The 144,179-nt window shown below is 38.0% G+C and overlaps 2 protein-coding genes and 2 long non-coding RNA genes across 9 annotated transcripts; 3 read left to right on the top strand and 1 right to left on the bottom strand.

Moving 5' to 3' along the window:
- The first annotated feature begins 61,162 nt into the window (after window positions 1-61,162).
- On the top strand, window positions 61,163-70,591 carry TTC14 (tetratricopeptide repeat domain 14). 4 transcript variants are annotated; one of them, XR_008451188.1, is made up of 12 exons: window positions 61,163-61,358; window positions 61,569-61,690; window positions 61,947-62,146; window positions 62,621-62,705; window positions 62,798-62,927; window positions 63,537-63,689; window positions 64,371-64,442; window positions 65,670-65,789; window positions 65,873-65,995; window positions 66,480-68,135; window positions 68,580-68,689; window positions 69,167-69,185. XR_008451188.1 is itself a non-coding variant. In XM_054074192.1 (12 exons), the coding sequence occupies exons 1-12, from the start codon at window positions 61,201-61,203 to the stop codon at window positions 70,143-70,145; spliced, it is 2,370 nt and encodes a 789-aa protein (XP_053930167.1). In that variant the 5' UTR covers window positions 61,164-61,200; the 3' UTR covers window positions 70,146-70,591. The 4 variants fall into 4 exon arrangements, 2 of the variants coding, with proteins under 2 accessions (XP_053930167.1, XP_053930168.1); XM_054074192.1 differs by having other exon boundaries at window positions 61,164-61,358; window positions 66,480-66,597; window positions 69,167-70,591; XR_008451187.1 differs by having other exon boundaries at window positions 68,580-69,308.
- Window positions 70,592-70,780: 189 nt separating this feature from the next.
- Window positions 70,781-92,670, bottom strand: CCDC39 (coiled-coil domain containing 39). Of its 2 annotated transcripts, none has more exons than XM_054074190.1 (20): window positions 92,455-92,670; window positions 91,662-91,781; window positions 90,387-90,533; window positions 89,689-89,847; window positions 88,631-88,723; window positions 88,417-88,545; window positions 86,523-86,714; window positions 84,799-84,902; window positions 84,322-84,454; window positions 81,021-81,215; window positions 80,151-80,315; window positions 78,804-78,941; window positions 78,172-78,380; window positions 76,776-76,899; window positions 75,418-75,577; window positions 74,246-74,352; window positions 73,072-73,212; window positions 72,752-72,931; window positions 72,428-72,516; window positions 70,781-71,780 (listed from the first exon to the last, which is right to left on the bottom strand). In XM_054074190.1, exons 1-20 carry the CDS (start codon window positions 92,554-92,556, stop codon window positions 71,627-71,629), a joined length of 2,841 nt encoding a protein of 946 aa, XP_053930165.1. In that variant the 5' UTR covers window positions 92,557-92,670; the 3' UTR covers window positions 70,781-71,626. The 2 variants fall into 2 exon arrangements, with proteins under 2 accessions (XP_053930165.1, XP_053930166.1); XM_054074191.1 differs by having other exon boundaries at window positions 90,387-90,522; window positions 92,455-92,592.
- LOC128853006 (uncharacterized) lies at window positions 76,837-86,482 on the top strand. The gene is made up of 3 exons (XR_008451191.1): window positions 76,837-77,785; window positions 78,294-78,445; window positions 85,438-86,482. It is a non-coding gene; the product is annotated as an uncharacterized LOC128853006 (long non-coding RNA).
- LOC128853005 (uncharacterized) lies at window positions 86,707-143,800 on the top strand. Of its 2 annotated transcripts, XR_008451190.1 has the most exons (6): window positions 86,707-87,529; window positions 91,485-91,751; window positions 96,042-96,108; window positions 122,852-122,975; window positions 142,330-142,495; window positions 142,600-143,800. It is a non-coding gene; the product is annotated as an uncharacterized LOC128853005 (long non-coding RNA). The 2 variants fall into 2 exon arrangements; XR_008451189.1 differs by having other exon boundaries at window positions 142,330-143,800.
- Window positions 143,801-144,179: the final 379 nt, after the last annotated feature.

Below are 144,179 nucleotides of genomic sequence, written 5' to 3'. Positions count from 1 at the left end.
CCTCTGTCTAACATCTTGTCACTGATTTTAATGTAATGTTTTGCCTACTTAATTACTATTTAAATTAACGTAGCTTATGTTCTATTATATTCTGTGTCACCTTTTTCTGTTTTCCAGACATCTCCCAAATAGCTATTGCTTTCATATGCACATTTTTGAAATTCAGGTTTAAAAGGCAGAAACTATGTCAGAGAAATTAGCTTATCTGTCTGAACTCTGACTGGTAAGAGGCTTCACTTCTTTCGATGTTTTTGTTGTGCTGGGAAATCAAGTCCTTAAATCAGAACACCTCATTCATCTCACAAAATTAGATTTGTTTCAGTACAACTCAGTAAAGAACATCTGTGGCTACAAACAATATGCCATTAGTGTATGAACCAAATGAAGGGATTGTATGTGGTATTTAATTTGAGAGATGCCTGTGGTGCATATTTTTTTCTAGTGCTAAATATAATAAAGTAAAAGTATGTGATTGTTTCAAGTACATGATGTACTTAAGACTTTTCTTTGCTGTCATACAACAAAAATTATTCTGTGAAGGGTAGAGAACTTCTTGCATTTGTGTTACTTGTGTACATTTGGGTATTTCTTTCTTGGGAATATTTGAATCTATTTCAAAATAAACTTATTTGAATTTAAGCTGGTTCAAGATCTCCACAAAAACTCAGTAGTTAATCTATTATAGATCTCTTCTTTCTGAAGTACAGATGATTTTACTTGAGATTCTGAGGTAGCATGAGAACTTCCATATCTTCCTCTCTTGTCTGGTAAGAAATAAAACAGGGGAGAGTATCATGGGTTGGTTATGATTATTTAATAACTTACAGCAGCTTGTTACAAGGGGCATTGTTAGGACCCATATCTAGTAATTTCTGAAGGGTATCATCAGAGAATACTCTTCAATATTTCATGGCTGGGGACACAAGCACTGACACTGACTAGTGTCCTTTGACCTTTGTAAACATTTTCAGAGGGAATACAGGAGGAGCAGACAGAGAATTTAGGGACAGCCCAGTACTGCATTAAAAAAATGCACAAAGGTTTCAAGTTTTATGGATGCAGTAAGCAGTTAAAAAGAAATACGGAAAGAAGAAAATAAGAAAAAATCCTTTATTCATTATATGGTAGGTGGGTGGCTGTCTCAAATACTTTGTGGGATGACTGGAATACTTAAATGAAGATGAAAAATTGATTTCTGGTGTCATTAAAAATTACTGGAATTGGTTCTCCCAGGAGCCAGTTGGGAAAGATGGGAATGTAGGGAGAAATGCATTTAACTATGCTTACTTTAATATGATAGTGGAATTAAATGGACTGGGTTGAACTTTCATGACACTTTCTGGCAAGAATACTGAAGCCAGTTTATAAAAATTGAGGTCAAGGAGCTTTGGTTACATCTTACGCATGAGTGAATAGAAAATGAGATCCTGTAACCTGCTAAACCAAATGGAAATATATGTCTACAGTCTGACGGCTCAGTCAGTGGCTTGGAAAAGATAGATGGCATTTTAGGAAATTCAGTTTAAAGGGCACCAAGAATGGAAACTAAGCAGTGACATACAGGATAAGAGGGGATAGTAATGTTGTAAACTATGCTATTGAAAGTTCACTGTGAATATTGGGAACTGTACCATAAGATGACTGAGACTAGGCACCATACTCTTTCAGCAGCAGACATCAGTAGCTACTGAACCCTTCCTAGGCAAAGAATATTAACGGGAATCTGTGATTAGAATCAATTACTGCCTAGTACTGACAAAGACCCCACATTGTACTGCAGCACTGGTAGGTATTCATAATCTGCAGAGACAAAATACTAGGGTGAACAGTTTGAGAATAGATGGATCCAATAGGAAAGAAGAGTTTGACTGGTATTTATACCTAAATTTTCATGAGTTGCCACAAAACCTAGTTCTGCTTTTGAAATGCAACAAACTGAACATATAAAACACCTGCTCTGCGATGACTGTCATATATTTATATGGGTTTATTAGTCTGTTTCTCGTTTCTATTTTGCTTAGTTTATGTGGCTACATTTTATTCCTCTGCTTTTTTGCTTTCGCATTATTTCTATTAAATATATTTATTGGAATAAATTTAAAAGCCACAGCTGAGACTGGAGTCTCAAGGTATACAAATATACAGAGAAAACTGTGTGAGAAAAAATAAAGGCAGGAGTGGACAATTAAATGATTATGTCCAGGTATTGAGTAGGATAGGCTCTCTCCATCCCAATCCAGTGTGGGCTTCAAAATCTACCAGTGTTCCTTTAAGATCAGAGTTGTCAAAAGCCAAAATTATCACAGTTCTAAGGACTGAATGGAATTTATTTTTAACATTTTTCCAAAGTATCATTAGATTGTCTTAACTTTGGTAGAAAATTACATCTGCACCTTTTAAAAAATCCTTTGAATTTATGAAGAGTAAACAAATTTGCATTGATAATTTTGCAAATTCTTTAACTTACAGCATCTGCCACATTTTATTTTATACAGAGCAGTCAGTTAAGCCTTTCGTAGTCAGAAGATTCAGTTTGCATGAAAGTGGAGAGGACATCCAGAACATTTAAGACAAAATAACTCCAAACATTTATATCTTCCTGAATAATTCCTTTAAAATAGTCCCCACTATGATTTCCAGAAAATGTATTTTCCTGGTTTTTCTTAACTGTAACTATCTTCTCAAGTCTGAGGAGATAACTGCTATCATACCTATTATTTATGGTCAGTTTTCTCTTCCTTGACTTCTGTCTGAATTGAAGTTAGACCAGGTAAATTAGCTTTTGGGATATCAGGTGTTCATAAGTACTGGTGACCACAATGCTTGTTAATTGCCTAAGGAGTTAAATAAATCACCTGAAATTGGAGACTATCACTTCCTGACAGCTGAATAGTTAGGTTGATAAGTGTGTGTCTTTTTATAGAAATGCTGCATTTAAGTTACTGTCCTAAATCCAATGCTCTAATTGACTTTTCATATTACAGTTTCCTTGTGAGTGATTTGAAGCGGACAGTTGGTCTTCTCTGGTGTTGTATATGCTAGGGATGTTGATTAAATTGCCCTACGCAGCATAGTTTGATTGTAGTTTACTTAACATGAAACCGTAACACTATGGGCTGAATATCCACCTCTTTGTTTTCAGCATTTAAAGTTGATACTCGCTGTGTACTTTCTAATTCTTTGTCAGCGGTGCCAGGAAAGCATTTTTCCAGAATGCTAAGAGTGAAGTAGTTTGCCTCTTTTCTCATGTCTTTGTAAAGGCTATCTAAGCTGTCTGTGGGATACATCCTCTGGGCCCTGTCCCTCCCTGCCCCCACACCTAAAGGCACCCGGGGACTTGGGACCACACTCTCAAATAGAAAACTATAAGACTTCTGCCTGAAGTTTGGCTTCAAGTCCATCTCTGCTGATCTGTGAAGCTCTGTGCTAGTGAAGCTGAAGCTGGATTGTCATCAGCAAAGGTACTCCCTGGGTAGTATTCTGGAACTTGGTGCTCACTGACATGTATTTTATGCATTGAGGTAGCTGACAAACAAGCAGGGTTATGAGCAGAGTAGAAAGGAACGGCTCAAATGAACAGAGAAAGTGCTTTGTCATCTAAGAGCTGTATTCAGCCATGAGCCTTTACACTTCTTTTCCATGTAAGTGACTAAGGAACAGTAGGGAGCCCCATTACCTCCCTGTATGTGGGCTACTTTATCTTCATAAATGGGAAGGGGGCCAATACCAGATTGCTATTCTCCTGCTATGCAGGAAGGCAAGAGGTGGGCAAGCAAGCATGTGAAAAACACTGGGCCTTGATGTTGTTTTTCATCCTTCTATGTAGATTTATTTGCTGATGTTTCTGTATTTGTTTGACTGAACCGCAGCTAAAAAAGCAAAGCAAGCTGCTAGAGAAAGAGCCAAAACTATTTTCAACTAAAAGTAGGGGACAACTGAAAGAGATAGTGAGATCATACTTTGATTCTTTATTTGCTCAAGCTGTATTACACTAATCTGTTAACATTTATGATATTTACCTGCTAGTAAAAAGGCTGATATGCTCATCACACTAATCTTATGAACAGTAGTTTCAGTTTAGAGTCTGTACAGGCAGCTGTGTTGAAAGTCAGAGATTGCCGTGGAGCAATTTTTATTGAAAAGTATTTCTGATTTTTCTTATGAAGAGCAAAAAAGCTCTTATGCACTAATGGTGTGATGTGAGCTAGTCTGAGTTATGAGCACCTCTCAAGAAAAAGCAGATCCTGACAGCACTATATTTTAGTAAAGATACTTTCCTTCCACTGTCAAAATGAATTCCTCCTAGTTTTATAGTTCTATTGCACATTCCCTACCAGCTGGGAGAAAATCTGTGTTCTGCTCAATCCAGCTATAGGAAGGCCATCACTTCTAAAACTGTTATATTCTATTGTAACCTATATTAATAAATGCTGATAATAAGATATATATGGACTGAATGAATAAGCTGTTTATAAACCTCAGGAAATTTTTAATTAAAACATTTAATCCTCAGGATGCACAGACAGTTAGCTTTCAAAAGACACAGACATGAGAAATACGGGTTTAATATTTTTAAATTCTCATATCTTTTCTTGAGTGGTTGCCTGTTCTTTGTGGTTACAAAGGCTCTTCTTTATGAAAAAAAAAAACCCAGGAGCTTTCTGTCAGCAAAAGATATTTTCAATGTAAAGGGCAGTAGGAATAAAAAACCAAAACAAGTTGACTGTAGAGACATAATGGCACCCTTTTAATCAATAGGTCAGCTATTTGTGGCTGTTAATCAGATATATTTACTTTATTGACAAAGTGATATTCCCATTTTTTTGGTGTGTGTTTTATGATGGTAATGATGATGCAGCTGCAAGTGAATGAACTGGGCTCTATTAAAATCCCTAGCATTGAGCATGAAATAATCCACCTGGAATATTAGCACATTATTTGAGTTTACAGTGTAGGGGTTTAGATTTGCTTGTATGTTAACAGTAATCTCATTTAGCCTCTGAGGTGTAGTAAATATGCTACATACTAAGGATAATAATAGTCTGTTATATAACGAAGGTCTTTGTTCAGTGTGAATGTAGGATGAACTTCAGGTAATAAAGCTGAACGTTGCAGTTCAATGTAAAACATTTCATACTTGGAGCACAGTCACATAAAGATGTCCAAGTTATTAAGACCAAGACTGTCTGCTAAAGCAGTTGTATTGCCATCAGATTTGTTCTGGCTTGCTCCATCCTACCTCAAGAGTTCCTGTCACAGACTTACCATGTGAGGATTGACTTTGTGCATCTTTCAGAGCACCATCTTCACAAATGAGCAGGATTCTCATATATTTTCATTTTGCTGTTTGCATTCATCAGGGTAACAAACGGCACAAGCCTGTATTATTTTCGTGAAATGTTAAATCACCCGGTGTGGCTAGGGTGCCCGGAGAAACTAATGCCCCACGTGTTTCTGTGCAATCTTTCATGGCTGTTTCTAACATTTTGTGTTCTTTGAGCTGCATCAGCTCCAGCTATTGCAATTCACAGGACACTCAAGAAAGGCGCAGTGTCAGTGTAGAGATGGAGTGTTGGCTTAGTAACTTAATTTTAAAATTTAGAGAGGTTTTAAGCTTTCCTAACACAAACAAATTGGAGTCTAAATTAATTTCTCTACTTTTCTGGGAGCCTGAGGCTACTGCGGGTGACGTATGTTTAAACTGCCTTAGTCAGCACAATAGCAGGTTATTGCTGTTGAAAACTGGGCAATTATCAATTTCCCGAAGCAAGAAATACTATATACCCTGCAAATCTGTCTAACTTGATTGGGAGAGCTGGAATGAAGGCATTTTGCCTTTCTTTACCTGGAGGCTAGGTGTTTCTCAATGTCCTTTCTAGATTCTGCTTAAAACGTCTTTCACTCCAACCTGCCTATTTCTCGCTGCCCCGGTCAAGCACTGCTAACCGCTCCCTTCCGCCTCCTCACAGTAAATACAAATCAAGTGTGCCAAGTATGCCAAAAATTCTTCAAAATTCTCTCATGAAGGCTTTTCTTGCCGATCTGTGCTTCCCTGTTTGTTAGGTCGGGGTGGTTCTTTTGTGTGTGATATATAGTATAGAATTTAAGGCCCTAATTCTGCAGCTGATCCTCGTGGGAGTAAACCTGTGCCCATTCACAGCCCCAGTGACTCTTAGGGGTGTGGGTGAGGTGCCAAAGGAAGGCTGGATGACAGAACCTTGAATTAGTTACAGCCTTGAGATCATAGACAAATATACAGATGCCAAATTACATAAATATTAGATTAGAAGTTAATAAACCAGATACTAATTCTGTAAACAGAGAGAGAATAGATATCCTGGGTGAGACAGATTTAATATAGAGCTCACAAATTAATCAGACTCTCTGACCCTGTCCTCATGGTCTTGCTCTGAAGGTCAAAACCTGTCAGCAGCCAGAGTTAAAACTCTTGTGTTGGACAGCCTTGGAGCATCTCAGAGTACATTATGCCATTGCCCACTACTTCAAGGGTGTGTTGTGGACAGACCCTTCCTTGACCAGTTACAGGGTGTGGGGGATTTATTGTTATTGACTGTGCTGTGCATTTTTGGTTAAACTGTGAACAAAAATATTATGCAATTATGCCCTTTGTCAAAAGCGTTCCTTGGAAGCCAGTGAGGCAAAATGATCCCATTCTCAGGCGCTGATCCTACCTTTTCACTAGTAAGCATTTGGTCTAAAAAGGAATGACTAAGTGCAACTTGCCTCTAGGTAAAGTATGGTATCTCATAACCTGTTTGGATCCAGCAGTGCATTGCTCCTACAGAACAAGGATTCCAGTCTTTCAAGGCCTGGTTATTACTTCCATTATGTGTTTTATGTATCTTAAATTCTTTTGGCTCAACCAGGTTTTAGTCTACTTAATGGTAAAGGATCAAACCTTTATAACTGGGTGCTGATTTCGGAGATTTTCCTGGGTACGTTAATTTGTCTTTTGCTTGTGGAGGATGGCGAAAAACATAAAGGGTCTTAAAGATATTGTTAATGGGCATCACTGGTTTACAATTAGTTGTAAGTCTATTGAGAATGTATTGATTTTGGAAGATTTTTCTACAGTGTACCCTCATATAGTACTGGCCAGCTCTACTTTGAGCTAATTAAAATCTTTGGTAATTGCAGATAGGTACCTTGTGGTTGTGATAGGCAGATGCCATTTGGATAGTATTTTTTTCTGATGTTTGTCTTAAATTGATTGGGTGAATATGCACCCTTCCAGTATCAAGACTCTTGGACAGTTAAAGCACTTTTGTGCTACCTTAGAGAAAAATTGACAGTACTTTAGTCATAAGAGAACTCCAAGAAACTTGATGCTGAGTTTCCACGTGTGTAAAGAACAGAAGTTGTCTCTTGTTTTTATTAAGACAAAGGAAAAGCAAACAGTTGATGTAAAATTAAATTGCAATTCAGCCTGCAAACTCGCTGTAACTTTTAGTGGTTACAGTTAATGTGGATTTTTTTTTTGGTTCAGTCATTATTTTTAACAGTTGAGCCTATCTAATCATTAGCTGGATCGTGAAGTCAATTCCTTTCATGTATTCAGTAAATCATCTTGTCTAAATTGTTTCAGTTCCTAGGAGAAAGTTTTTGAATATGCATGACATCTTTCAGCATAATAACCAGGAAGTCATTTTATGTTGCATCTCATTAGCAAAACAAAGTATCAAAACAGGTTTCCTTTCCTTTAGAGGAAGCTCTTCAATTAGCTCTGGAGAATAATTCACCTTCAGTTCCCCCACGTCTTAACACCCATTCCTGAATATTTGATCTTAAATACTAGACTAGATTCACTTTAATTGCATTGCATATAATTTACTTTTCCTCTTCAAGGATCGTAAAAGACTAGACCAATTTGGGGCTGAGTTCTAAGCAGGGTGTAAACCAAAGCTTGAATCAAATAATTTGTTCTGTGCTTTGGCAGAATGTTTATGGGACGGACTTCTCAGCTCTGACTTTCAGTAAATTGGTGGAACAAGGCTGGTGAAAGCAGATAGCTGCTCAGGTTGCTCCTTCCCATTGAGCAGGATTTAGAGGTACAGAATGTGTCTGCAGTAGAGCCCTCAATCTGGTGCTACTTCTACAACCCACGTACGAGAGGGTGTGGAACTTGTTCTACAATTGTTTGATGTACTACATCAATATATGGCCTGTAAAAAAACCCACATATTTATGTGGTTCCAAAATATGAGTCACATTATAAACAAGTATATCCTTGCATACCATCTGGGATGACTTCATTCTCTGCTGCAGCAGAACACAGCAATTGCTGAAGTGTGCACTGTGATACCACATGGCAGTTGAGGACAGGAAACTAACTTCGCCATACATTCAAAACTAGAGGGAAAAGCTACAGAGCTAGTATAGGGTGCTTTGGTCAGGACGTAGTTACTTTGTCCTTTGAGATGGTAGGACTGTATAGTCTTGTGTATAAATGGCCATCATAGCTGCTGGCTTTTTTGTTTGTTTGCTTTTTTTTTAATGCTTTCCCGGATGGCTGTATTTTCAAATGGATTGAGATTGTCGGTAGAATCCCTAGACTCAGGGGATGTGTCCCAGGAATGACTGAAAGAAAAGCATGAATAGCTGCTATCTGCTAGAGCCCAGCACTTGTGCTTACAATGTCTAGTCTGCCTCTGAAATGCCCTGAGAGAATACTGATTTAATATTAGGTTTGCACTGCGTTTTTGTCATGGACATCATGGGGACCATGAATTTGAAGAAACCTCAGGATTTTTTTTTTATACACCCACTGCTTACCTAGAGGCAGACCGTTCTGGATTATAGGAATAAAGTGCATATAGGATTGCTAGCCTGGAGGACGAATGGTTGCCCTTGCACTCCGACCTATGACAGTCATGAAGTAATCTTGTGGACAAGGGAATCTGCTCAGTATTTCTGTTGTTCAGTAGTTATAGTCATATTCAACATGCTTTCCCTTCATTTGCTCATGTAGTTTATTAGAAATGTTCATACTGAAATTAAAGCCTTCCTGCAAAAAGAATCTGATGAGGGGCGTGGTTTAGGGAGTGTTAGGAATGGTTGGACTCAATGATCCAGTGGGTCATTTCCAACCTGGTGATTCTATGGTTCTATGATTCTATGAAACACAAACGATGATACTGCACCTAAAATATACTCAAGCATTCAGGGGAAATGAAGAATTATATGCCTGGCGTAAAATTATGACCTTATAGTAAGAAAATGAGTGCTTATAGCTCTCAGCTGTGATAAAATTTTTAGACCACACAAACATTTTTATTACATTTTGCACACATCTTGTGAAGAACGGATGTGGAGTTCATGTACTGAGGTTTGTTATGAAAAGTTAGTAAAATACAGGAGCGATGGTTTATGAAAAAAGATGTGAGTGATGTAAAAGAAAACAAATTGCATCTTGGTGGGACATGGCCTGGACAGAGCAATCATTCTTACTCCTCAAGTAATTTCATTTCTCCAGGGAGCTGTTTTATAATTAATGCTCTTCATTTATGGTGTATTTATGTCTTTTAAAAAAAAAATTAGAAGTAGACATGTCCTTCATAAAGTATCCCAGCATGCAAGCCAGTAATCATTCTTATATAACTTCTATCGTATGTAGTATAAAGCTCCCATATAGTGCTGAACACTGAAGGGCTGCTAATACATTCGGTAAGCACAAGTTAGGAAAAAATAATTCTTTTGAGTGGAGCCAGGGAAAAAAAATCCCTTTGACTCGCCAACCCATCTGTACTGATGAGTGGGCTTGAGGTTCGATGCTGTCATACTTGCAGAAAGTGTAGACGCAGCAGAAAGGAACTCTTCTCTCCATACTTCCGCCCCTGCATTGCCTGAGAAAAAGCTCAATTTCTGTGCTTGAAGGGCTGGGAGAGATCCCTGTAGGAAGGTTCCTCTGAAAGTTTGGATCAATCCTCTTTATTTGGATAGTTAAATCTGTAGGAGCTTCTTCACTTCCACAGGCACTTTGGACCAAGAATCACAGTTTGATTTGTGATCCCCGGAATGCCTTCTTTATCCAAAGCCTCCAGGTTTTGTGCAGCTGTAACTCTGAGCTTAGCTCCTGTGAACAGATATTTCTGCCACACAGCTCAAGCTTTAACTATGTGAATGCGTAGAGGGATCTAACATCTGTTGAATGAAAAGATTACAACTTAGAAGTATTTCCTTTTAGCATTAACTCCTTTTAAAGTTTTGTTTTGATTAAAATCCCAGAGTTATAAGCACTACTTGTTACTTTTTTCGCGAATCTCTTTAGGTAATCTCTATCCTGGTTGACCCCACTGCAGAATGCTTGATAATGTGAAGCTTCTGTTACTAAAAGAAGATAATCTCATAATGTGAAGCTTCTGTTACTAAAAGAAGATAATCTCACCACCATAAATATTGTCTGTAACACACACAAAAAAAAGAACATGTTTTAAATTTTAAGAAATAAAAGATTCGAAATCAAAACTTTATCAAAGCACCCCTTTATTGTAGGTATTTTGGAGAAAATCTACATGCCAGAGAGATGAGTTTGATATGTGTAAGTCGTAAGTCAAGGTTACTTGGTCAGATTTCAGTAAAAATCTCAAACATTGCATTTGGTTTACATCCTCTTTTAACAAGGACTTCAGCTCTATGCAAGCAATAAGGAGAAAATGGGCTGTGTCTGTAGTGGAATCTGAACGGAACAAGTACCAGATTCAAATTCAGCTCTTTCTGTCTTGTCTGTCTGCTTCTGAAAGGGTTCATTTTAATTGATCCATAGCATACGCAGTTATGTTACTGACGTGACTCTTCTACAATTTCAATTCTCAGGTCTTTGTATCACTCCCGACATTTGGTGGTTTTATTAAAGCAGTGGCTTTCACAGTCCAGTGGTGATGCAAGTGAGCCACCTTTTCCTGTTTTGCAGTTTGAAAATGTGGCTCGTGTACAACTAAAATATCAGAGACACACTAAAAAATGTAAATACGTTATTTGTGGGGGAAAGATTCACACTTTTTAAAAAAATCTCATGAGTTTTTTAAGGCCTGACTCACAATTTTAATGCTAATGTTGGCAATATTGCTGGTTTTCTCCAGATGGTTCTTTTTGAAAGAAAAAAACCTCGCAGTACCCTGTGGGACACTTAACTTGAAATTCAAATAGCAATGGTAGATATGTAAAAGGAAGAAGAAGAATAGAATGCACAAATCCAAAAATCCTGGGACAGATGTTTAAAGCTGGATTGTATCTCATCTTGTCTACTCAGGGATGTTCAATAAAATTAACCCAAATTAATTTGGATTTGAAGTGTATTCATGAAACCATATTAAATTGTTTTATGTACATGCATTCAGAATCTAAATGGCCTCAATTTACTTTAGTTTAATTTACTTTGAAATGAATTAATGAAACCAAGTTATGCCACTATTTACTAGAGCTAATCTACATAATTTGCCTTAAATTGATACCTTTTGGTTAATTCAGCTTCTTTTCTTGAGTGTCCTTGACATATCTGGGAAATAGTGAAGGGCCATCAAAGGAATGAATGACTCTCGGATTCAGGGAGATTCTTTTTCCGTTATGCTTACCTCTAGATTTTTCAGACTTCTAATGTGCACTGTGGAACACGCTGTCTTCTTCCCCTGATGAAGTCAGTTAAAACTCAGCTACAAATGATCTGAATTATGTATGTTGCAGATGATGTATTCGTACTTCTTTAAGCAGACGTGCACAAAGACCCAGCTGAGGCTGTTGTGTTGTTCTACCCTCTGAGTGTGGAGCTGCCAGCAAAGGGCACCTTCCATTTTTGAGTTCCCTACGTTGTCTAAACATGGGAAGAGAAAATGGACAGAGAGTACCTATGCCCGTTTTCTGCATCTGAAATGAAGATGACAATTATTAATAAAAGCAATAGTCAAACAGGACAAACTGTGTAGAAATTATAGATAGGCATTTTTCTACCAAATTAATACTAGCACATAGCATTCAGCAAACATAGGCTTTCTGTTTTCATGCTTCATGCTGGAAGATGGGTGGTACCTGATTTGCATGAAGCTGGGCTGCCACAGATAGGTAATATCAGATCCAACGTAGAGCCTGCCAATGCAACAGTAGCTAGACTAATTTTTTTAACTAATTTTAGAATCATAGAAGGGTTAGGGTTGGAAGGGACCTTAAAGATCATCTAGTTCCAACATCCCTGCCATGGGATCTGTAAAGAGACAGTAGACCCTTGGATTTTTTTAGGATTCTAAACTGGTTTATAACAAAAATAAGTCCCTAAATGAATGTATCCAGGCAAAAAGTTAGATTGATTTAATTATGCTCTCTCCAGTAATGTACAGAACATTTCAAATCAGACAATTCTCACAGCAAAAACCCATTTTCTGTCTTTCTCAATGTATAACTGGAAAGTAGAAAACTACACAGAACTTTCAGATTTGGTTGTGGAAGAATCTGAAGTTTAATACAGATTAGTCCTTGGGACACAACTCTTCCTGTCCTTAATTGGTATGATAGGTTTTCTTATCGTTGCCTTCCCATTTGACACATATCTTGCCAAGGAGTATGACAGATTTCAAAAGCATAGTTTGAACTTCACTGGAAAGTACTTATGCAAAATATGTTTAGAAAGCAGCCAACATCATTTACCTACCCTTTGGTTACTTATGTAGTTTCAGTGTAAATTGTATTTTGGACTAGCAGTACTTTCTGCATGTTCCTTTGCTGTTTCACTATGGAGAATATATGGAATACTTGAGTAGATCCCAACAAGCCCAGAGGAAGAGCTGTGAGCTATATATAATTTTGCAGGAGTGGGGTTGGGGTTGTGGCATTTTTACTAGTGATTAAATGTCTTCCAAACCTATTCATGCTGCAGAGCTATAAATGATGGATTTTTCACATTAATGAAAAGAGCCCTTGGAGCCCTCCAGAGTGCACAGTTCTATTTTTACATTTCACTATCAGAGAATGAGGAAAGATAGGCCAATGTGTTTCTTTTTTTAAAATGGCAGGAACAGAAATTCAGCCTATTCTGGCAGACATTCAAGTGCCAACATTGTTATCCATAGTTGGGCACAAATTCAGAGTTCTTACTTGTTACATCATTTCATCAGGGGAGTTTTTTGTACATGCTTTGAGCTCATTAGCAGACCTGACCTAAAAATAAATGTACACAGGAAATCTGAAACTGTTCCACCATGAAAGTGACATGGTATAGGATCTTAGAATAGGGTTTTAATTTGGAAATCAAGCTTGAAAGTTCCCAAGAACTGATGCTGTGGCTTATTATGTTGCTGTTTGTTCTGTAATGTTACCTGTACCTTGGTGTTTGTGAGTACAGAAAGGGGAGAAGGTTTAGTCCCCTGTGCTTACTTTTCAGGGAGGAGTCTGTCATCTTCTGGATGTCCTGAAAAAATCTCTTTCAGTTAAAGCAGAGTAGAAATAAAATCTGCCATTTGTGAAGCGACAACGATAAAAAAACATATTAAGAGCAAAAGCCTCAATTCACAGGTCATCTTTACTGATCACCCTGAAATAAAAAGGGAACGTATAATTTCATCTTCACCTGATCTGTCTATAAAAGTTCGAGTAGCTGTATTTGCATAAATAGTGCTCTCTCATCCAGAACTGTTAAGGCAGCAGAAGTAATGGATCCTAGACAACAAAATTGAAGTAATTTATTCTTTTATCCTACTATTACAACAGGTTTATTCATATTCTGGTTTTTGTGAATAGCAAAGCCAGAATTACATAAAAGTAAAAGTTAGATTCATACCACTGAGACAGCTTTGACTTCCAAGAACTGGCATTTAGGATAAACAGTGTGAGAGGTCATCAAGTTTTAGTTCTCTGTAAGCAGTAGGAAATTGTATTGAAATTGGAATTCTAAAAGGATTTACTGGTATGCAGCTTCTCTGAGAAAAGAGAATATGGTCTCTGAGTGAAGCTACCTATGTGTTCCTGTAAGCTCAGATGTATAATCTTCCAGGCATCTCAGCATGCAGCTTCTTCACAGAACACAATATTCAGTTGTTGTTGAACTGGCTCGCCTAAAATGGCTTTAGGCAAGTAGAAATGAGTCAGAAGTGCACAACAGTAACAAGTAACTTCATGCGGGGAAGAGGCTGAATTTAAATTATTTGGGAATAATTTAAAATGTGTTGATTTCCTCTACTTTTGCTTGTTTTATGGCTTTGGTGAAAAGATTTTAAAATGTGAGAGGCAAAAAAAGGGCAACGTACAATAAATAAGAACCCAATGAAAGAAATCAAGACAGTAAAGTTGCAAAATCGTGCTGCCAAAGACTTTGCATCATCCTCAGCAAGTGACTGAGTTGCATCCCTTGGAAGGAGCAGAGGTCAGGCTCTCTGGAGAAATCATTACGTTAATCACCAATAAAAGGCAGTTTCAGAAGTTGAAGAGGTTAATGTCTGAAGCCTATTTAAATATTTACTATATCATCTTAAATCAGCAACACGGATGGACAGAGAGATGGAGGACCATAGCTGTTCCAAACCAGTTTTTATCTTGATAGAGCTCATTGGAGTTGCTTAAAATACTGCTCATCTTTGACATCCTACAATGCCATAACTTGGGTAGGTGATAGACTGAACTGCAAATAGTGTTTTTGATAACTGTGCTAAAACTAAATTACTATTTTAATCAACTGTAACACTTAGATTTTGAGCTGATAAAAATATGTGCAGAAGACACATCACTGGTGTAAGTGCAGTGGTATTTGAAATCAATATAAGCGGAGCAAAATTACGTTCGTCTTTGCTGTTCTTCTTAGGTTTCTATGGAAACCTTCTTGGAGGTAGTCTGAGGAAAAGAAATGTTAAAATAGAACAATAAAATGTGTTATTTATACATGCAAAGTAAATATCCTTCCTGCATTTTTTTTATAGAGGTGAAAATGTGATTTTATCATTTAATATTCTCCTTTGACAGGCAAATTACCCATGACCCAGTCTCCTTAGGGTTTACTTTTGTGCATTTGGCCAGCATGTTTGAGAGTGGAAAAGCGGTCATCTTCTATGTGAAATATCTATTATTTATTTGTTGTATCTTACTAAACTATCTTTATTTGTTTATCCAGCAGCCTTTACAACTTGTACCTTGAAAGAAACGTCTAAAAAGTTATTTTGAAATTACAGCTCTTTGCGAACATAACGTTCCTTCAGAGTTTTAGCCAGAAGAATATCAAATTCAAACCTATATGGATAGACCTTTATAAATAAATATTAGTAAGAGGTTAAGAGATATTATGTGCATGTATTCTTTTAATGAATCATTTCTGCATAGATTGAATTTTCACTTACTCAAAAACTCATATATACCTACTGTGATATCTGGCACATTTCTGCTACGTGTATGCATTTGTATCTTCATATTTTGTGATACAGTTTTGTTGGTTGTGTTCTCTCCAGGCTGGTTACCTGCTTTCCAGGCTGGCTGCTAAATCTCAGCACACGCTTTAGTCTGTTCTGTAGAAATGCAGCAAATGCCATGAGCAGTGTTACTCTGAGGAAACATTTTGGAGGCTGCTGTACCCTATACTGGGTTTAGTTCCGTGGTGGAAACCAGCTTTCCAAGACAGGTGTTCAGACACACCGTAGCCGCCACATGCTTTATGTGTACACAGCTCCTGCTTTGTTTCTTCTGCTTCCAGGACTGGAAGATCTCTCTTGGGATCTGCTAAGAGGGCTCTCCACTCACTGTTAGGTTATCTTCTTTTCTCTCATGTGTCCTTCTCCTCTCTGGGCCCCTTAATAAACCTCTGTAATCTGGGGGAGTTTTAACCTTCATTTTGGGGGAAGTGTGTGTGTTTTCTTGGACTCTTCTCAGAAGTCCAGTGCAGAAAGTAGCAAGGAGCCTCTTCCAGCTTTCTCTTATATGCACAACAATAATAGTTTGAGGATTTTTTTTTTATTTTATTCCTGCAAACCTGAGGGACTGTGTTACAATTGAGCCTCATCTAATGAATCTTACCTGTTCACTATTTGCTGGTATATACCAAAATCTCATTCCTTGAGCTCTACCAGTAAGAGGTACCAGATGAAGCTGGATGACATTAAGCAAATAATTTGCCCACCAAAAAAAAAAAATATTTTTAGTTTAATTAAAGTATAGTATAATTTTTAGTATAATTACTGTTAAGAGAAGAAGGGGATTATTATCTGGAGAATAACTGAAATATAACTGAAATATAAAAGGTTTCAACTTCTTTCAACCTTTTTTATTTGAAGCTTAGCTTGCTTTTCTTTTCCAAAAGAGTTTGCCTATGGAGCACAGGAGCCCTTTAGTGTGCAGGGACTCTAAAATGGTGCCGCCCCTGTCTCAATCCTCTGTACGCTCAACCCTGGCACAGTACAGCATGCAAGGGAGAGCAGAGCATGACAACTGTGCACCCAGAGCAGTCCAGGCTCAGCTTTTCTCAGCCAGTTCCATACCTGTGTACAGACATCCTCCTGCCAAGTCTCCTCTTTCATCTCCCTGTTCCCTACTGTTTCTGTTGCCTTCATCTGTTCTGTAAGATAGATGAAACACTTGTTCTGTGCCGGCGAGTATAGCAGTAGCTGCATTCCCCAAACTCTTCTGTTCTCTTTCTATTTCCTTTCTCTCTGTTACCATTTTCTCACTTTCCCTTGTTTGAGCTAAGTCCCCTGGCCTCATTACCATCTACAGTCCTTGCTCCGTCAAAAAAAACTTGTCAGTGCTCTCTATTCTTTACGTAATATTCTTCGAAAAAAGATGGAGTTAATTTTTTCCTTGTGGAAAAGCAGTCAGACCGAGGTCTCCAGTGTGCTGCCTGTGGCCATGCTCAAGGCTGAAGCCATTTTGAATTTGTGGTATTACAGCAGGTAAACAGAATCCAGCCTCCTATTTTCTGTTTGCAAAAATAGTAATCCCACAGAGCTGTGATTGCTAGTGACAAGAGGTATAAAAGCTTTAATGCTGCATTTGCAAAACCCTCTGAAAGTGCCAGAGGCTTTGTCATTGAATGTCAGAGGGCCTGAGGCAAAAAAATCATCTCAGAATTATTGCTAATTGCTTCCATGAGCCATTTCTGAATTAGAATGGTGCAACTGTGCTGCAGAAAGAAATGCTTTTCTTGTGACCAAGGGCTTAGAATAGCAGAGTGTTATGATATGCAATTTGCATAAAGAAGAAATCATACTTATTAGGTCTTACGCGCTGCAGGGGAGTTGTCCCTTGTCCCTCTGCTGCCCATTTCCTCCTCACCATCTCCTGTAGCTTTCTTGCCCACTGACCGGTGTTTCCCTTCCCTGACCCCCCCAGACAGTTTCTGATTGGTGGGCATTGGCACTGGAAAGGCTATGGTCTGTGCCGGGGTGTCCTTCACTCTGTGCCAGTCCAGTGGTTTTGGAGTTTAACGGCTTGAATGGTATCTCTCATACTTCCAGCACTAAAGATCAGATGGTCTGCATTAAGGCTGCATAAAAATCTCTGCTATGGAAAGGTTTCTTTTGCCAAACAGCTCCTGATCAAACCACCAAATCACACTCACACCGTGCTGTCTGCTCATGGGTACATATGGTTGGCGAATAGACAGGGCAGTTCTGCATATATTTTTACAGACTTTAGGATATATCTATTTAGGAACTGGGAATTCTGTGCCTGGTAGATATTTGTGTTCTAAATAAAGTCTAAAATAACTGAAGCACAAGGAAGCACCTTAAGAACATTCAAAAGAAGCTGGAGGAAGCAGAGATCCTGGACATGGCAGAGGGAGAAGAAAGGAGGAAAAGGGCAAGGATGTAAATTCTAAAAATGGGATAAGGAATTAGGGGCTCTGAAAGAGCAAGGTGATGGATAGAAATACATGTTACAGAGCCTAGACGGAGGATGAGTTAGAGGTGTTACTGGTCAGTTTCATTGGAAACAACCCATCAGAGAGGCATGGCATAGCTATGACTCCTTAGAGCAGCGTTTTTTTCTACTCCACTGAAGTTACAGAAACACCTAAAAGACTGAGAGTGCTGTGGCCCTCTCATTCCACCTCCCAGTGAAATCTGCTTTGAGTTGTGATGGGGACTGGTAAAGGTGTACACAATCCCTCCATCAGCCACACTATCTGATGCTTCCTAAATTAGAGTGATTTATCCCACCCTCGCCCTATGATCAACTTTTCTTTCTCCCAGGTTTCTCTGTTATGGTGCTTGGGTTGAAATTATTCAGAAAAATGGTCTTGGAACACATCTGGATTTAATCTGCACTGTTGCCATGACTCCTCCATTTATACTTCTGATGGACATCATTGCTGTATCTTGAAATTTGTCTTTTTTAGTTATTCGGTGATTTTTTAAAATCATCACATAACCTAGTTGTAAGATTGCTTAAGGAATTTGTTCGGATACCAGCTAATCATTGGAATTCAAAATGACTGTTAAATGCACAAAAAGCAAAAAATACTTACCAAATACACAAAGCTTTGCCAACTTAGGATGCACTGACAATGAAAAATGGAAGCAGTATGGAAATCCAGCAAGTGCATTTATTATTGGTTTCAAAATACTTGAAAATCTTTTCACGGTGATTAAAAAATGCTTCATACAGATTATTCAATTGCTACTTGAAAGCTAATGGCTAAAATTCCTAGTTCAGGCTTTTTTTTTTTTTTTTTCTTGGATGCCTTTCTGTATCCAGGTCTGCAGGTGCCGAGATGACTTGCCACATAATGTCTCCTTTTGCACCGTGCAGAACACGGAGAACTTCCTTGCACTCAGAATCTGGAAACTGTGTAAGCTTTTCCTGGGATTCACATCCAGAATCTGTCTGCAGAAGCAGGTTAGCATATCCTGGAAAGAGAATGCACTTCTGGGTTATCTCCCATTTCCCAGCATTCTGGGTACTATGTCCCCAAGGCAGACGTGCTCCTGGGACACTGTTTATGGCAGAAGATCTTGGTAGAGGTGTGGCAAGGATAGCTTTACCTTTTATCATTAGATGGTAAAACCTTTATATGTGAGCAGAAGGCATAGCTGTGCTCTTGGAGCGTGTGTTGGATTGGGAATATAAATCCAGGAGAAGGACAAGGTTTTATTGTGGGACTTCATTTGTACACATTCGTTTCCCTTTCTGTCGTCATGGGAGATAAGACGGGCTCATTTCCTGAGCCTTGTTCTTCAATGGACATCCACTAGGGGCATGTCAGGACTTTTCTCAAAAGTAGGAATTGCTCCAGCCTGGCTCGTTGAAAGGTGTTTGCTGTGAAAGGATTTCTCTCTATGCCTATTGTGTTTGGTTTTTATGAGCACAATTAAGTTACCTTTCTTTAAAAAAGACAAGAGGCCTACACACAGATACAGTCAAGTTTTAGAAGGAGTAATTAGGTAATGAGAGGCAAACTGTTCAAATGTAGCCAGAAATGGCAGTCGCATCATGTGTCCTGAAAGCTGAATCCAGTGCCTAGCTCTTCATAAGTTTATGTCCTGGAGTGTCTCCAAAAAATGCATTCCTCAGCTAGACTTGAGGGGCTGCAGAAGTGGAAGAAGCGCAAATAATCATTAAAAAAAAATGTGACAAACATTAAGCATTAACATAACACTTCTGTCTTCACAACACCGAGCACTCAATGAATTGTTGGTTCTTCAAACAGTCCTGCAAGAGTCCTTGCTGTGCTCTGCCCTGGGGAAATACTGCAAATGCCATGTGATGCCCTTTCAGGCAAACCAGTTTTGTGCTTTAAAATAATTTCTGAGGCCCGATAAAAGTCAAGTCTGGCAGTGCCTATACAAAAAAGATGATTTCCTCCAAGGGCAGGACAATCCATCTACACCTCTCAGCACTGCAAATACTGATTTTTATCTGTTTGATATAGCGCGTACGTCCTCTTGTATCTTCTCTTCTTAAAGTCTGTGTTGCCTGAGAACCCATGAACATAGTTGTGCAATCAATAACTACATTGAGAATATCCTAGGTTCTACAAAAAGAAATTACTTCAGAGAAGTCTCATATTTGTGCCATGTTGGTAAATTTTATCCTAAATTAAATTAATATTGGTAAACTGCAACCAAACTTGAATTGTTAATCCACTTTTCTAAACAATGCTCTTATTTCTTATGCTCCATTTTCATAGATATTCTAAGGAAATATTTCCCTCAAAAAAGCAGCAAGTATAAAACAAATATTGAAGGGGACTCTGCAGAATGTAAGTTTTAAATTGATAAAACATGTCACCAAACCCCTAATTTAGAATTTCATTAATTGGAATACAAATATCCATTTTTTCTGACTGGAATTTCCAATCAATTTACATCAGGCTCTGAATATTGAACATCTCCCAAGAAAGTGCAGTTGCAAATAAGAGTTATTTGTGCAAGTTGTCTGGGTAATGTTCAAGAAAGTAACAATCTTTTCTAAAATTATTTGCAATTATAAAGAAACATAATGCATCATTTAAATCACCACCATACGTTATTTGTACAATTCTATTTTATTTGTAGACTCTCTCCATAAATTTGTTTCTGGAAAAGCCATTATAATTCATGTAATATGTGCATGCACGTTTGCAAAAGTTAGTTGAAAATATGCTTATCCACAGGATCTGAGTCTGTAGACAAATCATAGCATTACAATGGCTGCAATCATTTTTGAAAGTGTAAGGGGCTCTAAGATGCTGGTACAGCAATTGGAGAGACATAAAACACAGACTTGAAAGCAATAGTAATTTCCTCCATGCCCCCATTTTTTGGATTGGTACTTCGTCCAGCTAAAGTGTTTCTTGGTTATTGAGTTGCTATGGGTTCACTCCAACAATTCTGCTGCAGATGGCCAGCCGGACCCCAGGGCAGCTGTACATGCCCAGAGCAGTGCACAGTACCCAAACCCAGGGAGACGTGCAGTCTGCATTGTATTCTTAATCTGCAGAGATCATCTGTGTGAAGGAGTTGTGAAAAGTTGTAAAAGGAAGCCTAGTTTCATTCTGTTTCTGCTGGTTTCAGCTCTATAGCTCTTTGATACTGACTAACCAATATTTGATTGTGTGACATTAAGATATTGCAATATGTCTAGAACTTGCATTTTGCCCCATGCATCAAGCAAATCAAGCAACAGTCTAGACAAAGAAAGAATTCTCTTGCTGTGAATTATCTTTTATTTCCTTATAAAAGCTTTTGTTCAGAACCAGAGAAACTATGCAAAATCATATTGAGCCGAGCTGGAAAGAGTCTTTCAATCTATTTTCAAAACTGCAGAAATAAATTTTTGCTCATTTTAAAAATAGTGGGAATACTGCAGCATGCCATGATTGACTCCTCTTTTTGCACAAAAAGGCAGTAATGGAATATTGCAGTGTTATTCTAACATGCCAGCTATCTCATTTGCTGCACAGTCAAAAGCTGGGTTTGAAAGTAATTAGAATGAATACACAGCCAAGATTTTGAGTGCTAAGTAATACAGCATTTTAAATCCAAGTATCTTGCTGTATAGGCAAAGACGTCTGCCTATAAGTACTGGACAAATTTCTGGTCTTGGGAGCTTGTAGAGTTGTCCTGTTTAGAACTATTGAAGATATTATTAATTTTTGTCTGCCAATTTCTTATATTTGTAACTTGTCTAAATGATCCATTCTCTTCTTAACGTTCCTTTGCCACAAGTTGAAATAGTCAAACTAAACTAGTCGTTCATCCATTGGCACACTATCCCCCAGCTGTTTTACCACTGAATTCCCTTTCCTTCTGAATATTCAGTATTAGTAAGTCCCTCTCACTTTCAAAGCCAATTAAAATAAAGTGTTTAGCTTTGACCTGATTGTGAACACTGTTTTTTTTTTTTGTCAGGGAAATGGTTTCTAGTTGAATGCTTTACTGGATATGCTTTGAAATCATTTTCCTTTAAATCGAGAATGGTCCACCTCATGTGAGCTCAGGTACGGCAATATGCAGTGTTGCCAACATCAGATGTTGAAAACATCTGCCAGCCATTTAGGGGCCCACAAAATGGTGTAAGAGTTATGAAATGTAAAAATAGCAGCTTTGATGGTTTGGCCTTCACTTTTTTGAGCTTTGGGTTGTTGTTCAGTCAAATCAAGCCACTTCCCAGCCCGCCCAGGGAGGTGGTTGAGTCACCATCCCTGGAGGTGTTTATAAGAATGATAGATGAGGTACTTGGGGACATGATTTAGTAGTAGACAGGTGCGGTTGGAGCTGATGATCTCTCAGGTCATTTCCAGGCTAATGATTCTATTATTCTATGATCCTATGATCATCAAAATTGGCGGCATTGGGCATGGCACTGGGAGAGAGATATTTTTCCAAACACATATTCAAACTTTCTTTGTGGATGGAGCTTCAGCTGAATTTGAACAAAAGAAGCAGCTAGGAAGTAGTTAACATATAATAAAAGATGCAACAAGTAATTTGACAATCATCAAGATTTTACCATTTAATATATCAGTTTTGAACAAGTAGGACAGATTGGCATGTGCTCTGTTTGGCCCTTGAGGCAGTGAGGCACAGTCTTTGAACTGAAGTGGATGGTAAAATTCCCAATTTCAGCAGACAAATTCAGCTGCTAAATTTGAGGTAATATATTGGCCAGCTTAATTTTGACACATACACATGAAATTCAAAGAGATCACAGTACTTTGGACCAGGCTTGCCCAGGCCAGTGAGCTGCAACTACACTTGGATAACACATTTTTCTCTCATTGCAAGCTCTGACACTGCTCCAGTTACTATAATGCAGGTTTCTTTCATCTCTAGCCAGGCAGCTGTCTGAGCTGTTTTGTGGAAGAGACGAGGTTTCTGTACTTATGCAAACTGACAGATATAAAGAGAGGAAATAAATGCTGAGTGAGAAGGAAAAAGCCCAAAGGACTGAGATAGATGTGACTCTTCAGAGCTCAGAAGTGAGTCTTTGCTCCTTGAATTATCTTCAGTATGTCAGATTTGGGATGCTGTGGGTGGGTGCCATCCAGCCCTTAGCATTATTATCTGCTGAGACAGACTATGACTAAAAGCAAAACCCAAAAAAGTGGTGGAAGAAATGGTCTCTCAAAACGCCTCTTCTCATTCACTATTGCTTTCTTTTCCCAGTGTTGCTTTATAGCCTTTTCAGAAAAAAAGCGCCATATTTTCTGAGCTCTCTAAGGGGAAAAGGAACGCTGGATCCAGTGAACTGAGAACAGAATAGGATGGTTTTAGGATTTTGCAAGTAAAAACCACCATGTGTTGTTTGGTGAGAGTCATTGGGTTGAATTATTTGTTTTTCATTCATGCTTGGCCAGCCAAGGGGCGTTCATGGAACCTGTCTTCCCCCATGTGTGAGACTACCTCCTGTCTATGCCACGGATTGTTTCGTCTGTACACAATTAGCCAAGAGGGAGACAGTGTACTAATAAATAAGTTATCAGTTTGCACATAGAGATGGTAGTTCCTGAAATGTACAGAACTTCTGCACTGCGAATTTCCTTTCTGTGGCTACTTATATGTGCTCTTAGAAGCTGAGTCAGAGTTTCCCTCCAGGAGCACATAGTGCTGAAGGCTTGGTGGTTTTGGCTGGGGTCTGCCAATGATGCTGGGAAGAGCAGGATTTCTGTCTTGGAGTCTGAGATACCTACTGCAGTCTTGAATGGGAGGTGTGAAAATCACCTTCCCTTCAAACACTACATCAGTCTTCAGTGCAGCTTAGTGATGGGATTGATACTCAGTGAGTTGCTTCCTTTCTGCGCATTTTTACTATCTTTCCAGGCCCACCTTTCTTCCTTTCCTTCCATTCACCTCTCTGAATTCATAGACAATGAATTATTTAGAGTCAGGACACCATCAATTCAAACTTCCAGATTAAAGGAAAAGCTTTAATAACGGCCTGGAGACATAAATAAGCACTATTTCATTAAATGCTAGAAGATAACAGGAGCAGAAAAATGCTTGATTCAGAGATAAAGTGACTTAATGCTAATTAGATCTGTTGAGCAATCCAAAAATATGTCACAAATTGGAAAGGATCTTTCCCAATGAGTGAAGAGTTCATTAAAAAAAGACTAAATGCTAGGAGGAGATAAGAAAGTGCTTGAAGTACACATATATGTTTTAAACAAACTTTGAGAACTGTTCTTATATCTTAAGGAGTTTACTGCTTCTAAAATCTTCTGTAAGTAATTCTGAACAACAGGAACAAGTACTAAGGGGCTTTGTTTAGTATCCAGTTAGGCCCCAAACTAGCCACACATTTTTCCAGGTTCTTAATTTGCACTCTATTAGTAAACAAAACATGTGCTGAGGTTACATTGATATAAATAATTATTTATTGCTAGTTATATTAACATTTGTGAGAATTCATTGTGTTTGATCATTTCTGTAACAATCACAAATCTGTCTGTTAATCCTTATCCATTTTACATGTGTAGTCAGGGATATTTTTCTCGTCTTGAAGAAGGCCCATTTCCTTTGCATGGTAATGAAGAATACGTAAAAAAATTGTTTAAGGCTTCTATGTTTACAATGACTTGAGAAAAAGTGAATAGACCTGTCAGTAATTGTTTGTAATAGAACAACCCTCTTGTTCAAAATACTGTCCAGACAGCAAACAAAATGACAGGATGGGCCCAGGGAGTTAAAACATTTCTTAAAGAGCACGGATATAGCAATAAAGGATGAATACAGCAAGTATTTTGGGAACAGCCTTGGGAGAAGCTCTCCCTTTGGAAACTTCATTCTGTCTAGCCACTGAGAAAGCTTACACAAAGATGACTCAAAGATTTGCAAGAAGAATGTTTAGCTCCTACATCATTATTTAGCTCTCCCCTCCTGTATCTCTGGCAGGTGACTTTTTTTGTACTGTTTGTTGCCTCCCTGACTAGCTTTAATTGCCCTTAGGACTGAGTAACTGTAACAACAGTGAGCTCCACCATGCTGCCAGCAATTAAAGGCAATTAGTTGTTTTTTTGGCTAGCGCCAATATTTTGACTTTTTCTGGACACCTGAAGTGTTTGGGATCTACCTGAAGATAAATGCTTTCTTGTGGTGTTTTTTCACATGAAAGGTGAGTTCACAATGCTAACAAATAAGAAAGATGCAAATTTGTGTGCACTGACTGTGCATAGGAACAACCACAGAACATGCAGGCATTACAGAACTCAGTGTGTGTACATACTGTAAGGCAGTGAGGCTTCATTTTTGGGATCCTCAGTGTTGTAGTGCAAATCAATGCAAATCATCATGGTTGACTAACAGGGGAAAACAGAGAGGAAATATAGTTAATTGCATATTACTGTTTGTATCTGATTAGAAAAGAAATTACATATTATAGCTATATGTCAATACATGTTGTAATTCTGCAATCCTTCTCTGGCCAAACTCAGACATGAATTCCAAGTTGCTAATTCCTTAGGTTTTTAGGTCAAATTGATGGAAACAGTCTAAACAGCAAATTCTTAGCCCTTCTATGAACTGTGTCTGTTAGTTTAACTATAAAAGCTGCCCGAATGGTTGCTTTAGAATCCCACCATTTTACCGACATGTTAGCAATCTTAGCTAATAAAAAAACATCAACTAATACTTCTGTGGCCTTGCAGATAAACTCATATCAGCTTCTGAAATGAATTTCCTCCTTTCAACACTTGTACTGCTGTTTTCTATAATGGGCCACCTTAAAAAAGACCTAGATAATTTTGTGAAGTTTTCTGATGTGTAGGGTCAGCGTATAGATAGTTTCTATACTATTCATGTGTCTGCATGTATTTTACATCTTGGAGCCTTTAAAATTACAGATTTGGGCCTTAGTAAAATATTTTTTACAAACTTCTGTACTAATAATGTACATGAAAGTGTGGCTGTCAGCTAGGCTTGTAAGTATATTTCTTCCTATTATGTCAAAATCAAATATAGAAAGGTTATGCATCTTAACCAGTATCTAAGAATAAAATGGAGGACTGGGACTTCTGCATCTTGCTTTCACGTTAAAGCTGCTAGTCCAAAGGTCTTTGTAGCAGCCTGCTCCTGCTACTGGTGGTATAAAAAAAGTGACAGTCTCATGTGTAGACATAATCATCCTCAAAATAGAGTTATTTCATTTTTTTATTGCACTTACACAGAAAACAGAGATCAAAATAATAACTTGTGGTCAAGCAACATTCTACCTTCAAACATGACTGTTCCCAAATTAAATTAATTCCATTTTAGACAAATCAATTCATGCTTAGCATAAGGAGGGCTCTTGAGTTCAGATTCTCAAAACTCAGCTGGAAAGGATAAAGGTTGAGTAATTACTTTTACGATTGGCTGACCATTCAATTTCTGTTTCCCTAATGGGATTGTTCAGTGAGTATTCTACCAAAAGCATGGAAATTGGTTAAGCTAATTCCACTCTGCAAAAAAGATGAAAACCCATAACGTGCTATTTAGCTGTTTGCTTTTTTTACAGGCTCTGCCTAAGCTCTCGTACTGCATTTTAATCTGTATAACTTACTTCAGATAGTTTTGACAGAGGAAGCTCTGCTCTGACTTTCCATTGAGCCGTGCTTCAGCAAAACACCTACGCATGTTCTTCACTCCTAGTGACTTTCGTGAATAAGCATGCAGCTAAAGATAAGTTGTTACTTAAATCTCTCCCTGCCATTGACATTAAGGAGGACATTTATTAACTTGTTGCATATTGTTATTGCTTCATTGATACGCAGTGAGTGACAAGGATTTATAATAAGTAGGGATCTGGATAAATATACTTCACAGGGAAAAGCACCATGTTTTTAGCCAGAAACAAAAACCTGCTAAGGATCTCTGGCACTCTATAAAGTCACATTTAACTGTAACAACCAGGTTAAATAAAACCAAGTAGGAAATTTCAGAACATCAGAGACTGTCTTTCCACATGCACTTCTTCAGTGGATATGACTTGCCGTTGACGATTTGTATCCACACCAGCATCAGTCTCTTTATATGTCTGGCTACATGGTAAAACACATCAGCGAAATGAAAAATCACCTCCCCCCACATACTTTCCCTGTGGATTATTGTACAACTGCAAAAATACCTGTACTGACACAAGCAGGTGCAGATGGAGGTTAAAGGTGGGGTAAATCCTGCTCAAGCAGCCTTAAGCAATTCCACTTATTAATGCGAAATGGTAGCTTCAGTCTTTAGAAGTACTACAGAGGTATCTATAAAGCCCTCAGCAAAGGCTAATAAACCCTTCTAGCTTGGGTATATAGATGCAAAACATAGTCCATGGACAGGAAGACTCACAGGCAGGCAGACAACAGAAAACATAAAGACCAATTAATTTTAAATGTATACAAGTTTACCTAATAAACAATCTCAGTATATAAGAAGTTGATGTGATGTAAAATCATATTGGAGTTTGAGTTACAAAATTCATTGAATATTTATGACTTTTAAATGACATTCTACAGGGCTGAATCTTAGCTACATAATGGCTAATCCTCTAACAGGGCCTCTGCTTACATGAAGCTGCTTTGGGAATGAACCTCATCATGCTGGGGTATTTTTTTGCCTAGATATTTCTAAGTAAAGAAGCAACCAAAGAGTTAATGGCCTGAAAAAAATCTGAGATATTAAATGAGTTTATTAGGCATACAAAGCTCTCCCACTCTTCAGTAGTACTTCATCTTATAAAAGATCAGGAAAGACAGAAATGGCTGGAACACATATCAGGGGTACCAAAGAAGTGTGCACTGACAGACTTACTGTGGGACATACAGGGCAATAAACAAAGAGTGTCTGAATAAAAACTTCTCCAACATTAGCCATGGAAAAATAGTGTTAATTAACTAGTGCTTGAAGGAAATGAGAAAACGGTGAAACAGCTCTGAGATGAGGATGGACCTACAGAGCAGAAGCTGGAAGCAGAAGCAGCTCTTCCCTGTAGAAACAAGCTGTCTCAGTTGTAGCCTGACTCCCCAGCCGGGACCTGCTGGTCGTGGAAACATAGCACTTTTCCCTGTTTCCAAAGGAGATTAATGTTCTTTTAGTTCATTTAGTAGAAAGTACGCTGTGGGGCAGATTTATAGAGATGCAGAAGTGCTTAACTCCTGTTGTTAACAAAATGCCTTTGAAAATCAGCCATCGTGTTCTAACCATTTAATTTCTCTTGATTATTGAAATAAGTTACTTGCTACTAAAAATAACCAGTTAAGTCATGAAAAGGAAAATTATTTCCTTACTGAAGTTTAATTCCTACTTAATAATAGGCTCTCACTGGCTTTTGAATGTAGGATCAGGAAGAGTTCAGTGCTTTTTAAGATATAGCTTCCTAACAAAAAGAGGAACAAATCATGTTCTATCAGAATAATATCTAATAAAGCCTTAATCTTTAAGTCTGAGTCCTGTCTCAGCCTCTACCACATCACGCCTACTTCACAGACCTAAATTGTGTTGTAGCTTGAGTAGATCTCTTGTCCATCAGGGAACAGGTGAATTAGAGAGGATGCTTTTAATCCACAAAGAAGGGGGAAACAGCCTACAGATGCCAGGGAATATCACACTCTACAAAAATTATGAGAATCCTTGGGAAATGCAGTTATCTCCATGAAAAGTTGAAGCTTGTGTGGCCTCTGTCTCCTGTGGCTTATCCTGCCAGCACGTTCCTTTGTAGCTGTAGTTCCTGGGTTCTGCAAATCACAGATACTTTTTTTCACACCAAGAAGGTCTGCCAGGCCTGGGCTGTAAGAAATTGTGTATTCTTTGCCTGCAAGAAAATACAAGAAAGCACAAGTGCTAGAACTGCTGTTTCCTTAATTACCACCTACATTCAGTTGGACTAAATCCCCTAAAAATAGAATGGATTTTATTTAAATTATCACAATAGCTTTATTTAATCTAGAGCGAGTATGAGCAAAGCTTATTTAAAAGCCGAACAATCTTTTTAATTATTCATTGTTCTTCAGTTACTTTGTAGCGCGGGAGGAAAAACACTTGAATTTTTTTTCTTAAAGTAGCTAAATCCATACTCATCTTTAGCTTGGTTTTCCAATTATTTTTGAGGGAGGTAGTGAGCCAGTTTAAACTGTGTCAGCATTTGGCTATGAGTGAATTGTAGAAAATTATTTTAATTGATTTTTATGTTTTGAATAATATGTTAACAGGCAGTCATTGAATTTTGCTTATGCACATAAACAAACAAAACTCAGGGGAACGTGTAATGTTAAATCAGATGTTTTACATTTAGTCTCAAATCTAATAACTTCCAAATCCGCTTTTGTATGCACATGCAAATTTCCATCAAAAGCAATACCAGGGTCTGCAGGGTTGGTCTACTAGAATATTTAGGACACTTCTCTATCAAATATGAGTTCTTAGACCATTTGAAAGCAGAAGCGAGTCCATAGAAGTCAGTGGAATTACACAGTTACAAAATTGATCTCACTCCTGAGACCTTATGCAAGCGAAGGACAGAAGGAAAGCCTGGATTCAAGGCATCCTTTACATGCCCTTACTTTGAAAAGAATGGGGAATCTGCTTGGTCTCTGACATGTATTGATCTGATCTGGAGGTGCAGAAATTTAGTTCTGTACTCTAAGATCCTTGTGGGCCTCAGGAGACAGAGGAAACATGCAGCGCCATGGAATGTGGCCATAGCCTATGTCACTGAAAACAGTCAGTTCCAATTCTATGCAGAAAAAAGATGAGTCCCTATACTGACACTTCAGCAAATTAATTTCCCCTTCTTTATGGCTTTTGTTGCCGAAGTACTGTTAAGAGACATTAGTGTAAGGAGAGTTCAGTACTTTGTGTTGCTGGCTTCACTTGTCATCTCTGCTAGCATCACATATAATGTAAATATTACTGGAAAATTCATAGAAAGATTAAGTCTTTGCACGAGAGGAACATCGAAAAGCTATTAATTGAAAGAATCACTGGGGAGGAGGAAAGAGAGATCAGCATCACTGCAAATTAAAGATATAAAAGATAAATCCTCTCCATCACTGCAGTTCAGCAGCACACAGGAGTTGAAGGCAGATGCTGTGTGGGTAGCTCATATATGGTCTTTGTAATATATTGTGGCTCCACAAACCAGATTTGTCCCTTTCCTTCTCTTTTTTTTTTATGTTTTATCTTCTATATATGTAACTTCTCTGTGCATTTAATGATTAGGACATTAAAAAAAATCTTTTGACAGTTAGAGATGGGTATTATGAAACACTCCTTGACTGTATTGGGAGTCTCTGTTAAACAGTCATTATTGGATGTCTGTCAAACAAGGAATACTAGTCATATCATAACAAGAAAGTGATAGATTTAATATTGAAGCATGATGTAGCTGCTCAAAAGCACTGGCTCTGTTTCCTGCTTTGCCACTTTTGCTTTATAATCCCGGGCTATTTGCTCCAACTTTATGGGCATATTTGATTTTTATCAGATTTTCATTTTGTCTACTTAAACCATTTATCACGGTAAAAACTTTTGCTTTGTCCTCTAAGCCCTTGATCTAAAGTTGTGATCTAGGCACTGCTGTAGATCAGTACCAGTGATAGAAAACAATCAACAGGATAGAAAAAGGCAGTTCCTCTGACACTTGACATTTACTATAATGTCAATAGGCAGAAAGGTTTAAAGAAAGCAGCCTGAATCATGCCTCTGTCTCTTGTGACGTCTCTGAGACTTCTCAAATTGAGAGTGGCATACATGGCTAGTATTTGGGTTGAGAACTCCAAGAAAACTTGAATGAATTTTGCAAGAGCAGGCACTGAGATTTACGAACTTCAAATCCATAATGTTCAGCTCATGGTAGCAATTGTGCAATCAATGTTAAGGACAGAGTTTGAGTGTTTGACAAGCATGACATTTGACATGACTGAAACATTTTTTCAGTGGCCTCTGCAAAGATTTCTTTAAGCACCACTGTTGTACAGTTGATTGCAATGTGAAAAAAGCAAGACAGCAGGAGTCAAAAACGCTCAGTTCCTAACTACATTACAGCTTTAACAGACCAGTAATTCTGGGGCCATAGTCAATTGCAGCTTTGGAGTTAGTAAATAAAGATATATCCTGAGTCTTTGCAGGAGGATATTTTCTTTCCCAGACTGGATTTGGACAGTTTATCACCAGCAAAGACACCAAGAAACTTTCTGTAAGGATACAGGTATAGGATGCTGATACCTTAGTAAAGTCAGTATGCTTAATATACATTAAGGCATCATTTATTTTAAAGTAAATAAGAATTCAATAAAATTTCTTGCAAGCATAGACAAAAGTGATCCCCTGTGCACTAGGATTGTTTCATAAATTCTCTTGGCAGTTTCACTTGGATCAGCTGTTTCTTTATCTGCTATGCAGTGTTGTGTGCTGCTAGAAGCTCTCACCCACAGCACTGTGTATTTCACTGATAAGTGAAGTAACTGCCTTCACTTATTTCAGTAGCATCTGTGGATCCTGCCTGAGCTCCGGGTCCTATACAGCTGCATTCCGCAAAAAATCTGTAACAAGTAGCTGTCATCCTGGAAATGGCTGAATTATGACAAAAACTAGAAATCTCATAACAGAAGCATCGCCAAGTTTAACTTTCTGTAATAGGACTCCAGAAGCAGGGGATTACAGAGAGATGCAGTGTGCCTACCCCCCCAGGTTATCTATAATGCAAAGGTAGCCTGGAACCACAGCCTTATACTGGGGCCATCTGGAAAGCCAGGGCTTTGCAAGAAAACACCCAGAAAAAATTTTGGGAAGCCCAGTGGCTTCTGGCAGGTTTCTATTGATATGATCTCTGTTTCAACAAACAGGTATTTTAAAAAAAAAAAACAAAAAAACTTTTTTTTATTGTCTCTACCACTAATTCTGAGCTGCTTCTGATTTTTCAGGGCAGAATACAGGTGTTAGTTAGGGCTATTCATGTGTTTTCCATAGAAAAAATCTAAAATCCATTCATTATGTGCTTTTATTGAGTCATTTTTTTATTTCAGAAAACCTGGAAAAATCAATGCAAAAAATTCTCAAATTTTAAAAACAATGCATTTACTCTGTTTTCCACTGTGAGTTTGAAATCTTTCTGCGGGTTACATTTATAATGCTGTTGTAAGGCATATGCTAAATAGAACCACAGCAGTTGTATCCAGTTCAAGCCTTCTGTAAGTTATATCTGAAAGGTAAAAAACATGGGTCTTTTACATAAAGATCCTCCTGGTTCAAACGATGACCAATTTGCTGGATTGGTGGCATAGGATTTTGAGGTTTGTTAAATAGTTTCATCATATAGGAAGCAACATCAGTTTTGTTAATGACGTAAAATTAGGTTGGCCATGTAGCCTGGCATGATTTATGATGGAGTGCAGCACACTATAAAGTTTTCTTAGCCTTTAATTCCACCAAGACTTATGATTTTTGCAAACAGAATTTTCAAAAATTAATGAATGTAGCAGTTGAATAAGTGTGAAAAGGAAGCAGAAATTATTTCTTAATGACTAAGTCAAAATGTTTATTTTAATCTTCACAAGGGACCTTTCAAAATTAAGACTCCTCATGAAGAAACCAGCTCTGAAATGAGATTGGTTAAAAGATAATAAATTATTTGTTACATTCCTAACAAAGTGATGAAGCTTTAGAGATACAGGCTTAATCTTCTCTTGCTTTGCAGAAGGAATAAAATTTTATCTTCATCTAAATGTATTTTTTCTTACCTTCACTCCAGCCAAATGTTTCTACAGTGCAGTGTTTAGGTGATGCCAGTGAACCTGACTCAGATTTCTTCATCATTGTTGTAGGTAATAGCAATGCTACAGGCTAGATGGTGCCACTTCTGATACTTTTTGGACTTCTTTGTTGCCAATGCAAAACAAATGGCTTAAATTCGGGAAGCAAGACTGGTGGAAAAGCAAAATTTGGAACAGTAGTCAGTTCCCTGTCCTTCAGCTGCAAATTTCCAGCAAAACTTTGTTTTGTGATTAGCAGAAACAAGCGGTAATCTGGAAAACCAACAGTCTTTGGTGTGCAAAGTTAACATTATTAAATATGTAATTTAGAGCAGAATGTCATTAATTTATTTTGGTGGCTTTTGTATATGAAGGTACTCCGTGATATATCAAGCAAGCAATGATGCACTTGTGAAAAGGCTGGTTACGCAGGGAGTTATATATTGTCCTGTCTTCGGAAATATGCACAAGGGTGGATAAAATAGAGTTACACAAAGTCATGCTCTGAAGATGTTGCCAAATGCATAGCTTTCAGAAGAGTTGCTCCCTTAAATTACTGTCTCCAAGTATCCTTATTATCCTTATCCTCCATATAAATGATAAATGAAGTACAGATACTGGGATATGTGCAACCCTCTTGGCTGGGCAGAGTAATATGCTTTCACAAGAAGCCAAGACTGAGAGAAACAGTTATCAAATTATCAGGAAATATGGATCATGTTTGCTTATTCCACTGGGAATTTTAAGAGTCAGAGAGGAATGCGGTCCATTTTTACGGCCTGAATATTCCTCATTATGACTGTCCTACCTCTTTTTCACTAAAATGGTGCTGAATCAGGAAAGCTATGCACTGCAAAGCAAAAAATATGTGCATGTTGCTTTAGTATGGAAAGGTAAATGTCCCATTTCCATTCAAATTCATGTCTCAGCACAAAAGAAGCCCAAATGTGCCAGTCACTACAGGAGTGAACAATAAGTTACCCCACTTTTACTGCTGCAGAATTTCACCCTTAAGAAAGAAGAATCAGAGTAAGACCCATAATCTTTCTTTGGATGTATCTTCTCCAGCTCAGGTATATAGTTCTGGATGTTTTCCAGAGAAAATAAGAGAGGAATAACCATGTCTCTGGATGGTATATGTGGGGCAGTGAGCTTTGCGCTAACCCTTTCCTTTACCCACCTATTATTACCTCTGCAGGCTCCTACACTCAAAGCAGAGCTGTGTTTTTCCCACACCAGTGCACAGCTCCATGCCAGTTTTCTCAGTCTTGTTTTCAAGCTTTGTGGAAATTCTAATGGAAGTAATAAATCATTATGCTGTGGAAAGTGAGCCTGCTTTGGCCATTAGGTGCAATTAGCATTCACCCTTCCTGTTTTAAATGAGCACACTGCTCTGGACTCCCCCTCTAAATATAACATTTTGCTCATTTTGGGTCTTGATTGTCTTTCTAGTAAATAGGTACCTTGAGAATTGCTCAACAATAATCACTGTCATAATTCATCATTCCTCAAGACTGGGGCTTTATGATAAATTTGTACAGTATTCACGTAAACAATGGCTAATGGAGTTATGCAAATAGTTCCCTTTTGTACTGAAGAATAGATTATTACTGTAAACTTAAAATCTGTTAGTTTCTGCTTCGCACGTTGCATTATCATTCTTATTTATGAAATATGACTATAAAAGGCTTCTAAAGACATTATTTTGCATTGCACAGCTCTAGGGAGCAGTTTAAAAAGCTATGGAAAATAAAGCCCGCTGAGTTACACAGTGACCCTTTCTAACTCCATTCTGCCATTCTAGGGACTAAACTTACCAAAATACTGGTGTGTCTGGGAATTTCTTCTTAGTAAGTGGGCCTTTGAGGTGTGAGAGTGACAAAATGATAGCACATTATTGGCCACATTCTAGCTCCTGTCCTTAAACCATGATCGGGGAAATGCCTGTCAGCCCCAGCATATCCTTTTCTGCAAGAATATCCCTTTGAGGCTGTGCCAGCCCATGAAGTACAAGAGCAACCTTTATTTGATGGCTTTGTGCCATGAAACCAAGCCAATCTCTGGCTGAAGACAAAAGTCAGAGCGCAAAAGATTGATGGCCACTTTACCTTAAGCCGCACCTGCTTGAGTGCTGTGTGGAGTGCAGAGTTGCTATGGGAACCTGGTGAAAGTACCTAAAGTTCCCTTTTGGTCAAGTGTCATTTTCAATTCCATAACAAATCCACTCATTTACATGGGAAAGTGGTAACTGGGCTGATAGGTAATTGCAGTTAAACCCTGTTGGGAGAATCCACTGAAATGGATTCAGAAAAGGAAGGGTCAAAAGGAAGAAAAAGAGTTGGGGGGGAAAGACATTTTTTAGATTAGTTTATTTTATACATGTTTTCTCTTCTTCAGAGTTTGAAGGCAAGATAAGCTTAGTAAAACTAAATGGAAAAACTTGTGAGATGAAGAAAACATGGCTTGGACATAAAAAGAACGATTGTGCAGAACATCCTAACTATGAGCAGCAGGAAGCCACTTTGCTGTGCCCGTGACAACTCAGGTAGCCTGGGGTGTCAGAGCAGAGAGGTCTGGACTGGGATTTTTAAGCTAACTCATCTCCTTTGAACAGGAGTGTATAAGTAATGCTCACTTGATCTATTTTGCTTCTTTGCTCTAGTAATGTTCCACGGAGAGTCAATCATAGAGTTAGGAGTGGTAAGTGCTTCAGAGACACTAACAAAGATACATCTGTCTGCCATCATGGTCTCATGCCCTTTATAATGCCTGTTCCCATCTCCACTAAATTCTGACCACTGAACATCTGCATCTGGAAATTAGGGAATGCACTGGTTCGGTCAGCAGCAAATAGACCTGCTTTGGCCTTTACCAAACTGTTTGCAGACAAAGGTACCAGAATAGCTGTCAGCTCCACCTTCTGCTGTTTGAACAGTAAATAACACAGGTGTACAGTTATCCCCTAGATACACAGGTGTTCTCGACGCATGAAAGTATAAAGCCTGTTTTTTTGACCGCCTGGGCAGACTTCTAAGACAAGAGCAAGCCAGTGAAAAAATATTTAACTGTCAAAGGAAACTTCTACCCTTCTGTGCTCACGTTACATTCAGAGAGACAGTTCTCTACAGAAGGTTTGTTTTATTAGAAGAGCAGGAAAGCAGTTTCTTTCTGAGTGCCCAAACACTTTGGTAAACTAAACATGTTAAGATAGGCTTCTGATTAAAATAGTTACTATGTAGCAATAAAAACCATCTATATAGAAATGAATATATGGCTTCCAAGTCTCACTTCTTTTCCTTTTTAAACTTAAAGTGCACCAGGACCAAGAGGCAAGTCACCATTTTTGTAAATGGCCACAATCCCACAGGCTCAAACCACAGTGTCTTTCCACATGGTGGCTCTCTGCCAAGGTTATGGTCTACTCAGCCCATGGCAAGCATTAAAGCAGAAATAGCAGTGCCCCTTAGATCAATTCATTAGCACTTGAAGTGCTGTTTAAAAACATGTGCTCAATCCTCAAGTATAAAGCCAGCTAAGTCAAATCAATGTCCTGAGCCAAAATTTTGCCCTGAAACCACTACTGTGACTAAGCTGAGGGTGGTATTAGAAGGTATTAAATATTTATTTGGGGATTCTGATGATGCTGAATGTTTTTTCCTGTGGAAGCTCCTATCCCAGTGACCATAAATGAAGAACAGGACTTGGATGAAGCAGATGGTTCAGCAGATGGTGATTTGCTCCTTTTTTAACCAGGCTTTTGTGTAAGTGGAGTGTGGCATGGATCTCTGCATGCTTTTTGACTTTGAGAGTGTGTATGTGTGCTTTTAGGTTTTGGTAAGTGCTTAATTATGAAACCATGTGCCGCGATGATGATATAGGTTTTACGGGTTTCTTAAAGATTCCAGAACTTCTCAAAAATTTAGTTTGTTCCCTGATTTCTGAAACCAACACTGTCTTTGTGAAAGGAGTATTTTGACATTAATTTTTAATTAAATGGGAGCAGCTGCAATCCCTGAGTGTGGGACTGGAAAAAGCAAGATTTTATTACAGTCTTCAATTTTTTTGCTCTTTTCTGGGTTTTTCTTTACACCTTCAGGCTTAACTTTCCTGACTGCCCAGGGCTTTAAGATTTCAGTGAAACAGAAAGACAAAGAAGCCAAGAGGTGACTGCAGAAGAGTGAGAAGTCAGGTTTACTTTGCAAAGAGTTCTGTTGAGCTGCTGCAAGTTCAACAGTCCCCAGCACCTACTAACCATTCCTATGCTGAAGGTGTCAGCCCCCCTCAAACCTGCCAGCAGAACTGCCTATGCATGTGGTCCCTAATCTATTTTATTCGACATTAGATGGATTAGTGAAAACTGTGCTGTTGAAGCAGCTCAAATAATGTGCCTCATTTAGAGCAATACAGGTTAAGGAAAAGTCACAGGAGCAGCCCTCCCAGCAGATGTGCTGCAGCATAATTTTTACCACATGAAATTTGATGATTCGCAGCAAGGATTAAATTGGGGGTGGCAGCACAGTATACTGGCACAGCTGGAACCAGAAGAGAATGTCCTTTTACTGTCTAAGTAGTTAAACCGAAACAGTGTCTTCTGTCTCCTTTAAGTTCATATTTCTGTAACTCACCTGTGAATTTGCTTCTAATTTCACATTATTTCATTCACCTTTGTAAGTTGGAAAGTAGATGGTCTTCTTGTATCTCCTTTTATGTAAATTATCCTGTTGCCTTGTATCCAAGTGCCTTGTAACCTTTCACTGGGAAAGAGGGCTTTTTCACTTCTGAGGTTTGCTTTTTCACTCATTATTTTCCCAGGTAGGAGATTGTGTAGGCAGAGCAGTGTTTTTGCTGGCAGAGTTCACAGGTTGAGCAGACTGTTTTAAATTACACTAAAATATATTTTGGTTTCTAAGCCAAAAGACAAGCTGCTTGCAGAATTGTCCAGCTTAACTTTGTCTCTTGCTTGAAGTGTTTCTAAACTGAGTATAATGAAGATCTATTCTAAGAATTCCTAAGAGATCTCTTCACAGAGAATCTGGAACTGATCCATGGGTTTCCACACTTTAATCAATGCACTGTCTAATATTGATTTCCTTCAGAAGTCAAAGCGATTTGTTTCCCTTCCCTGGAGACTTTGGGTTTTAACCTTTGGCTACAGCCCTTGAATTAATATGGAAATTGAGAACATCACTTCGAACTAGTCTAATGTGCAAGCAAAACGTGCAGTTGCATGGGGCCAGGTATCTTATGCATGCTCAGACACTCAGACAGCTGCTCTGTGTCCTCTCTGGCAGCTGGACGACTCACACAACTCTGTGCTCATCTCTCTCTAAGCTGCTTGGTCTGAGGAGCAGAATAGTAAGTGACTTATTACTGATCTCTTTTTTTCCCTTTTTTTGATAGCTCTTTCTCATGTCACTCTGAAGTAAAGGTCAGCATGGCTCTCTCTGGAAATTTGCTTAGGCTGGTAAGGTAATAAGGAGCTCATGACAAGCCAGAAAGCAGCTACGTGGAAAGCAGCCATCTCTCCCATCATTAATCCATATTGCCCTATAGGTGACTGCCTATCAAGCAAAAAGTTTCAGATTGGCAGCTAAAGCCTAATACCTTTCTTATAATCATCATTTCTAAGCTGCCAATAAGAATCACAACATTGCCTGTGTGAGGTTTCCTTTCATCATTTGGCAGTGTCAAGGCAGAGCAGCTCTCACTTGCTTAATACTATATAAAGCTGGAAATTAAATACTGGGGAATCAGAAGTCAGCGTCAGGGTGTTCCATATTAGAATTACTCATGTAAGCCTCAGTATCGCAGAGGACTGGAGATCTTGTGCTCTCCTCTTCCTCATCACCGTCTCTGTGTGCATGCTGTGTGCTGTACACATGAAGATACAATTGAGCATAGAGAAATACATAACATCACAAGAGCTAGGGCACTTGCAGCAGTGTAGAGGTCATCAAAGTCTTTCTTTTAACTGACATACGTGATCTTGTGAATTTGTCACGATGTCAAAGAGGTTGAAACAATTCCTCCAGGACACAAAGACATGAGTGCAGGCAGTGATGTAATCACTTAGGGTCATATCCAGCCTCATTTGAAGTGTAAGGTTCTTGGTGGTGTTAAATGACAATCTGTCCTGAATTTGTCATGCCCATATGTCATCAGTAACAACTTACAAAATACACCTCTCCTTTTAGATCCAAGTCTGCATCTGTTCCAAGCAAAACATGTGCCATCTCCCTGTATAATCCTAGCAAGTCTATATTAGACAACATACGAGTAAGATGAAAGTTAAAAGGGAAAAACTCCTTTCTATATTACGGGAAAATTAATCACAAATCACTGTAATTTTTGCCTGCCTTTACATCAATATGAAATCTCAGTGGAGAAAACATCTCAGAATAGTTCACCATGTTGCAGTGACATATGAAAGGTTATTATAGCTCACGTACTATTCCTTAAGAGAAACATATTTTCGTATGTTTTCCAGAATGTGATGGTAAACAACATATAATGTGTCCTAGGGGGAAATCAATCAAAAAGGCATGGAAATTTAGTAACCAGTTACACCAAAACTGATGCTTAAGTTGTGATTTGTCCATCTGTTTTATTGCTTCATCATACAGGTAAAGGACATCTTTAAAAACAAGATCCAAGCTGTGAGCAATCCATTCCTGGATACTGAGATGCCAGATAGCTGATATGGCCTCTGAGAGGTTGTAGCTTCAAAGTAATTGATTTATAAATGTTTTCTATTTTTAAATATGCAGGTGGACATCTAGAATGATATACAGAATCATCTGACTGGCTTATATGCCTAATTTTCATTGACTACCAACTGTGCTTAGCTGCTTCTATGAGTCTCCCTAGCTGTTTTTCTTTGTCTTTAGGCACCTAAATGCACTGTAAAGCTGAAACAAAATAATCAGGACCTAATTTTCAAAATCTCAGATCTCATGTGGCATCAATGGCCAGATTTCGAAAACGGTCCTTTCTCAGCATCCTGGACTCTTGCAAATTCACTGTCATTGTTTGAGATATGCTTTTTCAGAAAGTTTGATCTTCTAATCAGAAAAAAATTGAGCCATATTACAGAGAAATCTGTAATCCCGGAATACAAACATTTCAACAGTAGTATTTACAGTGAGTCAGTTTTTCTGTAACAGTGATGCAGAACTAAAAACCTTTGAAGTATAATTCTTCTCTAAATAAGTATTGTTGGTGTTTTGTTTGCTTAGTCCTGCTGATTTATATATCAAATACACTCATTTTACATTTTAAAATATCTTTTATGATGTGGCAGGTCAGGGAAAAAAAAAAGTAAAGTACATTTTCATGTGTTATTGCCAAGAACAAAATTTCTGAAGGTTAGATTCTTTAGAGTTCTAGACCTATGCAACCCCAGTGCCTTCTGGGAGACTAAAAAGGGAGGTAATGAAAAGTAGCAGTTCTACTGTTATACAAAGTAGTAATAGAAACAAATTTTCATCCCCTCAGATGCATCCATCCCACAAGAGAGCAGAAGTTTACTTTCAGTATTTAGTGAGCAGCCATGTCAGAGAGCAGCCTTGTTGAACAAGACGGTTCCATGACTGTTTATCAGAACAAGACTGCTTTAAAGGGTTTAAATAACTGTGCTTTATTCAATATTCAGAACAGATTTGACTTTCCAGACATTTTTCTAAGGGAAGTTTCTGCTAAGCTGGCACTGAAATTCCAGGTTGCAGAATTGAGGGAGTATTTAAGATTCAATTACAATGAAAAAAGAAAGCAAATGATATCCTACAAAAATGCTGACACTAGCATAAACATAGTGACATTCCCAAGTGCTGCTTTTGTTATTAATGTTCCTATTTTTCTTTATATTTGCACTTTGTTGGTACATGGTCATGCCACATACTAACATGCCTTTTGAAATTTTTTGCTGGCATGAATATCAATATCTTGTAGAGTTCCTTCTCTCCTTCCTTCTCTTTTCCCTACCATCTCTGCTTCCTTTTAGCATGTCAATATGAATTAAAATTAGGCCAAATTAGGATTTGAGGTGATAAAACCTGAAAGGATTTATAATAAAGTGATAGAACTGTATTGCTGAGCTTTGCTGTGCTTTGAAATATTCTGCCAGCTTACTGAAAGTGGATAAAATGCACTGTGTTGAGTTATCTGCATTCTAAACTGCAAGTATTCCTGATAGAAGAGATGTTACGGGTTTCTAGTTGTTTTACAAGACTATAGTTAGGGCTGTAAACTCCTATTTTTGGATACTTCAGTGACTACTGTGAGAGTTTGTGTGATAAGTAAGACTGGGATGGCAAATTCACATCTTCCCAAATTAGCACCCTCTATGCACCCGCTTTTCTGCTCTTTGTCCTATTTTGGGCAAGACCAGCTGCCCTTGCATGGATATAAAAGAAGGTGCTATCCGTACGTATGCAGTGTTATGTATCGTAGAATCTCTAAGCATCTAAATGGATTTCCTCAGCAAGCACTTCAGAACAGGATTACAGTTAGGTCTGAAACACATTTTGTTTGTTTGCTTGACTAGAAGCTTACTGGTTTCCTGACATTTCTTGAAAATTAGCGTAAGTACTCCAAAAACAGACAACATAATCAGAAAGATTTTTGGCTGGACTTCACAATTCAAGGCAAAGTTTGAAAATACTCAAAAAGTAGAAAAATGCTATCTTCATATATTCAAACCACAAGTTTGGATTTTAAATTCACAGCAATTCAATTTCATTTTAATAAGATTCAAGGATTTTAAAAAAATTATTAAGGACCTAGAATTGGCTTCTTATTGAGATGCCAGGCATGTATAAACCTGACCTGATCCAATACAAGCTTTCCAAATTCAGAATAAGCCAAATGCAAGTTAAGTTCAATTATACATGAAAATAACTCAAGGAATGTACAGTTGAAAAAAATTCAATAAAATATGTATGAAATTGAATAATTCCGCCACATTGTTGTCACAAATGCAATGTCAGGGACATCACATTAAACAAAACAAGTTGTGGGTGAATATAGAAAACACAAAATATAATTAACTCTGACTACTGTTAGATTCTCATTTTTTTCTGTCTGATTAAAATTTAACTCAAATAAATTAAAAATAATTGAAAAATCTCCCAGCAACCTGAAACCTCTTCCTAAGCTGTGTACCCTCACTGACATTTGCTTACCATAGTTGTATTGACTCCAAATAGATAACAGCTGTGAAGGTTCCAGCAGTTAAACCTTTTCATAAAGGTTTGAGCAGGTAAATGTGAAGAATATAGTCTTATACCAGTAGAGCACAGAACACTCTGAGGGATCCCCAGGCTGAGATAACGGTCGGATGAAAGGAGTAGCCACAATCCCAGCCCTTATTGCTCTGCCCACGCTCCTTAAGTCACACAAAGTGTACTTTTCAGATCAGCTTATAGATTTAAGTACTTCTTCCCACCCAATCCTGACTCCTGCAGTAAGATTTCTCTCTAGTTAATTCAAAAGCAACAAGGGTGATTCCACTTGCACCTCTTATGGAAAAGCCCAGTCACCTCTCCCTTCTTTTGCTGTCAAATGGGAGCAGTTTCAGTGGTTTATCAGTGCTACTCACTGCTACATGTGAGAGGAGGTTTGTAGCAGAAACAAAACCACTCGCTGCTAGGATGAGCTGTAGCCTAATTAAACTTACCTGTCCCCAAGTGCTTTCTTGAAAATAGTTGCTCAAAATTACCTAAACTAATCCACTTTCTTAACTCCCCTGAGGCTTTATTTTTCACTCATTTATTAGGATTTTACCTCTAATATCCATGATTGTGATAACGTTGGTTTTGATTTACACTGAGGAATTTGCAAGCAGAATTTGGCTGCTAGGCATTATGACAGAAGTCCTCCTCTTCAGAGAGCTTCAGAAACGTTTTCATCCCTTGCCCACTAACATCAGTCCCCGTGCTCTCCACTTGCCAGAAAGCAGGTTGCAAGGTAAACTGTTTATTAAAAGTTTTCAAGAAAAAACAAAGCTGGATGCTGAAAACAGAAGTTCACACTGACCTGAAGAGCAGATTCAAGGCCTTAGAAAGAAAATGAGAAAATATAATCTTGTGTATATATATATAACTCCTTTTTATTCTAGAGAACCTCATCAGTTTGGGCTTGACCTTTTCTTTCTCCCTATTCGTTCACCACTTCTGTTTTTTCTGTTCAGCATCTCACAATTAAAGGGACTGTAAAAGCAAAGTTCGGCCCTTGAGAAGTGAGTAGCTATCTAACTATAAATGAGTAATAATCTACCACTTAACAAAATCCTTCTAGAGGGCAAAAGAGCACTGCGATGTTGTATAACGACTGTCACAGCAGAGTTCAGGAGAGGAAGAGGAGGAGATCGCAAATGGAAAAGGGCAAATTTAGCTGCACAGATAAAACAAAATTAGCAAAATGCAGTTTGTCTGTGCTGGCATTTCAATATGGGCAAATAATAAGGGGCCAATGAAAATTTTCTGGAAGAATATGTTTCCTTTATAAAATGATGATCATATCAAAATGTGTTTGGCCAGACTGTGTAATATGGCAGAGCCTGCCCCAGAAATCTGTTGGGGGAGGGAAATCTCCCTGGTTTCGGGCATCCTGCTCAAGTGCAGCTGTTGGATCCCACATCATGCATTGCCCAAGTCAGAGCTCATCCTTTGCCTGTCTCTTTTTTCCCTGAGTTTTAGACACAGTACTAATAACTGTTCTGCATGTTAACCTACAGGGTTATCCATGCCTCCCCTTTTCAACCCAATTTAGGCATTCAAAGCACAGTGGCAGGTCTCTAGCCCACAACTCCACATCATCACCACATCCCAATGCATCGTGTGTATCTGTCATATAGCCCTAAGCAGGCAGGGCATATCCTATGCTGCATGCTGTGATACTGGACACATCACACATTATTTCTCACCATGTCCCATGTCCTCAAAGGACTTCTGTTTTCTTGGGAGCAAACTGAATTGCTCTGATACTGAGCAACTCCTGAAGAACTGCTGGCCTGGAGAGTCTCAATGAGATGGGCTAGACAACTGCTTCTCAGTCAATAAGAAGTTGAGGGAAATTTTCCCTGTTTTTCTACAACTAAAAAAAATCCCCAGACAGTTAGTCTTCACAGGAAATGTTGAAGTTTCTATTTTCATTCTATAACTGGAATAATAATTTTTTCAAAGGAAAAAATATTTTCTGCAAGAATTATTGCTTGGTCTAATATCACAAAATTGGGCTTCTCTCTCTTTTTCTAGTAACAAAGTCTTCAGGCTTTTAGTTTTTACATTGTCAGAGACCTTGAAGATGTGTTTGTTTTCTTTAAGAATAGATTAAGGTTTTTATAAAGTCTGATGGATGTATATACTTTGCCCTTGTCTGCGTGTTTCACTTAACTGCTCTTCTCACTTAAAGAGTAGGATATGCAAAATCTTTTGGGTTGATGTAATTACACTGGTAGGGGATTTGGTTTATGCTACTTTGTCATTTAATCATCCTACGTGAAACAAAAAAATTAAAGATATAGATTTCTTTGCTTCTGTTGAAGGATCTATTTGCAAACATTTGGCATTGGAAAATAACATAGCCTTTAAAAGGCTAATTTATCTGCTTGGCAGTCAATTTTCTGTTTACGTGAAACTGAGTAGTCATATAAAAGCTGGCTTTTTCCATTTTAAACATACGACAATGGCTTTCTGGACCCTTTCCTAAGCAACACAAGACATGTCAAAGCATCATATTCTGCCCTCGAAGTATAGATTTATGCATAGAGGTAATAGTTCTGTTTACGAAAGCAAAGCCTGGGGCCATCTACATTAACAATTACTCTTCAGTATTTGCTAAGGACCATTGATGCAACTCGTCATTTGTGCTGTTACAGTCATGCTTTGGTGCTTACAAAGTTTGGCAATTGAGAATATAATGCAGAAAGCAATGTGAAAGCAGCTGTGACCCTAATCAGTTTATGGGCTAGAGTCGAGTCTTAAACACCCCTGAACCCATTCAGTTTGCACACACATAATGAATGCTTTGCAGGAAAAAATGGAGATGAGAGACAGAGAGAAGATAAACACAGACTTATGTATCCAATAAACTAGAGGAGATTATTTTTCTATTTGTCAGCTGAATATATCTGCATCCCACAAAATTCAGCCTCTGCTTAATGTAATTCTCTGCACACTTTGATCAACACCGTGGGAATGTACCAAAGAGAACACAACTCCTTCCCTGCACTCTTATTTTGATCAGCTTTGATCTCTGAGGCAGCTGTTACTTGAAAACTTTATGAAATAGATATGTAATTAATGGCAAGGGCACCAAAAAAGTGAAACTCTTAAGAGGTAAGAAGGAACTTTCTATAACAAAATGGACTAGAATTTTATCTCTTCAAGGCAAACACGAATATTTACTAATTTTATATAATATAGCACATTAGGTTGCTCTACCTAGTTAAAGAGGATAACTTTCAGTGGCAACACCAGATGCTTGTTTTAAGTGTTTGTATACTTCAAGAACCTGAATTTGTTTTTCAGGTAATGAATGGGCCTGAATATCTGTAATTCCTCTTTCAAACTCTTTGACACATCAAGCTGTTGCAAAGTCTTTGAAATTTGCTCTTTTCTCTGAGATTTCTGACCTACTGGAGTATTTTTGGCAAGTAACTTCACCTCTGTGTACCTCAATTTCCCCAACCTGAAACTGAGGATAATTATATTTCTGCATATCACTTTGAGACCTACTGACTGCAAGTGCTGTATGAGAACAGTACTATTTTTATAAGAATTTGTTTTGTCCAATGCCCCTATCTTGATAATCAGAAGAGTTTGGTTTTAACTCAAAGTGATAAGAAAAGACTGAAATGAAACAGGGCAGTTTGTGGATATGCAAGATTAATTTTTTTCATATATAATTCTTTTCCATATAAACGTATACATTTCTTTCAGGATTTGCTGTACACGAAGCCTTCCTGAAAAGCTCAGAAGTGTCACCTCCCTTAACACTACGATATTGCTCTGTGAAACAGGTCAGACTGTGTGCTGCCCTGAGAAGCATCTAATAATCTTAGAAGCCTGTTTTTATCATTTCAGAACATTGATAATATTTTTAATATTTTAAAAGATGCAGACTACTCAAGAAAAATAGAGATACAAAGAAAAATTGTATTCTGTCTCCAGTAGGCAAAAATGTCAGCCAAATTCTAGCTCTGAGTCAAGTAAGATTTACTCTATCCCTCTTCAGTCAGTGGCAAGGGAATTTTTGACTATAGTTAGATCTGAGGAGTTTGGTTCCTGTTAAGAGTTTGCTTGTGAGCGAGAGAGAGGTGAGCTCGTGTCATTCGCATATTTGCCTTTTCACAGCTGGGAAGCCAGCATTAGCAAGGCTGTTGTGGAGATAAATAGCGCCCTGGTGACACTTGTCAGAACAAAACCAGCAGCAGTAGCATTGCAGGTAACCCTTGTCGGCCTTAGGTTTCACTGATCAATCAGTAGAGCCTTGGAGAGCTGGCAGCCAGGAGACTGTCTGGCTCTTTATCCCTATATGATGATTTCTCAGCAGCAGCAGCATCTTTGACATGTTTTAGTTTGGACCTTGTTAGATAGCATTAGGCACTAGAGTCCAAGCATAGAAGCATACACAATTAGTAGATTTATAAATGTCACTGGCTCGTACATCATTGTTGAGGCACACAAAAGGTTGTTCTGAACCCTGGACTCCTTAAGGCACAAAATCAATGAGTAAAATTGTTTAAAAAAATATATGTCTGCAGAGCTTTAGGTCCCTGTACTTCTCTCTGGAGTAAAATCCATTAGTACCCTGGGGAACTGTAGAAAATTACAACTGCTGTTCTAATTTTCTCAATAAAAGAAATTTAAAAGCCCTCAGCAAGCACTCAGGCAATGGCACTTTGCATTTGATAGCTGATCGAGATAAAAATATTTATTCAGTGGAAGAATAACTATAAGAGAACATTTTAAGGGCTTTTATAGAGATTTTTCCCACCCAAACTTATTTCAGATGTAGGTCTGTCAATCACCTGAAATGCACATTCCAAAAAGTACAATGAAATTACTCTGTGAGAGACAGGAAAGTTCTGAGTTGTTTTTTTTTTCTTTTAAATGGTAGCTGTTTCCATTGTGACATTTGAAAGTTCAGATGTGACATTAATGGCTTGTGAAGATGAACTGGTCAGTGACTCACCAATGGCTCCTGAATTCGCTGTTCCAGGAAACAGCAGGTAATGGAAAGCTGCAGAGTCTGTCAAGAGTTCAGCTGTTTGATCTGCTGCCTGGTAAAATCTCCACACACTATACCCTGCTCTAACTTGTTTCTTATTATTTGTAGTTGAAGCTGTTTTTGAGTCAGTCAGCAATTATATATTGTGCTTTCTCTTTGCTACAAATCTAATTAAGATATACCGATACAGGATCTATAGTTACGTATTTGTTTTTCTTGGAAAAATCTTTGCCTTGGCTGAAAGAGGGGTAACATGAAGGCCACGGTGTGATAAATTTCAGCCCTACTTTGCCATCTGAAACTGCACTTTGGAGATTATTTTTTCTCAAATGTTTCTTTTGCTGTAAGCCACAGGCCTCAAATTCAGAGATGAACTGAAATAACTGCTGGCAGAAAAAGTTATAGATAGTACACATATCCACTGGAACTGAATTTCAGAGGGAGCATTTCGGTTAAACAGAAAAGAACACCAAATTATATGTCATTAGGCATGAGTATGGTTTCCTCTAAATGTTTTGAAAAACAGAGGTGAGGACTAATGCATTTGGGCTAATTTCACTGCTGCCCTAAGTGTGGTGACTTCGGTAGTGTTTGCTATCACGACATTCTCACCTTCCTGGGATTCTCACCACCCATCACTCGTGGAGGTGATGTAGCTTTCAGAACTCATGGAGATTTCGGCACGTTTTGAGGATGTCCCTGTACACTACAAATACATTCAGGGGATGGTCAGAGAATCCAGATGCCATTCCCTAACAATACATCCCTGTTTAACATATCACTTAAATATATGCTTGGTCCAGAGGCTTACAGATTACATTGCCATATATCCTGGTCTCTCCTGATTTCTTTTGTCTTGTATGTGATGAAGCCTGAGGTTCTGTTGTTAACCTGAGCAAATGAAGTACAATAGCAGAAGAGAGTGCCAGAGAGGAAAAAAACTTCCCACGCTCAGACATTGTGAAGGGCACATCTATACCACACAATGAAATTGAGAGCGGTGTAACTTCTCTAATGCAGTGTTCCCGAACTAATGAGTCTGCCTGTGAAGCTGGTGCTATTACTTCAGCTTTGGCACCACACCAAAGCAGCTGTGTTGTTGTCAAGGTCTCGGTGCTGTCTGCACTTTCTGAACATCCTCATGCTGGTCAGCCGTAGTGATGGGTTCTTGCCATAGGAAGCTTCCTGCAGATTTTTTGTGTAAAGGGCATGACAAAGTTGAAAGATCAGATGGTAAATTCATGTCTAGAGCCTAAATTATGTCATAGCCCAGAGAGCTCATCAAACTTAAGTTTAATCTCCTATTGAGCCATAAATGAAGGCAGGTGTTCCCAAGGAGATTGGGGGAGACGAATCAGCCACAGGTACCACCCAGTGTGGTCAGATACTGGGAGCAGCTGCAGAGCTCATCAGCATCGTTGCAGCTGCCTTCAGCTCTGTGTAAGCAATGAGGGCTTGTCTTGCCACGGGCTGGGATTTCTGTGCTGCATCGGTTGGAGGCACAGCACATGAGATCACCATTCATTTTTCTGCCCTGTGGTTTGGCACAAACAAATAATAGCTGGAACTAAAATGGTTAGCATAGGTTTATTATCTTTGAGGGAAACAAATCATGAAAGGGTAAATTGAAATTAACTGGGTTGAACACAGGGTAAATCAATAGGATTATACAAGGGTCACAAAAAGAGAGGACTTACTTCTGTTCTGTGACCTTTTGTGAGGACAAGCTTGAGAAAACACATGAGACAAAAAAGAAAAGATTCTGAACTGTAGCTAAATAGCAATAACCAGACGTTTTTAGCAGGTGCTCTAAGCCCTGAATAGTGGGATTTTGCTACATGATGTCTTATTTGTATAAATCCAAAAACGAACTCAGACTAAGGCCAGAAAGATGCAGGTGGCTACAGGCTCTGCTTCCAAAAGCTCAATGGGATCTCATTTGCTCTGGCTGAAATGCAGAAGGAAAATTTCTTCTCAACAGTGAACTGATCTAAGAATAACTCCCTCAAACAGATTTTCAGGCTTCTTTCCTACATAGATATTAAAAAGAAGCATTTCTATGACTACTGAGACGAATTTTGTTATTAGAAATTCACAGAAAGTTCTTGTCAATTCCAGTTCACCATCCAGGGCTGTTTATGCTGTAGTTGCATAGTGTATTGTAATAATGTCTAAGGCTGCAAGCTTGCGTGAGCAATTGCTGCAGGCAGCAGAAGTTACAATGCCTACTATATTGCTAGACACTGATGGAAATGATTCTGAGTATGAAATATAAAATCATAATCTGCAGTAAATCATACTTATTTTCATAAATACGTTTATCTGAGGATATATACACCAAAATTGCAATTGTCTTCATACCTGGAAAATTATTCAATTGATATGACACCTTTTAATGTAAGCCAAACAGTTCTTTATTTCCTAAAGCTAATGGTGAGTCAAGAGTAACATCAAGATCCAGTTTAATAAACGGGTGAATGCTGGTTTAAAATAGGGTGACTAATTGTACAGTCTAGAGGACTGGTAGTTTCTGGGAAAATATAGTCACTGGTAACACAAACAAAGAAGTAATTCACTAATGAAACCTCCTGACTATGCTTTGGATGTGCTCTGGGTTAGTTATGAAAAATATGTTAGAAGGCAACTGGTAAATAAATAACCTGTTTCTTGGAAGTCTTAAAAACTTGATGAAATGCAACAAAAATTGGATTCGACCTGGAAAAAATGCCAGCTAATCTATCTCAAGAAAATAATTCAAGTTGTACATATTTATTTTGGGCAACAAATCTGGAAAGCAGTAATGTGGACTGAGGAGTTGTTGGATGACTGTACGACAACATGAATAAGGAGGTAATTGTTCATTTCCATGCAACTCTGACAGAACACATGCTTTTCTAGGTAGCTCATTACAACAAGCAAATTGAAGGTCATTCAGTGTACAGCAGAAATAACTGCTGAGGGATTTTTGAATAGACATAAGAGCGTAGACTGTAATGGATCAATAAAGATTGGTGAAAAGAAGGTTAAGTGGTTGAGAATCAAAGAACATGCCAACAATTTACAAATGGGATAAGCAGCAAGTAGGAAGAATTATTTACAATGTTCAGAGGCAGAAGGAAAAAAGAAATTAAAATTTCGGCTGGATACTAAGATAAAAACTCTGATCAGTGTAAAATTCTCTCAAGGAACTACTTCAAACTCATTCCTTGAAGACTTGGACAAAGTCTTGACTAACTATATCCTAGCGAATAATTTATTTCTATTAGCATCAGACATGACCTTCTCACAAAGTCCCTTCGGTGCATTTTCCACCTGCCTTAGGAAGCAGCAGCTGGGACTGGGCTGTCTGTCAGTGCTCAGCTAGGGTACAGCAAACTCCAAACAAATGCAGTTCAGACCCATGACAGGACCTGGGACCAGTCTGACCTCCAAGATGGATCTGTACAGATCTACAGTGAGGAAATGCTCCCAAAAGACTTTTGAACTTGTAAGTCAGGTTGTATTAGACTATAAAATACAGCAAATAGCTGCTTTATCTATAACCAATGCTAAAGTGAACACAAATTTTAAAATTTATGTCTGTCTTTACTGTTTGTGAGTTTGCAGATTATGTCTTTCCTTCTAGATTTACATTTTGACAACTCAACGACTTTCTGCTCTGGTCCTCATGTATTATCTTTATGGGATCACTAAGCATCTCACTGTCTTTGCTCGGGCTACAGGCAATACTCCTTACTGTGATTTTCTCATTTGCCTTTTGCCATATTGTGCCAGTGAGACCATCTACATCAAACAGGCTTAGCTGCTTCCATGGAAAGGAGTAGTCTCCCCATGGGCTAGATGGGTCCATCGAACTCAGACACACTTTTAAGGAACATCTGCAGACTGAGAACGCAGAAATCAAACACATTGTCCATTGCAACCTCCCATAGTACTCATATGCCGCCTGTAGTTCACACAGGTTCAAACAAAATTAAAAGCCTCTGGACTGTTTGGAAGCATACGTGAAAGTAGTTGCAACTTCAAATCACAGATGACTTAAAAAATACTGAAACCTACTGCTGCACCCAGCACCCAGCACTGACAGCTCTGTTGGAAGTGACAGTTAGGTGTGTCACCTGGAGATGAATCAAAGACAGGAAGCTTTGCAACCCAATAAGATACTGGCATGGTGGAATTTTTTGCTGATGCTACCACAGTGTGTTCATATGATGCAAAGGATAAGTTATATATGTACATCCCTATTATTATTATTAAATTTAGTAAGTATAAGTCTGTGCTAGGTGACTAGAAAGACCTAGCGCAAAAGTACAGCACCTCTGTATTGGCTTTGTGTTCTAGGACAGATGAAGAGACTGACAAGATCCTTTTAGTTTTCAAGCGTGTTTTGCCCTATAGAAATGTCCTCTGGTGTGCTTGTTGGGTTTTTTTAATGTCAATATGGGAGTACAGCGTGTGCCTGGGAGTGAATAATGACTCTAAGATGATTAACATGTTGTTATTAAACCACGGGATAATCGCTATCCTGTCAAAGTGTCAGTGCGTGCATTTCATCAGCCCCCATGTGATGGTGACTCCTGCGCTGAACTGTCAGTAGCTTTCTTTCATCTAAGGAGACTGTTTTTCATGGTCAGCTGCTGAATGATGTGACCCCTTTAGAAATGCAAACAGCATAAAGGCAACAAAGGTGGATAAACACTATTGAATCACTCCAAAAAATAATACTTGTTTGTACCATTAGACTAAGTTGACTTTTCAGATGGCAACATACTGGCAAGGCCAGTAATGATGAACAAGGTGAGGGATAAGAAAACACAAACTTCTCAAGAAATAGAGCAAATTCTGCTTTTCAGACTGGCTGATGAGTCACATAGAAGGCGCTTGCATGATGAAATGGCTCTGTACCATATACCAGAACTGCTTTCATATTGGTCAAAGTGCAAAGCCTGAGTCTGTGCTGGGTCCTTGAGTACGTGCCCTCCTGGAGTTTAGTTGGCTAAGTCAAGGAGTTTAGTGGGCTGAGCTCAAGACTAGCTCCTTTGCTGACAAGAACTACTGTGAAGAAAACTACAAGTGAGGGCCTGTCCCTACGTTCCCCTGGGAGTTACTTTTAAGCTGTGGGTTTACTATAGCTTTCCCATGTTTCATTGCAGCCACATTGCCACTGCATGTGTCAGGCTCTGACCTCCAGACTTGGAGCTGGAGCCAGACCCACTGCTTGGGTTTCCTGGCTTGAAGCTCCCTCGTCACTGAGGACTCAGTGGGTAATCACTTGGCTGTGTCTGATCCTGATCACTGTCTCCAATCCCAATCCTGACCCCAACTTGCTGCTCGACATCCCAGCTCCTTGGTGGCATCACTGCTCCCCACCAGCCTCCTTGTGCTCACAGCCCAGCTCAGCTTCCCTTCCACATGCAGGTGGCCCTTGATGCACTCTGACAGCTTGTCATTTTACTGATTTCATGTACCTGAGTAACTGAATTATCTCTGCTTGTTTTGGGGGTTCAAAATAAAATATGTTGGATTTCCATAATAACTGCTTTCTGAGGTCCAGCATGTTGCATAGTCAACAACTGAAGTCTAATTTTTAAGTAATGGTGTATTTTGTCCAAATGGCAACTGAAGATAGATAGAGACACCCTGTGAAGAGGTATGTTCAAACTACAGTTCACCTGCTGATAGACTTTAATTTGTACCATCCCGCTGCTGTGTTTTTTCAGCTGTGAGAGCCACCATACAAGATAAGAGAACAGTGGTTTTCTCCACTGAAAAATTCATTTGTTTTGGTTTTTGGGTTTTGCCAGGGAGCCAGCATTTAATCACTAAGATGTGTCATGCTGCTAAGCTGCATGACAGCTTGATGCACCAAAGGATGCTCCCCACTGAAAATGTAAACTATTTATGCTGTACATTTTTCTGTCTAAGGAATCTACAGATTTTCACTAGTAACGGCTTTGCGCTTTTTTTCCAGCTAAATTACAAAAAAGCGTCTGCATTTCCGCTCTGCTATCAGTAAAACTAAAGAGCTCTTGTACTCTTATCTTACTTCCCAATGCATTCTTCTTCTCTATGATCATTATTCTAAAGCATGAAGTCAATAATATGTTTTCTCTGTGAAAAAAAGATTTGTATATCCCACTAGCCAAGCTGTCGTTTTCTCCTGCTTTTTTCTGCCTTCTAACAGAGCTCTTAAAGAGACCAAATGATTGTTCCATCTCCCAGCTGTGCGAGATGCAATTTCTAAAGTAGAATACAGAGGATTATGGGCCATTTTAGGTACCAACAGAAACATACTACTGCTAGGAGTCTGCAATGATGATATCTTGGACTTCTCATTATAGCCCTTGTTATACTTTGACACCTTCAATTGTCCGTACTGAAGATACTATGTATCTTAATCTACTTTTTCTCTGTAATTTCCCTGTCCTATATCCTCTCATTTACTTGTTGGGTTTGATTAGGTTTGTTTTGTTTGGATTTTTTTGACAGCGCTTTACAAAGAATTATTTGTCAAAGGCTTTAGATAGTTTCTGACCACCTGATACTATAAACTGTTCTCTGCTGCCCACCGCTTGCAAGAAGGCACTGTTAGCTCTGGTTAGAGAGGACTTTTCTTTTTATCTTGGCACTCCATGTCAAAATGAGCCTTGCAGTCCAGGGAGAAGCACTTCTCACATTTTGAAATTTCCAAACCTCTTCTGGACTGCAGATACTGTTTGGATGCTTATTTTAAAGAAAACCTTCCTGGTATTTTTCAGTTGTACTTCATGATCACTCCTACCATAAAGGAGATTTTTTCAGTTTTAGGGAAGCAAAACACTAAATTTGCATTATAAGATTAAAAACCAAGTTAGAGAAGTGAAAGATAAAAAATAATGGGAAAAAATGGAAAACTGCATTACAATAATCTATTTCCTTAACTGTCACTTAAATGTCTAAAGAGGCACATTCTGGCAGTGGGAACTGACAAGACCACCTCTGCTTGAAGTGTTACTTTTCAGGACCAACCCTCTCCTGGTGTGTTAACCTTTTCTTTAAACATTTGATTGTATGCATGCTATCTAGCATTAACTAAGCCTTGTTATATTTTAGAATTTTTATATATTTTTAATAGTTTTGTATTTTTTTTTTACATTTTTATATTTAATTATAGTGTTATATGATTTCCTTCCAACTTCTTAACTTAAAGAAGCACTGTGTTGGAGCTGCGATTAACTCTCACTGTCATTGAAGATATAGATTCAGACTTGACCAGACTGAATTGTGCTTATCAGGATTTTGTTGACAGCTTTTTATAGACAGTATGCTGACATTTTGTACAGATGGCAAAATTTGGACTTCTTCCTCCCACTCACTATTCTCCTACCCATGTACACACAGTCCCTCATGTACATATTTGCCAGTTTTAGGAGGATCAGAACATCATGATTACAAGAGGGGAGTTTTAAACACCAGTGTTTTAAATTTGTATGTTTATTCCTCCCTCACAATCAACGCAGCACAGTTACATCTGTAATTAGTTACAACAGCAAACAATTCCATTTGCATATGTAAGAACTTCATTTGAGGTACTAATTATCATCCTTTCTTGGGGCAGAATTTACAATGGTATTTTCATGCCTAACCTACTTCTGTGTTTTCTGAAACCTCCTTAAGCACCATATTGTGACTTTAGCTGCCAATACCTTTAAAAGCAGAATTTGGTATTGGTGTCATAGAATATGCTACAAATGAAAGATGAATGGAGTGGATAATTGTCGTTTCAGTTAGTCTCCACATTTGATTTGGGGCACAATATTAAAGCTTGTATTTTTTTAAAAAGGAGAGAAAATCTGGCTCTTGCTATGTTTTTGACATGGGTTTCTTACATACATACACATCTCTCTTTCATAGCTTTTTTCCACATTTCAAGCTACCTCCTATTTTCTGCTTTAGATTTTCATTTGTTTCAGATCTTCTGTTCCCTGTGATTATGTATTTAATTTCAACTGCCTTAATAAGACAAGAATCTAGTGAAAATCAACTGATGTACATTACTTACATTTCAGGAGCCCCAAGCAAACAGTGCCTGGACTGTGACACTTGATTGCACTGATGTGTTGAGATTAATGCTTTCCTAATTGTAGACAGCAGTGCAAGCACAGGAAGTTTAATGACTGATTTCTGACTTTCATGCTTGACCTGAAACCTGCCGAAGTCAATGGGAATTCTCAAAGTCTTCATGCAAAATCCACTGAACTTCCCATTATAAACAGTGGCAGTTCTTTCTCTCTCAGCTTTTATAACTTGTTCACTGAGCCAAAAGATGAACTGGAACACCAGCGATCAGATTTTAAAAGTTTTAAGATACAAGTTGGAAAACTCTAATAATACTTTTTTAATCTAAGAATAATTATGAAGTTTAGAGCAGGGGTTTTTTTTCATGGCTTGTAATTTACTTGCAAATCAGTCCAGCTTTGTGTATTTAACACTGTGAGGTTTTCACCAAATGTTTAAACAAACAAGTATCGTGTATATATATACATATACACATACATTATCTATTATCTATTCCATTTGGTCTCTGCTCTGGGTTGTTCTTCGGAAAAACAAACCTGATCTGCTGGGAGACTAATGAATGTCTACACAGGAGGGTTACTACTTATAGCTGTTAGTTACTGGAATTATACCATCCAGATAATACTGGAATTAAATACTCTTTCTATTTGCAGACACTTCTTGTATTTCCAGACAATTCTTATTGAGATAAAAATTAATTGGAAATCATATCATACGAACTCAGCTTATCAATTTTAATGAGAGCTCCACCTGCTTAGGACACAACTCACTTTTTTATACATCTTTTTGTTTTAAATAAAGGTATGCTCCTGCATTAAATGGGAGCTAATGAGGAGATAGTTAATCTGCATTGTGAAGCTGCCAACTGTTTAACTCTTCATGAGTTAAAACAATTTGAACATTTTAATTTTAGTGCAGTTAGACAAAGTTTAAAGAAGAGGCTTTTAATTAGTTTGTGCCAATGGTTACATGCCTGATTCATTGTAAGCAATTAAGAAAACAACTTCTGATATTTGTTAATTGCTCTTTAGCCAGGATTTATTACACACGTCACACAAATGGAACGTTAGAACAATTGGCCATGAAATACAGAAAGAAGTTGTCTTACTAGTAATTGAAGAACTTCAACAGGTTTAGATCTTCAAAACACTTTAGAGGTTTCTCTGAATGTAATGATCTCTGCTAACTGGAATGTTGAGATTGCTGACTGGGGGTTGCAATGACTTACTCTAAAACAAAAACCAGGATGACTCTCCCTTGCTATAAAGCAGTAGATGCTGTCAGTCTATGGACTGTGAGAAGCTGAAAATTCATTAAAAAAACATAACAACCTGTCTGCACGATATACCTTCTTCCAAGTCCCTCATGTATCATAGGGATTTGCTTTGTAGGCAGTATTTCTAGATATCTTGCAAGCTGTACAGGTGGGTGTATACATATTGTCTGTGTCATGATTACCACTAAGTTGCCAGACTGATGTTCCTGTCAAACAAGCAAAACTTCATTCATGTATTTTCATATGTGGGTAAAAAAAGTCAATGCTAACGTTTTCTTCAGTAACATTTTTAGTCTTACCTGAAACCTTCAAACACTTGCCACTACCCTGCAGGCACAAAATGCTGCGCTATGTGCACAAGCAGTAATCCTTACAACCTTACAAAGGCTCAGCAGTGCCACTGCCTGCAGTCTGACAGAAATCGCCAGAAGTCAGAGGGGGTTCTCATTTGACATTTCTTAACTATTATTTCTGTTGTATTCCAACAGGGTCTAATTGTTGATTCAGAGCCCCGGCAGTTTCTGCAGTCCTGGCATATTTATTACATGCGACTGACCATTCTTTGCCTTCGTATTTCCAGAAAACTGAGAAATGCAAAGGTCCATGTCACCAAAAGCAGCTGCTCAGCATAGCTCCAGGTGAGTCTACCCATCACTGAAATTGCACTCTCTGCCAGACACCATGACGAAGTTGAACTTCATGATGAACATGTTAAAAAATGAAATGCTTGAATGGGCATGGCTTCGGTTGTCCCATCACTGAGTTTGGTGTTGATTTCACATCTCCTCCATCTTATTTGGTGATTATGCCTGCAGAGATATGTTTTCCTCAAAGCAGAGCTACTGACTGACTAGCTATTATTTTGTGCCAAACTCCCCTTCATCACTCTTGAGCTAAAATAATATCTTGGATATATTTTCATCTTAGAACAATCCCTTTGCTGCTTCATAAATTAAGAGAAAATCTGGGCAGCAGGACTGCTTCTGGCAGAAATCTGACAACACAGCTGGAAGTATAGCTCTACATGTTAATTTTCATTAGTACTATTAGTTTCATCCTTCTTTGCCCAAAGAACATATTTAGTTGAACATTTCACTCCCATTAGCAATAGGCTAAAATTTACCTCAAATCTGCCCAAACTTAGCAAATAATAATACTTTGGCAAGCACGATCCTGGAGGATCTAATATTTTTTCAGTGATAAAATGTGGCTCTTAACCCAAAATCCTTTCCTCCATGTAATTTTCTTGTAAGCTTTACCACTGACATTGGATACTTGGAACATCTGAAAAGCAGCTTGACCTTGTTGCATTCAAACTGTGCTTACTGGAGTTTGATGAAAATCTGCTTAGTATTTCACATATCCACTTTGAAATTCTATCAAGCTTATCAGTTTTGGGGTTGTTCAGCAGCTCTGTCACTGTGAGTTTGACCCTGGGTTGAAAGCTAGCTTGGTGTAAATTCCTAAGCTTTGTATTGTAGAAGCTACAGGCTGCATGATGGATTTTGGGAGCTGCCTCTTATCATGCATTGACCTAAACTGTCAGAAAATGTACATCAAACGCATTTAGACATGCCTGGCTGCAGAGTATCTGGAATGCTCTTCTTCCAGTAGGACAATGTGTTAATTTGTATTGCTTTCTCCTGCAGAATCAGGACAGTTCTTGCCCACCCTCTTTGTTTATTTTGCATATAGAATGAAGAACTATCCATCCAGGTGGTTCCTAAGTCCATGGAACGGAGGATTAATGACAACATAGCATATGGAGCATGCCCCCTTCCTCACCTTGGGTGTCTTAAACTGCATATATGTCCCCTGGTTTATTCCATACTGTTCCAATTAGCATTATCCCTGCCTGAACTGTGGTGGCTGCTATATCCTTTTATCAGAAGTATTTCCTATCGGCTACCTGAAGTAAACCAAACAAAAACTGAAAAGAAAAAAAAATCACAACTGAAAACTTAAAGATATTTTTAAAAGAGCAGTGGATATCCATACAGTATCCCATGAGAAAAGGCTTGTTTGTGCCCTGAGTGAGGTGGAATAATGCACAATATGTTGCAGTCCTGCTTTGCTTCTGAGTTAATTACTGTAACCTCAGAAACTGGGAAAAAAAATACAAACTATTTCTGTAGATGGAATTATTTTTAGTATTTTAGTTTGATTACGATAATGTCAGAATCTGTTGGGCCAAGTTAAAGAAAGGATTACTTTAAATGTGAAGTTAACCCTCATGTTCAGGAGCAATTAATTGACTTCCAGTGTATTAATATGATATAAATTACTGAGTTTCCTAAAATGCAATTGATTTCCACTCATAGAAGAAAATATCTGTAAGAAGAGCCCATAATCATAGGTGGTTCAGCTTTCACCATGATTTTTTGCTGGTATGTTACATTCAGAAACTATAACAAATTTAAAGTATTTATTCATGATGTCTTACTTCTTGTACATTGTGTGTATATATATCTGCATATTACAGTGGACAAATGCTTACACACAGAGAGTTTGTGCTTCAAATAACTGTTTTTATTGCTCGCTCTTCGTGTTTGCTAAGCAACACAAACAGAACTCTTCCCTGAAATATCATTCCTTCAAATAAAACAGACATTATTTGCAATTGTGCAACACAGTTTGGGACACTGCACTTACAGCATGATTCATTCAGGAAAGGCCCCCTTCAGCACTGGATCTTTGCAGGTGCATTAACCTTTCTGTGTCGATCTATCTCTAATCAGTCTCAACGTCTAGAAATTTCCATCTAGCATTTGTGGGTTTTTTTTTCCATCACGATAACCAGAAATCTAAGTACACTCCTGGTCCTGTACAGATGACGAATTTAAATCAAAATCCAGACATCTGTTCAGGACATAATAAGTGTGACACCTCCTTTATCTTTTGTTATATTAAAACAGGGGGGCATGAAATGAAAATAAAATATAAACTTGCCCTTCTAGTGTCTTCCTCAAGCCTGCTACACCAGTGATATCCCAGCTAGCTTTGAACTGAGCTTCTGAGACAGCATCTTTGATGTGACCCTTGCCCTCTCAGCCGTGCTGCTTCCTGGAGGAGTTCGTGTCACCGATCTGCTGACAGCCACACTCTATTTTTCCTTCCACACTGCACTGAGGGTAGCAGTGACATTATGCTGTTTGCAATGGGCTTTTCTTTCCCTCCTCCATCCCACCACTCCCCTTTAAAATTAGTTATTAAATGTGATGCCAGGGACAAATTATTCTCGGGGACTGAAGAACTGTGATCTTTCTAATAGGCATGGATTAATTCCAGCTGGTTTTAAGCACCTTTCTCCATTAGCTGGAAGAGGTGATTAGCATGAAGAGCCTCCCGAGTTAAGTGTCTTTTCAGCATCCACAGGAGCGCTGGTAAACCCACCCTCTAAATCCCGCATCAAGACTGTTCCAATAGCTCAGCGATCATCTCGGCGCGTTATCTTTTCCCGAGATAACCGCCCGATTTCGCCTTTGCTTCGGTCCAGCGCAATAACGCCAGAACTTCGTCCCTTCGGGTGTAGGGATGCCTGGAAGGGTGTTTGCCAGAGGGACAGGGCCGGGAGCAGCGCCCCGTCCCCCAGGGCAAGCTCCAGCCCTACCCAGCGCCCGCTCCTTCGCTCCCTGTGCCGGGACACAGCGCAAACATTTAAGCACCGACTGGAAGCGAAGGAGAACTTTTCGGGTGATGCCTCTCCAGGCTCGCAGCTGCCCTGCCTTCTGCAGCGCTGCCGGGAGCGCCGCCACCCCGCACCTGACGGGACACGCCCGGCGATGCGCGGCCCCAACGCCCGGGCACAGCGGCGGGGGAGCAGCGCCCCCTCCCGGCTCCCCCGCCCGCTGCAGCTTATCTCCTGGATTTTCTCTCTTTTATCATCGCAGTTCTTTTTATCCTGCACACACGAGGGATTGGAGGGCTACAAAGATGATGCGAGGGGTGAAGCGCCTCCCATCCGAGGACAGGCTGAGAGAGTTGGGGTTGTTCGGCCTGGAGAAGAGAAGGCTCCGAGGAGACCTTATAGCGACCTTCCAGCACCTGAAGGGGCTACAGGAAAGCTGGGGAGGGACTTCCTACAAGGTTGTGTAGTGGTAATCATACAAGAAGTGGTTACTGTTGAAAAAGTGAAAAAAAAAATACTATTTAAGCTAAAGTAGAGCTAATTTTCATCTGAGTAATTGTGTTCTTTGAAAGATAGACAGAATGTCCCTCTGACAACACGTTTTCTTTAAAACAGTATTTTTCCAGACACTGTTCTTTCTTTGAAGATGATGAAGTCTTGTATTCAGTGTGGCCTGTGCTAAACAGCTGCCTCTTCTTCTGTAATCACCTCTGTTTGCAGCCTTTCCCCATCTCAAATGCAAGGTCAAGCAGAGAGCTGCAGCCAGCTCCAAGCAAGCAGTTTTGACTGTTGTGAAGTTCACAATAACATTAAAATTAGACCTTGGAAAGTAATACAATAGGCATAAGATTTCTGGGAAAACTCATCCACATGCATCTAAGTAGGAAATACATTCTGTCCCAGCTTTTGTCTCACTGCATGTGACTGATGGATATCACCCCCTGCTGTTGCCTAGGCTGACAAAAGGTCTTTGCTTTATAAAACTCCAAACAAGACCTAGAGAGTTTTATCTGCCAGCATTTTTTGTATCAATAGGATGAAGCAGAACGGCTTTAAATTGGAGGGGAGAAGGTTTAGTTTAGTCATTAAAAAGTACTTCACGCTGAAGGTGGTGAAGCACTAGCACAAGTTGCCCAGGGAAGTTGTGGATGCCCTATCCCTGGAAGCGTTCAAGGCTGGCTAGAGCAGGAGTCCCTGTCCGTGACACGGGGTTGGAATTAGATGGTCTTTAAGGTCCCTTCCACCCCAAAACATTCTGATTCTCCTTATGCACAGGCAGTGGGGAGCCTGAGGTCCTCCTGTCCCCCAGGGGGCGCCTGACCCCGCCCCTCGGCCCGGGCCCTGCCGGAGGGCGGCGGTGCTTCCGGTTCCGGTGTGGGCGGTGGCGGCGGGATGGACCGGGAGCTGCTGCGTCAGGCGCTGAGCTACCACGGCCCCGAGCTGCTGTCGCTGCTCCGCGCCGAGCAGCACGACAACCCCGATTTCCGCGGACTGCTGCCGCCGCCGGGGACCAGCTTCGAACCGCCCCGCGGGGCCTCGACGGCCGCCGGGTGAGGGGCAGAGGCCGTGAGGAGAGTGGAAGGGGAGGCAGGGGCCGTGAGGGGAGCTGAGGGAGGGAGGCAGGGGCCGTCAGGGGAGCTGCGGGAGAGGCAGGGATCATCAGGGGAGAGGGAGGATATGAACCTTGAGGGGAGTAGGGGGGGAAGGCAGGGGCCGTGGGGGGCCACGGGGCATTTCTCACTGGCTTCTCCTTCTCTCAGGAAAGAGACGTCGAGCATTGACACCGAGATAAAGCGCTTCATTGCCAAAAAAGCAGATCTCCTGTTTGCCCACTCGTGGAAACCCAATGGGCCCTTCTCAGACACGATTGAAGAAAATGAAGGTGAGCCCGCTGGGGCGGTGCAGCGCAGCATCTTTGGAGAGGGCTCAGTCTGTAATGCCTCGTGGGTCCTGTAAAGACACTGCACTTCAGTTAGCAGGATTTTTAAAAACAGGCTGAAAACCTTCGCTTTGGCTGTGCGTAAGCTTCCTGTCAGTACAAATAAATCAGATCCTAATGTGTTTTGCTCTCACGGAGTATTTTATGCTTTCAGACTGTAGCATGGTTGTTTCGTAACTGAATGTCTCATGTCTTACAGAGTATTATGCTGTTATGCCTCCCCTGGAGCAGTTCATGGAAGTTCCTAGGGAAGAGAGGAGAGAATTGTTTTTTCGAGACATTGAACGTGGTGATATCGTGATTGGGAGGATTACTTCTATTCGTGAATTTGGCTTTTTCATGGTGTTGATATGTCTGGGAAGTGGTGTCATACGGGAGATTTCAGATTTAGAAATCACAGTAAGATATAGTTTTGATCAGTAGTTTATTCTCAATGAGTAGTAACTCTTTAATCATAGAATCATAGAATGGTTTGGAGTGGAAGGGGACTTAAAAAATTGTCTAGTTCCAACTCCCCAAGAACATGAGTTCCCACCAAGGTGTATTAGTTGCCTTCTGCATCTCAATGGAGTGGTATGTTAAAGATGAAATTGAACGTTGGGATGGTGGGTGGTGTCTCAGTTTGTGGGCAGCTTGTGATACTTTGGTGAGCTTGTAGATGCTTCATTTTGTGACCCATACTCTATTACTTTTGGGTTGTAAAGTTAAGCTTTTATGGTTGCATAAATTTTTATTTGAATCAAGCAGTGTTTTAAATATTGTGGCTGTGATGTGCATTGATATTAAACTAATCTTCTGGTTTAATCTTGGTGAAACAAAAAAACCCACACCTTTTAGCTTTGTTCACAGTATTCCTACTTTCTTTCGTTCTAGGCTCTGTGTCCTTTGAGAGATGTCCCTTCTCAAAGCAACCATGGAGATCCTTTATCTTACTATCAAACTGGGGACCTTATTCGAGGCAAGTAGCTACAAAAGCTGTCAGGAATAGTTTGTTTGGTTTGGTTTTGAGACATTTCTGTAATTTTGTCTTGACTTTTATTGTTTCTGTAGCTGCGATCAAGGACATTGATCGTTACCATGAGAAGCTCACGGTGTCGCTTTACAGCTCAGCTCTTCCACCCAGCCTTTCCAGTACAAAACTAGGCGTAATTACTTCTGATGACTTCCCGTTACATTATAAGTAAGAACGTGCTATTAACTTTACTTGCTAAGTGTATGCAGTGTAACTGAAAAACATCTTTGAGAGAATGTTTTTTAAACTTGTCCGTGGTATTTCTGATTTGATTGGATGACTACATACTTCTTGCTGTTCACCTCTTTAACAGACTTGTTTCTGGATCTGTCCGATGTGGTTGGTCTTTTACTATCTTTCACAAAATGTAAGGAAAGCAATAAGTACAGTCACTTTGGGTCTGTGTTAAACAAAAAACAAACCCAAAGCCAAACAAAACAAAAACCCCAAGAAACAAACAAAAACCTTGGGAGACTGGAATATGAAATGCATAAAATTTTAAATTGCTCTTTGAGGACAGAAAAACACGGCTATCTGCAATTTTTGTAATTTTTTTTTATGTCTGGAGGTGAGTGCCAAAATAGATTTCAAAAACTTTCTTAGACTAAAGGATGTGAGCTGCCAAATAGTAGGAAAATACATGCCTGTAAAAGACAACTCCTTGTCAGCAGTGATAAATATCAATATAGGCATTTTTATCTTAAACAAATGTCATAAAATCGTGTGTAGAGTTTCTGAGGTGGTGTTTAATGTGATTTGGTCCTTTTGTTTTTTAAGGCGAAGCATGGAAGTTGCTAATACAGGAGAGACATTTGAAGAGGTTTTGCATCGTTCCCCAGGATTTGCTAATCCATCGTTAGTTGAATATCTAGCAGAAAAACTAGGAATAAGTGAATCAAATCCACCGTCTTTGATGAGAAGTCTTCAAATGTAAGTGATTTTTACATTGTTCCTATCCTGTGGCTTTGTGGAGATTATTCTAATCCACTGAAATAGACTAGTGAGTGGAAGTTCTAGACCACTTAAACCTTTTTCATTTTGATTTGCATGACTGAAGCTTATGTGTCCTTAAATATTTAAAAGCAAAGTCCTCTAGAGTAAGGAATTTACATTTGAAATTCTGTTGCTCTGAACGAGGAAGGATACCTTAACACACACAATGTTTGATACCAAATCCTTTAGGAATTTATTGCTTAGATGTTCCCAATGTCTTTTGATTGGAATGCGGGATTTTTAAGTCTTAAATGTTTCCTGTCAGAAATGGCACAATGTTAGTTTTGGTAATAGATCCGAGCTCTTTATTAAAATAAGGCTAAACTTATACACTGATCGATGTTTTGAGTTATATATATAACAAGGCCCCAAAGCAGCTGTGACTATGGTGTATTTTTATTAAATGTACTGTGGCTCTACTAGTTCATTTCAGCACTTTTACACGGAATTTGGGAATACTGATTTAAAAAATATGAATGAACATTACTGACTGAGGAAGAGCAGCAGGGCATTGTATAAATAATATTTCAGCTAATTTCACTTGTGTTACATATTGTAAGTGTAATTCCGTAGACTCAGAAGGCCAACTTGGTGGTTTTATTTGTGTTTGACTTAAAGGAAAAATTTCAATGAAGAAGATTTTGCCCCTGCACTGAGGAAAAAGCAGTCTGAATCTTGGGCCTTGAAATGGTATGCAAAACTTTCTTGTTAGTTTGTTTTTAGGTTAAATTAGGTTACAGGTTATATGTCTTAAAAGAAAGTACACATTAAACCAATTTTTCCACTGTAGCAATGATGTAACCAGGACGATCTTCTTGAAAGTAACCTTAACTGCCAAGTGCGTATGTGATAGATAAGGTCTCCATATTCAGTTCCAGAACACGTCAGGTTTGTGGGACAACTTCTTAGAATATTTATAACATGCTGGCTTATTGAGGAGATGAGCGCAAGATTTGTGGCAATACTAAGTACACAGTTTTCCATTTTATGATTGAGTATTGAATGACCTAAATGACTTGTCATGCCACTTGATCCTCAGATGGTAGATATAACAAGCGCACTTGCTGTTTTTGAAAGGTTACATGTTTTTCCCTGGCTGCATTTGGAATAGTTCTGGATAGATGCTATTGCATTTATGCTACACAGTGCATTTGAGCATGCGACAAAGTGGAACAGGTAGAAGAAAGAACTTTCTCCTAAAAATGCAAATTTTCTGTGGAAAAACTCTTAAATAAAAAAAAAAATCAAATCTGAGTGGAAACATCACAATTTCTAGTTTCTGTGATAGCAAAGTAGTGTTTTTCTTAAAACAACTTTGATTACTTGCAGAAAGTGTTGCTTATTTTAAATATAAAGTTAACTTTTTTTAAAAGTCTGTAACGTACAGTTCTGAAATTCAACTCGTATGAATTCCAGTCCAATAAGTTAGTCTGTTTGCAAATGTAAAAAAAATGTTCATATAATGTTCATGAAATATAAAACCTCAAAATAGTCAAGTTTGAGATGAACTGTTTTCAGTCGCTAGCATCTACCCGTGTCACCTCTTCTTGTTGGTTTAATGGCGATTTTTAGCTTTGGAAATAATTAGGCCTATTCCAGTTTAATGGTGGTAGGTTACGCATAGTTTTGTGCGCAAAAGTGCTCAAATATTCATTCCATAAATTAAGAGCAATGTAATGTAGTAACACAATCTGCAGAAGTTCTGTGCTCTGCAGTGTCCTAAGATTTTGGATTAAAGATAATTTATTGTTGTGGAATTATGTCAATACTGTGTTAGTTTGAAATTCCAGTGTTAAGTACATGATAACAAGATCAAGTTTTATTACCTGTCACTTTTTGGAACCATAATTTGTGAGTAATTAACAGTATAAAATCTAGGCTATTTGTATATAATATTTTCTAAATATTTTTTTCCAGTGTGAAGGCTGGGGTTGATTATTTTAAGGTTGGGTGCCATGTAGAAGCCATGAATGAGTACAACAAGGCTTTGGAAATTGATCCTCAAAATGTTGAAGCTTTGGTAGCACGTGGAGCTCTGTAAGTCTGCTTGTTTCATTGTTTTGTCCACTTTGTGAAAGGCAAACATCACTAAAATCCATGCAACTTTTCTGTTGTTCTAGGTATGCAACAAAAGGAAGTTTGAACAAAGCCATAGGTGATTTTGAAATTGCTTTAGAAAACTGTCCTACCCATAGAAATGCGAGAAAATACCTCTGTCAGACACTGGTGGAAAGAGGCGGGCAGTAAGTCTTGGGGTTGAGGTTTTGGCTGGTTGTTAATTTTTCTTATACTATTTTTGATACCATTCTTGCTAGGACATAGAATGGCATCTTGTCCTCCTGTCTATGTGTTGTTCGTTTTTGAAAAGAAAAGTCTTTGTTAGAAATACACCTGCTTGGGCAGTTGGTTTGTATGTTCTTCTCTGTCGCAGTTAAAGTCCTTTTGAATATTCAGGGAATGGATTTCTTTTAAGCCCTCTGTTAGAAAGAAAGAGAGAGTATTTTTGAAATAGAGATGTCACAGAATAGTATTACTGATGATGATTAGGAGATAACATGTAAATAAAATACTGTTTTATTTCTTTACTGAGGTGGGCTAAGATGATAGGTAGGGTCTTGGACAGATGCAGTGGTAGTGTCATAGCACAGATAAGAAAAGTAGACCTAAAAATAAAAAACTGTGAAAATCTATGGCTTAACTATATATGAATTATCACTTGAATTTTAGGTTGGAAGAGGAAGAGAAACTACTAAATGCTGAGAGTTACTATAAAAAAGCCTTACATTTGGATGAGACTTTTCAGGAAGCAGAAGAGGCCTTAACAAAACTCCGTAAGCACATGCAGGTGATTCTTTACTTTCTCTTCATTAGTGCTGTCAATGACAATAACCGGACATCAAAAATCATACTTAAAGCTTTTGAACAGGGATAGTTTAAGTTTATAGTTTGTCTTACTCTCTGCTTCCCTTCTCCCCAGTAAATCTTCTATAGTGAGCATTATGGCTGTACCTACCAGAAGAAAGGTACCTCTTGATGACTGCACTGTTTGGAACAGGATAGTAAAGGAATGCCAAACAGTGGAGACGGGGGAAGAGCAAAGCCTGTTAACTCTGTCAGTTAACACAAGGATAAGAGTATTCCACCACACAAGCATGATTACTAACGTTAAACTAAAACATTCTGTGAATACAGGCATGTAAGTGTAAAACACTTAGGCAAGCTAGATAAGCGTTGCACACCATTGTACCAGCCAGATTCGTGTCGTTTGGAGTAGTTATGAAAAGAGAGAGTAACACCAGGAAGATCACATGAGAGTGGATATTAAGAGGTGATTTAAAGGAAATCAGTAGGATGTGGAGGGTGAGTGGGCAGGCAGTTTTGAATATCTTAGCCTTCTTCTCTGCTATCTATTTTTTTCTCTTCTCTTGCACGCAGCATGTTTCTCTGGTGAGCCCTGGTGGGTCTGTGTGCTAATCCGAGTTGCTATCTTTTTTCTTTTATTTACCTCCTTTACTTGTATTGTCTTCCAGAGAAAATCAAAGTAAAACAGACCACTGTGGAACAGGCTTGTCTTGTTCTATGCTTCTTCATGTAAGGAAATACATAGTTTAGGGTAGATGGCTGTAATTGACACTTCTTCAGTTGGTGGAGCCATAATGCTGACAGATGGTGTTGAAAGAAGGGGGAAGATGAGATATGACAATCTTCTTAATAAAGCTGAACTATGTTGTAGATAAACTGACCTATCGTATTTGATTACTAGCCACATTTGGCTGCTTTAGAAAGAGGTGTCTAGTCTCAGTTAAAATGATGAAGAATATTCTCAGCAAGTAGTAGATAATTTTTGCTCTCCTTTACCATTTTCCTAGTGTAATGGATCACTGATGCAGGGGATAAAAAACACAGTGCTACCTATTGTTTGTTGGTGTGCACAGCCTTAACTACAGTTAAGGGTTTCCTTTATTATATCTGTTAAGATAGTTGCTAAGTTTTGAAAACCATCAAACTTTCTGCTCACTTTGAATATGAATAGAGCTAATCTTCAGGGCTGTAGGTGGCAGAGGTCTGATCTTTGATAGAGTGAAGTAGTTTAAGTTAATCTTTTAGATTATTTGTCTGATGAGATGCTTTTCTGCATTTACATGTATTTTAATGTGTAAGTCTGATACTATCCATCACTGTTGTGCTAGAATGGCTGAAATAACACTGAAGTTTATTTTCCTGTAATACTGATTATGTGTTTTTCTCCAATGCATTTTCTTCTGAATTGGACCGTTGTTGCTGTATCTGACATCTGGTGCTGCTCATCACCAACAAACCCTTGGAAAATGATTTCTTACGTAAACTATGCATCAAACTGGTCTGTGAAATTGTTAAAAAACGGTTTGTATTCAAACGTGGCCAACTTGAATTAATTTCAAAATGGGTTCTGCCATGTTTTACTTGTAAACTACAATAACGGTACCTTCCCTGAAACCTTTTTCCCCCCCTCCTCCTTATTGCTAATACTGTGTTTTGCTTGCATATTCTATCTATTCCTTTTGGGCTCCGTGCTTTGTGGTGTGCTGGATCCTGGGTACCACTGCAATGACTGTCAAATATCTTTTTTAATTGAATAAAAAATGCAATATGGTCCTTAATGTAAACCTGATTATCACAATGGTTGATGTCAAACTCCTGAACAATATTAATTCTTAATCTGGGAATACTGGTAAAACATCTCTGGTGTAATTATACATTTTAATGGGGCTGGGGGCGTGGGGAAAAATACTCGTGTTAATGCTTACTTTTAATGTAATTTTTTTATGATGCTTGGGTTCAAAAAAGAAATCTTTGGAAATGAGGGAGAAACAAGCTGCCAAAGAAGAGAGAGAGAAAGAAAAGAAAGTAGAAACGAGTGCAGAAAAATTGCGTAAGCTCTTAAAAGAAGAAAAAAGGTAACTGTAATATTCAGTGTACTGATTATGGGGCAGTAAGTGCAGATAAGACTGTGAACAATCAATTTCCAAACAGATTGTCCAACAGTAAGCTAAGTAGAACTTCTACCTAGGTAAGCTGCTTTTCCTCCAGATTTTTTTTTGTGGGTAGCATCTTGTAATGATTATAGTCTTTAAAAGAGACAAGTGTGACAGCCAAGTTGTTTTAAATGTGCTTTGCAATATGAAGTATTTGCAAAATGTAATGCCATATTAAACCGGGAAAGATGCTTTTTATAGCAGACTGTTTGGTAGATTTAATCTTAATTTTCTGGTAAAGTAATGACGTTTGAAATTGTCTTTCCAGGTCATGCTCGGTTTCTCATTCATGCCTTACAGTCTGATCTTAGCAGAACTCTGGGGAGTAGAGATTTGGTTTCTACATAAAATTTTTGCCTGATACTGAAGATTATCTCACATGTTGATTACGTTTTTTAGGTTGAAGAAGAAAAGGAAAGTATCAACTTCTTCTTCCTCTTCTTCCTCCTCTTCCTCCTCCTCCTCATCATCAAGTGATTCTTCATCAGATGCATCAATTTCTTCCTCTTCCTCTGATCACAAGAAACGCAGGAAAAAGCATCGGAATAGATCTGAGTCTACCCGCAGCTCCAAAAAAAGCTCATCTAGAGCGTCTTCCCATTATAGAGATCAGATTAGGAAAGAGGAGTGGTATACGCCTCCAGCTGATACCACTGCTTCCTTTCTTAACCAAAGTTTTGAAGTGGAAGAACTGCTGGAAAAGCCACAGAGTTTAGCGTGTCCAAAAACAGAGGTAAAAGAGAAAGAAAGACGCAGTTCTTTTTCGAGGACTTCAGGTGATGATGAAGACACTTTTGGAGGTAGGTCTGAAGATTCAAGAGATTCTTACAGTAGCTCCAGAACTCTGCCAAGTAGTAGCAAAACTGAAAAATATGATAAAACTGATAGATTTTTCTCCAGTTGGAGGGGTTCTTCAAGTTCATATCATAAGTCAGATGAAAAACCCAGGCTGCATTATTATAAGAAATTAGAAAGGGACGTGGAGGGGAGAAGAGAGCAGTATAGAAAACATGGCTCAGGTCAAGACAGGTATTATCCGTCTCCAGCAGGGTCTGACTACTCTGGCAGGTCAGTGGGAAAGTACAGATCGTATTCTAGCACCTGCTTGCGTGAAGGTGATAGAAGTTACGATAGCGATAGGCGTTACGATAATGATAGGCACATGTTAAGTCGGCATAGAAATGAAAGCGAGTATAAGAACAGGAAAAGAAGTTACGAGGAGACTGATAAAACAAAGGAACCAGATGAGGAAATGTCTTCAAATGATACAGCACAAACTGAAAGTGGCAATAAAAGAAACCTGCCCCAGAACTTACTTAACATATTTAATCAAATAGCTGAGTTTGAGAGGGAAAAAGCAAGTAAGAAAAAACAGTAAAGTACCTAAGAAAATGGTCTTCTGATGAGTGTAGTTAAATTAACTTTTATCTGAGTATCTCTTGAAGAAATGCAGCTGAAGAGTGATAGAAAGGCAGAATTTATTGTGTCTTGCAGTGCATCAAAGAATTCTTAACATGAAGGTTGTATGTTGGAAAGAAATGCAAGGATATCTTGCATAAAATAAGTTATTTAAAATCTAAGTTTCCTGTGCTTTTAACTTGGGATGTTCCTGTACAGTGTTCTCTGTCTGAAAGGCTGAAATCCCTTGATACCCCTGGACTGTAGTATACTGTGTAACTTGCATCAATATGCACTTTAACAACAACTAGTTTTTGTTTAATTTTTCCTTCCCATGGGGTACTATTTACTGTTGATAGTTTTGTTTCAAATCTAACTTCCAGCTATAGAAACAGGATACCTGAATGAAAGTCATGTGCCATCAATGTATGTAGGTCATTTGATCATTAAATTTTCTTAAGTTTTCTTAATTTTGTGTCTTGATTTTTGTTAATGTCGCTGGAATATTTCATACTGCTGTGCTAGTTTTATTTGCTGCTTATGTGAATGGAGCCTTCCTGTGTTTGTGAGAAGGCAAGTGTATTATGTTCGTTAAATACATCAAACGTTCTCCAAGTAATGTAAAAAAAGAACAAAACCCAAAAAAACCCCAAAACAAACAATGAACCAAAACCAACAAACCACATCTGAAGTAGAAGAGAAGAGCTTTGAAACACTGTTCATTGTTTAGGTAAGTTCAAGTCTGGACCTTTTGGGTTTTGTTTGGGGTTTTTCTTGTTAGGTATTTGCTTTACAGCAGCTTGAAGGCAGTGGTTGCATTGCTGTGGAATAAGTAATGCTTTATTTAGCAAGTTCTCCAAAGATGGTTGGTAGAACACACTAAGGAGCTAATATCTGGTAGATGGTACCATAGCATTTTGGCTGCAAGTTTTCCAATTACTTCTGTAGATATAGGTCAGCTGCTAAACAAGGTACTGTGTCTTTTTTAACAGAAGTAGTACAGTTTTACAGACTTTAATCATATACTGTCATCTTTCAATCAGGATACGATCTGAGATGACTGATTGATAGTCAAGGTAGATCTTGAAACGAAGCGTACATTGTCTTGCCTGGGTTGTTGCAATGTAATCTAAAACTTTTGACAGCAATGAGATATCAGTTTATTAAAATTAATGACTTCAAGATAACTCTCCTTTTCATTATAAGAAAAGTGAATTAAGGGCTTAGTTCTCCAGCAGTAAAATGAGAAAGTATTTAAAGGGTAATTTATTTTATTATGTAAAACATGCTCTAGCATTCCTCCTAGATAATGTACTGCATACTTCAGAAGAAAGTTAAAACATACATTGCTGATAGAAATTAATGCCGAAATTGCCTCTAGACCTTGATAAATAAGTTAAGGCTTCTTAATTGATTAGTCTAACTAGTGTGAAGCCTTTACTATGGCCTTCAAAAGACTACTTAAGACTTTTTTTTGTGTTTATAAATATCAGAGTTGCTAGCTCTGCTGGATGGCGGTGAACCAGCGGCAGCTGCTTCTTCAGAACTGTTGATAGGCAAGCTCAGATCTATAACTTTGAGTGATAACTGACTGGAGCCAGAACTTCTGGAGGACCTGAAAGACAGAAGTTTACTCATAAGTGTACAGAAATCCCTGTATACAAAACAGAGCTTCTAATGGTGGCTTACAATACAGCCACCCAGCAGCAATGTTTAATCTAGGTAAGCTCCCCTACATAGATCTTTGTAGATGTTACCGCTAATCCCTTAAGTAACCCATGGGAATGTTGTTAGATCTGAACAGATTCAAAGTGTTATATGCACTATTAGTTGAATAAATGTTGAACTGGAAAGAAAAAAGTATTATTAAAAACATACATGTCCATCTGCCCAATTTAATTAGGAAAGGGAGCTCACAATACCAAGAGCAAAATGTGGCTGGAGCTCAAACCTTTGCTTCTTAGAATCTGAAACCACCTTAATTAGTGCAGTTAGCAAAAGTAAAAATTATTTTGTGATTACAGTTTTAAACTGATGGATGCTGAAATAAACTTCTGTGGTAGAAAAATCTAGTGAACTCAAAGGTGGAACTGCATAAGGAGGAAGTTAGAGTGTTCAGGAAATAGAGACAAGACTGAGAAGACCTTTAGGAGTGAGGAATTGGGTCATTTAGGGACTAATTTTGCTGGTTTAAGCTTTAACTTTTTTTAAAAAAAAAAAACCAACAAACACTAAACCCCAAAAAACATTGTTGATGCTTACCTGATAGAAGCTAGTGAGCTTTGTGTGGATGGTGATCGAGAACTTTGACTACCAGCAGCAGAAGTAGTCGTAGGAAGCTCTAAATTGGACTAGAAATTTGGAGAGGAAAAAAAAAAAACCATAGTTGACCAAATGATTGTATGCTAGGACTAAGACTATCATAGGATTTATAATCCTTTGTATTTGAAGACATGTTGAAAGCAGCTTTTTACTGTTTTACCATAAGTATAGTTTATTTTTTAATTTAGGAGTTACCCTTGAAAGACTGCCTATAGACTAGAGCTATCCATCAAGGCTGAGGTAACAGTTAACTGGAAAGCTCACCTGGTGAAAGTACATTTGAAAGGGTGTATTTAAATCGGGATTTGCTTCTAGAACATCAGCTAACAATTTGCCAGTGGTCCTGTTGATGCTTCTCAAATCATGAAGATCAGTGTCTCCTTCTTCCTGTGTTTCTGTGCTAGTTTTCTTCAGAGACTGAATTTCTCTGGATAGTCTGGAACACTTTGAACACAAATATTTTTAAAACGTTGCTAAAATGAAAATACAGCACTTTCAGAGACTTGCTAAGTTTAAATTCAGTGGCTTTAACCACGCTGTCTATCACTTTAAAGTTAGAAGTTGTCATTAAGGAATATACAAACCTGGGTTATAACCCTTTCTAGTTTGGGTTTCTGTTCTTCTATGTCTTTCTTCAGCGGCAAGTTAAGAGCTTGTTTTTCCTTCTTTTGGTCCTGGAAGAGGGCCCCCTGCTTCAGGACTATATCAAAGTTATTTTCCATGCTCTGCAAATTCATTTGAACAGAAGTTTTAGTTTATAAAGCAGTTCTGATATTCTCTCACTCAGTGTATTTGTGGGAGGGTCTAGTATTGCTACTACTTAAGCACTAATGATAACACAACTCAAAACTTGTTGCCTGTCAGACAGTTTAGTGGATAAATACCTGGGTAAAGAAAAAGTGACCACTAGGTGATTTGCGTATCTTAAAAGATTAATGTAGAAGTACTACTTAAAAGTATGTAGATTTAGATGTGCCTGTAAGCAGTGTCTACAAAGGATTTACTTGTACTACAACAGCTGGTACAGTACCGTCTTACCAGAGCAAGCTATGCTAAGAAAAATAACATTGTTTCCCATGAAGAGATGGATAACTTTGGAATGACTAAAATCAGCTCCATAAGGGGGGGGCTTTGTGTATGTCTGTTTTTAAACAAAAAAAAAACCCAAAACAAAATAAACCACAGGGGAAAGGGTATGCCTTAACAATTATATCCTAGGACTTACTCCCTGATGAAGATTTGTGTCCCTCTTCTTTAATTTCAGAGGTCTTATTTCTTAAGTAAGATGTATGTCCTGTGCCTTTGATTTCTTCTGCCTCAGAAAATTTATCTAAAATGTCAAACAGACTTCAGTGTTGTTCTTAAGGGCCAGCTGGGCTTTTTTGATAACAAGGGGAACCAAGAGTAAGTCCTTGCTGTGAAGCCTGAACACAGGCTATCCTTTACCAGCATTTAGCGCTCACCCTACTAAGTTAAGAGTCAGCTAGCTTTCTTGAGCTTAATTAATACTGCTTAAACTGAAGCATCCTTTATGCTAACAAAACAGAATATCTTCCCCTAGAAGAATTCAAATAAGCATTCCGGTTTTGGAAGGAGAGGTACAGCATTATAAAAAATCATATCAATTCATACAAAACATAGGCTATAAAAGAGAAGATTTGTCTAGAATATCCTATTCTTAAGGTAAAATGGTTTGCTTAGATTTAGCTACATGCTGCAGCCTTGTATGTTTGACCAGAATGTTTGCTTGTATTTTACCTGGAAATTTTCCTGAAGTTCCTTGATCTGTCTTCGTTTGTGTCTGTATTGTTGATCAGCAGCCCTTTTCTCTTCCTCTAGTTTCAGTTTTTCCTCATACTCCTCACCTGTGATCCCAAACAATGACACAGCATTAAGGCTGGACAAGCAGCTTATACAAATAAATTTTCACTTTAAAATAAGTTGCACTTTAATGTCATGGAGTATTACTATATTAATGTTGGCAGTATTACAGAGACTTCAAGGTTTAAGGGCTTTATTAAAAAAAAAAAAGTAACTGGCGTCATAACAATGATTTAAGAGCTACTGTTTCCAGAGCCAGTAGAGGGCACAAATATTAAATATTATCTCATATTTAGTTTATTTAATTTCTCACGGTGATGCTTTTTACACACTAAACTAAGTTCCACTGAAGGAGAGCAAGCTTATGCAGGTGAAGTGGCAACAGAAAGGACAGATGGAGATATTTTCCACAATTGTGAGGAATTTCCATTATCCAAAAATGTGTGGTTAGGTAGTCTATATTTTAAAATCTGCTGACACTACACTAAAATAGTGCAGTTTAAGTTTTACTCTTCCTAATCATTTTCCCAGATGATAGGTTACGATTTCCTGCCCCCCTTCTGTGTAAAAATTACAGATAATGATGTAGCTATGGGACTGATCAGCCTGTGTAGTTGCTTTGGGTTCAGTGTTGTACCCAAGCTGGCTCAGTCTACCTCAAGAAGGCCAAGAGCGTCACAGCTTGTTCTCCTTCTGTGATTTGAATTAGTAGCTGTGATGCAGCACTACGGAGAAAGTAGTGCTCTGCAAAGTTTTATCCAGTAGACCAATGTACTTTCCCCCAATGACTATATTTTTTTCCCCAGTAATCATCTTTATGCTTTGTCTCTTCTGACTGTTCCTACTTTATACAAATTTTGTGAATAGTCTTGTCTTAGAGATTTTCACATAAATTGGATACCAGAATGTAAATATTAATTAATTGCACCTTGTTGGACTTCCTTCTGTGCTTATTCTGCTAAATTCACAGCAACACTACCTTTTGCTACTACCAGGTTACTCTCTCTGTGTGATTTATTCTTTCATGCCATGGAATTTCCTTACTATATCCCCAAGTTACACCATCATCAGTAACTCCCACAGCAAATAGCAATTTCTATTTTACATACTTGTCTCAGTGACTTGCTTGAAAGAGTTTCGGTAATTCTTGATGCAGTTATTAAGTACATAGACAGTGTTTTTCAGAGCTACCGTTTCTTTTTCAGCTTTGCAGATCTTTGCATCTAAATCATCACCTTCACGATGAAGTTCTTCCTTTTCCTGTACAGCCTGAAAGTAAAGCCAATATGAAGGCACACATACTGAAAATATTATACAGAAAAAGATACTTGCAATATGTATGGGTTAAAATCTTAGGTAGATATGGGGCTTATCTGTGGTGTGAGTCTTGAACTGAGGTTCGAGTTACTAGGTAATGGGAAGGGGTGGTTTATCTACAGTATTAGATGTTCTTTGAGGCATTTCATCCACGTGCATTTCATTATAGGTATTTCCCTCTCCAGCTAAGCTCACAGAGTCCTGATGAGCAGAATCGACATGGCACAAAGCAGTTTTCATGCTTTGCAGTGCTGACATTAACTGTAGCACATGCTGCAAGTCTGTTTCCTTTACCCACAAAATCCAAGTAAGAATTGAGATTGTATGTTATATAAAACCACTGAGAGAGTGTTAAAAGTCACTCAGATTGTCTGGGAATTACTGGCTTCAAAATCTTCATCTGATCAGTGAGACTTAAGAAACAGCCAGCTGATGAAAGAAAGTATTTTGTATAGCCCCTCAGAAAATCTGATTTGTTGAAAAATCTCCATAGTTGTAGAGGGTATACACCCACCAGTGACCACAAGAGTTTTACTGAAGGTCTTCTGCTGTGCTAGACCTCACAGGAGCAGAAATACCATCATTAAGAAATTTAACCCCTAAGAATGAGAAAAAGATAGACTTCAGAGCAAGGATTGCAGAATCAGGGTATTGCGCTATGGATAAAGACTGATTTACTTCTTCCACACACACCCCGCCCTACACCAAATGAAAAGCTGTAGTATGCATAGGTGATTGATGAGTAAAAGGGGAAAGCTGACATTCTTCAAGGTTTAAACACCATATGGTGAAGTAGATGCCTACAAATAACTGAAGGATAGAAGAATTTAAGATCATGTGAGAATATGATAATTGGTTCTCAGTTTATAATGGATTACCAGGAGTCCTTGTGTCTTTGTAAATTAATGAGCACTGAAGTGAAAATTTTCAAACTGTGCAAAATTAAGACCCCACTGATTTTAGGACTGACCACAGGGATTCATGTGAAATTGCTGTATCATTTAAATAACCAACACTGTCTGATCATGTAAAACAATTAGACTGAAAGTAAGCAGTGGGCAAGAAGGTTGTCTTTAAGTTGCTTCAATAGAGCCCAGGGAAATCTGTAGCTTAAGTACTTGAATTATAATTAATTATGTTAACGAAATACCTTAATTACATAGTAGGTGAGAGTTTTCTCCTCTTCTCCTTCAGGTGGCATCGTGGCAATGGTAAGAATTTCATATTTGTATGCCAGATTATCAATCTTACTTAGGCGTTCTTGAATTTCAATACTGATTTATTTGGAAGAAAAGAAATGGGTTGAGAAAGTGTTTGTCTGGTAGGGCTTTGTGGGCAGTTCCTGTTACAGCAGATTAAATCACTGGTGTTATTCCAGCAGCCTGTCCATGTAGCAGGAGGCAGGCAGGGCAGCAGTTGTGCTCCTGCTGGTTTTTGTTGCTTTCTGTGTTCTCCCAGCCACAGTCATCCCCTTTTCTGTTTACCTATGCTTCTCTTGCAGTTCTAAATTGAATTGAATTCATATTCCAGATTGCTGTATGCTGGGAGGCTGTGCCACAGTCCTCCTCAAAACTTTTAAAGGTTTGGCATTTAAATGCTACAGCTGCACTAGCTGCCCCCTGCTGATATTATCTTAATATTGCCACTACTAGAGAAGCCTAAGCAACAGTAGGCAACAACCCCAAATCAAATTACATGGAAGTATCAATTAGCTGTGTAATTATCAAAAGGAAAAAAACTACACAGTCTGCACTCTTGGTGAGCAGTTAAGCTTTAGTCACACTAAATCACTCTAATTTCCTATTGTGTGGAGTGTGGTTAGCAGAGGAGTGAATAAAAAGCCTGCCAGATTTCAGCAGTTATCTGCTGAAGTGTTGATTTTTGGCTGGATATGGATACTGGGATTTCAGACCTAAAACCGTCTCAGAAACTTTTCCCTTCTGTAATTATCAGTGTAAAGTAATTTCATATGTGGTTGCTTTATAAGAGGTTACATGCATAACTCAGATTTGATTTTGTTATATAGGACACAAAATGGAAAGCTCGTTTGTTAAAAAGGCAAAAAAAAAAATCCCAACTGAAATTGAAAACAGACAGATTTACTGTATGAATCCAAGAAATCAGTTTTATCAAGCAGTTGGGAGTAAACCCACTTTAAAAGTAAGTCTTGTCTTTTAAATACTTTGTTATAGCTCCAGACACACCGATCTTACATTACCTGATTATTCTGAAAATTGCAGGGTCACACAGATGACATCATCTTGAAAAAGATGCCTGCAGCTGACGTTTTCTCTCAGTACTGTAGGGGATCTTCACTAACAGAATAAACAGTAATCTCTTGTTCGCCAAGTGGTTAGAGCTGTAGGCTGGATTTAGAGAAGGGACCTCTATGCCTCAACTGTCTTCAGTATGTAACTTCAAGCAAGGTTTATTTCATCCTCTGTTTCTCTAATTGGTGAAAGTGGATGAAATGCTTCTCTTTCTAAGTCCTCATATAAAATATACTCCATAACAATTAAAAGTTCAATTTATATATGAATAGTTACCTTAAGCGTTGCCGCCCCTGATCCACAAGTCTTATCTGGGAATCCAGCACGTCCTTATGAATCTTAATTTCCTCAGTTCTTTCTGCTATGGCTTTCTCTAACTCCAGTTTTTGTTTTTCCAGTGTTAGAACTTCCTCTGTGTTGGTACACAGAGTATCTCGAAGACGGTTCAATTGTAGTTTTAAGAGATTATCTTCAACCATCATCTCCTAATAAATATCAAAAAGGTCTTAAAATAAGAAAGCATCATTTTCAATTAAGATGATTTATAACAGTAAGTTAATATTTTTTATAAAGCATCCTTTATTTCATCTTTTACATATATATACAACTGTAAGACTCATTTTGCTCTGCATTTAAAAACGTTCTCAATTTCTCTTTTGCTAACAGCTTACATAGTGGGTGTGACATGGGTAGATTGTTTCCTGAATAGCTTTATGCAAGTTCATCCAAATTTCTTATTCAGATCATGTTATGGCTTGACAGACTTTTCTATCTACATGTCTGTAATGATATAGTACTGGCAGAGGGGTGGGGGAGACAACAGTCTTCAGATCAAGTAATAAATATTTGCGTTTTAAAAACCAAACAAACGTGTTCTCTATTAGTATAGTTGCAAAATAATACTGTACCTGCTTAATGACTTTAGCTCTTTTTAACTCCTGATCTGATTTCTCATTCAAAATATTTAGTTCGTTTATCTTGATTGTCACATCACTTTTTTCTTCTCCAGTTTTATCCATTGTTCTCTTGATGAAATGGACATCACTCTATTTCCAAAGAAGTTATATTTATTTCAGTGAATATAGCTTGCACCAAAAGCTACCAGTTAATTTTAAATAGGATATTTGAGTCCTGGAATCAGGAATCATCACCATCTTGTGTCCTTATCCTGCTGTGCAAATTGTGCCTTGAGCACTGCAGTCCTGGTGCAAAGTGCTGTTGCAATAGTAATGCCATTGCTTGTTTTATTTGGAGCATAGTAACTGTTATTTATACAATATGGATCTCTCAGCCAATAATGCTCCTCGAATACTGTGTTTCAGTCTAGATTAAATCTCCTGGCATGTCTGACCATGACTTTGATATTCATAGTTCATCTTCATAAAACCATCTGTCTTTAATAATTCTCTAGATTATGAAAAAATTCCTGGAGGTGTTTCAACGTTTGATTATTCTCACCGCTTAAATTTTGCATCTTCTCAAAACTGAAATGTGAACATTAAACCTTTTTGTTTCATGACTCTCCAGCTCAAGGGCTCTCCTGTAAGAATTTCCTCCCCTTACTGAATTGATCACATATTTTCTTTACTGTCACTTGAGAACCAGTTTTGTTTTATTAAAACCCTGACTTGTGTTTTTGTATGGTTTCTCCTTGAAAGAGGTTTCAAAATGGGCTAAAATGTAGCTGATTTCTAAACAAATACATTTCTTACAAAAAGAAATTATAAAGGATACAGAGTGACTGACTGACTCATACCTACTAGAAAGATAAGTGCATTTTTAGACAATTAATGATGGTCACTGAATAGTGGAAAACCAGACAACAAGCATGTATAAAAAAATTCTCACATGGTAATAAAGACAGAAAAATAGTATTTCTGAATGACATATCAGTATGGGTCAAGTAACTCAAATACTGTCTCTTCAATTTAGTAAATGCATCTAGTAGCATCACAGAGTAACAGTCTCCTGTTTATACATGGTCTTAAAGATGAATTCAGGCATTTGCAAGCAGTCAGTCACATCTTAAAATGAAAGCTAATCTTGCCGTTCCAACATTTCAATGCCTGTCTTCATGCTAAAGTGCCTCAGTTGTGAGGTGATGACTTATTTTTCGGGAAGGTATGGGGAAGGTATGCAAAGTACAGATCTTCTAATCTAATACCAAGTTATTAATTTTTAAGACCAATTTACTGAGGTTTCTAAATGTTCCACAATCAAACTGATGAATGAACCTGATGTTGTAAGGAAGTTACCTGAAGTTTCTTGTACTGTGCATGTAAAACATCATATGTGTTTTTATTTTCTTCTAGTGTTTTCTTAAGTTCAGCAAATTTTGCTTCCAAAACTTGTTTTTCGTCTGCATTAACCTCTCCTTCTAACCGTGACAGCCTTCTCTGTACTTGCTGAATATAAAAATCCTGTTAAAATAATTTTTAAGAGAATTAATAGTCTGAGATAAGCAATTATAGCCTTCCTATAAAGCTTCATGACTGGATATAAACTTGGATCTAAATGTTCCCTTTAGGACAGTCACCCAATTAAGCTATTGTTTTATAATAACTTATGGCTTATAGACCCCATTAGCAAAATATTCTTAGATGACTGATATGCAGTGATGGTTCAGCAGTAATCTTCTGGAAGGGTAACAAAGCATACTCAGCACAGTCTGCTGCAGGGAGGCTTACAGTGGAGTTGCCATCTCGCTGTTACCAGTGGATGCTGATATAAAAGCGCAAATTTTCAAAGTGGTGCATAGGAAATATGCACAAAATCCAATTAGTAAATAACAGGATTTTGGCATGTACCTCTTGTATTGCCTTACAAATATACCCTGAGGTGTCTGTGGTTCAGGGGGATTAAAGTAAAGAACTGATTTGAGAAATTAGTGAGAAAGCAGCAGATCAAAAAAAAAAAAAAATTAAATACATAAGTGCATAATGTAGGTAATACTATAGCAAGTTTCAGCTATTTCAATTTTACCCATACATCTGGAGACAGAAATTTATTATACTGCATGGCATTTCCAAAATGGTAAGAAGTTGACAAAGATTGTAGAACTCAAGCAATTTACTCTCACTAGACCCACGAAATAATAATAGTATTAAAGTACTTTAATATTATACCTGATTATACATTAAATCTAGTTGTTTTAACGCATCTGTATCCAGTCTGTTCAGTTGACTCTTGAGATTTTTAAGTGATAATGGGCATCCCTCAAATTCTGCTAGAACACACTTCTCCTTGTCCTGCTGCACTGTTAAATCTTGAGTCTTCTTGAAAAGAAGTTCTTTTAGCTGGCTTGTTTCTGTTTCTTTTTCCTGATGGCAAATTAATCATTAAATAGTAAGAAATAATTAATCACAGAAGAAGAGATTTCTAAGGAATTATTTGCCTTTATTAAACAGGTGTAGGAAGTTTAAAAAATTTCACTACTCTCCACTAATAGGAATGCAGAATTTCATAGATCTGAAATGGTTGACAAGAGAAGTCTTTGACTTAAGGAGAAAGTAATTTTAATTTTTTTTCTTTTAACTTGGATCCATTATGAGAATGCTACTTTTTCCAGCTTTTCAGAAAACTATATTTCTGTCAACCCTCCTTATTGCTTCTAGTATATGTGAATATTTGGACAAATACAATGCAAAGCTTTTCAAAGTTTATTAAAACTTGCACCTGTGTGTATATGCACGTGTTTATGTAAGTTGGAATAATTTTGTTTGAAAAACAAAGACTTTTAAGATCACTTCCTTACTCTCAGAGGTAAGTTGCCATTAACACCTAAATCAGTGTGGGAAATGGGATTTTAGTATTACAAGGAAGGTAACTTTATTCTTTTCTTTCCTTTCACCTCCCTTCCCCCCAAATAACCAAAGGCCTTCCAAAGCTCAGGCTGTTCAACATGCTAGTTCCCTGTAAGTTACATCTCTAACATGAATGATGGGGCATCACAATCCTGTTCTGAAAGATGCATTTACGTTTAGATCTAGTCTGGTACAGATTTTGAAGATGCAAGTTTAAATTAATATATCAACATACCTTAGAATTCATTTTTCTACATTGAATAAAAATGCCCGTATTCTTGACTTTCTATGCATACATTGTGAATTTGCCTATGAACAATCTTGCTGGCTTTAGTAACAGCAAAAGATAACTGTTTTCCAAAGAGTTCATAATCACATTCTGTCAAACAGAATTTTTTTTGTAGCTGAACTTGTTATAAGGCAATTCCAGGAAGTGAAAACCAGATGTAAATTTAATACAAAAGAAATATGGTCCGTAGCATTTTATACTCATGTCAGAGGGCTTTGGATCATGCCTGAACAGAGGAATTAAAAACAGTTTACTTCTGAAATTAATGCCTGTGCTCATTTCTGAGCTGTATCAGCTGACACTGATGAATTTGGCTACTGAAACTGGATCATGATTTGACCTTCATTTCATAGTCTTTCTGGCATATCTAAATTAATTTATTTAATAGAAATTGTTTCTCTCCCATTAAGTGAGCTTGTTAGTAGAGATAAGATAGTCAAGAAGCTTCACTGTGCAAGTGTTTTGCTGCAGATTGAAGAGGCAGAAGCATCACAGAACTAAAGCGCAAAATGGTGACATTTCATTCATATTGTTCCTGTAAATATCTCTTCACAGTAAATTAATAGATGCAGGAAATAGCCATGTGTATCTAATGGTAATGGAAAGCATGCTTCTGACTAATACATTACAAACATTGTTCAAAAACAGTTCATCCTAGTTAAAATATTATCCTGAAGCTGTGGAGCTGCCAAGCTCAATGTCATCTTAGGTTATCCGCCACAGATCCAAGTAGAGAAACCCTGCTAATGGTTTAGCCACCCTGGTAACAGTCTTAAGGGGAAGCAAATCAGGTTTTAATTTTAATGAAATATTATTTCAATCCAACTTGCTTTCAAATTATCTAAAAAAACAAAACAGTAAGGAAGGCCTGTAATTTAGGAAGCTATAAAGGGAAGACATCACCTCTTAGTTTCTGTATGTACACTTAAAAAGTACAGTTAATGCCTGTGCAGTTAAAAAGTTAGAAGAATAATGCTTGGTCTACTACAAGGGAGTATTTCACATGCATGCTACAGACAACACTAAACAGGAGGAGGAAAAAAAAAAAAGAGTATTCAGTGGTATGCACAGATACAGCTTTGTTGTCACTTGTGTGGAAACACCTGCTGTCACGTCCATTTAACCAAAGCAAAGCACATTCATTTAACCAAACCAAAGCAAAGAAAGCTTCAGCATATCCAATCCTTAATTGTCCAGCAAAATATAAATAAATAATTCTACTAAGTTCAGTCAGAAGCGAGGAGTAAAATAACAAAACAGTAGAAATATTTTCTGAGATGCCAGAAAGTTGAGATTATTGCATTACAACATCACTTTTATTCAAAAGCCCTTTCAGTTCATCGTATGATAATGCATTAGGATATTTTAATTCCTGTACTTAAATTGCAACGTAAGAAGTGGGGTTTTAATTGAAAATAAAAAGTATTATTAGACTTATTTTAAAAAAGTTACCATATCACAGCCCCTGCATGCCCCTCCCGATATAAAATATTTTATTTATCAAGAAAATGAAATCTAAAGTAAGCCATTAATTATTTAGTAGTCCACAACAAGTTAGATGTATCAGAGTATCATGTAGTAGAAGTAAAATATCGAAGAGGAGACTAGACCAGACAAATCTGATTAAAAGATTTCAAAATCTTTTTTAATCTCAGTTGGTAAAATCATAATTCCTTGCAGGTTTATAAGTTTTGGTGGTGTTTTACTAAAGCCAAGACATTTTCAGTGATAATGTTACTAAAAAGTCATTCTGACAAGACCTCTCCTTCCTTAACAACGTTATTGATAGGAAACTGATAGAAGTTCAAGGACCCTTGCACCTCAGCAGCCCATAAAGCAATGTTTGGAGACATGAACTCCCAAAAGAGCTAAGCAAAATACAGGAGTTTGAAATTGTTCAGTGTTGTTACAAAGTAGAAACAAGACATCACTATATCTTTGTAACAAAGCTTGCCATATTCCAGTAAATAAGGTCTGTTGCTGTCTAGCCAAGAAAATGTAAGTAGCTTTTAGTCAATGTCAGAGGTAAATGCCCTGTTCAGTGCACTGATGCAGTCAGAATACTGATTTTATAACTGATGTGTACAATGACAGTTCCACTACCGTGTTAATATGCAGGGACACCACCTTCTGAAATACTAGCACCACTTACTGTCCTCCAGTGTTTTCCCAGCATAGATAATGACTTATCTTCATGCACATAATTTCACTGTTTGATGAATTACATGTCATATTAATACTTGCATTCCATTTTAATCCATAAATGTTTGTTCTAGATATAGCTTGCAAATTCAAATGAATCTTCATTTGTAGAAAACGTGAAAAACATTTTACCTGGACAATTTTTTCTTCTTCTTTTAGTATTTCTTCCATCCTCAAAGCTTTGTCATCTGAACTGAGAGTCTCCTCAGTCACAAGCTTCACCTTATTAGAAAGACTTGCATTTTTTTCATTAAGAAAGCTTAATCTAAAATAAAATTACATGGTTTAACAAGTTAAATGTAAGTTGCATATACAACACTTCCAAAACCAAGCAGCATATCTTACTGACCAGTTGCCACAAACTCATAGGTAGGCTAACTCTAACCTATGATAAACAAGACTCGGAGTGACTTGTTCATGCCTTTGAAATGCAAGGATTATCGGGAATATTTCCTAAATGTCCAGTGCCACAAACTATGTAGGACGTGAAGTAACCAGAAAGTTGGAGGCTTTAATCGTCAACATAATTTAAAGTTCTTTGCTAGCTCAAGGATTTGATTATATTACTAATCCTTACGAATTGTATTTTTTAAATACAATGTTTCTTACCTGGTTTGTTTTTTCTGTATTTCTTTCTTCAGATTGGTTCCTTGCAGTCTCAGAGACTCTACATCAGTGGCAATTCTGTCCACAGTTGATTTTAAAGTATCCAGCTAATAAATTACAAAATGGAAGAATCGAGCTCTTATTTACTTTGGTACATGTTAGGATATTTAAAATTGTGAGGGACCTACTTATTGGAAAGTACGCCATTGCTCTTTTAACAGTGTTTTCCAAATGAGAAGTGCTGTAATTTCTGAGGTGCTGTACATCAGCACAGCTAATACAGTCAATAGACTACTTTACATAATCTGAATACTGCGAGAAAATACTTTAGTAATAAAGATTACAGAATGAACTATATAGGTGCTGTGGGCTGCAATTCTTGTCTGACAGCATCTGTGTAAGTGTAACCATTTGAGGTTCTTAGTGAACACGGATACCCTTCTATATCTAATAAATATTTCTAATTCAAACTTTGTTTGGTATATAAAATTATTTTGAGTAAGGAAACACTGACAAAAATATAGACATTTAATTCAGTAAAAAAATACACTAAAACATATACTCATTACACAGGATAGTAATATGTCACAATCAGTAGTTCATTAGTCTTCACAGTACCACTTAATTTCTTCACTTTCACAGATGGAGAAACCTGATCAAGGGTATGTATAGCAGGTCTCTCTCAGTACCAGAATAAGAAACTAGGAGGTCACAAGGTGTCACCTGAACTGTAAGTCTCTTTCTTTCCTTGTTTCTGACTTGCATGCCACGGATGTTCTAACACCTAATCATGGGAGACTGTTCTCATTATCACATTATGTGAAAAATGTCTGGCAAGAGTCTCGCAGCTTAGAGATGAAAACCTACCAATTCTGTGAAACCTCATGTTCATATGAATTATAGAGTAATCTAATAACCTACACCTTGTTTGAGCTACCTACAGTTTAATTAGGATATCGGCTTATGAACCACCTGCTACAGAAAAGTTATCCAAAGTTAAGGCAACAGCAGATGTGGGGGTTTTTTTAAATCACCAAGTTTACTGAGCAGCCCAGTATTACCATTTTCTTGTTAAGAGAAAACTCGGGCAATACGAGTGTATCCCTTCTCAACAGAGTCATAAGACTTAAATTACCTCAGAAATACTTCTACAGCCACTTAAGTAATTAAGTAGTGCAGCTCATTCCTGGCTTTAAGTGCAGACAGCACTTTAAGTATGGACAGCCTCAAGCATGGCCTGTTCAGAGGGCCTCTTGGTCAGAAAGCCATGTGAAAGTGTGCGGGTTTTTTGAAGAATTTTAACGTGACTGCAAGGACTATCAACACTCACTTCTGAGAGCAGAGGACAGGAATTGTTTGAAATCTGGAAGAGATTTCTCTCATCTTCATACAGTACTGCAGTCTATGTACGCTAAAGGCAAGATGCCTCATTCTGAAGCATCTCTTAGTGTTACACTATTTAAGAGGAAATTCATCCATTTTATACCCACACAGCAGCAAATGCAAGCTAATTTCCTCACCGCTGTCAATTAAAGGATTAAGTTGAGGGTTCAGATCCAAATAATCATGAGTAGACTGAGAAGGGCAGACATTTTGTTGAATTATTAAGAGAGTCTACTATAAAAATAAACCCAATTGCTATTTCTGTATCTCCTCCATCTAGTCAGGTGTTAGAGTTAAAAGCTATAGCTTCAGTCTGGTTTTCTGAGTTGTTTGGTCATCCTTACCTCATCCTGCAGCTGAACTCCGGAGGTATCCTGACTTCGATGTTCATTTCGGAGGCTGGTAGCTTCTCGTTCAGCCAAAGAAGCTTTCTTTTCGTATTCCATATTATTAAGAGTTTCATTAACCAAAAAGGAAGTCTTCTCTTCCAGCACCATTTCTTTCTTTCTCATCTCCTGTTTTATCTCTGTTATTAGCTATCAGGACAAAAACATTTTAGATTTGCCTTCAATAGTTCAGATGTGTTACATTAATAAAGGGTACAACCAGAAGATAGACCACTCTTTGTGTCAGACAGCCCAGTTATCACATCATTTGTAAATTACTTTATTCCACTAATACATCACAACACAAAATACTACAATTGTTTTGGATTGGAAACCTCTAAAATATTCCAATAATTTCAAAAAAACATGACGCTATAAAATTGTATGACATAAAAATAATTTTTGATTGATTTACTATGAGAGAAAAAATTTGTGAACAAAACTTCAGAGACACTAAAAATGGAGGACGTGAAAGAGGAAAATTACCAGCAGTAGCGATGCTTACTTTATCTGACAGATTTATAGCAATTCATTGAAAATTCTGCATTTCGAAAGGTTAAGTAAACGATTAACTACTGGGAAAATGGTACTGTAGTTCTAATGTTAAAAAGATATCTGTTTACAAAAGCATCAGTGGGACAATTCTATGGACTACTAAAATGGAAAACTGGCCAGAACCGGGGGTCGTTGTTGTTGTTTGGTTGTTTTTCATCTGTTTGTTGTTTGTTCTTTGCAGGAATCTTCTGACCTGAAATACTATGAAATCCAAAATATTTCAGCTAAATTAGACCATTATATTTTCTGTTTGGTAGTATTTCTTCTGGCTTGTCATTTTTTATGGTTACACTTTTTTAGTATATCTTACACCTGTTCAAACCATGTTTTGCTCAGGGTATACCTAATATCCACATGGGAAACAAAACAAAGCTGATTTCTTTCAGCAGGAAAATATCATGCTAGCAGAGGTAAGGATTTAAGTACAGCCTTCCTGTACTAGTAATTATGCTTTTTCCCCTCTTCAGAAAAAAGCAATTGTTACTTTGGAATCCACATTTATAATTTTTTTCTCTAGCACTGATCATTCAGGCTTTTTCTGATGCATCTGTTCTATTGCTTTGCAGAACTTTCCAAGAAGTTCACCCTTCTTCTGCCTAAGTCAGGATATAATATAATTCATTTGTACCTCTTGCCATTGCACCATCTGTGCGTAAGACACTGACAAAACCAATGGAGACTGTATCTTTTAGAAATTAATACTAACTCATAATGCCCAACAGGATCTTTTTGGATTAGAAGAGTGCTGTTGGTTCTCTCCATTTGCAGAATGTACTTAAGGACCGATTTTCAACCTCAATGTGATTATTTATCATTATTCTGACATAAATGTTAGTCATGCATTTGTTCACAGAGGTAGCAATGCTAATTCCTTCAATAAAAATGTTCTATTTTCTTTTTTGTATTGTATTCCAGGCACTGACTATCCTTACACTCTAAGAAATAACACTCCATCCTGTTGTTTCTTAAATCATAGAAAAGAAAATAGTGAAACTGGTATGCTTTGCATTTTCCAACAGCCTTGAGATTAAAAATTAAACCTTGCATAGTATTAAGCACAGCACCGTTACTTACACCAAGAAATGCTGCTTTAAAAGTAATTTCTGAATATATTTCAGTAATATCTGAAATTTGAAACACTGTAATAAAATACAGAGGTAAACACAAAGAGAATACCGAAGATTTAAAAGAGCCAATCATTCTACATGCAAATGATTCTACTGTCAAAATTCCTATCAATTTCACAGATACAAAAGTAAGCTGATACACTGATACGGATCAGTTACAGCAGTTTTACCAAAGCACAGTGATCAATCTGTTGATCTCTTTTCTGCATCTGTTGTATTGTATTCTCCCACTGCCTGATGACTTCTTGCCTTTCCTGATGAACTCTGCGAAAATCTTCAGGTGTCTTGTCAAGCTCTATCTGTTTAAAAGAAAGCACCCCCATGACTTCTGATTTTAAAAAAATCACATATAACAAGGTATCTTTAAGAACCTTAAGCACAAACCTGAGCAATGATAGTTTCTGTAAGCTCGTTATCAAGATCTCTGCGCTTCTGATTTGCATGCATGGTCAACTTGTCTACTTGAAGGGTTAATGCCTAAAATGAAAATATGTAAAAATATAATGTATTTGAAAATGAATATGTAATGTCTTTTAAATTCTTGAAGTTCTGCTATAATTTGGGGGGGAAGTACTGAGGCATCAATTTGATTATGTTTCAGGAAACAAAAAAAATCGAGAATCTAGCTTCCCAAATTTTTAGTCATACAAAAGGCTGCAATTTCTTGTCAGCCTTAGGGACCAAAAACTGGAGCTAGGCCAAAGTAACCCTCTACCATGTATAAATGTGAACGTGGTGTCCTCCATGCATCAGCTATTTCATTTTACTCTTCCTACTATGCTGTGTGACTTGCTAATGTAAATGACAACAGTGAGGCTGGTTTTGTAAGCTAAAATGTTTGGGTTGTTTTTAATGAGTAAAAATCATTTTTCTCCTCCCTCTATTTAAAGGCTTAAAAGAACACAAACCAGGGATACTTGTTTCTAAATTAATATTATACTCGAGAACTAACCCTCAGAGTCAGAACTTGTGACTGGAGTGTCTGTTTATACCATCTTTCATTATTCTAGGCAGCTTTACTGAAAAAAAACATACTTTATCTTCAGTAATAGTAACAAATTCAGTTTTAATGGGAAAATCTAAACTATCTGTCCACATTTGGCATGCATTTTTGAACAACCTCTCTTAATTCAGTAGCAGTACTTTCAGGACTGCTATCCATTTGTGCATTTTCTCAGAAAAACTCACTCAGATCTTACCCAGATGAACAACAGATTAAGGTCTTCAATTATGCCTTTCACCTTTTGTGAAACCTGTTCTCTCCGACCTTTAAAATGAACCTCATATGGAATTGCACTGTTGTGCTAAGTAGAAACTACTTTAAAAGTGCTGTTGTACAAAATCTTGACTCCATCCTACCTGACTTGATAACATACCAGACTCTTCAAACATTAAAATAGTTACCTGTTTTGTTTCTGAAAATGGCTGTCATTTCTACTTACTCTTATTTTCCCTTCATCTTGTAGTGCATACTTCTGGATTGTGATAGTATCATCATCTTTACTATTTGATTTCTTTATGCAGCTCTCCAGAACTTCCTTATTACAGTTCATCTGCTGCTTTAAGTTTTCCAGCTTCTTAGTGGTTTTATTTATAGTATTCTATTAAAATTAGAGATAAATGAAAGGGTTAATATTGAACATATAATATTTACTTTGAATAGTGATTGTATAGCAGTAGTTCAAGCTACTGTAACAAGTTTTTATAATTTTGTTGTCAACAAAATTGATAGTTTTCTTTTATGTTAATTGTGTATTATACTTCGGGAATGCTAATATACATCCTGGTCTTAAAGAAGAAACAAGACACTGAGTTACCATGAGCTTAACAAGCAAGTAATTTTCAACAGAAAAGTCAACCTTTGGTGAGAGATACCAATATGTAGGATATTTATTCCACGTGATAAACTGATCTGAGGCATCATAGTGTAAAGTTTCTCCTTCATATACTGGGGCCCAATTCCTGAATCCTTCTCCTACATACCGATTTATACATGGAGGGAAAAGCACATCCAGATTTTATAAGATTTAATTATAATTACCTATTCTTGTCTTATACTATTATTTCTGTAAGTGCAAGTGAGGACAGGTCATAAAATCTAAATGCAATACGGGTCTCTCACAAAATTTTTAAACCTTACTTCTTGACTGTTTTTCTTTTCTCTTAAGGAAACGATCTCATCTTCCAGTTGCTTAAAGTCATGTTTCAGATGTCCATGTTCTCTCTCAGCAAGGGCTTTAAAGTGGTGTTCAGTTTCAGTTTCATTCTCTCTGGCTCTGTAAAGAGACTAGAGAACTATACAGTCCAGCATTTTATGATAAACAAGAGGCATTTATCAGCAAAACCACTTATTTTTTGTTTTTACAGACAACCAAATCCCAAGTCAGTGATAGTACAATTTTGTCATGTTAATACAGGAATTTTCAGAGTAATTTTCTTGTTTGGATTTTAGTATCTCAAATACATGTATTATTTTATATATATACACACACATACATCGTATTGTATCAGATATCCACAGATCAAGCACTTGTAGCCCCAGAAACTCAATTCAAAGATATTTCACCAAAGATTCAGAAGCTAGATTTTTCAAAATCAAAATCTGTCTCTTGAACACCAGCGGCTTTAAGTCAGATTCAGGAGGCACAGCAAAAGAAATTCTTTCATTGTTCTGTGCAGAGACAGAATACCACCAGCCTGGCCTATACCAGTCCCCCTATACCGTCTTATCTATCTGACAAAAGTAATTTAACAAGGGGTTTTTTTCCTTTTATAATAACACATCTATTAATTACTAGAAGTTTCTTTTAAATATAAATTAGTATGTACTGTCTGTTTATATGGAGATTAAAACTTGACTCTAGCACACAAAAAAAAAAAAAACCTTAAAAAGTTGTTCAGCTGCTGGGAAATTTCTTAAGGCTTTTTCACCCAGGATATTTTTTTTCACCCAAGAGGTGTGCAGCTTTAACTTGGGACTCTTTAGAAATCTAAACCACCCATTTTGGTCAATTAACTCAGATTGTAAGTGAAGACTTCACTTCAGCCACCTCACTTCATTCTTCATGTCCTTGAATTAACCCTTCAATAGCATTGCACAATTAACTCTTGACCATTCTAAAGATGATAAATTTGGTTCTTTCTTAATGTTTTATCTTCCTTAACCAAATTTCTCTTATCTACAAAAGCGTCTATTAATAAAGAATTCTAAAACACATCCTTCTTGGCTTTCTTCTAGGTACAGTCCTTTGATTTTGTGTGAAGTTTTTAATGACCATCACATGGTATCACTGAGATATAGAGCTTAACTATTGTTTCCTGTGAGAGTCCTGACGAATGTCTTGCAAAGCTGGCAAAATACAGAGGGATCCCAAATCTGTCTGATAAAATGGATCTGCCAGCGGCAGCAATTTACCTGTGTGAAGCTGATCTCTTGCCTGACATTTTTCAAGTGAGATGTCACTGCTTTTACGCACTCTTCAAAGTCGGCCAGCTTATCCTGCAGGTATGCTTTTTCTTTGTGCATCTTCTGCAGCTGTTGAAGAGTTAGAACGGTCAAGTAACTATTTTAACTGCATGTTTATTATCTGCAACCACTTAAAAATAGAGCCATTGCAATTAGTAACCACAGCATACAAGATGGATGCTCTGTGTTTCTGCGAAGTAGCTTGACAAGAGGTGTGAAAGAAAGGCCCGACCTTCGCTACGGGAACGCGCGCCCCGGGAGGATGCAGCGGGGATCCTGGGGGGTACCGGGCTGTGGCTGCCTTTCCATAGAAGGTGTTTTCACTTAACACATGGCAAGTTTGGGCTAGCCATTCCACAGCTCCCACGGAGCAGGATTTTAGACCGTCTGCATCACTCCTGTGTGTAAAGCTGCCCAAAAGCTCTTACAGCTTTCCAAAAGCCCAAGCTTCTGCTGCATTGGCAGGACCACTGCCAGGAGAACCATAGACTCATACAATGGTTGGGGTTGGAAGGGACCAGGGCGGTCACCTAATCCACGCCCCCAGCAGGGACATCTCCAGCACCGACTCAGAGAGCGGTTGTTTCAGAGGATGTTTCAGAGACCCATCCATTGCGCTCACAGCCCCTCGGGCCCCCCGCGGCCGCACCAGCCCGACCCCCCGCAGCCTCTCCTGTCGCACAGCCGCCACCGCTGTTTCGGCCAAGATATCGCCGTCGCCCCTCCCCGGCCCCGCGCTCACTCTGTCCTCCAGAGCCACGTTCGCCGCGTTGGCCACGGGAACGGCGTAGCCCTGGGCCCAGCAGAGCTCGGCCAGCACCGAGGTGACTGCATGGCCCGCCATGGCCGCTGCGGGGCCGCCCCCGGCGTCACCGGCAACCGCGGCAACGCGCCGCCCGGGCAGCGGCCCGCCCCGAGGGGGCAGCGCGCACGGGTCGTGTCGGGGCGCACTGCCGGCAGGGGCGGGTCCGGAGGGGAGGTGCGAGGGCGGGCGGAGGGGGTCGGGACTGTTCAGCCTGAAGGAGAGCTCGGGACACCTTATAGCGACCTTCCAGCATCTGAAGGGGCTACAGGAGAGCTGGGGAGGGACTGTTCACAAAGGCTTGTGGGGATAGGGTGAGGGGCAATGGGTATAAACTGGAGAGGGGCAGATTTAGACTAGACATAAGGAAGAATTTCTGCACCATGAGAGTGGTGAGACACTGGCACGGGTTACCCAGGGAAGGTGCAGCTGCCCCATCCCTGGAGGTGTTCAAGGCCAGGTTGGATGGGCCTTGGGCAGCCTGATCCAGCGGGATGTCCCTGCCCATGGCAGGGGGTGGAACTGGATGGGCTTAAAGGTCCTTTCCACCCCAAACCATTCTATGAAATTTCTGGTCTGAGTGCTTGCATCAGCTCGCAAGTAGAGCTGCCGTCAGCAGGGTTACCAGAGCTGCCTGGAGGTTTTAGCCCTGCCTGCAGGATGCAGATTGTCCTGTGCTATTCAGTTCCATCATTCATAGACAAAGAAAGCCATGCCAATCTTGTCAGGAAGCGTAGTCCTGCTGTAGAAACCTTCTGCTGGCAACCGTTCGCCCCATGGTGTGCCTGGAACCTCTGAGCAGCCAAGTATCTGCATCAACACAAAGTCTACTCTTGGAAAGGAGAAACAAGGAGGTGAGGAAAAAGTATTTGCCAAGAATCAAACATGAAGAAGGATATAACTTCACACTGTCAGGAAGTGGCATCCTGAAAAGGCTGGGTGAATATTGCCTTCAAAGGGATCACAGGTGAAAAGATGTTGAAGGAATTAATCAAAGCATGATTGAAAAGTGCTTGAGCAAAGCAGCAAGAAGCACTGGCAAATGGCTGGGGGGTGGTTTGGAGGAATGAGGAGTTTGCTGTGAGTATTGTTGCATAGCAGCAACGCTGACAATAGCAGGAGATGTTGATTTTGCTAGATATCTGCATATGTTATGGAATAGTATTTTTTGTGATGTAGAAGTAGAGTAGAAATCATGCACCAAAGTGGCACCCTGTGCAGATTATTGCTGGCCTTTGATTGTTGGTCACTTTACTGATAATCCCATGGAGAAAAGTCTTGAGTTATTCTTAAAAATATTGAAAAAAATAAAGAAGAACATGTTAGAGGCAACCTAGTTCCTTAATAGTAGAGGAATAGTGCATGTGGAACAAATAGAGATGTTGTGAGGAAGATTTTTTTTGCCTGTGTTGCCTTGCATAGTAGGGTGGGCAACAAATGGTTCTGGGATGTACTGAATAATTCTTTTGAAGAAGCAAGCCTGGCAGTCCTGGTAAACAGGAGGAAGATGTAGTAGCTCAAGGCAGTAACTGGCAGCAAGCAGCCTCCTGTCAGCCTCCTGTTTGCCCTTTGGGATCCGTGAAGTTGTGATGGTTGAAGTCCTTTCTTTTCTTCTCCTTGCTGTATACTGTCGCAGTCTGCAGTGGTGATGCCCATCTGATGTTGAGCATGATGTGTAGAGTAGGGTTAGTGTCTTTTGGAGGAGCGTGGAATGATTTGACCTACATTACCCGTGTGGACAAGACAAAGGTGGATAAAAGACAACTGACATATATGCCCAATAAGAAGAGAAGAAGTTTCTATAAGCAGAAAAATCAGGCTTAAGATAGTTGTCTTCTTGATTCCAGAGTACGTGGTGGAGATTTCTAAAAGATTAGCATGTGAAGACAGCTGGCTTTTCAAAGCAAATTCGTAGGACCGGTAGCTCTCAGCAGTGTATCAAAATGGGTCTAAGCACAAAAGGGATCAGTGCAGAGGTGATGCACGGTGTGATAACAAGGCAGAAGCTCCAGCTGTTTGGAAGGTGTCAGGTGACCCGGCTGTCCGCTAAGTACTGTGCTTTTTGACCCCCTGGAGGGTAGCATGCCAAGAGCCAGGGATTGCGGAGTGCAGTTGGGTGGCCTGACTGAATGGAAAGGTTGAGTTCCAAAGACACTACAAGCTACTAGAAAGACAGCAGAGACTACAATGGTGCGTGACTGTGTACAAATTAGGGGCCCTTTCCTTCCCTACTCAAACCAAGAACCTCCTTTCACTGACTGTGAAGAATAAATTCAACTCACCTTGTAGGGATTTTAAATTAACATTTGTATGCAATGTGCTTTGCAATGATGAGCTCCTGGTTATCCTGTGCTATCCAGGCAGAGCTTATGTGTTAAATAACACATGAGACCATATAGTGCCTGGGAAGAAGAAAGCAAATTATTGGATGGTTGTTTGTTATTAGGTGAAAAACTAGTGTTATTCACAAAGCAAGACAAGCATGCAGTAAAAAAATGGTAATTTAAAATCCTGTACCATAGTGCGTATATGCAAGAAATCAAATCAATCTTGATGCAGTTATTTAAAACACATACCGAACTTTTGAATCATTGTAATCAGAAGTGTTCTCCTCATGTGGTTTTGTGAGTAACACATTTATACAGTGTCTGAAAACTAGGAAGTGTTATATGAGTACTGAGTAGTATTTCACAATTTTCAGGGGAATAGCACACCCCTTAATTTCTCTTGCCTGATCCTGACTAAGTAAATCCTTGTGATATGCTTTTGTTTGTGTGCCTTTTCCCTTCTGCCTGCAGCAGTACATGCCATAAGTGCGGAACTGTTGACAGACATGCTAATCCAGCAGATGGTGCTGCATGTCTGTGCATTTCGGGGGGCTTTGTTGGTTTGGGTTTTTTTAAGAGTTATCGACTCCTCATTTAGAAAGGAAAATATAATTCCTGTTCATAAGACGATATGTAGAAGGATTTTTTTTAAAAAATTGTGTGTGTTATTTTTAAAGCTGTTAGTAATTGTAACATGACAAACTATTTCTCTCTGTTAGCATTCCTTTTGGACTGAATTTTCAATTATGTAGACCAGTGTGCCCATTTGTTCAAATTACATAAGTATAAACCTCCTGTTTCTGGTGTTTAAAAGACTTATCACTCCTCTTGGGCCTGTTTGGGGGGAAAAAAAAAAAAAGCCAACTTTTTTTGTTTGTTTCTTTATGCCAAATCTCTCTAGACCGTTATCTGTGTGAGAATAAAAAAAAAAAATCAGTTATGATTTGCTTTTTAATAAGTCATACTTCTGTTAGCTAAAATATAGGAGAACATTTTTTCCCTGACTGTACATCTAAGCTATCTACTAAAAAGAAGACTTACTTAAAGTGTTGTTGGGTTATTTATAACTACACCAATGTAGGATGTTCATGTCATTTAATCTCTGTTTATAATAGATTTCACATGTGAACCCTATCATTTGTAAGACATGGGGTGTTTGGTGAAGGGATGTAATGGGACACATTTCATCTTTTCTTTCAGATGAATGCACTAAGACTGCTAATAGAATGGAAAAAAAATGAGAGGAGAGGTTGAGGGGACTGCACAGGTGAGTGTGAGATCAGAACATGCAGGAAGTTTGAAGGATGGGGAAACTGGCAAAATGATGACATGTATTGACTGAAAATCTGATGTCTTTATTGAAACCTGCATTTTCTGACTTAGACAGGATAACAGTTGCATAACTGATAACTGTGTTATCAGTTACTTATAGTCTGTGGCTAACCTGTGAATGATATAAATTTACAGTAATTTTAATACATTGGTCTCAGAAAAAGAAGGCAATCATAAGGCAAAATCAAACACTTCTGAAGTTTGAGGAAGTTTAAGTTCATCACCAATAGATTCTCTTTGGCCTGTTCTGTACTTTTTGCATAGTTGTGCTGGTGAAGGCTGTGAGTTGGTGGTACAATGCTGCGGGCATGGGCTTTTGTGTGGTGGACACAGGTGCAGAAGAGGAAAAAATGCATCCTTTTTTCTGCAATATTCATATGGATAATTAATATAAGCAATTCTTGCAATGTGAGTTTTGCTAAAAGACTGCGAGGACAGCTGTAACAGCAAACCTATGTAAGTATAGACAAAAGCTTATTTTCTGCCAGTGGCAAAGGGTCTGTGCCACCCCTTTGAGCATCAGCCCACAGAGGGCACTGCAGCCAGCAGTCTGGCTGGTGCCCAGTGGGCTAGGATGTACGTTTGCAAAACACTCTTCAGAAAATGTTCATGTAAAACCATTACTAGGTTTTATTTAATAACCTCCTAACCTCCTCTCTCTCTCCTCCTCCTCCCCTGTGTTCCTCTAATGCCTTTTACAGCTCTTGCTGCACAGCGTGAAGCCTTAGAGCTGTATTCATCAATGACTCACACCCTTGCTTAGGGGCCAATTTTCATGGAAGCTATACAGGAAAATCTTGAAATGCACCTATCTCATGCAGGGCAGAAGATGATTTCTCTATTCATTACTATTCCAAAAGGACTTGTTGCCCTTTGGAAATGTTCAGATATTACTTACATTTGTGTGTGCATGCATAAGTGTGCAGAGCTAACTTGCTTTTAGATTTGAGTGTTCTAAAAATAAAAATGTATTGTTATTATCATTGACTCTAGTCAGCCAAAAGGTAACTAAGGACCTGCTTACACTGAGTGGAAGCGGGCAAATGCAAAAGAAAAAGCAACACTGTGCTTTAGATTAGCAACTCCTACAGACTCAAGCATAAAACTTGTTAAAAATCACTCTTTTGTTTGATGCTATGATTGGCAGCCTTCCGATGAATTTGGGAGGGAAGCCAAGGGGTTTACTCCAAGAAGCCAGACTGCACTTTAGCCTCCAGAAGTTGTTCATGTAGGTCAAGGTTATAGTACATGTGTAACACCCTAGAAGAAAATATGGTCCTTTCCTTTCAGATACTACATGTTAACTCAAGCTCTTAACTTTAGGGGGGAGGGGGAGATAAAATCATGGAAATTATTAGACAAAATTACTGTTCTGTTTAAAACCCATCTGATAGGAAGGAAGTCTTTACTGCAAAATTGCCGGTCATATAATAGTTACGTTCTGAGGGATTGCTAATTATAACCAAAATTACACAGTTTTGGGGAAGAGACTGAAACTACTTAGCAAAGAGCAGTTTTATTTACACGTGTACGAAGTAACTTGCATCCCTACAGGATTAAACTAATTGCAACATTTCACTGTAAATTGTTGTAAAAATTGTATCATGCAATGGTGAATCAAAGCTGGTAGAAAAAAGGGGGTAAAATATACTTTTGCTTTTCAAAATTTTTGTAACTCAAGTATTTCATATTGTAATTCTAAAAATAGTATTTTCCTTCTCTTTGTTTCTTAAACAATGGAAAAATCTCTTTCTGCAGATGAGGCCTATCCAGTGACATTGATTTTTACCTTCAGTCTGCTCAGGTGAATTCCTCAAGAAAATGTAAAAGATCAGATTTGTTTTTTCCTTATTTGCAGATATTGTTTTGGCCAAATGAGTTTTACTTGGCAAATCAGCTTTTCCGTGTTAAGATGACCTAATGAAAAGCATCGTGTTACAAGCACACATAGAATTACCAAGCTCCACATGTATGTTTCACATAACAGGAAAATTCATGACCATATCAGATCCAAAAAATAGGCAGTGAGTCACATAAGGGCAGCAGTATGATTCTTCTTTCAAAGATGATGAAACAGAGGCATGAAGAGGTTAAGCAACTTGCCTTACATTGCCCAGAATGCAAAGTAGGAGACAAGAATTTTTTACTTGCATTTTATATTCAGACGCAACTTTAACACCTATATGGTAGTAATTGCTGTAGTATTTTGTTTACGTGGGGTGGCTTGTGTCCAGTTCTTCGTTTCTAAAGTCCATTTGTGCTGTAGAGAATATGTAGAGAGTGTGAATATACCCATAAGTAGCATTCCACAGTAGAATTAATTGCCAGGCCAAGCGAGGGACCACAGTAAATGGGTGAATAATTTGATCCAAGATGGATTTGTACTCTACCAACACAGCCTGAAATCTTCTAATGCTTTTGGATTTGACTGTGAGCTGTTCATTGTTGTTTGAGCCTGTTCTTTTCTATTACCATATTTTCTCTGGATATCATTTCTGTGTACCTTATCTTTGTATAAAAGGCCACATCTTTACCATATTTCCAGGGCGCAGTCAGTGGAAGCGTACAAAATTTACTGCTCTAGACCAAAATATGGCAGATAAAGGTAGTGTATTACAAAGTTCTTGCCCTCAATCATGCAGAAGGCTCTCTATGCTTCTGTGAGCTGTGGTTCGTATGTGGCTGCGCTGTAATGGGAGGAGGGTTAACAGCAAACCAAGATATTTTCTGCAGCAAAAGCAGAGGGAATCTTCTCTAAGCAATTACCTTTTATGTAATAAACAATGTCACTGGTCAATAGAAGGAGTCTTCTTACACTAACCCCCTTCCATTTAGCTTGAAATAGAAATGCTATTAGTTTGACTAGCAGGTGTGTGTATCATGAAGCCTGGCCATACATAGTTTCATGTTAAATGTAACTGCCAGCAAAAGTGTTACTACAATAGCCTTTGTCTGTCCTTTTCTTGAAAAAATACAATAAACAAATAAAATGCATGCTAGAGCTTCAGTGGTGTTAGGTGCTTTCAGCAGACATGTCTATTGACATACAGCAGCCTCTTTGGAATAAGAGTGCATTGCTTTTTATTATAGATTCTATTGGCATCATGAAATTGTGAGTAGCTTCTCCTGGACTTCTAGCTTCTATTGACTCTGAAAATCCAGCGCTAATTACTAACAGATACTTTCTAAAATAATTTTGTTTTGGTGAAGGAGACAAATAACCCGTTACCATAGATATCTACTGGCAATACAGTCAGCTTGTGCTTTGACTAACCCTTACAGGAGGGAAAGGCTCAATAAGAGAGAAATACCAAAAGCCACAGAATTGTAAAGTGGTTTGGGTTGGAAGAGACCTTAAGGATCATCCAGTTCCAAGTGCCCAGCCATGGGCAGGGATACCTTCCACTGGGTCAGATTGCTCACAGCCTCATCTAACCTGGTCTTGAATATCTCTACGGGTGGGGCATCCACAGCTTCTCTGGGCGACCAATGCCAGCGCCTCACCAGCCTCAGTGTAGAAATTTTTTTCCGAATATCTGATCTAAATCTCCCCTCCTTCATCTTAAAGACATTAGCTGTCATCCTGTCACTGTGCTCCCTGATACAGAGCCCCTCCTCACCTTTCTCGTAGCCCCCGCGCTTTAAGTACTGGAAGGCTGCTCTAAGGTCTCTTCAGAGCCTTAACGTCTCTTGGCTTCTCTTCTTGTGATCGTAGTTAAAGATATGAGGAATTTAAAGATTGCAACAGCACATCTGTGTTTCTATGCAGAAGCATTGTTGTTCAATGAATATGATTTTCCTCATGGACATGGTGAGATTTTTGGTACAGAGCAACTGCACAGCTGAGTATTCCATAGCTGAATAGGCCCCAGCTCAGTTACAGGATGCAGAAAGATGAGAGCTTGAAGGCAGGATACTTATAGTTTTCTCTGTGTTACGTATAAGCAGCATTTGTCTACTTTCTAGTGAAGTGCAGTTACTGTGATCTCTTTCATGACCATCAGTTTTCCTGTATCCTCTTTTACTTCCAGAAATACACTTGCTTGAAGAATTTTGGCACTTAAAAATTTGAAACAAAGAAAGTTAGTCCGACTTAATATTATCAAAGGGTATATGCCAAAGTAGTGGAAACTGCAAATGGATCCTTTTAATATATTTATATTGTTTTATTTCTTATTTTTTATGATTCTATTTATGAGCATTGCAATGGTAAAGCGAGGGCAATGCCATGGAAGGTCAGTGGCCTTACAATTATAGGAAGCTGATCAAAGAGAGGAAACTTAGCCTGACCTCAGCCATAGCCATTCCTAGTGTTTTGCTGAAGTCTTGAGTAACTGCAGTTTCTTCTGTTCCCCATTTGCTTTTATGAATCCTCAGTTCTTAAATCCTTCTGATTCTGGCTTATAAAATCCTGTGTCTATAATAAGATTCTTCATTTTTTTCCCCCTTATTTCGGCAGTACTGAGGGAATCAGAGGAGTTGTTTTGTTGATTGTTTATTTCTTAGCACTTCTGGGTTTGGGGAAAGGAAATTTTCGTTCCTCCTACTAGAATGCATGGAGCCAGAGAATGTCCCAGAGTTGTCAAGGCAACAGCTTTTGCTTGAGGAGCTGCAGAAGAGAAAGGGATGAGAACATCCTCCAGAGAACCAAGGTCTTTTGTTGTACGTCATAAAACCTGTCTGCGGTCCCTTTACTGCAAACTGTAGCAATTTACAGGTTAGTGAGAGCAGAAGTTACACACAGTGCAACAGAATGAGGTGGAGCTTATGCTTCTGACAAAAACATTCTAATGTATACGCAGGGCCAAAATGCCCTTCTCTTCAATAGATTTGTTCTGTTGTGCAAGGTCATTGCATGGCCACAGTAAAATACTAGCATAAATCAAATGTTTTTACCCTTTTGGAAGGGAAAGAGTTTAGTTTGCTACCTAGAACTTTTAGCAAGCACAGCTTTCTCCTTAATATTTCTATAACTATTTGGTGCTCCAGAAGAAGGGTGTCTGTTGATCTGAACTGCCAGCTGGATTCTTGCAGTGATATTACTTGCCTTTGCTGGGAGATCTGTTTCTCATGCTGGACAAACTTGAAATACAATGAACCAGATCCTTTAGCTACAATAGGGCACATAGCTTGTCTGAACCAACAGAGCTATGCTAAATTTTACCTGGTGCAGACTGTGGACTGCATGAGTTCAGCATGGAAAACACCATTGCAAGAGTGCTAGAAATGTGTATAACCTAGCAAAAATACCTTCAGTCTGTCACAAGGGCAGGATCCAACGATTCTTTCTGCATTGTGCTATTTCTGGAATTTATATTGCCTCAACAACCAACAGTTAGAAAATCTTACATCTGTATATTATAGTTGGAATACTCAATGCATATTTCTACGGAGGCGTGAAAAATGATCTATTCCCCATTAGACATACAATGAGACTATCAAGAGTTTAGTAACAGATTTTCTATGGGGAGATCAGATGGTCCTAAGTCTTGTTACTGGGCTTAGTATTTGGTAGGCAGTGTCACCATCTTCCATCAATAGTTACTTAATATCTCTAAGTGCGTATTTGCTGTCATGTTACTGCTGTATGTACAGTAAATTACTATACAGGACATAGCATAATCTTGTTTGATATTATGATCCTGTGATTTTCTTTTAAAATACTAATGTTGTAAATACTGTAAAATTATATTAGTAGTTGCAGTAAGCTGTTTAAGATTTATGTGCAGCAGCATTATTTATCCTTATATTTATAGTCAGTGACCTTGATACCTCAGACTTACAGTTGAGATCTTTTTCTTTACTTTTTTCTTTATTTTGTTGATCTCGTTTAAAACAAAACAAAACAAAAAACAACACAAAACAATGATGTTTGATTTTTGATTTAACAAGAACTTCCAAACTTTTACAAAATGTGGTACACATAGATTTCAGAGCTATTTTAACATTCCCATTTCATGTAGTCATGCCGCTGGGGAGTGAGTAAGGTACAGCTACAGATAGAAAACATTACCCATGAATTAGACTCTTTGAAGTGCATTTCATTGCAGTATCAGTCATTGCAGAATAAGGTTCTGAGCCTAGGAGTACAGGCGAAAATAAATACAATCTCTTTTGTAGGTAGAATATTTGAATTTAGGTTGCAGCAGTCAGTTGCATGAAATGATCTCTCCTGACATGTCAGCTGAAATATCAGAAATCCTATTTCTAATCCCTTCCATGTAATATGGCATGGGAACATAGATACATATCAACCATAAACAGCACATCTTTTCAGACAGATTCCGCAGGCTGCATGTAATTCAGTCCCCCTTTTCCAGCCTCTCTACCCACTGGTTGAGTCTGTCGTTGCCCTCCCAGCACCTAATGCACTCCTGACACAATGGAGAGAGGGCAGGAGCAGTGTGGTGAAAAATCAGATACTGCAGACAAAAACTTGACAGACTGTCTTTCTCCTAGTGTCACAATATGAACTGGCCAAGTGAAAAATAATGGCCTTTATCCCGTCTCGCTTAGTGACTTAAATGACTTACAGCTACATGCAGAGAAAGTTCTTTAGATTATTTCCATGTGTTTTTTTAAAATTGAATTTACATTATAAGATGTACAAGGTGGGTTTTTGCAGTTCAAGTAGCTTCATTTTTCTCTGACCCCTGTGTAAAGTAAGGATAATTTCAGTGAACTTGTTGGAGTAACTTCATTATCAAATAGGTGTTGCGAGAGCAGTTTCACAGTCCTTAGGCAGCTTCCCAGTTGCTGCTTCTCTGTGCTCATGATAAGCTTTTTACATCTTCTCTAAGACAGGTTTCTAGGCATGCTGGGCATTCCACCAGCACCATCCTTCTGACTGTCTCAGGAAAGATAGCTTGTGATGAACAGTGTTACTGTTGTAAAGGCTGTAGCTTGAGTCAACATTGACGAGTCTTGTGCACCCAAGCAGCTTCCATATTGGTTATAATATAGGAAATGTAGGTATTCTAATAAGTACAATGTTATATTTACGATTTTCCAAATGCTGTCTCAGGTTTACTCGAATGCTCATCGTTTACATTCTAGGCTTTCTTAGCTTTGTCAGAAGTCCTTACCTTTGACTTGAGATACTTTTCCCTTTCAAAAGTTTCACTGAAATTGGTGAACTCCTGTGAAAATTTTCAATTCTGAGAACAGTTTTCTTGAAGAATTCCCAGCAAGTTCTCTACAAAATCTGTGGCAAAACCAACTGTTCTCTGCCCTTGTGTCCAGTTACTCCTGTTAGTTCAAAAGCATAACCGTGGACTTGAGAAAAGAAGCTGTAAGCGCAGAAGCAGCCAGAGTCTAAATCTAAGAGGAGAGGGACCAAGAGCTGTGTAGTACTGTAACTGTTACATCACATGTGAATTTGAGCCACAAAACCCAGCTGTCGCTATTGTGTGCTACAGCTTTTGAATCTGATCTGACAAAAAAATCCTTTAATTAATTACAATTGGGGCCATACTTTTATACATTTACAAAAGCTGGAGAAGACTGCTTGTACCTATTCAGCCAGTTGTTGTTGGTGTGTACATCTCCTAAAAAACACACTCAGAGCAGTCATGAGCATGATGTGCTTCCTGAGCTTTTCATCTCCCATCCATGCTAACTGCTGCCTGGAAGCCTATGGACAACACATGCGTGTCACGTTCAGAAAGCCTTCCAACATACTAAGACGATGCATAGACTTGATCATGAGGCTTCGTTTGGGTGTGCTTGAAGCCATGCTTACATGAATAGCATGGCTGGTCTTGAGAGCACTTGAGACACAACCAAAGATGTTCTTTGTCTTTTATTTATTACTTACTAGATTGGATGCTGTAAATAATGGCAAGCCAAAAAGTATTGCGTTGTTGGAAGTATAACATACCAGGAACTGCTTTCTTCCCTTTTGCAGTGGAAATGCATGTAACAGTCTCTCCCCATTTATTATTTCTGATAGAAGCAAAATCTTACCACAGAATTAACCAATATTTAGTGTAACTGAATCCATGTTCCTTCTGCCAGCAGCATTCTTCATCTTTTCTGCCTTCCTTCTCTTTTTGGGAATTATGGTTAGACAGAGCAAGGTGGTTTCTCAAACTACATTAAAAGAAGTCTTTTCTCTTCATTGTTGTTATTTTTCAAAAATGCATGCTGTATTTTGTCTGCTGGTATGGAAGGGAAATAAAACAAAAAACCTGCTGCCATGAGTATAAGGCTATGAAACTTAAGAACTCAATATCCAGTGAAGGAATTCCGATTCTGTATTTAATATGCGTTAGAAACATGAATTTAGTTTATAGTAGAATCACGTTTTTTACTAAATTTTACTTGCAGAAAATCAAATAATAATCCGTGTGCTCTTTTTCCTTTGTTCTGGTGTGCTAAAATAATATATTTGCAGTGCAGCAGTGCTCTTGATGAAGCCTGAAGTACACAATGATATGACTTAAATTCATGACCAAGCAAATAGTGTGGTGAACTTTGCAGCAAATCATCACAAAGTAATCTTGCTTTTCTCTCTGGCCTTACACTAAAGGTGATTTGCACTCTTATGAAAAGAAGACCTTGTCCTTGTTTTGATGTTACATACACATGGGTTTGCTTTGTAAAATTTCCACCATGCCTGTTTACATTGAGTAGCATTGTTATTGAGTCAAGCTGCACTGATCTGAAAGTGGAAGTTCTTAACACTAAGCCCCTTCTAAGTTGCTTATAAATTTGTGGCATTTTGCCAGCTTTGCTCACAAAACAGCATAAAACTGTTGGAAGGAAATGCTCCAGCTGCAGGAATAAGTGGACCCAGAAAGTAACCTCCAAACAGAAATTATTCAGTCGATGATTTTGCTCTGATCACCAGGTGTTTGTCATGTGATTTCAGCATTAGAGAATACGAGACAGAAGGAGGTGGATGGTGTGATGCTCAGCTTACATCTAACACAGAGCTCATAGCTCAACAATAGGTAGACACAAACAGTTACTGGCTTTATCCATTTTGGGTGAGAGATTCCTCGTTTTATCATGGTATGGGATTACAGCAAACTATGTCTCCATGCAAAGTTTTGGTTTGGTTTCTCCATTCTTTAAACTCTGAAAGACTATGGAAGCAGGGCAAGGTAGGCTGTGGGTTAATAGTATGGATTACTTCATTTTGATTTGGTAATTTGTCTTAGTCAAGAGCTTTATTGTTCTTTGTGTCCTGGTTTGTAGTGACATTAGTAAACTATGGAGAGTACTCCTCAGTCTCACCTCCTCAGGGTTGCAGAATTGGATTCATATCTTTTTTTGGTTTTAGCATTGGCATTCATTTGATTTTTTTCCAATACAGTGTACTTGAAGGAGCTTTTTCAACTTCTATATAGTTGAGCCATTTTGAAATGCATAGAATTGAAAGGGCATTTTTGAATTTTCAGGTTGTAACCCTTTACCATCTCTGTCAACCATCTCACATAGTGCAAAGCTCCATCTAAATCTCCTTATGTTTTTACTCATATTAACCTCGCAGGATGAATGATGCAAACTTTTGAGGTTGGAACTAGATGATCTTCAAGGTCCTTTCCAAACCAAACCATGATACTGTGATTCTCTGCTTATTATATTTCAGCTTATTATTTATGATGTAATGTGAATTTTTAATTGGGTGGACTTTTTTTCATAGTGCTCAGCACTATACCCACTTTTCTTTATAACATGATGATTTTTTACCTGTTAACTTCTTTGACCTACTTAGCAGACCTAACAGCAAATAATTTTCAACCTTTCTTTCTCTGTTAAATCACAGAAGTGTGTCATATAGGTTTATGCTACAACATAGGTTTCTAATGTTAGATAAAATAGTGCCAGCAATTAGTTTGTAACCTGGAAAAAAAAATGTGTATTTTATAATAGGTGCTTTTATGTGAAACAAAATATTATTAACAACTTCTGAACATTTTCTCTCCACCCTTCACTGTAGTATTTTGCATATGTCTGGTATTTCTGTGTCTGTTTCTCACAGCAGTGTTGAGAAAATTTCATGCTTTCACATTTTTCAGCTGTAATACTATTTACTTCGAAGAGAAATTAATATCCTCTAGTATTCTGCCAGGTCCCTCTCTAGACTTCCACACTGAGGTAGTTTTATTTGATCCTTTTATGCCAAAGATTAAATTTCCTTGTGTTGTATGGTGAGATACCAGTGTTTATTTTCAGGGAGTAATCTTATGGAAAGTTCTATGTTTGAAATTATTTGCACCCAAATCCAAAATGCCAGTAGCCTTTGTTTCAGTAATGGAACATCTGATTTGCTCTTATGCCGTCAGAAAAAGCCCATTTCCCAGTCCTACATATATTTTCCACCTTCCATTATGGGGACAATCCCTTAGTTCTTACTTAGCAAACATTAGAAGTAGTTCAGAATAGTAATATTTCAAAAATAAATGCATAAACTTACATTGAGTCAATAGATGGGAGGGAATTGACTGAAGAGTTCTGAATGTTCATGGGGTTTAGGATGTCCAGGTTAGATCTATGCTTAACATATTTCTTGTGTAACTTTTAGTGATTCAGTAATGCTTGTCTTTCTGAAATGTTCATTTAACTTACCATATAAATGCTAGAGATGTTTCCAAGCCTGACTGCGCTATGTTCAGACAAATACCCGCTGTCTCCAATGAGGAATTTTACATTTAAAGACATTCCCCTGTGATAGGAGTTTTGCCTGAAGAGAGGAATTTGGATCAGTCCCACATGTTGTAGAGACTTAAAATCAGGAATTAATATGCAGTAGAGCTATGACAGTGGCTTTAATTCTACTCACATTAATTTTCACTGTTATTATTAATTAAACCCTGAAAATCAGGGATTTAATGGAAACTCTGACAGACCTTTAATTATAGCATTTCAACAGTCTTAAAGCACAGGATGTCCTCTACTAGTGCACAGGACGTTCTGTACTTGAGAGGGCACAGAAAGAAGTCACAGTTTTTGGTGTTCTTTATATTCAGAATGCTTTTTAATTCATGACAGGCTTTTACTTATTGCTGTCTACTCCATCTGGGTAAGTTATAGAAAGTGAATAATTTTTGTATTCAGGAACAGTTTGGAAACAGATCTTTTTGATTTTTTTATTTTTTTTATGCAATTGCCCACTGTTGTTCAAAATTATCTGTCATTGTTTTAGGAGAATGTATTTCAGTCTATGGGTTTCTTACAAGCTATTTGTGTAGCATATTGCATTATACACACAGATGTGCCTACAACTAACATTTAGGTTGCAAACTTGTGGCAGGAAGGATGGTATTTTCTTTCTGTTTTTCTAACATCTATCACAGTGGGATCCTGACCAGAATTTCTATCTATTCCCATAATATAAGTTATAAATTACAGTAGTTCATCACAGGTGATTTGTATCACTGTGTCTGAAGCCTTTGCTTAATATGTATTCCCTTAAGCCCTTCTAGATGAACTACCTAGGCCTTGACTGCATAGGGTAAAAGTTATGTCAAAATGTATGATATGATTTACAGACATGAATTTCCAGGAGGGATAGGAAACTGCAAGGAATAATCTGATATTGTGGATAGCAGTAATGTTTTGTACGTTGCATTTCAGTCAAGTGTTCAGCCCTATAATATGCATGGTTATGTATGAAACTCAGTATTACGCCCTACCCATTATTTTTTACAGTTTTATCACAATTTTGCAACATATATGTTCCATTAAAGAACATTCCTGGATTCATGTGAATTTCAATTGCCATTGAAGGGTGGAAGGTGGTGGTTGTAAAGTTTTAACTCTGGAGACCGTTGAGAAGTACAGTCTCAAAATAAGAGACAAATTTAACACTCTTTGTAGCTCTTAACAGTATTTGTAGCTAAAAAAATGAATAATTTTGGAGAAGCTGAGTAAAGAAATTTTAAATGTTTTTGATATTGGTAAAAATTGGTGTTTAATCAGTTACCCACCTGTCCTCTTGATTGAATAACAGAACTGTAAGAGACAAGAGAAAATATGTATGTTCTAAAATTAGTAGGTAAAAAAATTTTAGGATGTTTCATATTAGAAAGGATTTCAAGTTTTATGTGACTCATTCTGAGACTTCTAAATTTGTATAGTAGAGAGTAAAGTTTGGATGTGTACCTACGAACCAATTTGAGAAGTATTTTAGGCAATTGAAAAAATACTTTTTGCTAGGAATCCAGTGAAAACTATGTGCATTTGTTTGCATTTTCATTGCATGCCCTATCCAAGTAAAATTTTAGAGATCCATGACATACCTTGCACAAGGTATGTTTGACTTACCTATTTTTGTAGAGCTACATATGTAGGAATGTAAATTAATGAACAGAACCAGTCTCCTCATTAGCAACTACTACTGAACATCAGGAATCACTGAGGAGAGACAGGGAAACTGATTTCACATCATACCTAAGCCAGTCTCATAGACACCTGCTGCCTGAGAGAACTGTCTGCTCCCCCTTCCCTTTGCCAGCAATACGCTCTCTCCCTCTGTTACCTGACTCTGGCATTTATTCAGCTCCCTGCTAAGCCAGGAAAACTCAACTATCAGAAAACTAACCTTATAAAAAAAAGTGTTAGCTTTTGGTTTTTGTTTATTTCTGGTTTATTTCTGTGTCCTGCCTCGCTGTGGGAGCTGGGACAGTGGAAGTGGAGGAAGAACAGAGTGGCCCCCCTTGGTGGCAGGTACCCGCTAGATTTGCAGGGCTCTAATGTGAAACAACAGCTTGAAAGCTGGCCAACATTATATGTCTGTAGATCCCTTTGAGAATACAATATGAAATAAAATAATACCTATTAACAAATAAATATGAATTTTATGTAAATTTAGTGAAAACCTCCAAAATAATTGCTTCAAGTCGCTCGGAAAGCTGGTTTAGTGTAAGAGCTGCAGAGCCTTCTTGTTAGCAATGCCAGCATTGATTGGCTGGGTTTAGCAAAGCACTGTGGATGTCAGCAATGGACAAAATTGTTGTTAGCATTAGAAAATTGCCTGCTGTGTGGATAGGCTTAATGCACTATTATATGGTACGGATGCAAATTTAATGGGCTTGAAAATGGAGAGATTGAGCCTGAAACCTGTAGGGCATGTCCTTGGCCCAAAGTAACCCACACCACTTGTAATCAGGAGTCAGGCTACCCAAGTGGAAGGCATTAAACCAGGAGTTGATTAGAATCAGGACCCAGTTGCTTAAAAGGGAGCTTTGACTGGGCAGGTGACCACAATGGCATTTTGATTTTTTTTATATTTGTATTTTTGCAAGGAGCAGAGTAGCTGTCAGTTTAAATGCACGTGAAATACAAACCCAAAGTGTTAAAATTACATTTAGAAATAGCGTAACAATACAGACAATATTAAAAGAATGTAATTTGCGAAGGTGTCCTTCCTCACACATTAATGGGATTGCCACTGCTGCTCAGCACATCACAAGGAAGTTTTATCTTAAAAGAGCAAAATAATATCATTAACAGAAAATTAAACTTAAAGTCACCATGAACTATGGACTTAAAAGACCCTCAAGAAATGAAAACCAATTGTCTGTTGGAAAACCAGGAGGTCAAGTAGTCATTGACCAACCAAAAGCTGCACCGATTGCTGAAACGTACAGTACTTTCAAATCCAATTAACTGTTTCAAGCAGACAGTCCTCATTTTCTCTTTCATCAGGAAGGGAAATTTGCAATCATATATTCCAATGAAAGTTAAGTTGTTTTGATCTGATAATTGTCAGATGTATTTATCTTAATTTGTAAGTTTCTAATGCTAAAGCTCCAAGCTGCTCAGATATAACAGAAGTACTGGGAAATGAGGTACAAAATGCTGGAATTCAAATTAACCAATAAATATATTTTAATATATATCAGCAGGACTCTAGAGGATTCCATTAATGTTGAAAAATAGAAAGGATTTAGGTTAATTTGGTAAGAAGGCAGGTCAGAACATTTACAACAGTGGCATAGAATTGTATAGAGATGCAAAAATTTTCAAGAGAGCAGAATTTTTTCAAAAACGCTGACTCTAGCTGTCACAGCCCTGCCTTGGTTAAATCCAGTGGAGAGATATGAGGACTTTCTAATTTGCTTTCCCTCTATTTTAATAATAGCTGTGCATAAGTAATTTATGAAAGGCCAACCAGGCAGTGGGCAACAGAAAATTAAACTCATTTTATCTGAAAGCAGGTGGATTTCTATATATCATTAGCATGCATAGAATTCTCACAATGTTATTTCTCATACTGATGGAATGTAACCAAATAATATATGAGTTTTTTGCTTATGCACGAGTGAAATTTTTAGATAAAAGTGCCAGCCCCAATGGCAATTTTCTGCAAAACGAAAACTAATTCTGCGAAGCTTCTTATTACTGGGAAGACTCATTTGGCTTGCATTAGAGACTGACATAAGTGACTTTAGGATTTTACTAACAGATTAGATGAGATGTGCTATATGCAGTAATATCATTAGAGAATGTAGCGGCAGAAGCAGAAGAGTTTGTGGCACTTAAGGACACCGGTACAAGTAAATTGTTTTCATTTATGACAAGCTTTTAAATGATTTTTTTTTTCTCCTGGTGAGAATGTGTTTTAATTTTACATTTCCCTCACTCTTCCCCAAGATTACGAAAAAGCTTCTGCCTAAATGATTCCTCATATTATTTCACCCACTGATACTATATCTATTGTATATGCCTGCCTTATCACCTGCATCACTTTCAGACACTGAAACTAAATAAATGTATTGTACATGTTAGTCTAAACTAAATGATGAGATAAACAAACCACATATTTCTCTACTTGCTGTATTTTCACTCTTTGTTCACAGAAATACGTTTGTGATCTATGCACATATTATTCAAAGTACTTTGAAACAGTAACAATATGCTACAACCATTTGAAATAACCAAATGGAACTTTCCTTTTTTTGACTCTTAAAACTCTTTTAAGAGTTTTTTCTTTTAATTATGATACCCAAAGGTACATTGTCCATAAGACCTTCTTCCACTCTTACACTTTGTTTAACAATAAATGGCATTTGCTGCACAGTATTTTTCTCTGAGTCAGGGAGATGGAATAAAAGACTATGTTGAATCTGTTTACTGTTTAACATTATGTAGTGTTTTACAGTGAGAATAAGGGAACAGCTGGATAGTTTGTCTCAAAGTGAAACTCTGTTTTATTTTCTTTTTTAATTCAAGAAGCAAGAGTAACAGCTACCGGGAGGTAGCAGTAACTACTTCTTTAATGGGTTGTACCAGTTTATATGGATTCTTTGTAGTTGGCAATATATTTTGTTCACATTTGAATTTCAAAAAAAGAAGGAAGATATGACTGTGTTGTTGGAACCAATAACACTGGCCCAAGTCATATGACAGAGATAGGCGTCCTTTGTAACCCTGGCCCATGTGAGGTGACTGTGTCCAGATGTTTTTCAGCTGCTTATTCAGTTTCTTGTATCAGCACTCATGTATGTCACACTTACATGACTTTTTTCTATTCCATGACTTTTTTCTTGGTTTACTCTGATAGCGAAGTCTATATTGTCCTCCATAGTCAGTACTTTTTACACAGCTATCCTGACTACTAAAAGCCCTAAGAAATAGGAAAATAAAATCCTCAGGTAAACTGCATGGGTATAAATGTAGAATGACTATGTTTACTTCAGCAAAGCTAATCCGAGTATATAATGCTCTGCTTAAAAAGCAGAGTTTGGCCCACTGTAACCAATACTGAAAACAAACTTGATATTAAAGAGAACCGTAATTTCTCTTCTCAGGTGAAAACGCTGGTCTTGGCTATGCTGATGCAAATGCAAAATAGTTCTGCTGAAGTCAATAGATTTCCTTCAGCCTTTACTCAACGAAAACAGAAACAGAGTTTGTTGGGACATGGACTCAGGTAGTGTATTGAAAGATAATACTTAGAATTCAAATGGTAACATTCAAGCAGATGGGTTGCAAGGCTCTTCACATGAATTCTGGTTATAAAGTCCTTCCCTTTTGCAATCTCTTGCGACTGTTAGCTCTGCGTAAAGGAGGGAAGAAATAACAGAAGAAATATAAAACCCCTGAAACATCTGGATGGAGGTGTGCAGACATTTTACCACCATCTGCTCAGATCTGGCTCCTGCTAGCATGGGAGAGATGAAATATATGGACAGGTTTATGTTCTCACTCCAGATCAGCCCTTCTCCATTCTGTGTCATCTTGGACCTATCCCATGATCTGGCCAGTGCTAATTTCTATATGATGCTAACACCCAGCACAGAAACATAGGACAGGGCTATCCACAGCACCTTACACCACTATTTCTACTTCTTGCAGTGACAGATGTGTCACATAATTCTGATCATAAATGTCTGAAATTCCATCTTAAATCAAGTTAGGTTCTCTGCCCAAACATTCTCTGGAAAGCTGATCCAAGACCTCCTTCCATGAAAAATTTTCAGGACAAACCAAATGTAACAGCTACTTTGCTCCTGTGCTGCCTTCTATAGCTTAATTAGCTGATCTCCTTCTTTTGTTATCTTTATTTTCAATCCAGTATTAGTTATGGAAGACCTGCACCGTGGTCCTGTGAGCTCTGTCCTGCTATTGCATAGCCATCTGTGAGTTTTCTGCCATTATCCAATTGTACACTCAAACAAGTAACTCTTAGGAAAGCCAGTTCCTTCAGTGCTAGGAAATGTTTTTTCCTGTGCAATATTCCCATTTACCTTTGATGCTTAACAGGTGTGTAGACAAATTGCTCTAGCATTTATGGCCTTATCCATAAGACTTCTGTAGGGTAGTACAAAGTACTTAAGTAGATTATAACAGTGGTTAGGGCATAGACAAAAGACAGAGGTGAGAACAGAGCAAGTGGATAATATTGTGAAAGAACATTAGAATATTTTTTTGTTGCAAACGGACTACAAGAAGGTGTACTCTTTTCTCAGTTTGCATCTTATTTTTTGTCATAATTTTTTTCCTACCTCATTAGAACATTGAAGTCAAAACATGCACATGGGTATGTCTTTATTTTTCCCCTATTTTCATTTAAATATACAACATCTGAGGGCATTTAACCATCTGCTTCTTATTTTCAGCCAGCAATCAAAAAGTATTTTCACTGTATTATTATTAGAAACTGAAAAATAAATACTATGTTTTTAATCTTAAGCATTTAAAAAATGGAAGGAGATACTTTTCAGTAAGTGTCAGTAAGTCTAGCTCTAAGTTGCTTGTGTTGACATACTGCTGAAGGCTAAAAACAGCTTATAGAGATTTTATTTGTTTATAGGGCAAATTATAAAATGTTCCACCAAAATAAGTAATGACAATTTTTGTCTATATAAATGTGCATGTAAATGTAATGATGTTTGTTGTCATTTCAACATGACTACCATTATTGAAATAGAAGAGCCAGTACTAATTCTTGCTGTCATATTTCTTAAAAAATGAAAATAAGGCATTTAAAGAAGCGTCAAGGTTTTCAGTGTTGATCATTCATCTCCTGCATGCTCTTAGAATAATACCCTCAGCAAAACAGACAGACAAAAGCTAACTAGAGTTCTGCTTTCTAATCTCTTTAAGAAACATACATATGAAGATATTTTCCAACTTCAGAGTGTTCTGAAACTCAGTGAGACCTTAATGGGTAAGATGTAAGGTTTTGTCGTCATCTTAAAGGTTGTGTAACCTGAGCGTGGGGTGAAAAAGTCTGCCTTTGGTCTCATCGGCCAAAGGAAGCCCTTCCCTTTTCTAATTTTATACTTTGAGGTTACAAACTGTGTCTTGATGCGCTCTCATGATGCCCATCCTCGATTGAGACTGTCCACAGGATAATAATTGATGACAATATTCAGGCCATAAAACCCTCACCGTGGAGCTTGTGTGTGACTTGAACATAGCACTGGGTTTTTCAAACTCCTTGGAAGTGTGAGTTCCTCTCCACCTCTTCTCTAATCATTGTTTGCATGCCATCCCCAGTCAGCAGTGGTTCAGCGCATGCTGGGGGGGGAGCAATAGGCACTTACTCCTCGCCCTTACATATGCTTTCAGGCTCTAGAGGAATTTAGTGCTGCTCACTTCAGAAAAACTGAGCATGTGGCAACTGATACTACTTAAAACTTTTCAGAAGTTTAATTTCTAAATTTTGTCATGATTCTTACAGCTGTCACCTTGGGCTGATAAGACCTCACACTGGCCACTATATAGAGGTGCCATCTTCTGTGTGGAAATGTCTTGCTGTGGTCTTTATGGTTTCCTCTTCTTTGGCAGATGGCTACAGCACAATCAGGAATGGAACTGAAAAGTATCCTAGATAACAATGACTATTTTAAGTAGGTTTTATGGCTGAATAGATTTAATTGAGAAATCCTAAATTCCAGTCTTGCCTCTTCCACCGAAGTGGCACATGATCCCAGGTGGAAGTGTTGCTGGAGGAGTGGTGTCACCTGTTTTTTGAAGGAATGTCTAATTGCCTTAGTATTTACATGCTTTGAAAATCATTTCCGCTTAAAACTGCAGATGTGCAAAGTCTTAAAAGCCAGATGTCTCCCATGTTCCAGAAAGCAAAAGCTAGTTTTGAAACATTTTAAATTCCCCATGCCTCAGTTTCCCCTGGGTGCTAGCAGGATGAGCTACAACCTATGATGTGAGGGTAAGAGGGATACTAATTTATTAATATCTGTGAAGTACTTTGAATATGTGAATGACACTAATTGTTGCCATGTGCTTTTCCATTCTGAGGGCACATAAAGCACTGGGCAATGGGACAGGCAGGAGTCCCTATATCACAGTATTATGCAATTGCAATGACTATATTCTGCAAGGTAGGGGCTGCCTCCTTCCAGTGACTTTCTGGAGCAGCATAAAGTAGTCAGGGACACAAGACTGTTTCACTCATGGATTAGAAAGGTGGAAAGTCAAAGGCTGAAACTGTGGGTTCACCTGAATGCAGGAGCTCTGAGCAGGATTCTGCCTAGATTAATCCAACAGACCCTCTGCTAACTATAACACACATCACTGAGAGAGAGGCAAACACAAAACCAGCAAATTACACAATATTACAAGACTATTTTGGGGAAATAACTCTCATCCAGGTCCTAGACACAGCTCAGCTCTGATCATAAAACTGAGGAAAATATTAGACAACTTTTCTTCTTCCTTTTTAAACAGATTGAATCCCCAGATACCACTTTAATTATGCATGCTCATGATGTGGTATTCTGTTGAGCAGTTTCTGAGAAGCCAGCACCGTGGTATGCTCACCGATTGTTACTGTCATCATAAACTTTCCCACCATCTTTCGTCTTATGTAAATTTAATTCCAAACACACCACTTCATGCTTTATTATCTCACAACAGCAACTGCATTTGGCCCTTTGATTCATCTGTGGAGAATGCATTATGAAGCAAAGCATAAATATCATAAAATGGTTAGTTCATGGGGCTTCTAATTTCAGGAACATCACAAAATGCTAATTCGCAGTCTTCATACTAGCACAAAAAATATATTCCAGTGGATGTCATGAGGGTAAATCCCTGCTCTCGTCCTTCACTTGGAAAACGTTGCAGCTTAAAGAAACTTAAAAGCTCTAATAAAACTTACAGCAAACCAACTTGCTGGAGTGTCCATCTGCACTTCACTGTATCCTGAGTTAAAAAAATAAAATGTAAAGAGCCTTCAAAACAGTATATATGGGAACTAAAATAATGGAATAACAGGTTGCATTTTCTTCTTTTTTACCTCCCATATATTATGGGGTGTGTTTGTTTTCCTGTTGGTATAGTTCATCTTTCTGTACTGAACCACAGCAAAATAACCATGTACGGCTCTAGAAAGAGAAAATCAAGCCCATTTGGGCAGAAGCCATAGGCGTCTGTGTGCAGTTTCCAGTGGGGAGTGTAAGGCACAGGCAGGAAATCTGGGCTGGGAGAGGAGAGCATATTGGGGAGACAAAATATGAAATACATTGCTTATAAACCATACTCTTTTTAAGGAAGGAGAAGGCACAATGTTCTTTTTCACTTTATGATACATATGTGTGAAAACTTCATCCACAGCTGTTGCTATATCGACTTGTCCCTATTTTCAAGCACAATTCATCTTGAAGACTCATGGACTAGGCAGATACATAGATTTATTGTGGCTGACATTTAACACTGTAAGTAGCAGAAAAGTTCAGACAAAATTTCACAGCTATTAGAGGCAGGTGTGGGGTGTGCCTGGGGTGGAAGAACCAGGGGACTGGACAGACTGGAAAGCTGGCTAGGCTGTCTCCAAGGCAGCTCTAGCTTGCGCAACCAGCACTTACACAACAGATCAATAGGTGGTCTTGGTGCCTTGTTAGAATTTATGAAGCAATCTTTGCAGAAGATAATTTCCTTTTCATCAGTTACCAAGCCAAGTCACTGCATATTACTTTTCAATTTTCTGACATATTTACCTTTCATTCCCTTTTCTTCCCATATTTTAACAAATATTTTGTGTTGTTTGGTGTTCTTTGTATCTTTCCAGCAGCAAAGCGAGGTCAGTTCTGAGATCAGAAAAAGCCCCATACATACTGAACAACTTGATGCAAGCTGTGAAAGTGCTTACTTACAGAAAGACTGAGTTGCTGAGACTCGTGTCTGCTGCCCTGCAGCCTTTAGAGCAGCCCCCAATGTGACACACTCCTTACATCTCTCTTGGTCCAGTAACCTGCCTAGTGAGCTGTGTGTAAAAACACATGGGCAGGGTGCTAATAGTCTGGGTGTGCACGAGAACATAGGACTCATTGCTATGGAGGTTGCATTTTGGTTCTGTTTGCCATTTGTCTCTGCAGATGGTCAGTAATTTGGGGCCTAAAGATGGTGTGGAAATAGTGAAGGACCTGTTACCTTCTGCGTCTCTTGTCCATTAATTATAAAAAATCAGGATTAAATCATCTTGTTACACAATAAAATTTGTCATGTATCCTTGTCTCACCTTCCATCTCTGGTAACTGGCACAGTAACTTCAGCCTGCTGATGTTTTTTTGTATGGATGTAGTCCTTTCAGAAAAAATACATGCAGGTTCCCCTACTCAGTTCATATTTCTGGTAGTCTAAATTTGAACTAGGCTGCTCTTAACCATAATTTTCAACAATCAAAACAGCATTGTTTTGTAGCTCGTGCTCAGAATTACTTGAAAAGTCATGAAGGTAGATCATCAGCTGGTGCAAATTCAACCCACTTTTGCGAGGATGCACAGAGGTACATTGATTTGTGTTAGTGAGGATATCGTTCGTTGTCTCACAAGACTGTTTATGCAGCAGGACTATTGTATTCGTCAGTAGGCATTTTGATAAAAGTACATCCTGCTGCCAGTTGTAATTATATATGTATGTAAGAAAATACTAGCTACTCCAATTCTTTTTTTTTTAAGGCAGGAGCATAGCAATTGGAATAGGGAGTAAATGGGATCCCCTGCCTAGTACAGCCAGTGCTATTTTTTTAACTTTTGGATCGTGCTTGCTTAGGATCAGAACATTTCTTTGTGTAATGTGGCAACCTTGATTTTTGTACTGGCTATCAAAACTGTTGAGTTTGTGATTTTATTCCCTGCAAATCATCATCGTTATTTACTCTTAGATGAATAATTTAGATATGTTACTTTTATGAGGACTGGAAGGAAAATTGAGTCTGTATCTCCAATACCAGCAGAGAGTTTGTAAATTGTATTACGATGGAGTTTCTGAAATCCGGTCAGTGCTGTAGATTAATTTATATATGAATGGAAAGGAGTAAAGTATATTTATTGCAAGGTGCATTTAAATTTTCAAACCTGTAGGTAAACTTTAACTTCTTAATATTAATAACATTGCACTGGTAGGAAAACAAACTTGCTCACCTTGTGTTTTTATATTTTCTTTAATTTTGGATATTACAAACAACATAGGCATGGAAAGCTGCAATAGCCCATGATTTCTAATATTGGGTAAAGCACAAATATAAAATATACTTGAAGCTCAGCTCTAAGTAGATTATAAACATTTAATATAGAATGTTATCATAATATTCAGAGCACCAAATTGCAGACTTCTGTCACCCACTTTCAGGCATGCTTCTGAAGATCATAGTTAATTCTGCTGATTTATGGTAATGCTGTAGCACTATCATATGCAGCATCAGAAACCACTAACAAGCTTAGTATAAGCTTGGACTGAAATGGTTTGAGGTTTAAATTTCTGTAACGATTATAAACTAGAGGGAGTGAAATCCCACTTCAGCAAAAAAATAAAAGTGTCTTGTTACAATTCAATATTGCATCCTCTCTCTCTCCCCCTCTCATTCCAACCCCCCTTATTTTCTCTTCTCTCTTTAGCTTCTCTGAGGAACCATATTTGCAAAAAGTAATTTTAAATTGTGACTGGCATTTTTAAATTTAAAAATAATCCTTTTTGTATGGTAATGCGCTTTATAATTAGGAGACACAATGTTAGCATTTATTGGAAGTAGAAAAAAAGGCTGAAAAGTATTAAAATCAACTAGATTTTTTTTTGCCCATTTCATTTGAAATGATAGCTATTTGTAAAACAAATCTGATGACTTTGGCAACCCTTTCCATAAACATTTTAATAACGTATGTCATATTTGACTGTTTCAGGGATGCTATGGACTTTGCAATTACCATACAATCTGTTTCAAAACTCGCTCTTAACTTATAGTATGACGATAATGAAGGTGTGCAAAGAGAAAACATCATGAACCAGAACTTTAAAGGATGTAAATTGCAGTGCTGTTGCTTCGTAATGAAATCAAAGGAACTACAGTAACTCACAGCTGTTGAGAATCTACCTTTGCATGGTTCTGTTTGCACACTGGGCTTCTCTCTCTCCTGTGCCTCGGTGAGAGCTCTGTTCAGTTGCCTTTTTGGCAAATGGCTGACACTGTACTACAGATAAAGACCTTCAGGAACCTTGTCATTGGTTGAGGCAACATATTGCCATTTTCAAATTGTAGATTCCTTCTCCCATCAGCCAAAATTGCTTTTTCTCTCTCTAGTCTTATTAAAATGTAAAAAATGCCCAAGATTTTAAAAGGATTTGAAATGTTTACCTTGCAGACATCAAATTTGATAACAACAATCGAATCATGATATCTAAGAATCACATCTTAAAGAAAGATTTTAAGTTATCTCTGTTGGGGCAGATAAAAAAAAAAGATCATAAATAATCCCTGCCTCCCTTCCAGTGCTGTCATTCATCAAAATTAAGGTCAAGTAAAACAATGCAAGGAAAAACAGCTACATTTTTCCTTTTTCTGCAAAATTTGTTCTGAACCTATTTTTCTGTCTCGGTGCAAGCTGTTCAGTTTTGTAGAGTTCCATTACTAGTTTCCCATCAATGAGGACTTTGTTATGTAGGGCATATTCCATTATAACTGTTGACTTCAATGGGACAATGAAGTTTTTTAAGGCAAGAAAAAAATCACTATCAGTTCTTTGTAATTTGTGGAAGCTGAGGCACATCTTATTTACAGCAATCCTAACTTCCATATTGCCTTTTTCATCTCAAATACTTGAAAACAGGAATCATGACTTAAACAAAACTCATAATTATTTTCACTGGTACCTTTTCCCAAGTAAGTTCTGTAGAATTTGTTATCCGAACCCAACAGCATCAGGATGTGGTACAGTAGTTGATTGTATGGAGATCAGTTTTACCTTTATCATGGGGAAATTGGTGCTGCTACCGAACACGTCTTATGATCAGTTACCACACAGAATTATGGGATCACATACTTCAGTACATCTCCCATTTAAAGACACATGGAATCCACTGTCTTTCTGTTGAAAAGCTGAGAAAGGCAATCAGTTCTTCTGGGATCTGAACCTGTGTCTCCAAGTTGTTCAGCTCTTTTGCTTCTGCTGCCAAGGCTACTGATGTGGCCAATGGTCAGAGCTTTTTGCACTAAAACTGGATCTAACTGGTTCTGTTCCTTTTTCTCCATCCGCTTAGCAGAGATATGAAAAGGAAGCCACCAGGTTCTGTAAGATTTGCGAGGGCTCATCATCTGGTGTTGAAATACCGACTCCACATGCTACAGCTTTCTTTTCAGGATGTCACTCTCCCGCCTCCACACTCACCACCAAACAAACATGGAAATCTACTACTGTTCTCCCCATGCACTCCATTTTCTTCCAATCTGAGAGCCATTTGTGTGTATAATTGAAAATTAGCAGTGCAGCTGTTTGAAGAGAGTAATTTATCACAGCACATTGTTCGCTCCTGACACTTTAGACCTGGCTCTAACAAGGCAGTGGTTGCTGGGGGTTGAGCTGCAGAAAGTGATTCGGCTGTAATGCCGCGTTTCCCCTGCTTTGTTGCTAATTGTAGCCTCTTTTTCTCCATTGAATTGGGAGTTGAGTAAAAGAGCTTGTTTGCTCTGTGCGACGAGGCTGCCAGGGCCGCTTGGGCTATTATCACAAGATACTCTTGATCTTTTGAAAAGCAGGAAATAGAATTTTTCTCCAACAGGGAAAGTAATTTGCGATGCGTCCATTAGTTCTTCATTAAAGCAAGATTAAATTGCACGGCAAATCACATCTGTGTTTGGATGATTAAAGGGTGGCATTTTAGAGGCCAAAACTAATTACTAGCCAAAATGAATGGGAGTGAAAAAACAGTCATGTTTTTACATTAGATAGTGTGGCTTGTAATTAGATTCAAGCTAATTCCACTATTTCTTCTCATTTAATGAGATGAGCCTGTCCTCATCTTTTTCTAGGCCATGCTAACAGCCCCAAATGTATAATTTTGATAATACTGAGAGTTTACTTTATTGAAATTTCTTAGCTACCTGCCACAAGTGACTGTTCTGTCTAGTGGTGCTTCATTATACATCAACACAAGCTACTGTGCATGGCCCAAGCAGGCATCTCAAGCAATCTCTGTACATTTGTATGTGTCTGTATTTACTTTACTATGGATTTGTGCGTCTGTATATACACACACACACACACACACACATATAAATATAACACCCATGACATAGGTACATATTTTTGTTAAATGAATAGAGAAATGTTTGAAAGAGTGTTGAAGGAAAGGAAGATAGGTCTTCACATTACTGGAAAGTAAGAAACTCCATGGAAAATTCCTTTAATTATGGAGATTTGTGGAAGTAGTTGTTCTTCAAGCATAAGAAGAAGGAGGTAAATAGGTGCATCAAGTGATGAATTATTGAAATAACACAGTTATTTTCTACGTTTTTAAAAATGAGGTTCTGCTAGCAGTGATTAAGGCAAAAACTGTCAGTAGATTGTTGAGACTGATAGCTGATTCCAAATGATCTTGTGATTCATTAATTTTCAGATATATTATATTCTTAAGGTAAAATCTTGTTTCTTATCAACAGATGATGCCAATGAAATGTGGTGTTATTTCTCCTCTTCTTGGGTTCCTATATTGAAAAGAAAGGAGATGTAAAGGGCTATAAATTGGATGACTGTGAGGCCCAGAGACCAGGTGTTGCCCCTTGCTTCTACTCCATGGGGATCCTCTGGAAAGCAATGGTTTGGAGTGTGTTACCTGTCCCATAAAATTTCATTGCAGTTATGCCCTGAGACAGACATAGACATGGCCAAGTGTCTGTTCAGAGGCCTCCAATGAAACATGCTCCTGGGTAGTGTAGAGCGGTAGCCAGAGTGGGGTAGAGGAGAAGAAGTGCAGATACTACGCTACAGCAATGTCTTTGATGCTCTGATTTCCAGAGAAGTTACTGGAGTATGAGAGTGAGCCTGTAGCTAATTCTTGAAGACCAGAATACTTCTCACTGTGTCCTTCCAGCTCTATACCCAGTACAGCATCCAGGAGATCAGGCCCCGAGAGCTATCCATAGAACAAACAAACAAACAAAAAAGCATGACAGAAAGCTTGCAGTCAGGAAGAAGGACTCCTTGAAGAATTTATAATTCAAAGGCTTGTTCTGCAAAAGCTTACCATTACTGGCTGGTAATTTATTTCCATGAGCCTACTATTGGCATTTTAAAACCTTTAATGTAAGTGTATAATCAGCCAATTGCAAAGATGTTCGTACCTTCTTTTAAGCACACATTCAATGAATAAGTGGAGTGCATATTTCCTTTCCCTTCCAGTTCCCCAAGTGTTTTTTTAGAGAGTAGCAATGACATTCCAAGGGGAATTTGCCTTTGTCTGTATTTGCCCTATCCTTACTATTCCCTTAACGTTTGCTGTTGGCCACTGTCTGGAGACTGAACTACAGAAGAGACTTTTGATTCAGTCCAGGATGGCAGTTCTTATGTTTTCAGCACTTTCTGCTGGACTAGTGACTGCAGGTGACTCCAAATATACTGTAATGGAGAAACTGTGAAAATGCGATAACCTAATTTATAATGCATAGGTGCATGTCGAGCTGTACTTTCATCAAATAAATTCTCATTTGAGCGACGTTGAAGAGTTATCACTACTTGGAAAATTCTCTTTATCTTCAGTAATTTATTAGGGCTTTTTTTGCGAACTTTTCTTTTGATGCCTTACTGTCTTCTATGAGACTTAGAAGACTCAACATTGTGGCCCATTTGTTTGCTGCATTCATGTTACTAGATCACTGGTTTGTATTTATTATAGCAGATTGAAGATGATATTTGTAAATAAGAACCATGAAACTGCCTCCTGGCACAGTATGGTAGGGGTGATTAAGCTCACTTCTGTTTAATTTCTAGGGCTTTGCGGTTTCTCTGGAGAAGCAATGATGTATTCCATGATTGCCAGTTTCATCTAAGTTTACTCTTGACATTACGTAAACTGAATTGTGAAAATAATGCAGAAATTCTAGCAAAGGAAAAGGTAAGCTTCTTGATTGCAAAATTGAAAACACAGTTACAAAGAAGACAAATCTCCCTTGATCATGCAGTCGTTTCCTACTTCTCACCTAGGAACTTTCAGAAAACTTAGCCACGGGGTTTGCTTTCATCATCTTTTGCCCTATGAAAGTACTTTTCAGAAATTACTTGTCCTTGCTTCTCTAAGCTACTAGCTGTTGCTTTTTTTTCCTCATGGAATATCTGTCATGACTGTTGCTTTTTTAAAATGTCTTTTTTTTTTTTTTAAATCTGATGAGAATGTGATTTAAGGACTCAAGTCTCTGCTATGTATTATTTATTTTATATCTGGAGATCGGTTTCTGACCAATGGACTTGAAACTTGCACCTTGGTTTTAAGGATTATCTAATGTCAATGCAATAATCAGGAGTTGCACATGGGACAATTTTAAACTATTTCAAAGTCATAGTATTGGTTTTTTACAGGTATAAAATAATTAGTCCTCACTTTACATTACATCTTATCAAACTCATAGTCATCTTTCTGCTGTGATCCACATACTATATTAATAAAATAGTTGAAAAGCTTGGTCTTTTGAGTGTTCTGCCTAAACTACTTTTCTCTACAATTTATCAGTTTTAGGGATTCATGCCATTGCACCTGCATTTGAATTCTCCTAATTATAGAGAACCTTGCTTGCTAAAACAATAAGAGAAATGCATCCATTTATCATTGCTCGTAGCTAGGAGATCTATGACTGACATTCCTGCAGATATTCTGGCAAGCTAAAAGGCTTCTTACAGCTAATGGGAGTGGCTAAGAATTCATTTGAAGATGAATGGGTTCTATGTTGTTCTAAAGAGAGTTTATATTTTCTAAATAGGGGATGGCAGATTTCAAAACTTTTTTGAGCCCTTGGCTGACTTTGAAAGCTTCCTGCAATAATGGAGCTGAAGTCTGCAGTATCAGGCTTTAAATTCTGCTTTAAAACCACTTATATATCTTATACTTTTGACTTCCTAACGTATTTCTTTAAAACAATATATGCAACCATGGGTGATGTAATTTTCTAAACAATATACGTAAAAATGAAAGCTTTGCAGATTCTGGAGAAGTTAGTTTTGGCTCTGGCAGTGGTTCCTAGACTATTCTCTACCAAACATCACCCTCAATAGCAGTTGTTGTACATCTTGTTTGCTATTTCCTTTTGACTGGTCTCTCAAAATCATAGCCTTCCAGATGAGTAACAAGCATTCCCACATTTATTTCAGTCTTTCTGGATGAGTAGTAAGCAATAACTTTTGGACTCAACCATCCAACTCTAGATAGGATAAAATACAGGTCATGTGTTTTGAATCCAACAACAGATGATCTAAAAAAGTTACGATTAGTTCTGAAGCCTACAGAAATTGTACATGACTAGATTATTTTCTTTCTCCATATATATAAAGATCAGTCATTCAAATTCTCTAGTTGTTTCTGATTGTGTTCCAGAGAATGAAGCATAACTGTTAAGATGTTAACACCACTAATATCACTGCACGTATATACATATTTTTAAGTTTTTCTTTAATATAATTAAAGAAGTCATTACATTTGAGGACCTTATAGTCTAAAAGAGGTACAACAGGACTTGACAAAGAAACCAATGCCATCTAGCAGACAAAGAATGGGAAGATAAATATATGCAGGACTACTAGACCACTAGGTTTTTTCAAAGATTTATCAGTTCACACAATTACTGCACTTCTAATGAGGGGACATAACCAACAGCTGAGTTGGGAACAGTGAATTCTTAATCTTCTTGATTACCTTAAATATATGTATGATTGTGTCTGTAGAATGGCTAGAAGGTTTGGTCATAGCTCAAGAAATACTGGGGAAAAAGTGAGTTGTGAATTGGAATTTGTAAGAAAAGAGGAAAATTTCATGGCCTGCTGCAGCAGAAAGGCCTTCTTAACAAAGACACTGAGAGTTAGGAAGAAGGTAGAATAGATTATGGGGACAGCAGCTTTACCAAGATAGAGACAAAATTTAGCTGGAAGTGGGAGGGGAAGCCAACATTGTATGACTATCCAGTCAGTGCTTGCTTTCACCTGTATCAAAAGTGAAATCACAGGAATAAAATTTTATTTGAGACAGAGTAATTTATCTAAGTCATGATCTTGGCATTTGGTGGAGATACTATAATTAAAAAAGTTCAGATCTTCTAGTAACAAATCCTGTGCTATGACAAGTAATATTCAGGTCACACTTCTCCTTTGAAGTTTTAATGGCCACTACAATTTTATGTTAGTCATTCACTTATGTTTGAAGCAAGCGTGCAAAGCCTTAGCTGTCTCCATTTGTCTATAACTACTTTAGAAGCTTCTGAAGGCACTGAGCTCATAAAACTGCAGGCTTCAAAGAGCTTATTCAAAGATTCCATTCTGCTGCTGCCGTTTATCAAAGGGGCACTTTTAAAATATATATCTCTTTATAATAAAATGTTTTAAAAATATAAACCTGACAGTGAGGACGATTGAAACAAAATCTCCATTGGCTTCAATGGCAGCAGAACAGAGTTCCATAGTTTTAAAGATATTATTTATACTTCTACAAAAATTTTACAGTCAATTTAGTTGCTAATGTAAGGAAGCAGAGTTTTTTTTTTTCTCTGTTTTTTTTCTTATCCTAATTATTTCAAACTTCACTGTGAGTTTAATCTTGAACTTTGAATCAAATTTTAAATTTAACCCCATAACACTGAAAAGCATTGTATCTCCGAAGGAAAACAGAAACTCACTGTTTCTAAGTAGAATTCATCCTATTGGGCAGATGCAAACCTGAAGAGTCAGTAGAATGTTAAAGTTAGATTGTAATTTATTAAACATTTATTTATTAAAACATCGGACAAGAATTCTGTCATTCATCAGTCCCATGACAAATCATTAAGAGATCTAGTACATGATGCTGGGTAAATCACATGGTATTGAGTTATTCTATAGCTACTTTACCTAGGTCATATTCATGCTTTCTTGTCCAATCCAGTTCCCCAAAAACAGCAGCAGATTTTCTGTTGACTTTACTGTTTATTAGGTCGGCCTTTTAACTCATCATTTTAACTTCTTTAAGGAATGGCCTGAGAGGGAAAAGGGTAGTATGTGTCTATGGAATGGATATGACACCAACAAGTAATGATTTTAGAAATGCGTCTTTAAGGTTATTAAGTGCCCCTACTCCTTCCTTATCCAAACAGCTCGGTTGCTTGTTTTGTTTTCTCCAACAGTGGACATCATAACATCATACTCTTGTTGCCATGGAAACGGCTGTGATTTTGCAAATTCAGCTTTGTGTCTTCACGATGAAATCCAACAGAAAAAGAAGAAATGAGCAATAGGGGAAAAGCCCTTTTTTAAGGACAAAATCCATTTGATTCTATATTCAGGCCTAAAACCTTTGACTCCCTATATGAACACCTTTTGAAGTTACTACTTTTCTGTTGTTACTTGCCTGGTTTCCCTGGTTGCTTTGAGAAGGGAATGCCACATGGAGTCTGTTCAAACACTGCCTAGCAGAGTCGCCTGAGTCAAGTCTCTGGACTTACTATAGCACAACTAAATAATGATAAAATTAGGATAGTGATTCTGTAAACATAGGTAATAGCATGAGAAATAGCCATCCAAATAAGGGACTTCAATGGATTTTCTGTGTTTTCACTGCTGTAATTTATCTACCACCTCAAGAATAGACGAGGCTTCATTTGGGCCATATTCTGTTGACTCACACTTTGGCTACATTTTCAAATTGGCTCACATAACTCCTCCAGAATAATTATTTCACTTATGCTGTTCTGGAGTAATTCCCCCATGTAAGTAGTTTCTTTCTGATTACACGTTACTTTATTCTGAAACAACTTATCTGGTTTAGATAATATTTTTCTGAAATGAAATTATTATTATATTAGAAAAAATTCCCTAGAACAGGAAATATACTTGGATACATAAATGATTGGTATCTGGTAGATCCCCTGTTCAGAAAAAAATGCAGTCTTGACATTTTAAATGAGTGTATCAAGGAATTTCTTTTCAGCCTTAGCACACTTTTATTATTTAATTTAATAGAGGAAGAAATTTGAAGATTACACTACCTCCAGTAATCATTGTTCTTAAGATGCTAGTTGGCTTTCCAGACTATTATTTTGAATTCCTGGCTATTCCTGGAATGCAAAGCACTGCTTAGAAAAGCCTGACTCTGTAACTGGCCTGCTTTAGAAGTAATGTGGTTGCCCATCAGTAAAAATGAGCATTGCAGCTTTTTGGTAAATATATACATTTCATGGTTTCATTCTGAAATACAAGGGTAAATTCTGGGCTTGCTGGAAGTATTGTACAAAATTCTGTTGTCATGTCAGCAGAAGCATTTGGGGACACCAACATGGTGATACAGTCCTGCATCTAATGTTTCAGACTGGACTTGTGTTTAATTTAAAGGGTTTAGCTTTGCTTGGAGATGGAATTAACTGATTATTTTTGTCTGACTAGACAAAACTAAATTCTCTAAGACTTGGAGGCTTGCCTTTGAAATAATTTTAATAAACTGCTGGAACACTAGGCCTTTTTGACCCTAGGGGCTGCCTTCTGGAGATTGGTAGTTTATTCAAAGCTGATGTGGATACTGACACCCTCCGTCCCATGCTGCCTACTGTTAAACTTTGTGAGACAACCACAACAATAAAAATAAAAAATGTGCAGTTCTGATAAAATCTGTGGTACAAGCTGTGACTAGTTTGATGAAAAATCTTAGGTGGAATTTATAATCTATTTATTGTACAATTAGATCTACAAAGCGCTTTGTTTTTAAAGTGGGACTTAGTTACTGAAATTTCTTCAGATCTCCTCAGATGCTTTATGTAGTTGCTGTCTGACATTGGAGATGTGTGTATCCCATAGCAGTACACGCTTAAAAGTTCTCCAGATGCCTGAAGTTCTGCCTCATGTTCATTCTGTGCATCACACTGCCTCAAAGGTAAGGCTGATTCCTTCTGCAGAGGCTTTGCAGTTTAGACATTTATTTTGACAGAGAAACAATGGGTAACTGTGATTCTTCAAATCGGTGGTTGCTTTTCAACCCATTGCAGCCAATGATGTCTTTTTCAACAATCAGTCATAGGAAAGAGTACTGAAGTAACCCCTGGTGTGGGAGCTGTAACGTTGTTTTTTGCTGTACAGTGGTTTTAGAGAGAATGTATTTCAAGACTCCTTTGAGCAACAACATCATTGGCAAAAATACTTTTTCTTTATAATAAACTGTTGGATAAGATCATTAATCATTACAGTTCAGACCCAGACAATGTATCTACATAATGTGAGTTTGATGAGACCAAATGTTTATGGTAAAAAGAATAAAGAAGCCAAAGCAATTATTTCAGTAAATTGACTGTATATTTTGAGAAGTACTGAAAAGGTCTTCTTTCCACATGATAGTGTTAGCAAACAGTTACAGACTTGAACTGCATTCATTAGAAATATATTACTTGGTACAACTACAGGAAACAGAGTTAGTGAAAGGTTAAAAAGAACAAATTGGTTTTCATAAATATAGGACAACTGTAAAATATTTCAAAACTGCTTCATGAAAAGGGATGCAATAGCGTGTCTAGCTAAGCTGACATAATTGTATTAAACCTCAGCTTAAATTTTGCTGTTACTATTTCAAACCCAAAGATGGGGATATGCGCTGAAAAGCTTGTCTTTTTCCCATTTATAGTATGTGGTCTATTAAATTGTACTACCTTTCTCCACTTTGTATGAGCTGCTTATATAATGCAAACATGTACCACTCAGGAAAAATTTTTAAGATGTAAAAGCAAACACACATATATGAACAAACAGCTTGAGGACAAAGCTATGATCACATGGGAGCAGTTCTCTCTGAGGCTCTAAACACATTTTCAAAGCAGGATTTGATACCTGATTAGTTCCTGTATGTAAATTTCAAAATAAATATTGGTATTCAGTGAAAGATAATTATTATTACTAGAGACATTATGGGCCTGACCACTTACTGTCAAGAGCAAAAGCTATGCTTCTTTAATAATGTAAACAGAATGGGAACTCTGAATGTCTGAACCACTTTGAATCACACTGCAAGAAGATGAAAATAGCATTTGAAACAATGCAACAGGGATTGCATATGAATTTGGATTGAAGAGCAGGCTGCAAAGTCAAATTATCTACTGTGTGTATTGGGCAGACCTTGTCTGTTGATCAGCATTCAAATGTCGTTCTTATATCTCTTAAGCACTTTGTTAAGTTCCTTGTGTGCTTTCAGCAAAAGGTAACACATTGATATAAATTCCATTTTACTGAACTAACGCCATAAGAAAGTTAAGTGGTAAAAAAAATAATTACTGAATAAATTCAGACACCTACTAATGTAATAATAAGCTCTCTGTTGAAAAATACAAGATGAGGATCTAAAGATAGTAGCAGATACCATTTTGAAATGCAGAAGAATTATTTTACTTAAAAAAATATCCATTAGAGTAGAACCAATGTAGGAAAGGAGGTTCAGAAGTATTACATCCAGTCTTAGTAGATACCTCTCTCCAAATTTTCTCTTTAGCCTTAACCCAGCTGTCCAAATGCTATGCCCTAAATCTTTAGGGTTCTAGAAGAAGAATAAGTAATTATCTCTGAACTGCTTATCTGAAGTGAAACTAATTAGTCCCATACTTTAAGAGATAGACTATACTACACATAGCAGGGACTAAATGTTAGAAAAGGATGAACAATACTAAATACACAGAAGTTCTATTCACTGACAACTTCATTGGACCACGAAAGAGAAGGTCCAGTTGCACACATCAAGGAGTGTGCCTTTAAAAATTACCATTTCACGCAGAGGTACCCGGGCAATGAGCAGTCGCATGTTCCACTCAGGTTGGACCTTGAGGGCAGTATGACTGATATGCTACAAGGAGGACTGGCATAGGAAAAAACCTCGTGGAAATTACAAAAACAAATTATTGATTATGTTTTGAGTCTAACCAAACTCAAAAACTCCCCAAGAAGCTTGTACAGGATGAGTCTTTCTGCTAGACGGTCATGCAATGGTGCAATCTTCGGATCAATTCCCATTTTAAATATTGAGTTATAATAGAATATGCTGAATAACAACTATTTATCATGATTTGGCCAGATGGGATTCCATGCAAAGTCATAGATAATGGTTTACAAGTTACCACTGCCTCATTTTTGTTACTCTCTGTTACATCAGTGGAAGTACAATACACTCTGGCTTTAATGGTCACACATACTTGAAGAAAAATCAGCATAAATAGAGCATAAATAGTTGTTTTTCTAAAAAAAACAATAAAGTATCAACAACCTAATACTTTTTTCTCAACCTGAGAGTATCACTTACTAGAATTACCAGATCTGAGACTTAGAAGCCAAAGTAAAAGGAAGAAGTTGCTAATGCCTAACAAAAACAAGAGGTCCCAAAATGATTGTCACTGCAGACCCAACGAAACATGATAACAAGTGACCCCTATTTCAAACTGAAAAAAAACCAGATAAAGTTCAGAAAGTGGTTGCTAACCCAGGAAGATAACAGCCTCTTCTCATAAAAGTCATGTATTATCATTCACCTCTGGGTCAGTTTTACAAGAAGAATTGAAGCTCCTTTGACAAAACTCAGGGCAGTCTATGAGGATGTAGACAGTATGAGCAAGAGGTTATAATAGCTACTGGAAATAGTGATTATGTAGTTTGCACACCTTTTTTTTATCATTATTCAGATAGAGCTGAGGTTAGGAGATAACAACAGGCTTGCCCATGCTTTTGTTATACTGTTAACACAAAGGCTATTTCTAAGATTGTATGGGATTACTTTTCTTGTATAATCTCATACAGAAATTCAGGGTGATGAATACTTCAGGAGACTGCTTTTTAGGCCTTTCCTTACACTAAGCCATTTTTATATCTATCTAGCTTGCAAAAGTCCTGTCAACCACTTTCCCACTCCACTAAATTTTCAGGGACACCCTGAAGTGCCTCTCTCCATTGTGCCAGGCACTATGGATGCCCTCCCAGTGCCCAGACATTGCCAGCTGGGAATCCTTCCTCACAAGAGCTCTTTCCATCCCTGCACCAATTGCTGTTCAGCCTTTATACATATTGGACTCTTGTGGCTCTTTCTCCCAGATCTATCTTTCGTGCCATTATTAATTCTGCTATTCCTATAGTAAGAAGACAAGCAGAGAAGAGAGATTTTGTTGTTATACTGCATGCTGTTAATATCTTTGATCTATAGACAATTATAGAACATATTGAAGCTTCTTGTTCTGCCAGCTCTATATCTGAGCTTCATATATTCCCTGTTTAGCTTTCTTTCTCACTGGATTCTGTTTAACTCTGTAAATACCTCTGCATTTATGCTTAGGATGTTCTTTGAGAAATTGTGGAACTGATTGGATGTATTATTCAAAAGTTTCCATGTTACAACCAAAAAGACAAATGACACCAACCTGAGAATAAAACCTTTCCTCATTTGGCTACCTGTGTTATCTGCAGCGGTGGTCCTGGGGTGAGCTATTTGGAGAGCATATAGAAGCATGTGTGACTTTCATGTTGCTGTTAAGGTGAAACCATTGTGACAAGAGCTGAGACTACTTTTCATAAAGGTAGTGTGAAAAGACAAAACCAGGACATCGGCTTTATTTTATAGGAAGGTGAAAGAAGGCAAGGGGCACAGCTAGAGGAACTAGGAACCAAGAAGAGCCAGCTAGAGAAAGTTCTGTGATCAAAGTCCAAGAAAAGGGTGGGTTTTTTTTCATGAAATTTGCCATTAGAGATATTGAGGAGGCCTATGTATTAAATTCCTGAGTTTTGAGGCACTGTAATAGAGCTGTCAAACAAAGATATAGAAAGTGCTACTGTTTCCACTAGACATGACAAGCTAAGGATTCCCAACAAAGTAAGCTGTCAAGGCCACCTGAAGAGGGATAATGAAAGTGATTACATCAGCAAAGAGGAAGGAACAATCCAGGTAAAGAGTTGGTGGATGTTTGATCTTGGAGGGTTGCTGTTACCTCCAGTGCAGTCATCCAAAGCTGTCTAAAAATTAAATAGGCTAAAAGAACAAGAATGCCTAGGATTTCTTCCAGGAATTTCTGTAGTTACCTACTAGGCATCAAAGGAGTCTTCTTTTGAACCTTCAAATATACAAGGAGGTCACATGCACTAGTGACTGCAGATTTGGTAACCTATTATTCGTTATTTTCTTTTATTGATTGTTTTACAGTCCCCAAGGCATGTGTGTTGCTTTCTGTGCCACAAAAAAAAAAAAAAAAAAAAAAAAGGGTTCTGTGTAATCTTGGGGGTTTTTTTTACAGGAATAACAGCAGCTGTCTGTCATTGTTAGTGACAATGGCAGCCTATTTTTCTCCCTATTAATTCTGATTAAGGGGGTCTCTTATGACTATTAAGGCCAATTTTTATGATGAATGATGACCTGCAACCAGAAAAAAAAAAAAAAAAAAATCAGGTTAACCTAAGATATTTTCTTCCTTAAAGATTACCTTTAAAAACCTAAAATTGCAACAAATTAATTATTTGGCTTAACCACTTTGTTAATTTTTTAAAAACAGAACATTAGATGCAAAACTTGGGTTATACTGACATTCAGGACAAAGAGACAAGCCAAAGTAATGAGAAAATTATGAAAAAGTAAAGTGTCACTCACAAATACAAATAGCCACTAATTAAACAGCTGTAGTTAGAAAAATACTTGTTTTATAACTGTAGGTGGCAGCAGTGGAACAAAATAGAGAAAAACGTATGACTATTATTATACTTGCTCACTGTTAATACCAGATCCATTAATTAAATGCTGCTGCTGGTGTTTCTTGACACAATATTACTTTTATACTCTAGATGGCAGCATCATCACAAAATACAGAAAAATAAGATTCATTGTATTCACGCTGTGTCCAACTTAGCAGCCCCTTCAGTTTTTGGAGGTTAAAGTTGGAGAGGTCGAAATGCAATTTCCTGTAGGCACTTTCCCACCACAAAAGAAGGAAAAAAACTAACAATGATTGTTAAATATCACGTGCAATTAGATGTAAATCACTTCTGGATAAGACTATGTTTTATCATCCTTGGAACATTCTGGGTTTTACTATTGGCGAACTGATGTGTAGAAAGGGTAAATAATGGCACCTCTCCAGTCAGCTTTAGCACACTGATCCTTACAAACTGGTGCCTGTGCCTGCCTGCCACCCACCTTGCTTTTGTGTCTTAAGAGAATTAAGCTGTTGCAAGAGGAAGCAGTAACAGTAGCCATAGCATGTGTTCAGTCTGGAGATAAAAGGTTTTGCATGTAACTTTTTTGAAAAAAAAAAAAAGTGGAATTTTAATTAAATTATTACTTTGTTTTCACAATTAATGAATCTCTCTAGGGGAAAAAAAGGAAAATGGGAAACTTAAATTGAGCTGGTATCACCAGTATTAAGCTAAAGTGAAAGTTAAGGCAGGCGACTTACTGGATGACTACTAACTGAAGTATTTTATTATATAAATAGATGTTTGTTAGCTAGTGATGTCTCGGAAATTAAATAATGAAATTAATTAATCATCAGATCATCAGTTCCAAAGACTGACAGTAAACTCTAAATAATTCATTATGAGCTCTTTGTTTAAAACACCTAAAGAATTTCATCTGCTGAATCTGTAACTCAGAAGTTACAGAAGTGGTTCGTATTTTGATAGGGAAATGAAAAAAAAAAGAAAACCAACCAACATTTAGCACCTGAAGAAAACTTTCAGAGAAAACTATAAAGGTCTCCTTTCAGTTCCTCTGTAGTGGCTTAATACCTTTCTTTTCTCAAAAGTAAGATTATTGTTTCAGACTACATCAACTATAATTAAGTTGTCTGCCCCTTTTCCCAGATAAACCACAGCTGAACAGGTCTACCTCCATTTTCAAATCCTAAAATTTAATTTAAAATATTTTTGATGTCTCTCACCAAGGAAAAGCAAGGATAAAAGTATATAAAGGAAAAAGCAAATATTGAAGATTGCAACTCCTCTGTTCTCTGTTCTTATAGTCTCTTGGTAGAAGAGGTGAAGTAATCCAAGAATCAAGTGGTGGTGCTGGCACCGTGCTTCATTGCGGGCTTTCTTCCCACTGCAGACAGCAGCCCATGCACTGAGCTGCACAGGCTGCTCTGAAGCTCTGCAGTTAGATGTGCTGAGGTTTCTGTTTTCTGGTGACCACCAGGTGCCACTTGGACTGTGAAACAAGCGACGAGCTTTATGTCTTTGGCAGTCCTGTGTGACTTCATGATTGCAGGCCAGTGACATGTATGAGATGAGAGTTTTGAGGATTAGAGATAGCTTAGCCGCAACTACCTGCTGGGAGAGGTGGATGGGGGTGTTCCAGGGAGACAGTGATTCCATGGAAATAGCATTTTTTCCTATTAAAATGAGATTAAAATGAAAAAACACAGTGAAAGTAAGGGTGTTGTGTCCCTCACTTGGGTAACATCTCTGTTCGTTCTCTGGTTTTAATAGATTCTTTTAAGGCTTGGACAACTCTCGATGGGAGAGATTCCATTAGCTGGTGCCAGCTAATGGTGCTGATGGGATGAGGGCAAGGGTTGCCTTCTCTGTAGTTACACTAATATATACAGTAATATTAGTAGTGGTATTTTCTGCCCACCATTTAATTTGTCAGCTGAATAGCAGCTATATACTGCAAGAGACTAATCAGCAGGGTTCGTAATTTTGTTTATTTATTATTTATAACTTTATCTTATTCAAATTACTTTGAATATTTCTGTAGAGGAGGGTTCCTGTGCCTGAGACTATAATAGCTTTACGTACTGTCTGGCCTACTGTTTAGCTGTGTGGAGAAAGGACTGAACATATGTGCTAGAAAGAATGTCTTGAAGTGGAGTAATGCAGGAAGAGGAATGATACAAGAAGGCTATAGAATGTATGTTTTCTTTAGAGAGGAAAAAATGCATTAAGACACAAACATTTTCTGCATGTGCATGAGTGCCCAGCTTGCAGATACAATGCCACTTCATTGAAGTGGTCCTCTCAGCCTGTGAGGTACCATTGTTAGACAGAGAGACGTAAATTACTCCTTGCTTTGTGCACTGCTATAATGACTGAGCACAGAGGTGTCTTCATTTACTGAAATGAGGCAATGACTAAAGATGCTAAAAGCACTGGCTAAGATTGCCACAGAACCCTTGCACTAGAACCTGGCTTCTTACAAGTGTTCTCCAGCACGTTTTAAACTATTTTTTTCTTACACTTTGTAGATCTTTCCTGTGATTTCTGAGACACAGGCACCCCCATTCACAGTCTCACACTGTAGGCTACACTGGGTAACCACAAATTTTAAAGAAAGTGATTTACCAGTGCCTCGATCTGCCTCTGGTAGACATTTGTTAATGTTCGTGCCTTGGAAATATCGCTAAGAGCAGGGAAATTCTACAACTAATATTTAATTAATAGAGATGCTTGCTTAATATCATATGAAGATTATGTAGTGAGGAGGACTTTTATGCAGGTAATCTAAACTGTTCCCTGGTACAGATGATTATGACAGGATCTTTCTTTAGAAGTCCATGAATCAAAGTTACTCAAACAAAACTATACATCATTGTATCAGGAAGAGAGAGTACCTCCTGGGAGAAAGCACTGTGCTGAAACAAATAATCTGTTATTGGTCAGCATAAAGTTTCTGATAGAGCTGTTCTGCTCATTTGAAGTCTTCTTCACCTACTGTTTGCTGTTGTGTGATAACGCAAAGCAGAGATGTGCAGCCTTGGGAGCTGTGAGTTGAATCTCTGCTTTACAAAGCCCAGTAACTTATGCCCCCTCTTCCCATCTACAGCTGCAGTGTGTGTCCCCTTCTCATTTCTCTCTCCAGCAGCAGTCAAAGCCACCTTCACTGCCTCATCAGGCAGCAGCTCCCAAACCTGCCCAAGCAGGCTCCAACCCCTCCCCGCTGGCACAGACAGCAGCACCTTGCTCCTTTCAGTAGCTAACCATCACCTGCGCTGTGCCAGCAGCGATGCTCTCCTCTTCACCGATCACTCAGCTGCCATTTCACCTGCTACTAGATCTCATTTTCTGTATCTGGAGAAGGCTGCTGCAGAAGGGAAGAAGTAGGCAAAAGGTCTGGACAGGGAAGAGGAGAGACTGGAGCTAGGATGGGAATACTTAATGCGCCAATTCCAGCAGAAAAGCTGTCTGCTAGACCACAACATACCGTCATGTTTTCACACATGGAGAATGAATTTGGCCTTCTCCAGCTACAGGTCAGATGTACCTGACTGAGATGGAAATCTTCTTCAGTGCATGTTCTGCGTAACTTCACAGCTTGGGTTCAGCATTAATGAACATTATGGTTCCAACTTAAAATTTTAAGGTTTTGAATGCTTTTTTTAAAAAAAACCCAAACCTTTCCTCTCAAGACAAACAGGTAGCATTGAGTTACTGCAAGTCCCAGAAACTTCAGTAGATCTCACATTAATGTAAACTTCAAAAATGTTATCGCTTATTTAATAACCAACTTTGAACAGTATGTTTTGAACTCAGGAGCTCAAACCTAGGAGAAAAAATCTCTGCATTTCATACCAAAAGTGATTGTTATCTTTAAAGCATGAGCAAGCTGCACCAATAATGTTCTCAGCTGAGCACACCAATAATGTTCTCAGCTGAGCACACCAACATAATTGTTTATTATTAAACAATAATTAACTATTGAGCATAAGTCTTAATATATATGTCTCTCTATCTGGCACCTGCAAGACTTTCTTCCCGTACTTTCTCTCTCTTAATGCTGTAAACATGGGTATTAGCAATGACTGATTCAGCAACATATACCTGAACTTTGGAATAGTGACTTGGCACCTGAGCCCAATACAGTTTTGAAAGGACTGTTCTCCCTTACAGCTTACTAGGTCATCTCTCAAAAGGTTACATGTCAAAATATCACCCGACTGTATTGCCAGAATACTCAGAAAATGTAAAGTATCAAAGTAAGATTTGGTTGTTTTACGATACTTTTTCTATTCTGATAAGGGGATAAACAGAGATATGTTTTTTCATAAACAAGTTAACTCTTTCTTATGTTCAGTCTTACCTACTGTCTTCCAGCTGCATTTTTCTCCAGTTAATTTTTCAGGCCCAACCAGGTAAGAAAGAGAGAGAGCAGTTTTTCCACTTCTTTATCCCATTCACTAAGTTTCATTATTTATGTGTGTACAAATGTACTGAATGAAGATGGATAGATGATACAAGTTGAAATTTGAAAAGCAGAGAACTTGACTGACTGGAAGTGAAAGCCTAAAATACTATGCATGCACAACATAGTGAAACACTGGAAACACAAGCCCTAGCCAAGATTTCAACTCCAGGGTTATGGTGTCAGGTCTTGGGCTGCAGGTTTTCCAAACCCACTGGAACAAAAAGTATATCCTTTGCTTTAAGCTGATAGAATTTTGTACAGAATTATCAGCAGGCTGTGGTAGTGCATCTACTCTGTAGAGAAGAATATGTAGAAATTCAAGTATGATGCATAATCTCATTATCAAAGAGAAGCCAAAGCTTTGGTGTCAACAGGACTCCTTCCATGGAATTTGATATAAAATTAATTTCTGTAATCCTAATTATTTTTCCTCGGTCTTGATATTTTTCATTGCACCATGAAATAGTGTTTTGCTAAGAAAGAGCAAACACTTTAGGGATATTTTTTTTTTTTAATTTTGTTTTGGTTTTAGTGGAACTATTTGTTGTTAGTTGAGTTGCTGAGAAAAAAAGGGAAATGCCTCTGTCCAGAGGGACCATAGAGGATGTAAGTGTCTTGCAAGAGAGATGTAGGTGGAATATTGGTCTTCTGATGGATGTACACAAATGAAGAGTGATAATTCATTCAAAATCCCCGGTTGTAATATTTTAATGTATTATGAAAATGTAATCTTGTGTGTTAATAGCAGATTATAATATGTATATTTATAGGTAGTATTTAGCCAGATGAGATTTGCTTATGTAAATTCTGCTACCTGTGTTTGAAACTGATAGTGGCTGTTACTTAATAGTGCTCAAAAAAAGGCACACCATAGCTTCAGACCTACATGGAACTGTGGGCTTGGAGGTCTCCTTGCGCTTTATTGAGGATTCCTTGAAAAATATATTCCATCCAAGAACCCTACTGTTCCTTTAATTTGGTGATATTAATTTCATTTAGTTGCGTGCCCTTTACACAGACTAAATGTGCCATTTTTCTTTGTCACACAGAACAACACTGAGTGAGAAAAACCCAAAACTTCCCTGTAAACAGAAAGAAAGGCTTTATAATATGAAGCTTAAACAGAAAAGCAAGAGTGACAGGATCTCCATACAACTGAAAGATTATCTTCTTTAAATGTGTAACTCATGTTTGCTCTTTATGGGTAGATTGTTAGACTGTATGTTCAGCTCTCTCAAGAGGCATTTAGGACTTCAAATGCAGTAATAAATTAATTTGCAAGATAGAGACAATAATGAATGATTCAATTTCAAATCACTGACGTGAAACTTTTGTGGAATTTTCAAACATTAAAAAGCCTAAATGACAGCCTTATTTACTTGTGTAAATGAACGCATCAATGAAGTAAAATGCAAGATTGACAGCATTAGGAAGAGAAGCTCCTTTTGTTATCCACAAAGAGATGTGACTTAGAGCAGTGTTATTGCGAGCTTTTTCCCCACGTCACTCGGCCACGCCACTCTCCAAGGGGCCAGTCATGACAAAGTGAGGGCATATGAGAGACCTGGTGTATGCAGTCCTCGCTTTTTCCTAGACAACTAAGGTTACTCTTGGCAACAAGGAGGTGATGAGTTAACACCCATCATCCAAGAAAAGAAACTATTAGTTTACTCAGAGGCCAATACAAAGCTACCAGATGGGAACAGTTCTCTGTCACTTTCTATCAGGCTAGAGCACGGCTACCCAGCCTTCTGTGACATCAATTTTATGCCGAGAGCACAGCAGTCTCAAAAAACACTGAAGAGCCATTTACTTCTAAAGTATAAGAAGCATCTGTCAGGGGCTAAAAGTGTTAAAGAAATGCTTAACCATACATTGAGTTGGCAGATTCTTAGGCTCAGGTTACAGGAAAAACATTAGCCGTGAAAGTCCATAAGATTTATCCTAATTTATCAGATTACTTCCTCAGAAACTCTCCTTTTGAACTGCTCTTCAACAGAAGAACAAATGTGTAGACTTCAATGCTTAATAAAGCTAAAAGCTTCTCCCTGGGGTAATTGAAATTTTTCTATCAAAGGGTAGATAGACCTGGTTGCAGCTGCAACAAAGAAGAAACATATAAAGCCAAGTGGAAAGCAGTTAGACAGCATTGGTGGTGTAGGACCATTGAACATGGTCTTGCTAATTGGAATCTATAGCACAGGACATTCAACTACATGCTGGGCAAATGACCCTGAAAGTTTCAAGTCTATCGAGTATAAAAAAAAGTTCAGATGTAAAAATAATCATACGAATGATGGATTCTGTATCCTTGAATGGGCATAACCAACCAGAGATCCAGGTAACTGGCAAATTTCTTTTTTAAATAAGGCCCTTTGAGTCCCATATATGCATCTACTTTCACAAGCATTTCAAAACCTTCTAATAATTTCACACAGAGCTTTCAGAGAAGCGATGTTCAAAAGAATGAAAGTAATGAAACACAGCAAAGTTTTACATTTTTATTTCTGTACTTTGGGAAAATTCCTATTGAAGACAGAAGGCAGTTCAAATTGGAATTGCTTTACTGCCAACAAAAATGTGTGACTCTTGATCTAATGAAAAATTAGAGAGATTGAAAAGCAGAAGGAGACTTAGGAAGGATTTCAGTTACAGCAGGATGCAGCCCTTATTGCATTTGTAGTTCAAACTGTGATCTCTAAGGAGACCTAAATTGCTCCAGTGTGTGAAATTTAGGGTATTTGAGACTTTATTTTCTCAGAAGAACAAGTATGGGTAGCTGAGACATCAGGCTTTATTGTCATGCATTTAGAAAACACATTTCATTTTAATTTATTTTAATTTAAAATAAAATGTCATTTAAGGATGAAAAAGTTCAATTCTTAAAGCATTTGTCATGTGAATTAAAAGTTGTTCAGAATGGTTCCATATAGTGGAACTTGTGAATTTTTTCAAGTTTCCAGGCCTGCAAGCTGATTTGGATATTTTATACAGAAAAAGCCATTGTATCTGTGACTGTTACAAGGATGCAAGGATCCACTGGCTCAAAATCTGAAGTGTCCTTCTCACATGCTCTGTAGCTTTGTGAGCACTAATGTATTTCTGGGAAGTGAAATAGCTTCAGTAGAAAAAGCTGAAATTACATCTTCACAACGTGCTAATGTACAAGGATGTCAGAACAAGCTACCTTAAGAAGGTAGCTTGGAAACACTTTGTCCATCCTTATTTGGTGTTTCATGGAGGCTAAGCACCTTACTGAAAGGCAAGGTATCTTAGCTTGGGTGCAACACTATGTTAGGTGGCTGCGTTGCTTCCCATGCAAATACTACTCATTCAGAGCTTGGTCCGATATGTTTACATGATGCAACATTAACTGTGTGGTACAGACATGTGGTACAGCTCAGGCAGTGAAAGAATCACAATCAAATTCCTGCTCCAAGTTGGCAAGAAATAGATTTGAAGTTGGCTTTCACAAAGACCAGTAAATATTATGTTAGATAGTAATTAGTCTTGTGAGTTTATACTGTTGACATCTTCTACCATCTTTTCTTCCATTTTTTTTTAAGTGAGCAAAAGCATATGTATGTCCATGGTAAGAATCATGTATTTTCATGTATTTTCACGTATTCTTTCTCTCTTGCCTTTCCTCATTTATCACCCATTTTATCTATCTCCCTCTCTTACCTCATCAATCTTTATCATTTCATTCTTCAAACTTTTCTTTATTAAAACCTAAATTTTGACCCTGTCTTTCTCTGTTGTTTGAACTTTCTTCTGCTGATCTTCTTTTGCCGTTCTTGACTTTTCTCTTTTTAGCATGTCTCCTCCTTGTTCCTATTTCTTTTCTTGCATATTTCATCTGTTTGCAATTATCCTCCTCAGCCCCTCCTTTTGATGGCTCTTTACTAACGTACTGGGGTTCTGACAATTAGCCACTTCTCCCCGCATTGTCTAAAGCAGCATTTTAAACGTTTAGCAGAGGCGCTCAGCATTTAGCTCAGCAGGAAAAGTCCAGGGCTGGAGGTATATGGGCATGCCCAGTTGTGGAAAGAGCAGGTTAAAGCACCCTCAGGTTTTAGGGCTCAGATGATGAGTCCTGTGGCAACAAGGACTGGTGAAATCAGGAACTGCAGCATCTAATGCGCCAGACAGTCTAGAGCATTTGGTACCAGGGTATCAAACAACTGAAAAAAAGGAAGTATGCCAAAGACGGGACGTTCTGAGCACTAGCACAATAATATTATTGATCAGATCAAAAGGATGGTCGGTTTTGTTGTATTTATCAGAACTGTATACTTTATCACCAAAGTAGCTTCACCAGTTCCTTTTTTCATCTCAACAGATAGGCAGTCTGGGAAAATACTATGCTATTAATGGAATGGTACTTTTACAAATATGGAAAAAAGAAAAAGGCAAGAGTTCAGATTTTATCCAACCCTCTTCAACAGCATTTGTTATACAACTGGAGCACACATACCAGAGGAGGGTCATCTCAGTTAAGAGAGCAATCACAAAAGCCACAGAAAACATAATTTAATTTTTTGATAACTCATTTTGCAGCAATTCTGCCTGTACCATACTGCCTCATTTTATCTAACAGCAAGGCAGGGTTTTGGGTAATGTATATCTATGTGGAATCAGCAATGCCTTGCAACCATCAATATATGCATGTTAAATACATTATTCTGTATTTAATTTCTTTAAGTCAGTGTCTGTGACTAAAGTAATAGACAAAGTTCCTCTGTTTTCTTGAGGTAGATGAATACAATCCATTTTGGAAGAACAATCAAAGTTGAGATCCTGACATTGATCTATCAACGTCCTTAGTACTTCACCTGTGAAATGCTTATCTTTGCTCCTAGGGCACAGAGACTGTCTATTTATCTGCTGTTTCTTTTTACATATATACACCTTTGTATGTGTATATAAATGTATTTATATATCTGTTGTTCTACAGGTGGGACTTTTCAGAGGTACCTGAAAATATGTATATTCAGAATGTTTTACATTATTGCTTTGCCAACAAATTATGAGAAAAATTTCTTCTCATCTCTTTTTGTTTTCTGGAAAAACACAGATTAAGCCAACTATTTAAAGTAATTCTCATATTCCTTCCATTCAGATACTAAGTAAAGTACCTACGTAAGTACTTTGCTGTATTGAGGCCTTCAAAAAGTAAAGTGTGGCAAGACAGAAACCTGCTTTTGGAACACTTGAGAGCAGAGTACCTTGAACTGACAACTGATCTCTTCTTAAAATGGACTACTTTGTACTTCAGATTACATCAGGTAATCCCATAGTAAAAGAAATAAGCTTTTCAGTTTGCTTACAGTTTCACACAGATGCATTGCTAATCTTCCTCCCTATGAGTTCCCTTCTCACTTTTCCATAGTGCGTTTCTTCACTTGGATTGATGTGCATCCCTCTGCTACTCCAGATACACCTCTGCTTATGTGCTGCTGTTTTGGTTTTTATGTCCTGTGGCACTAAATTCTTATACCTCAGATCATGTATTTATGATAGCAACATGCCTGCTGTCCACTGTCTCTTGCAAATCTTGCTCAGGACTTCACTGACCTTTTTTTAGACTAGGTCTTGACTTTGAGAAATCAAATACTAGTACTCAGAGCCAGGGATTAAACAGGCACATCTTTATGTCTGCAAGAAGTAGCTAGTAATTCATATCACATAAATCTACATTACCTGAGACCCTGCTCTGGTCCAGTCCAACACTAGAAATGCAGGTATCTCTGTACGTGACACTGACACTAAAAGCTGGCCCAGGTGTCAAGTCAAAACAAAGGTAGTCTAGACTCATCAAGATCAAACAAACACCAAAATTGGATAAGCAATAGAGAAGAAATAATAATTTCTTCTCCTGCCTTCCACTGAAAGTATGCAGAAGACAGATATTATTCATTTGGGTTTGTGTGGGTAACAACGGTAATAGGGAGGATATAACCTGTAACGCTTGGAGACCAGAGCTTGTAGACTTGAGTGTCTAAAGCTAACACCATGACAGGCCTTTCCACACCATTACTTAACCATGACTTCATGCTACCACAGAGGTCCCTCTCTGGTGCTCAGTGCATTTCACTTTCTGGCTTGGAACAAAGTCAACCACAAGCCAGGTTATTTTGATCAGCTGCATCCACTCTAGCATGCAAAAGAGGCAGATGTAAAGTGATAACAAAAATTACTAAACCAAGCCAACCCCATGAAAAGTTGTATTCTGAATGGATGAGCTTCCGACTATAAAGTCCATTAAACAGCAGTGTTCTCATTTATGTTCATTAAAATTTCAGTGAAATGATTTTGCAGTTTCTTTGCATTGTGCCAGAACGAACATTGTGCTTACAGCAGGCATTGTCTAGTGCTTCTCTTTGCTTTTAGAATGACATCAAACTTTTAGTTTAGATTTGCTTACTTCCCTGTGCTGCTGCTGCTGACAAAAATAGGAAGACCACCAAGCAATGGTAAGCCAGAAGTTCATCCAGTGTGAAAAAACAAGGCTCATACATTGACATTCAGCGTGAAATAATTTCACATAGTAGCCTGATGCCTGGATGTATATTTTTCTTTTGCTGAGCATGCACATTATCTTCTGGACTTCTGGACAAATGAAACCTGAATCATGCTACTCATCATTATTTCAGCATAAATACAGACTGTAATCAAAAGCAATTTTCTTTTAATATTGGTCCTTGATGTCTTCCTTCTATAATTTAATTAGCTAGGTGACTTTCTATTTTAGACTGCAGTAACAGGAACTAGAATGAATAGTAAACACCGACTGCATTCTGTGGATTATTAACACTTTTTATCATACTAAACATTGAGGGCTTAACCCTCTAACTGTAAAACCTTTAAAGTTCATTATATCTAGACAAAGACAGATAAATGTGAGTGCCATCAGCTGTATTACACACAAAATAAACTAGCTCTGAAGATTTTTCCCTTTCAAGATAGGTG

This window comes from Cuculus canorus, chromosome 9 (genome assembly GCF_017976375.1).
Source record: "Cuculus canorus isolate bCucCan1 chromosome 9, bCucCan1.pri, whole genome shotgun sequence".
Lineage (NCBI taxonomy): Eukaryota > Metazoa > Chordata > Aves > Cuculiformes > Cuculidae > Cuculus > Cuculus canorus.
Note: the sequence above shows the minus strand (reverse complement) of the source record. Positions and strands in the feature narration are given on the sequence as shown.

Excerpts from the sequence above, each read along its gene's own strand:
- TTC14 (XM_054074192.1), top strand. The coding sequence starts at position 61,201 with ATGGACCGGGAGCTGCTGCGTCAGGCGCTGAGCTACCACGGCCCCGAG. Across the intron at positions 62,147-62,620 it reads TTTCAGATTTAGAAATCACA|GCTCTGTGTCCTTTGAGAGA; the intron begins GTAAGATATAGT and ends CTTTCGTTCTAG. Across the intron at positions 68,690-69,166 it reads CTCTTAAAAGAAGAAAAAAG|GTTGAAGAAGAAAAGGAAAG; the intron begins GTAACTGTAATA and ends TACGTTTTTTAG.
- CCDC39 (XM_054074190.1), bottom strand. The coding sequence starts at position 92,556 with ATGGCGGGCCATGCAGTCACCTCGGTGCTGGCCGAGCTCTGCTGGGCC. Across the intron at positions 91,782-92,454 it reads ACGTGGCTCTGGAGGACAGA|CTGCAGAAGATGCACAAAGA; the intron begins GTGAGCGCGGGG and ends ACTCTTCAACAG. Across the intron at positions 78,381-78,803 it reads GAGCTAAAGTCATTAAGCAG|GAGATGATGGTTGAAGATAA; the intron begins GTACAGTATTAT and ends GATATTTATTAG.